Genomic DNA, 123,761 nt, shown 5'->3' on the forward strand with positions numbered 1-123,761 from the left:
TGTGTTAGTGTGTACAGTGTTAGTGTGTTAGTGTGTACAGAGTGTTAGTGTGTTAGTGTGTACAGAGTGTTAGTGTGTTAGTGTGTACAGATTGTTAGTGTGTACAGATTGTTCATGTTTTAGTGTGTACAGAGTGTTAGTGTGTTAGTGTGTACAGAGATTTTGTGTGTACAGATTGTTAGTGTGTTAGTGTTAGTGTGTACAGAGTGTTAGTGTGTTAGTGTGTTACAGAGTGTTAGTGTGTACAGATTGTTAGTGTGTACAGAGTGTGTTAGTGTGTACAGATTGTTAGTGTGTACAGATTGTTAGTGTGTTAGTGTGTACAGATTGTTAGTGTGTACAGATTGTTAGTGTGTTAGTGTGTTAGTGTGTACAGAGTGTTAGTGTGTACAGATTGTTAGTGTGTACAAAGTGTTAGTGTGTTAGTGTGTACAGAGTGTTAGTGTGTTAGTGTGTACAGATTGTTAGTGTGTTAGTGTGTACAGAGTGTTAGTGTGTTAGTGTGTACAGAGTGTTAGTGTGTACAGATTGTTAGTGTGTACAGAGTGTTAGTGTGTTAGTGTGTACAGAGTGTTAGTGTGTTAGTGTGTACAGTGTTAGTGTGTTAGTTTGTACAGATTGTTAGTGTGTTAGTGTGTACAGTGTTAGTGTGTTAGTGTGTACAGAGTGTTAGTGTGTTAGTGTGTACAGATTGTTAGTGTGTACAGAGTGTTAGTGTGTTAGTGTGTACAGATTGTTAGTGTGTACAGATTGTTAGTGTGTACAGATTGTTAGTGTGTACAGATTGTTAGTGTGTACAGATTGTTAGTGTGTTAGTGTGTACAGAGTGTTAGTGTGTACAGAGTGTTAGTGTGTACAGATTGTTAGTGTGTACAGAGTGTTAGTGTGTACAGATTGTTAGTGTGTACAGATTGTTAGTGTGTACAGATTGTTAGTGTGTTAGTGTGTACAGATTGTTAGTGTGTCCAGATTGTTAGTGTGTACAGATTGTTAGTGTGTACAGATTGTTAGTGTGTTAGTGTGTACAGAGTGTTAGTGTGTACAGATTGTTAGTGTGTACAGAGTGTTAGTGTGTACAGATTGTTAGTGTGTTAGTGTGTACAGAGTGTTAGTGTGTACAGATTGTTAGTGTGTTAGTGTGTACAGAGTGTTAGTGTGTTAATGTGTACAGATTGTTAGTGTGTACAGATTGTTAGTGTGTACAGAGTGTTAGTGTGTTAGTGTGTACAGATTGTTAGTGTGTACAGATTGTTAGTGTGTACAGAGTGTTAGTGTGTTAGTGTGTACAGATTGTTAGTGTGTACAGATTGTTAGTGTGTTAGTGTGTACAGATTGTTAGTGTGTACAGATTGTTAGTGTGTTAGTGTGTACAGAGTGTTAGTGTGTACAGTGTTAGTGTGTTAGTGTGTACAGTGTTAGTGTGTTAGTGTGTACAGAGTGTTAGTGTGTTAGTGTGTACAGAGTGTTAGTGTGTTAGTGTGTACAAATTGTTAGTGTGTACAGATTGTTCATGTTTTAGTGTGTACAGAGTGTTAGTGTGTTAGTGTGTACAGAGATTTTGTGTGTACAGATTGTTAGTGTGAACAGAGTGTTAGTGTGTACAGAGTGTTAGTGTGTTAGTGTGTTAGTGTGTACAGTGTGTTAGTGTGTACAGATTGTTAGTGTGTTAGTGTGTACAGAGTGTTACAGATTGTTAGTGTGTACAGATTGTTAGTGTGTTAGTGTGTACAGATTGTTAGTGTGTACAGATTGTTAGTGTGTACAGAGTGTTAGTGTGTTAGTGTGTACAGAGTGTTAGTGTGTTAGTGTGCACAGAGTGTTCGTGTGTTAGTGTGTACAGAGTGTTAGTGTGTTAGTGTGTACAGATTGTTAGTGTGTACAGAGTGTTAGTGTGTTAGTGTGTACAGAGTGTTAGTGTGTACAGAGTGTTAGTGTGTTAGTGTGTACAGAGTGTTAGTGTGTTAGTGTGAACAGAGTGTTAGTGTGTTAGTGTGTACAGAGTGTTAGTGTGTTAGTGTGTACAGATTGTTAGTGTGTACAGATTGTTAGTGTGCACAGTGTGTTAGTGTGTACAGTGTTAGTGTGTGTGTTAGTGTGTACAGAGTGTTAGTGTGTTAGTGTGTACAGAGTGTTAGTGTGTTAGTGTGTACAGTGTTAGTGTGTACAGATTGTTAGTGTGTACAGATTGTTAGTGTGTACAGAGTGTTAGTGTGTACAGATTGTTAGTGTGTACAGAGTGTTAGTGTGTACAGATTGTTAGTGTGTACAGAGTGTTAGTGTGTACAGATTGTTAGTGTGTACAGAGTGTTAGTGTGTTAGTGTGTACAGTGTTAGTGTGTTAGTGTGTACAGATTGTTAGTGTGTACAGATTGTTAGTGTGTACAGATTGTTAGTGTGTTAGTGTGTTAGAGTGTTAGTGTGTACAGATTGTTAGTGTGTACAGAGTGTTAGTGTGTTAGTGTGTACAGAGTGTTAGTGTGTTAGTGTGTACAGAGTGCAGATTGTTAGTGTGTACAGATTGTTGGTGTGTTAGTGTGTTAGATGTTAGTGTGTACAGAGTGTTAGTGTGTTAGTGTGTACAGAGTGTTAGTGTGTTAGTGTGTACAGAGTGTTAGTGTGTTAGTGTGTACAGATTGTTAGTGTGTTAGTGTGTACAGATTGTTAGTGTGTTAGTGTGTACAGAGTGTTAGTGTGTACAGATTGTTGTGTGTACAGAGTGTTAGTGTGTACAGATTGTTAGTGTGTACAGAGTGTTAGTGTGTACAGATTGTTAGTGTGTACAGAGTGTTAGTGTGTTAGTGTGTACAGTGTTAGTGTGTTAGTGTACAGATTGTTAGTGTGTACAGATTGTTAGTGTACAGATTGTTGGTGTGTTAGTGTGTACAGAGTGTTAGTGTGTACAGATTGTTAGTGTGTACAGAGTGTTAGTGTGTTAGTGTGTACAGAGTGTTAGTGTGTTAGTGTGTACAGAGTTTGTTAGTGTGTACAGATTGTTGTGTGTTAGTGTGTACAGATTGTTAGTGTGTACAGAGTGTTAGTGTGTTAGTGTGTACAGAGTGTTAGTGTGTTAGTGTGTACAGATTGTTGTTAGTGTGTACAGATTGTTAGTGTGTTAGTGTGTACAGATTGTTAGTGTGTTAGTGTGTACAGATTGTTAGTGTGTTAGTGTGTACAGATTGTTAGTGTGTACAGATTGTTAGTGTGTACAGATTGTTAGTGTGTTAGTGTGTACAGATTGTTAGTGTGTACAGATTGTTAGTGTGTTAGTGTGTACAGATTGTTAGTGTGTACAGATTGTTAGTGTGTACAGATTGTTAGTGTGTACAGTGTGTTAGTGTTAGTGTGTACAGAGTGTTAGTGTGTTAGTGTGTACAGAGTGTTAGTGTGTTAGTGTGTACAGAGTTAGTGTGTTAGTGTTTACAGATTGTTAGTGTGTACAGTGTTAGTGTGTACAGATTGTTAGTGTGTACAGATGTTAGTGTGTTAGTGTGTACAGAGTGTTAGTGTGTTAGTGTGTACAGATTGTTAGTGTGTTAGTGTGTACAGATTGTTAGTGTGTTAGTGTGTACAGATTGTTAGTGTGTACAGAGTGTTAGTGTGTACAGAGTGTTAGTGTGTACAGATTGTTAGTGTGTTAGTGTGTACAGAGTGTTAGTGTGTACAGATTGTTAGTGTGTACAGATTGTTAGTGTGTTAGTGTGTACAGATTGTTAGTGTGTACAGATTGTTAGTGTGTACAGATTGTTAGTGTGTTAGTGTGTACAGATTGTTAGTGTGTTAGTGTGTACAGATTGTTAGTGTGTTAGTGTGTACAGCTTGTTAGTGTGTACAGATTGTTAGTGTGTACAGATTGTTGGTGTGTACAGAGTGTTAGTGTGTTAGTGTGTACAGATTGTTAGTGTGTTAGTGTGTACAGAATGTTAGTGTGTTAGTGTGTACAGATTGTTAGTGTGTACAGTGTTAGTGTGTTAGTGTGTACAGATTGTTAGTGTGTTAGTGTGTACAGATTGTTAGTGTGTTAGTGTGTACAGATTGTTAGTGTGTTAGTGTGTACAGATTGTTAGTGTGTACAGATTGTTAGTGTGTTAGTGTGTACAGAGTGTTAGTGTGTACAGATTGTTAGTGTGCTAGTGTGTACAGATTGTTAGTGTGTTAGTGTGTACAGATTGTTAGTGTGTACAGATTGTTAGTGTGTACAGAGTGTTAGTGTGTTAGTGTGCACAGAGTGTTAGTGTGTTAGTGTGTACAGAGTGTTAGTGTGTTAGTGTGTACAGATTGTTAGTGTGTACAGAGTGTTAGTGTGTTAGTGTGTACAGAGTGTTAGTGTGTTAGTGTTTACAGATTGTTAGTGTGTACAGATTGTTAGTGTGTACAGAGTGTTAGTGTGTTAGTGTGTACAGAGTGTTAGTGTGTTAGTGTGTACAGATTGTTAGTGTGTACAGAGTGTTAGTGTGTTAGTGTGTACAGAGTGTTAGTGTGTTAGTGTTTACAGATTGTTAGTGTGTACAGATTGTTAGTGTGTACAGATTGTTAGTGTGTACAGTGTTAGTGTGTACAGATTGTTAGTGTGTACAGAGTGTTAGTGTGTTAGTGTGTACAGATTGTTAGTGTGTTAGTGTGTACAGAGTGTTAGTGTGTTAGTGTGTACAGAGTGTTAGTGTGTTAGTGTGTACAGAGTGTTAGTGTGTTAGTGTGTACAGAGTGTTAGTGTGTACAGAGTGTTAGTGTGTACAGATTGTTAGTGTGTACAGATTGTTAGTTGTACAGATTGTTAGTGTGTACAGAGTGTTAGTGTGTTAGTGTGTACAGATTGTTAGTGTGTTAGTGTGTACAGAGTGTTAGTGTGTTAGTGTGTACAGATTGTTAGTGTGTACAGAGTGTTAGTGTGTACAGAGTGTTAGTGTGTTAGTGTGTACAGATTGTTAGTGTGTTAGTGTGTACAGATTGTTAGTGTGTACAGAGTGTTAGTGTGTTAGTGTGTACAGAGTGTTAGTGTGTCCAGATTGTTGGTGTGTACAGGTTGTTAGTGTGTACAGATTGTTAGTGTGTACAGAGTGTTAGTTTGTTAGTGTGTACAGATTGTTAGTGTGTTAGTGTGTACAGAGTGTTAGTGTGTTAGTGTGTACAGAGTGTTAGTGTGTTAGTGTGTACAGATTGTTAGTGTGTTAGTGTGTACAGAGTGTGTGTTAGTGTGTACAGAGTGTTAGTGTGTTAGTGTGTACAGAGGGTTAGTGTGTACAGTGTTAGTGTGTACATATTGTTAGTGTGTTAGTGTGTACAAATTGTTAGTGTGTACAGTGTTAGTGTGTTAGTGTGTACAGATTGTTAGTGTGTTAGTGTGTACAGAGTGTTAGTGTGTTAGTGTGTACAGATTGTTAGTGTGTACAGATTGTTAGTGTGTACAGATTGTTAGTGTGTTAGTGTGTACAGAGTGTTAGTGTGTACAGATTGTTAGTGTGTACAGATTGTTAGTGTGTACAGATTGTTAGTGTGTACAGATTGTTAGTGTGTTAGTGTGTACAGAGTGTTAGTGTGTACAGATTGTTAGTGTGTTAGTGTGTACAGAGTGTTAGTGTGTTAGTGTGTACAGATTGTTAGTGTGTTAGTGTGTACAGATTGTTAGTGTGTTAGTGTGTACAGATTGTTAGTGTGTACAGTGTGTTAGTGTGTACAGAGTGTTAGTGTGTACAGATTGTTAGTGTGTTAGTGTGTGTGTACAGAGTGTTAGTGTGTTAGTGTGTACAGATTGTTAGTGTGTTAGTGTGTACAGAGTGTTAGTGTGTTGGTGTGTACAGATTGTTAGTGTGTTAGTGTGTACAGATTGTTAGTGTGTACAGATTGTTCGTGTGTTAGTGTGTACAGAGTGTTAGTGTGTACAGATTGTTAGTGTGTTAGTGTGTACAGAGTGTTAGTGTGTACAGATTGTTAGTGTGCTAGTGTGTACAGATTGTTAGTGTGTTAGTGTGTACAGATTGTTAGTGTGTTAGTGTGTACAGAGTGTTAGTGTGTTAGTGTGCACAGAGTGTTAGTGTGTTAGTGTGTTACAGATTGTTAGTGTGTACAGAGTGTTAGTGTGTTAGTGTGTACAGATTGTTAGTGTGTACAGATGTTAGTGTGTACAGATTGTTAGTGTGTACAGAGTGTTAGTGTGTTAGTGTGTACAGAGTGTTAGTGTGTTAGTGTGTACAGATTGTTAGTGTGTTAGTGTGTACAGAGTGTTAGTGTGTTAGTGTGTACAGAGTGTTAGTGTGTTAGTGTGTACAGATTGTTAGTGTGTACAGATTGTTAGTGTGTTACAGTGTTAGTGTGTTAGTGTGTTAGTGTGTACAGAGTGTTAGTGTGTTAGTGTGTACAGATTGTTAGTGTGTTAGTGTGTACAGAGTGTTAGTGTGTTAGTGTGTACAGAGTGTTAGTGTGTTAGTGTGTACAGAGTGTTAGTGTGTTAGTGTGTACAGAGTGTTAGTGTGTACAGAGTGTTAGTGTGTACAGATTGTTAGTGTGTACAGATTGTCAGTGTGTACAGATTGTTAGTGTGTACAGAGTGTTAGTTTGTTAGTGTGTACAGATTGTTAGTGTGTTAGTGTGTACAGAGTGTTAGTGTGTTAGTGTGTACAGATTGTTAGTGTGTTAGTGTGTACAGATTGTTAGTGTGTTAGTGTGTACAGAGTGTTAGTGTGTTAGTGTGTACAGAGTGTTAGTGTGTTAGTGTGTACAGAGTGTTAGTGTGTTAGTGTGTACAGAGTGTGTAGTTGTGTGTTAGTGTGTACAGAGTTAGTTAGTGTACAGAGTGTTGTACAGATTGTTAGTGTGTTAGTGTGTACAGATGTTAGTGTGTACAGAGTGTTAGTGTGTACAGATAGTGTGTACAGAGTGTTAGTGTGTACAGAGTGTTAGTGTGTTAGTGTGTACAGATTGTTAGTGTGTACAGATTGTTAGTGTGTACAGAGTGTTAGTGTGTTAGTGTGTACAGATTGTTAGTGTGTACAGATTGTTAGTGTGTACAGATTGTTAGTGTGTTAGTACAGAGTGTTAGTGTGTACAGATTGTTAGTGTGTACAGATTGTTAGTGTGTACAGATTGTTAGTGTGTACAGATTGTTAGTGTGTTAGTGTGTACAGATTGTTAGTGTGTTTAGTGTGTACAGATTGTTAGTGTGTACAGATGTTAGTGTGTTAGTGTGTACAGATTGTTAGTACAGAGTGTTAGTGTGTACAGATTGTTAGTGTGTTAGTGTGTACAGAGTGTTAGTGTGTTAGTGTGTACAGAGTGTTAGTGTGTACAGAGTGTTAGTGTGTACAGATTGTTAGTGTGTACAGATTGTTAGTTTGTTAGTGTGTACAGATTGTTAGTGTGTTAGTGTGTACAGAGTGTTAGTGTGTTAGTGTGTACAGATTGTTAGTGTGTTAGTGTGTACAGAGTGTTAGTGTTTTAGTGTGTACAGATTGTTAGTGTGTACAGAGTGTTAGTGTGTACAGAGTGTTAGTGTGTACAGTGTTAGTGTGTTAGTGTGTACAGATTGTTAGTGTGTACAGTGTTAGTGTGTTAGTGTGTACAGATTGTAGGTGTGTACAGAGTGTTAGTGTGTTAGTGTGTACAGATTGTTAGTGTGTACAGAGTGTTAGTGTGTTAGTGTGTACAGATTGTTAGTGTGTACAGAGTGTTCATGTTTTAGTGTGTACAGATTGTTAGTGTGTACAGATTGTTAGTGTGTACAGAGTGTTAGTGTGTTAGTGTGTACAGATTGTTAGTGTGTACAGAGTGTTCATGTTTTAGTGTGTACAGATTGTTAGTGTGTACAGATTGTTAGTGTGTACAGATTGTTCATGTTTTAGTGTGTACAGATTGTTAGTGTGTACAGATTGTTAGTGTGTACAGAGTGTTAGTGTGTTAGTGTGTACAGATTGTTAGTGTGTACAGATTGTTCATGTTTTAGTGTGTACAGATTGTTAGTGTATACAGAGTGTTAGTGTGTACAGAGTGTTAGTGTGTTAGTGTGTACAGAGTGTTAGTGTGTTAGTGTGTACAGAGTGTTAGTGTGTTAGTGTGTACAGAGTGTTAGTGTGTTAGTGTGTACAGATTGTTAGTGTGTTAGTGTGTACAGATTGTTAGTGTGTACAGATTGTTAGTGTGTACAGATTGTTAGTGTGTACAGATTGTTAGTGTGTTAGTGTGTACAGATTGTTAGTGTGTACAGATTGTTAGTGTGTACAGATTGTTAGTGTGTACAGATTGTTAGTGTGTTAGTGTGTACAGAGTGTTAGTGTGTTAGTGTGTACAGAGTGTTAGTGTGTTAGTGTGTACAGATTGTTAGTGTGTACAGATTGTTAGTGTGTACAGATTGTTAGTGTGTACAGATTGTTAGTGTGTTAGTGTGTACAGAGTGTTAGTGTGTACAGATTGTTAGTGTGTACAGATTGTTAGTGTGTACAGATTGTTAGTGTGTACAGATTGTTAGTGTGTTAGTGTGTACAGAGTGTTAGTGTGTACAGATTGTTAGTGTGTTAGTGTGTACAGATTGTTAGTGTGTACAGATTGTTAGTGTGTACAGATTGTTAGTGTGTACAGATTGTTAGTGTGTTAGTGTGTACAGATTGTTAGTGTGTTAGTGTGTACAGATTGTTAGTGTGTACAGATTGTTAGTGTGTTAGTGTGTACAGATTGTTAGTGTGTTAGTGTGTACAGATTGTTAGTGTGTACAGATTGTTAGTGTGTTAGTGTGTACAGATTGTTAGTGTGTACAGATTGTTAGTGTGTTAGTGTGTACAGATTGTTAGTGTGTACAGATTGTTAGTGTGTACAGATTGTTAGTGTGTTAGTGTGTACAGATTGTTAGTGTGTACAGATTGTTAGTGTGTTAGTGTGTACAGATTGTTAGTGTGTACAGATTGTTAGTGTGTACAGATTGTTAGTGTGTTAGTGTGTACAGAGTGTTAGTGTGTACAGATTGTTAGTGTGTACAGATTGTTAGTGTGTACAGATTGTTAGTGTGTACAGAGTGTTAGTGTGTACAGATTGTTAGTGTGTTAGTGTGTACAGTGTGTTAGTGTGTACAGAGTGTTAGTGTGTACAGATTGTTAGTGTGTACAGATTGTTAGTGTGTTAGTGTGTACAGTGTGTTAGTGTGTACAGTATTAGTGTGTTAGTGTGTACAGAGTGTTAGTGTGTTAGTGTGTACAGATTGTTAGTGTGTTAGTGTGTACAGAGTGTTAGTGTGTTAGTGTGTACAGATTGTTAGTGTGTACAGATTGTTAGTGTGTTAGTGTGTACAGTGTGTTAGTGTGTTAGTGTATACAGAGTGTTAGTGTGTACAGATTGTTAGTGTGTTAGTGTGTACAGTGTGTTAGTGTGTTAGTGTGTACAGTATTAGTGTGTTAGTGTGTACAGAGTGTTAGTGTGTTAGTGTGTACAGAGTGTTAGTGTGTTAGTGTGTACAGAGTGTTAGTGTGTACAGTGTTAGTGTGTTAGTTTGTACAGATTGTTAGTGTGTTAGTGTGTACAGATTGTTAGTGTGTACAGATTGTTAGTGTGTACAGAGTGTTAGTGTGTACAGATTGTTAGTGTGTACAGATTGTTAGTGTGTACAGAGTGTTAGTGTGTACAGAGTGTTAGTTTGTTAGTGTGTACAGAGTGTTAGTGTGTACAGATTGTTAGTGTGTACAGAGTGTTAGTGTGTACAGAGTGTTAGTGTGTACAGTTTGTTAGTGTGTACAGAGTGTTAGTGTGTACAGAGTGTTAGTGTGTACAGAGTGTTAGTGTGTACAGATTGTTAGTGTGTACAGAGTGTTAGTGTGTACAGAGTGTTAGTGTGTACAGTTTGTTAGTGTGTACAGAGTGTTAGTGTGTACAGAGTGTTAGTGTGTACAGTTTGTTAGTGTGTACAGTTTGTTAGTGTGTACAGAGTGTTAGTGTGTACAGAGTGTTAGTGTGTACAGATTGTTAGTGTGTACAGATTGTTAGTGTGTACAGAGTGTTAGTGTGTACAGATTGTTAGTGTGTACAGATTGTTAGTGTGTACAGAGTGTTAGTGTGTACAGAGTGTTAGTTTGTTAGTGTGTACAGAGTTTGACAGACCCAGCATCCTACGGTGTGATGCTTAGACAGGTGTGGCAGCTGCAGAACTATTACAACACTACTCTGACCCAACTAAAGACACACCTAGAGACAGACTGCACTGGCTGACATTAAGAGAGTCTTATCTATGCCTGCATATCTGTGTGTTTTACAATCAGATCATTAACCACCCATGTGTTGCCTGGCGAAGGTAAACCCAGCACAGGACACAAAACTCCATTGGGGTTGTTTTTTCTGTCAAAGCTTGAGTTTAAAATAGGATCATATACTGTAGGAGGGAAGTCACCATAAAGTAAAGTTCAGTCTAAATCAATCAATTGAAATACACATTAGTGAAGTGCACATACACATTATGTCAGTGTAACGGTTTTCTTTAGATGAAGGAGAGGCGGACCAAAACCAGCGTGGTGGTTATTCATGTTTTTTAATAAAGACACTAGACATGAATAAACTAACAATAACAATAACAATAAACGTGGAAAACCAAAAACAGCCCTATCTGGTGCAAAACACAGAGACAGGAACAATCACCCACCAACACACAGTGAAACCCAGGCTACCTAAATATGGTTCCCAATCAGAGACAATGACTAATACTTGCCTCTGATTGAGAACCATATCAGGCCAGACATAGAAATAGACAAACAAGACATCCAATATAGAATGCCCACTCAGATCACACCCTGACCAACCAAAACATAGAAACATACAAAGCAAACTATGGTCAGGGTGTGACAGTCAGAGTCGTGTGTATAGGTGGCAGGGAAGTCAGGCGCAGTAGAGTCAAACGGAGTGTAAATGGAGTCTTTTAATATAAGTCCACTTAACATGCTCCAAACACTAATACGTACATACATAAACTAACATGGGTACGAGGACCCGTCGCGCACCTGTACAACATAAAACAACACTTGACATAGAACAATCTCTGACAAGGACATGAGGGGAAACAGAGGGTTAAATACACAACAGGTAACGAATGGGATTGAAAACAGGTGTGTGGGAAGACAAGACAAAACCAATGGAAAATAAAAAATGGATCAATGATGGCTAGAAGGCCGGTGACGTCGACCGCCGAGCGCCGCCCGAACAAGGAGAGGCAACGACTTCGGCAGAAGTCGTGACACATTAGTGAAGTGCATAAAAACACTCCTCTTCATGAGTAGAGTCTTTGTCTCTATCCTTCCTTCTCTAACTTTGTTCTTGTCCCAGATTCTGCTCTTATCAGCTCTATCACCTGCTCAACAAGCCCCGTGGGATCAAACACATTGTTCATGGTATATTACTCTAATAAATGTTTTACCAGGCTTGGGGTTTCAACTAATCAATGTTAAAATATATTACATGGAAATGGTTTGGAATTGTAACATGTATGAACATAACCCTTTGACCCACAGTGTAGAAGTACATGATACAGGTGGCTGGCTGAAGACAAAAGTAGATGCCATGAACCCAGCAGTGTTGGGGAGTAGTGAACTTCATGTAGTTCAACTAGTAATTAAACTACATTTTGCAGTAGCTTGGTGGTAGTTGTACTAAATGCAAATGCTGTTAGTGTTTTCAGTAGTTAATCATTTTTTGCCATTTAGCAGTGTAGCTAACTACTGAAACTACGCACTACTTTTTTGCTAAATTAAATATGGGTGGTAGGCAAGTAGGCAAGAATTGTATTTGTGTTTTCAGCATCAGACCTGCCTAATTCTCACTTCAAACATAGTTTTTGTGTTTCGTAGGCTAAATTACACATTATGTTAACATCACAAAGTAGTTTGGATGTAGTGAACTACTTTTCTAAAGTAACTTTAGTTAATCTGTCCCCCCCACGGGATGGTTGAGCTAACGTGTGCTAATGTGATTAGCATATGATGTTGTAAGTAACAAACAAAATTCCCAGGGCATAGACATGGCTTATATGGGCAGAAAGCTTATATTATTGTTCATCTAACTGCACTGTCCGGTAGTTATTACAGTGAAAAAAGACCATGCTATTGTTTGAGGAGAGTGCACGACAACAAAACACTTTTACCACAACAACTGGTTTGATACATTCACCTCTGAAGGTAAATAATTCAGTAATCTTGCTCTGATTTGTCATCCTGAGGGTCCCAGAGATAAAATGTAGCATAGTTTGGTTTGATAAAATTCATTTTTGTATTCAAACGTAGGACCTGGGTTCTACAGTTTAAACCCTTGCTGTGTGTGCCGACCCACCCACATTGGAATTGTACACCTACTGTCATGTACTGAATGTACACTGTGTTGCCATGGTTTCAACTTTCCAACAATAAATTGCAGTGATGAGAAATATCAGACTGATTGCTCCATTATTGTCTCTGTTTCACTTACAAACACTCATAATGGCACAACCATCAATCAAATTCAGTCAAATACATTTATAAATCCCTTCTTACATCAGCTGATGTCACAACGTCCAGAGTGATTCATTATTATTTGTACAATGTCAGCGTCAACGGTGTAAAAATGTGTGTTTATTTCAGACAGATGTCAATGATAAGCTTTTTATATTGTTCTGGGAATATGATTCAATTATGAAATACCAAGTGTTAACCACATATTTATACCTAAGACACCCGAAACCAGGCACAATATCCTAAAATTGAACCCATATTCAGGCCTTATATTTCTGTCTCCTATTTAGGGCTCATATTTAGTAATGAGGTGGGATCTCTCAGTTATCTGATCAGGGATCAGATATGGTAATAAGTTATTGGAAAACCACAGGACTGTGATAGAGGAATATTAACCATCTTTACTGCCCTTTTCCCCCGTCTTAGATGAAGCTGATATCAAGTTGTGTTGGAGCTTTTGATCCGGGGGTTATAAAATGGATGACTGCACAGCAGGAGGAAGGAATATTTATAAATGATCAGATTTATCAACAGTTTAGTTCCAACAGTTAACCACCCAGTTACCTACAGTACCAGTCTAAAGTTTGGACACAGCTACACATTCAAGGGTTTCTCTTTCTTTTCACTATTTTCTACACTATAGAATAATAAGTGAAGACGTCAAATCTATGAAATAACAGAAATGGAATCATGTCGTAAACAAATCAAAACATATTTTATATTTGAGATTCTTCTAAGTAGTCACCCTTCGCCCACTCTTGGCATTCTCTTGGCATAGTTTTGATATCTTCACTATTGTTCTACATTGTACAACATAGTAAAATAAAGAAAAACCCTTGAATGAGTAGGTGCGTCCTAACCTTTGACTGGTACTGTATGTGAGCATGGGATGTCTGTGTTTTCTTCATACGTGTAATTAATGTACACTCTTCTAAAACGGATGAGTTTAGTCAGCAGGACAATCCACCAGAATAGCAGCACTTTGCACAGTGATCATATTACCTGGGAGTGTAACTCCTCTACTTCCTCCTCTCTCTCTAATATGGTTATTATGAGAGGTAGTGACTGAGGTGATTAGTGAAGATAATAACAGTTCCTCAGGTCCATCAACTCCTCTCTCTGTCCTGTGTTCTCGGGGAGAGGTAAGGGGATTATAGCACAGCGAGCTTGGTGTCCATAACTTTAGCTTTCCCCCAGAAATCTTTGTTCAAGCGCAGCCTGTGCCAGCTTTCAGAAGATCCTAATCTCAGAACAATGTGCCCCTCAGAACCATTTTGATGTGAATTGGATGTGACGACACTGATCACGACAGTGAGCTAGGATAAGATGTCAATAGATAGATTACCTGCCCAACGTGTTATTCACACAAACCATGACACCTTCACTGTCAGATTCACTATTTATTTACACGAATGAACCCTGGGAATGAGTGAGTAGGACAGGAAAGGGGGAAGGACAATCCCCTAAACTAGGCCCCCCCCTTGATCAGGCATTATCAGTGTCCTACTGAAACCCAAGAACACTGGGACTGAGACAAAACCAGGAGGAACCCACTCACAGATCATAATCAACAACCTCACTGATGCTATCAGTCCACCTGCCACCAGTGACCTAATAATAATAATACACACAGACAGCTACAGTAACTGTACACATTACACACTGCCTGATAAACTAAGTGGACCCTGCAGGTTCCTGCCTTCACACCTAGTGTGGGTGTCCTGTCCAGGGACCTGGGATTGGAAGTGTGTGTGGAAAGGGATTTAGGGGATTGTGCTGGCAGTGGGGTGTGTCAGAAAGGAAAATAACTTGCATTACTGTTTTTGCTGTGTTGTGCATGTTAAATGGATGCTGTGTTTGTAGATTTTCTACTCTATATTATAAGCAAGATAACATTGTATTTTAAGGCTATAAAATGATATTTCTCCCCACATTTTCCAGTGCTGTCTGTGTCCTTTGGGTCTCAGATGAGTGTCCACTCTGTTCCTCTTGGGGGCGCTGAGTCTCAACGTGAGAGTCCAGATCTTCCTGAAGGAAGCAGCAGGTAAAGCATTCATCATCATCATGCCTATGAAAGTTTATGAACTCTGGTACTTTATACTCTGTAAAACAGTACTAAAATCCCTGTACATGTTTACAAAACATTACAAATCAACACGTGTTAAAGTAGCTACTTTGCATCATCCAACATCAGTTACAGTAGGATACATTAATGTCTCAACCCTCCTCTCTCCCTCCGTCTCTTCTCTCTCTCTCTGCTGTGGTCAGTGGCATGGGAGGGTTCTTGGTCACCTCCCTGATCAAGTCCCTTCTCCCCTGATTGCTCAGTTTGGCCAGGGCGGCCAGCTCTAGGAAGAGCCTTGGTGGTTCCAAACTTATTCCATTTAAGAACGATGGAGGCCACAGTGTTCTTGGGGACCTTCAATGCTGCAGATATTTGTTGGTACCCTTCCCCAGATTTGTGCCTCGACACAATCCTGTCTTGGAGCTCTACGGACAATTCCTTTGACCTCATGGCTTGGTTTTTGCTCTGACATGTACTGTTAACTGTGGGACTTTATGTAGACAGCCTTTCCAAATCATGTCCAATAAATTGAATTTACCACAGGTGGACTCCAATTAAGTTGTAGAAACATCTCAAGGAAGATCAACGCAAACAGGATGCACCTGAGCTCAATTTCAAGTCTCATAGCAAAGGGTCTGAATACTTATGTAAATAAGGTGTTTCTGTTTTCGCTTTGTCATTATTTGTCATTAACATACTGCTTGACTAGTTGGGCCCAAGCTTGCTGTACAACATTAAAACCTATTCAGTCTGTCTACAAACAGGCTCTCAAAGTGCTTGATAGGAAGCCCAACAGCCATCATCATTGTCACATCCTTAGAAAGCATGAGCTCTTGAGTTGGGAAAATCTTGTGCAATACACCGACGCATGTCTTGTATTCAAGATCCTTAATGGCCTGGCTCCCCCCCTCCACTCAATATTTTTGTTAAACAGAAAACCCAGACATATGGCAGCAGATCCACAAGGTCTGCCATGAGAGGTGACTGTATAGTTCCCCTAAGGAAAAGCACCTTTAGTAAATCTGCATTCTCTGTGAGAGCTTCCCATGTCTGGAATACACTGCCATCAGACACACATAACTGCACCACATATCACACTTTCACAAAATGCTTGAAGACATGGCTAAAGGTCAATCAGATTTGTGAACATAGTCCCTAGCTGTGTGTTGCTGCTTTCCATGTTGTCTGTTGTCTGTAGCTTGTGAGGTGTGGAAACACTTTGTTGCTTTTATGAATTTTGTCTTGCTGCTTTTTGTTCTATGTTGCTCTGTCTGTATGCTATGTCTTGCTTATCCTATGTTGCTATGTCTTGCTTGTTCTATGTTACTATTGTCTATATTGTAATTGTTTTTAATAACCTGCCCAGGGACTGCGGTTGAAAATTAGCCGGCTGGCTAAAACCGGCACTTTTACTGAAACGTTGATTAATGTGCACTGTCCCTGTAAAAATAAAAAATAAACTCAAACTCAAACCATTGGACTCTGGAGCCGTTGAAATGCATTCTCTGAAGTGATGAATCATGCTTCACCATCTGGCAGTCCAACAGACAAATCTGGGTTTGGTGGATGCCAGGAAAAGCTACCTGCCCCAATATATAGTGCCAACGGTAAAGTTTGGTGGAAGAAGAATAATGGTCTGGGGCTGTTTTTCATGGTTCAGACTAGGCCCCTTAGTTCCAGTGGAAAATCTTAACACTACAGCATACAGTGACATTCTAGACAATTCTGTGCTTCCAACTTTGTGGCAACAGTTTGGGGAAGGCCCTTTCCTGTTTCAGCATGACAAATCCCTCGTGCACAAAGCGAGGTCCATACAGATGTGGTTTGTCGGGATCGGTGTGGAAGAACTTGACTGGCCTGCACAGAGCCCTGACCTCAACTCCATCGAACACCTTTGGAATGAATTGGAACGCAGACTGCGAGCCAGGCCTAATCACCCAACATCAGTGCCTGACCTCATTAATGCTCTTGTGTCTGAATGGAAGCAATTCCCCTCAGCATTATAACAACATCTAGTGGAAAGCCTTCCCAGAAGAGTGGAGGCTGTTAAAGTAGAAAGGGGGGCAACTCCATATTAGTGCCCATGATTTTGGAATGATGTTCAACGAGCAGGGGTCCACATACTTTTGGTCATGTAGTGTACACTCCCACATACAACAGCTCTTCACAGTCAATACCAACACGTAAATTGCAGTTGACTGATCATACTCCTTACAAAAACGCTTTCTATGTATAATTTAGAAAAAGAAAATACAAATTCTTCCTTGATGCAGAACCCAGCTGTTAATTTTGTTTAATTTCACATCACCAAAGCAACTGCTACAAGGTTGCTGTGATTTAGCATGATGTACAGTGTAAAACGGAAATCATTAAACGTAATCATTAACTTTAGCTCCAGTGCTGCTGGTTGCTAAACGTATCGACGGTCATGAATAAATGCTAAAACAGCAGAAGAACTCTTCTACCACCAGCTCAAGCTCTCATACACACGTGGTATTTCTCATCGGTGTGCGCTGGGACCATTCACAGGTTGGCTGGCCATGTTCACACACACTGTTTGCTTATCTTTCCTCTACCTTTGCATTTTCCCCCTTCCCCTCAACCTGTCTGTCCGTCATTTTCCCCCTTCCCCTCAATCTGTCTGTCCGTCATTTTCCCCCTTCCCCGTCAAATCTGTCTGTCCGTCATCCTCTGCCTTATATAGGATCATTTCAATCAATCAATCAAATGTATTTATAAAGCCCTTTTTACACCAGCAGATGTCACAAAGTGCTATACAGAAACCCAGCCTAAAACCCCAAACAGAAAGCAATGCAGATGTAGAAGCAGGGTGGCTAGGAAAAAATCTCTCGGAAGGCAGGATGCTAGGAAGAAACCTAAAGAGGAACCATGCTCTGAGGGGTGGCCGTTCCTAATCTGGCTGTGCCGGTGGAGATTATAACATTATACATGGCCATTTAAGAACAGATTGTTCTTCAAGATGTTCAAACATTCATAGATGACCAGCAGGGTCAAATAATGATCACAGTGGTTGTAGAGGGTGTAACAGGTCAGTACCTCAGGAGTATTGCTTCCAGAACAATGCATACAAATGCCCATCAGTAACCTTTGTTACAATAAGCTACATTCACAAATACACTGTAAATAGATCAAGACTATGCCCTGAGCCAACCCAGGAAAGCTGGAATATCTAATCAGAATAATTAGGGTCTTCAGTGGACCAATTCAGTTTAGGATGGGGTAAGGACTTCCATTAAACAATTTTGTAGTTTTACTAGCTCAGTAGCCCAAGGCCTGGTGGCTAAAGTTATCTTTTTCAGTCTGGTGCCCTTGAATGGAGAACAATAGGCAATATAGACAAATCACATATGGCACCTCTACACAGAGTAGCCTCTGATACAACATTACCCAATAACTTTCCTTGGAATGACCTTTGAGGTCAGACAGTTACTTCATACTAAAGCTGACACTTCCCAGTGATGCACTCTGTGATGTCAATGTTTAACTTCAATGGCTTCTCAAGCTATAGAATGCCCCACCAAGGCTGTTGAGGGTGTGATTGTGTGATTGTGTGTGTCAAATAAAATTTTATTGGTCACATACACATGGTTAGCAGATGTTAATGCGAGTGTAGGGAAATTCTTGTGCTTCTAGTTCCGACAGTGCAGTAATATCTAATAAGTAATCTAACAAATTCGCAACAACTACCTTATACCCACAAATGTAAAGGGAATAATAAGAATATATACATATAAATATATGGATGAGCGATGGCCGAACGGCATAGGCAGGATGCAGTAGATGGTATAGAATACAGTATACATATATGAGATGAGTAATGTAGGGTATGTTAACATTATATAAATTGGCATTGTTTAAAGTGACTATTGATACATTTATTACATCCAATTATTCATTATGAAAGTGGCTAGAGATTTGAGTCAGTATGTTGGCAGCAGCCACTCATTGTTAGTGACGGCTGTTTAACAGTCTATAGGCCTTGAGATAGAGGCTGTTTTTCAGTCTTTGATGCTTTCAGTAATTAGAGTGTGTCTGTAATGCTGTCATATACCACTGGCATATGGGTGTGTTTATATGTGATTGGGGTTTATGTTCTTTAGAACCAGGGAAATGTTCAAAAAAGGAGTTTAACTAAACACCCAACAAAGCAAATCAAATCAGCAGTATTTGCACTTTGACTGACATTATGGTTTCTCTCATTTGCTCAAGCCCTCACTTAGATACTTATCGTACTGTACTTCTCTCATGGAACATAAGTACATTCCATGGCTACCAGACATTTTCTTTTACCTTTTATGAAAGACTTCATAAACCACAAATAACAAAATATTAATATAGAGGCAATAAAGTCAACTTCCCCCTAGAAGTGCCTCCTTCCTTACGCTCTCTAATTACTGAAAGCATCTCCCTCCCCCTGGTCTCCCTAAACCACCGTACTCTCTACTTTATTCCTCATTCAGCCCTCCTTCCCTCTCTCCCTCCCTCCGTCTGTTCTCTAGACAAAGTGGTAGATGGAGATATTTGGAGAATTCCTCAAGCTGACCAAACCAACCCCTTTGGCAGCGGCCCTCTCACTCCCCGTCCTTCTCCCAAATAAGGAGGTACACTTACAGGGGTGAAAAGAGAGAGAAAATAAAAAGATGTGTCATAGAATGAAATAAGAGGACTAGAAGCTCATAGAAAAATCTAGAGAAAAAAAAGTCCATATCCTTTTAAGGCTGTGGTTTCCTCCTCCCCTTCTGTCCCCTCCTCCCCTCTTTCTCTCTCACTCGCTTTTTCTCTTGAATGTGGTGAAGTCATTTAAGACAAACGTGTTTGTTCTTTTTAAGCCGGCACTCCCTGAGAGCAGACTCTGTACTCTGTTGTAAAGGAGACGAGAGGAACTATTTTACACCAGCTCACAGAAACACAAAGCCACTTGCACGCATCTGAACAACTAAAGCTGCTCCCAACTAAACACTGTAAGTACATACCTGGCTCCTTCTTAACACATGTGTCTCTTATTCATACTGTTACATTTCCTGGTGTATCAGACATTGTCAAAATGGTGTCTAGTACTTTCTCTAGCATGCTTGATAAGTTGCTACTGACAGTGTTCTATAGTTTTGGACAGTCTATTTAGGATTACATGGATGAGAGAGAGGGCAAAAAGGCTGTAGACATACTCACATGGGGTACATCTTCATCTTTTTATATTCAGCCTCTAAACACACACACACACACCAGTGGCGGTCGGTGCCGTACTCAAAATAATAATGAGCATGGCCTTATTTCTATTACAGCATATTGGATGACTGTCATTCATATTCCATTCACCCAGCTCAATGTACCATTGATTATTTTAGGGTACTACATGATACTAAACTTTTCCCTAATTCCATCACGAGGTTGCTACAACCTAGCTTATGAATGAAAGTGTACAACATACAACAGGTCGAGAGAAAAATTTGAGGTGACAGACATTGACACATTCAATAATGCCTTGTACACTCTGGCCTGCATCTAGCCATTAGTCCAACAGTTGCATACAAGAGTTTCTATTGGACAATTTCAGGTATGTTTATCCTCGTTTTTTTCCATTTGCTTCCATTTAGAAACATTTTTCAACAGAATCAGCGGAATGAATACACCCCTGATCACATGTAAGCACAGATCACTTTCATGGCAGCCACATTGTATTCCTTCTCACATCTATGCGCGCTCCTCCTCTCACCTTTTCCCCTTCACCTGTGGACTTCAATGAATGTGACCAGGTGAAAAAACCTTTCCAAGACAAACCATCTCATAACCGCTACACACAGCCTTCATCGTTGTCACCATATTAGCTAAAGTAAAATCATAGTCAACATAGCTAATAGAACTAATGAGTTAGTAAACCTACTACAATCATGCAGTACAGTCGGTAAGCAGTTACACCAGCGGGCCTGGTGGCCATAAACTAGTAAAACCAAAAGTTTCCCTTGACTTGGAAGAGTCCCAATGTTGTGTTGGATAGTCATAGCCATTTAGCTAACATAGCATCCCTCTGTTTGAGCCGGGTGTTTGAGTAGGATAAACTAGCTAGCTGCATATGTCAGCTAAGTAAGTGAAAGTCTCCTTCATTTTTTTCTGCATCTCCTTCATTTTTGAATACATTAAGTTGTTCAAAACTGTTCAACCATTGTCTTTCTCTCTCTTTGAGTCGACTACTCACCACATGTTATGCACTGCAGTGCTAGCTAGCTGTAGCTTATGCTTTCAGTACTAGATTAATTTGCTGATCCTTTGATCGGGTGAACAACATGTCAGTTCATGCTGCAAGAGCTCTGATAGGTTGGAGGACGTCCCCTTGAGGACGTCCCCTTGATCATTTCTGTGTAAGTCTATGGAAGGGGTGAGAACCATGAGCCTCCTAGGTTTTGTATTGAAGTCAATGTACCCAGAGGAGGACGGAAGCTAGCTGTCCTCCGGATACACCATGGTGCTACCCTACAGGGTGCTGTTTTAATCCATTATTTGGTGATGTGAATATATTTAGTATAGTTTTATCTAAAAATTATAACTTTTTAAATGTTTCAATAGTATTATTTTTATGAAATTCACTGAGGAAGATGGTCTTCCCTGACTCACACAAATACTGTCCTCTCTCATGCCGTCTCTGCATGGCATGTATCTAATTAATTAATTAATTAATTCCACAATAACAGAATGATGCTGTGACTCAGATTTTTCACTTTTTTTCCCACTTTTTATTTCACTTTTAGTACTTATGCAGATGCAAAGTTTGGTAAAATAATGAAGGTTTGTGCTGTTTGTGCCGTCATTCTGTTACCAAACTTTGCATCTGTTCTACAAGTAAATGTGTTTTTGTAAAATTTTCAGTGGAAATTCTTAAAAGAGGCCTTTGTGCATACAGTTGTATGTTTTGTTTAACTTTGCAAGCATTGGTTTTTGTTTGAGATACATTTTACAGTGAAAAATGTGAGTGTAAGCATCAATTTGTTACCATGGAATTGTCCTCAGTTCATGCGTACAAAAGTCTCTCTTCATTCTGCCCAGAGAGGCTCTATCAGATGGATCCTGTTCACTATCAGATCCTGCATCATCAGATCCTGCTTCTTATCAAGTCCTGCTCTCAGCACTCTCACACACATTCAACTAGCTCGAAGTGTTTAAGGTTCCGAAGTGTTTTCGAAGTGTTTAAGGTTAAGTTTAGGCATTAACTCAGAAATCTTAAGGTTAGGCATTAACTCCGAATGGTTAAGGTAAGCGTTAAGGTTTGGGATAGGCTTAGAACAAAAATCTCAAAACGCCAGATTCAAACTTCCAACCTTTGGAATCAGAAGCAGATGCTGACACCCATCCACCATCCCCTTCCACAACACCCTAGCTAAACCAAAATCTACTTGAAGGTAACAACGCTCACTGTTGCCCCGAGTGGCCGGTTTCCACATCATCTCCCAACGTCGAATACTGACTTGTATCACGGGAGACACACTAGCTACACCCCTTTTTAAAACGGGCAGCTCCATGCAAGACAAATGGAATGATATAGGGACTTTCTTTCTCATGATGTATGTACTGTATCTTTGAGATGAAGAAATGGCTATCTATCTATCTATCTATCTATCTCAACATGCGGTCAGAGAGTGTTGTGTAATACATGGTTCCTCTTCATTCCCTGTCTATCTGCCGGTACCAGACTAGATTAGTGTAGCTGTGGTGTGGGAGTCAAACCTTATACGTGAGGGATGTTTAAGTGTATTCCCTGAAAACACTGTGACATGACATTTACAAGTTGCTTTGGAAACATTGAATGATGGATCTTTTGTGCAGTGACCCGAGTAGCTTTCACACTCTGTTTCACATCCCTGTAATAAAGTCACCTGTAACAGCAATGGTTGAGCCATGTTTGAATGAGGACACAGAGCACATATTGGGTAATAGGAGGTACAAATGGCTTTACAGGCTGAGTAAGGGCAGACTGTTGTTTTGAGAAGCCTGGTCTGAGCCTGTAGCAGAGGGCCTTGTCAGGAGCCAACAGCTCTATCCTGCCCCCCTCCTCCCACTCCATGCATATACAATAGCAGACTATGCTAGCAGCCCTCCTCTCCTTCCTCTTTTCCCTTCCTGGGGAAAAGTGCAGTAAACAGATTTATGAACTCTCAATCACACATGGATGTATTCCGGTTCTTTGACGCAGCACACAGGTTTAACCCAAGGCTTTTCACACAGTTTATAGAACCTGTTAGAAACTTTCTATAAGGTTTGAGTGAGGTTTGGGAAGGTTAGGGGTATCTGTAGTAATCTAACTGCCCCTGCCATTAACCCATAACAGTCCTCATCAGCCAATCAAGAGCCTCCATGTTGAGAAGGCCTGATCCAGCCAGTGATGTGTGTCTGTACTAGTGATGCGTCAATCGCAAACAAACGGTTCTTTTTGAACGTCGGGAACCGAATTACATGAAAAGTCGTTCATTTGGCTCCCTGATTTGCATTCTGTTACTACAGCTTTTTGAGGTCCAGATAACGATTATCTGCAGATAACACATTTTTGTCCAAACACATTTTTGGAGTGTGTAAAAAGAATGGTAGGCCATCTAATAATTTGGTCAGGTAAAAATGTATATGAACTCACGTCACAACCTGAAATAATGGCAGGCATCTATGTAGGCTTTACATTTGCAGTTTTTTTCATGGTTTCAGGTACACGTTTAAGTGCTACTGAACGAAACCAGGTTAGGAGGCAAATTAACGTCTCTTTTTGAACGGAGACAAATGAGCCGGCTCACTGAAAATAGTCGGAATGTCCATCACTACTCTGTACTGAGCTGAAGGCGGATCCTCTCTGGGCATGCTACAACAGTGCTCTGAGGCAGATCATCAGATTGAGAAACAGCCCTTCAGATTGGTTAGAGCAGAATCGGGTATTTATGATGATATTTACAAGAGTTGTTGTCAGGCAATTCCATGGTAAGAGAATGACGTGGAGACTCTGACTTTTCCCTTTAAATGTATGCCAAACAAAAACCATTGATTACAAAGTTAAACAAACCATACAACTCTATGCAAAAGGACTACTTTCAACAATTTCCACAGAAAATCTTACAGAAACACATCTACTCAAAGAACAGTGCGGATGTACAGTTTGGTAACAGAGTGACGGTAAAATCTCCCTCAGTTTTTTTTATGTGATCACATTTTCCCAAAACTCTGTTAAATATCTACTCTGAATTAAGATTCAAAGATGTCTGCAGACAGAATTGGGTGCCAGCTATGTTACGACACCTTGAATTTGAGAAAAAATCTATTCTGGTTATTGAACTACTGTAGGTGAAGTGGATGAACACCCGTTAACAGAATGACATCATGGGTCCCTGATCTGTACTATACAGAGATGCATAATTATGAATGTCATTGTCTTCATGGTGATGCATCAAATCAAATGTTATTTATCACATGCGCCGAACACAACGGGTGCAGACTGTACCGTGAAATGCTTGATGACGAGCCCTTCCCATGATGCATAGTAAAAAATAAATAAATAAGAGGAATAGAATACACAAGATTGAAGCTATATACAGGGAGTACCAGTACCAGATCGATGTGCAGGGGTACGAGGTATTTGAGCTAGATATGTACATAAAGTCAAGGTAAAGTGACTAGGCATCAGGATAGATAAGAATAAGGTATTTGAGGTAGATATGTACATAAAGTCAGGGTAAAGTGACTAGGCATCAGGATAGATAAGAATAAGGTATTTGAGGTAGATATGTACATAAAGGCAGGGAAAAGTGACTAGGCATCAGGATAGATAAGAATAAGGTATTTGAGGTAGATATGTACATAAAGGCAGGGTAAAGTGACTAGGCATCAGGATAGATAATAATAAGGTATTTGAGATAGATATGTACATGAAGGCAGGGTAAAGTGACTAGGCATCAGGATAGATAATAATAAGGTATTTGGGGTAGATATGTACATGAAGGCAGGGTAAAGTGACTAGGCATCAGGATAGATAATAATAAGGTATTTGAGGTAGATATGTACATGAAGGCAGGGTAAAGTGACTAGGCATCAGGATAGATAATAATAAGGTATTTGAGGTAGATATGTACATGAAGGCAGGGTAAAGTGACTAGGCATCAGGATAGATAATAATAAGGTATTTGAGGTAGATATGTACATGAAGGCAGGGTAAAGTGACTAGGCATCAGGATAGATAATAATAAGAGTAAGAATAAAGAACAGATCAGCAGCAGCATATGATGAGTGTGAAAGTGTGTATGTGTGTGTGTTTGCATGTGTCGGTATTCGTGCCTGTCCGTATGTAGTGTACAGTATGCGAATATGTGTGGTTTTTGTGTGTGAGTGTGTATACTGTATAAGGTGTATATATAGTCTTGTGAGTGTGCAGTCTTGTGAGTGGGTCACCATTTAATTAACTACATTGCCTTCCTAAAGTATTCACACCCCTTGACTTTTTCCACATTTTGTTGCGTTACAGCATGAATTTAAAATAGATTACATTGAGATGTTTTTGTCGCTGGCCCACATGCAATAATGTTAAGGTATTGTGTTTTTATGTTTTTAATTATGTTTTTAGAAAATGGTTTTAAATTCATTAAAAAGGAAAAGATGAAAGGTCTCGAGTCAATAAATATTCAACCCCTTTGTTATGGTAAGCCTAACTAAGCTCAGGAGTATACATTTGCTTAACAAGTCACAGAATAAGTTGCATGGACTCTATGTGCAATAATGGTGTTTAACATGATTGTTGAATGACTACCTCATCTCTGTACCCCACACATACAATTATCTGTAAGGTCCCTCAGTCAAGCAGTGAATTTCAAACACAGATACAACCAAAAAGACCAGAGAGGTTTTCCAATGCCTGGCAAAGAAGGTCCCCTATTGGTAGATGGATAAAAAAACAGACATTGAATATCCTTTTAAGCATGGTGAAGTTATTAATGACACTTTGGATGGTGTATCAATACACCCAGTCCCTACAAAGATACAGATGTAGAAAGCTCTTAGAGACTTACCCAGAAAGACTCACAGCTGCCAAAAGTGCCTCTTCAAAGTATTGACTCAGGTGTGTGAATATTTATGTAAATGAGATATTTCTGAATTTTATGTTCAATACATTTGGTTTACATCAGGTTTCCACTTTGTCATTATGGGGTATTGTGTGTAGATGAGTGAGAAAAAAAATATTGAATCTATTTTGACCTCAGGCTGTAACACAAGAATGTGGAATAAGTCAAGGGGTATGAATACTTTCTGAAGGCACTGCATTTAGCAGTTGTATGTCTATTTAGCATTCTTATGGCTTGGGTTAGAAGCTATCTCTGTTGATCTGAAAGCCATTGCTCCGGTACTGTTTGCTAGGCGGTAGCAGAGTGAACAGTATGGCTTAGGTGGCTGAATAAGTACACAAAGGTAGAAACATGTCAAATAATCCGTTGCATGTTTGGGTATTATTCTACACACTGCCTATTATACTAATGAGCTCCGCCCCCAAGCAAGACCCAACCTGTACCAATCATAGACATCTATGTTTCACAAGTTTGGACATCACAGTACAGCACAGCAAAGCATAGTACAGTACACTACAACACAGTCAATTATACTGCACTCTACTCTAGTGTGCTCTACTGTACTGTACTGTCCAAACTTGTGAAACAGATTGGTTCAGATTTGGACTGACCAAATTTTAACTAGCACTACTTTCCAACTTTCAAGGACACCTGGTGTCGGTCGGTGCTGAGAGGGTGATTACAGTGAGGGCTGGTTACAGTAAATGGAAAGAGAGGGGGCTCATGGGTAGGTGTCAGTAAGAGCCAGGAGAGGTGATGTTAACTGCAGAAAAGGAAAGAGGGAGCGGTTGTCCAGACTGTTTTCACACTCTTGCTTTGACCACCAGACGACAGAAAGAGACAGAAAACAGTTATGAGCTGAACGTAACAGTATGCCAGTGGAAGGGAGGACAGTAATGAACTTCCCTTGTAGCCATTTAAGTTGCAGTCATTCTGTTACTGATGTTTGATTTGGTAACAGAATGATGTGTTTTAATCACTTAATAAATCCCAAACCAAATGTTATCAGTCAAAACACTAATGATTTAGTAGGTCTACCTATACGTGTTAATTCTGTTTAATTTCATTACCCTCCCCCATCACGAGGGAGAGAAATTAGAAAACATTTGAAATATATCTGGGTTTTTGGTAACAGAATGACAAGACATTAGGCAATAATTCTTAAACTTACAGAAGGGCAAAAAATTCAGCAAAACTAAATATAATTGTTGGTATTAGTTTGCAGGAGTCTTTACATCAACATTATTGTGCTTAGATGTATTTCTAATACCTTAAAAAAATTATACTAAATGTTTTCTAAGATCACTTTTCCATCTGTTTGACCAGAATTCAAAGCCTTTGCTTATTCCAAATGTTTAGGATGGAAAATGTTTAGAAAAATGTACATATATACAATATATATGCTGTAATTTGTTAAAAAAAATATATAGACCCTGACCATCCACCCTACTCTTGTTTTTGCCTTCAAGATGTACCATCTAAACAGCTGTGAAATATCTTTTCCTTTACCGAAAATATTGTATTTTCAGCTGTTTGAAGCTCGTGTACAAAACCACAAGTAAAAGATGCAAAAATAAACTAGAAATCGGGAAGTATAGAAATAGAGCACATAGAACCAATCTACCACTTCTTAGACTTGTTTTCAATGAGAATGACAGATCTATAACTCATATCGCCCCAAAAGTGACATATTACAGCTTTAAGTAACCTTTCGTCTTACGTAACCAGACCAAATGTAACATATCATACTAATTTGAGTGTCACATCCTGTTACAAACTCTGGTTGTGACATAACTAGTCGGACAGATAAGAGAACAACAGGACCTTCCTCTACATCCCATATAACATATGTAGTAATAACCCTACACTGCTCTGCTTTTCTCTGGGTGCGGAGAGACACTGACATGGAACTATTAGCTCTTATAGCTCTGATCTGGGAGTCATTAGCTACTGGATGACAGCTAGTGAATTAGGATTAGGAAGTAATGCTTTCTCTGTGTTAGAGCTGACCAACATCAATAAATGCTAACAACTGTCACAAACAGTACGGTAGTGCATGCAACCACTCATATTGAGAAACACTTACAAACCTCTTGTGAAAGAATCAAGATAGTTGTGGCCCGGCCAAAACAGAATTATTAACACAATGGATTGCACAAATAAAATGCAAGCATGGCCAATCTGAAATTCTGTCTTGGATTCTATTTTAGACACAATCAATCTTTGTGTGTGTGTGTGTGTGTGTGTGTGTGTGTGTGTGTGTGTGTGTGTGTGTGTGTGTGTGTGTGTGTGTGTGTGTGTGTGTGTGTAAGGCCAGAGAGATCATAGAGGATCTCTCACAGATGTTTCTCTCACTCTGCACAAAAACAGGAAGCAGAGCATTGAGGTGCTTAAGGAAGAGAATGTGCTCTCCAGTTTCACTGTAGTCTGGTTTGCCAGTGCCGTTTCAAACATCACTTACAAGCTCTGTGAAAAAAACAGACGTGTACCTGCATGCTACAGTGTCATATTGGGCCTGTCTTCAAATACAACTATGCTCCTACACACACACACTGACATTGACATATGCACTCAAGCAGTGCCTCCACCTCCTTTCCAAACACAGTATTAAGCCATTATTAAATTGCTTGTCCTTTTCTTTTGCCCGTTGATACCCCTATACAGCACAGGAGGTTGGTGGCACCTTAATTGGGGAGGACGTGCTTGTGGTAATGGCTGGAGCGGAATGAGTGGAATGGTATCAAACACGTGGTTTATATTGTATGTGTTCGCCTTTCCATTTGATCCATTCTAGCCATTCTTATGAACCGTCCCCCTCTTAGCAGCCTCCACTGCTATACAGCCACAAGACCTGATTGAATACTATTGTGATAGCATGAATCAATGTGGTTTGATAACTGATACCTGAATGTTTACTTTACAGGCAGGTAAACAGGAGAGGGGAGGATGTTACTGTTAATTCTAGCTGCTCGTGATAATATTTCTTACTAATATCTCATATGTTTTACTCACCATGCAGCAACATGAGTCATCCTTTGAACAATGTCCTGTTCAGAGGGGATATTCAGTATGCCTCACTTTGAGACATACAGTAAGATCATAAGGTAATTGCGGATGTAGACATTTAGCCTAACAATCTCATCTAGCTAGCATTGTACTCTGTGCATTTACAGACGTTGCATAGTATTGACTGGGGCATAGGGTTTGCCGTTTGCCACAGTGTCCTTTGTTGGGCACTAATACGCAGAAGAATCAAAACACATATCAGAGTGAGTATGTCTATGAAGGTTAACTGTAAAAACTACCCCAGTGAGAAAGGAAGGAAGTGACAGAGGAGAGCCAGCTGGGAGGACTAAGCCAAACAGGATGTAGACAGCAGGGTGTGGCCGGGGAGGACAGGAAGCAGCTAGGAGCCTATGAGAGCAGCAGGCTCACAGAGAGATGACATTAACCTTTGACCCTCAGCTCTGAGATGTTCAGTGATAGTAATGATTCAAGATACCATCACAGGAGCTGAGAATTTTCAATTCTACAGTCCAAGAATTAGGTCTAGATTTGAAGTCTCCATCTTGTGGTCTGTACTATGGCCATGTTTATTTTTAATTTTTTAAAATTTAACCAGGTAAAATCAGTTAAGAACAAATCCTTATTCACAATGACGGCCTACCCCAGCCAAACCCTCCCCTAACTCAGACGACGCTGGGCCAATTGTGTGCCGCTCTATAGGACTCCCGATCATGGCCGGTTGAGATACAGCCCAGGATCGAACCAGAGTCTGTGGTGACGCCTCTAGCACTGAGATGCAGTGCCTTTAGACCGCTGCGCCACTCGGGAGACCCCACTACTATGTGCCCCCCTAGCATAGTAGTCTTCAAGTTGGTAGGCATTTAGGGTCTCTGTTATAAGTTCTGAACTCCAGATCAGATCAGAGAGCCTGACAAATATATCTGCACACATACACACACACAGACAGAGAAAGAGATCATCAGACTGTGATTACAGACCTATTTGTGTTGGCTCAGGGCCAGTTTTGAGGGTGTCGGCAGGCCAGGGACATGAATGTGAGTCCTGTTCCATCTATTAAGTGTCCCTGTTGAGCCAAGACAAAACCAAAAATAGTTACACTGCCACTGTTACACATATAGACAACCTATCACAGTATTCATGGAATTCTCTATGTGAGGAAGTTGCTCCTCACCTACAGACATTTCTGGTTTATCATATTTACGCAAAGTATATATATTTCGTCAAGTTATTTATTTAAGATCAAGTTGTGTTTTGTGTATGTATTTATTCAGTCAGTCACTTCCACAGTTCTACGTTTACTTGTCCACCATATCAAACCTCTACAGCAAATTGTGGTCATGTGTTTAATCATTTCTTTATTTATAATGGCTAAGCAGTAATGATGTGGCTAACTGACACAGCTGATTTCATCCCTGGTAATTAGGTCACCTGCTATTTAAATAGGTGTGCCCAAATTGTTTTCACTAGGTTGTATTGTAACCCAGGTGAGCCATGGTTTTAAGCTGCCGATGCATTAGGGTTCTACCTCGCTCTGGAAAGCATGTTTAATGGTTTAAAACATATATTTGACCTTTATTTAACTAGGCAAGTCAGTTAAGAACATTCTTATTGTGTTGAAATATGATACCTTTGAACAGTTATTCAATCTTTAAAGCTGTTTAAGGAGTAATATCTTGTATGATGTGTATATATGTGTATATTATGTAGGCTGTTGTGATTGTTTGGACCCCAGTAAGTAAGCAGCAGCTAATGGGGATCCTAATAAATCTTACCACTGTGGGTTAGAGTAAGGCCAATTATTTTACACTGTTAGATACTTTGTCTTTACCTTTTATGTTAGCTTCTATGGAATTCAAGTGTATGGAATTGTCAATACCACCTACAACAAAGAGAACGCACCAATGTTTGCCTGCCCTATCTGAAACAATCTCTCTCCTTGCAGGAACAGTCATGGCAAACAAAGGTCCCTCCTACGGTCTGAGCCGTGAGGTGCAGAGTAAGATCGATAAGAAGTATGACCAGGATCTAGAGGAGAGGCTGACCGAGTGGATCATCGCCCAGTGTGGAGCCGGAGTGGGCCAACCCGAGGCAGGCAAGACTGGTTGGCAGAACTGGCTCAAGGACGGATGTGTGAGTGCTTCTTTCTCATACCTTGTGGATGTGGGAGGGGGGGTGGAGGTTGCTGTCTGCTTGAATTTGTCTGCCAGTCTTGCACAGGTAGTGAATACCCTCTCCCTGTCTCCCCCTCTCCAGGTGCTGTGTGAGCTGATAAACAGCCTGTCCAGTGGGAACAAGCCCATCAGGAAGATCCAGAGCTCAGGCATGGCCTTCAAACAGATGGAACAGATCTCCCAGTTCCTCAACGCGGCTGAGAAGTACGGCATCACCAAGACCGACATGTTCCAGACAGTCGACCTCTGGGAGGGTATGTACATCCAGCCAGCTGCTGTCAGCTGTACCCTCCCACATTACACCAAATACACATCACGTCAATCCTCAGTTCAACTAGCTGCTCTACAGAGCATTTAAAATACTATTGCTGCTTATTCACCATGTCTAAAGGTGCTACATTCATTGTTTCATAGAATATGCTGCACAGTAGTTGCATTCCCTCTTACTAAAGTGTATTAATGTCTACTGTGAATTCATGCCTGCAGGGAAAGACCTGGCTGCTGTCCAGAGGACCCTGATGGCCCTGGGAAACCTGGCTGTCACCAGGGACGATGGGACTTACCGTGGCGACCCCAACTGGTTCCATAAGTGAGTCAGAACCTCCTTGTCCTGTCATTAAACTGATCTCAAAGGGAAACGTTTGCTTACATGAACAGTGACTATAAATGTAGTGTGGTGTACATGACGGTTTCTGTCTGCAGGAAATCGATGGAGAACAGACGTGATTTCTCAGAGGACCAGCTGAATGAAGGCAAGAGCGTCATCGGCCTGCAGATGGGCACCAATAAGGGGGCGTCTCAGGCTGGCATGACAGGGTATGGGCGACCCAGGCAGATCCTAAACAACAACCCCTAAAACCATGACAATGCCCTGTCACCCCACACCTCAGTACATTCCTCCCTCTCTGGGCCAGTCACTGAAGACAGAAGCTCTCTAACTCAAATGGGAGAGACTAAAAAAAAAAAAAACGTGTAAGACCAAACCGGGACTATAAAACATACTCCTACACTCAAACCTAGTGACCAAAGTCTGTAAAATCATGTTTTATTGACTGTCGACTAGACATGGCTACATAACAAACAGACATTTCATTTAGATTCTGCTTTTAAAACGGCACTCTGATGGTAGTAAGTCTAAATGTTGGGTTTGTACTGGGAAAGAGGCTGTCAATAATAAAGATGTTAGGCCACCTTTCAAGAGCTCTGTAATTCTTGTATGTTGATTCTGAAATAAAGTTCAGTTTAATTTGAAAAATGCTTCTCATTCTTTACAACGCATTGATACCAAAGATCCACACTGCAAGATGACTCATGGAAAATATAAACTCAACATTGTAAAGTTTTGGTACAATGTTTCATGAGCTGAAATAAAGGCTTCCAGAAATGTTACATTTTCAAAGCTTATTTCTCATTTTGTGCACATGTTTACAGCATTGTTAGCATTCCTACATTGCCAAGATAATCCATCCACCTGACAGGTGTGGTATATAAAGAAGCTGATTAAACAATGATCATTACACAGGTGCACCTTGTGCTGGAGACATGGCCACTTTAAAATGTGCAGTTTTGTCACAACACATGTCAAGTTTGAGGGAGTGTGCAACTGCCATGCTGACTGCAGGAATGTCCAGCAGCGCTGTTGCCAGAATTGAATAATTTCTATACCATAAGCTGCCTCCAATGCTATTTATAAAGAATTTGGCAGTAAGACCATAGACCACGTGTAACCATGCCAGCCCAGGACCTCATCTGGTTTTACCTGTGGGATTGTCTGCAACAAGCCACCTGGACAGGAGTATTTCTGTCTGTAATAATGCCTTTTTGTGGGGAAAAACTCATTCTGATTGGCTGGGCCTCTGCCATAGATTAGGTTAGGGCCTAACAAATGTATTTCAATTGATAGATTTCCTTATGAACTCTAACTCGGTAAAATCTTTGAAATTGTTACATGTCGCGTTTTATATTTTTGTTCAGTATAGTTAGACCGGGATTTTGTGGTTTATTTATATACCGGTATATACATTGAGGTTAGGACAGTTGCTGTAGGCTATTCAAAATGATTTGTACAGTCGGATGAGAAAGTACAGAACTAATATGCAGCATAGTAACATACTTTTATCCATATTTTTTGAAACTGCACTGTTTAGGGGCTCGTAAGTAAGCATTTCACTGTAAGGTCTACCTGTTGTATTTGGCGCATGTGACTAAAACATTTTGATTGGATAAGGCCTAGTTTAAATGAAATCCAACTCTCTTTGCCATCTAACCCTGCTGCAGCCGGTTGGTCATTACAGGAGAACTCTAGGATCTTTGGCGGGGCCCTTTCTCCACACTCCTGGAGATATAGGTATGTGATAGGGAAAGACTATTACAAAAAAATGAAAATCAGACGAGTATGGTGGGAGGGAGAGGTATCGGCTGGCTGGATTCTTTAACTGCTGATACTAAGTCTTTCTGACAGGGCACACTAACCCTGACTGCCAGCACACAGATTATTTTCTAACTGACAGTGAGGCAGGGAGAGAGGAAGAGGGACAACAGGAGTGAGGGGAGGGATTCAGTGGAGGAGTATTACCCTTCCCTCTCCTGCCAAGGATTTGTTTATACTGTGTTCAGCTTGAGTGCCGACTAAGCTGTTCAGCATGATGTTAGGAAGAAAGGCCAGGGACAGAGAAAAGGAGGTTGGGAACAGGAAAGGTTAGGTGGGATAAGACCGGGAGAGAAAGAAAGGGAGATGGAAGAGATGGTGAAGAGAGGGAACATGAGGATACTTAGGGCATACATGGTGTCAGATAGGGAGAGTGAATGGAGATGAATAAGAGTGATAGCTCTCTACATGGTGTCAGATAGGGAGAGTGAATGGAGATGTATAAGAGTGATAGCTCTCTCTACATGGTGTCAGATAGGGAGAGTGAATAGAGATGTATAAGAGTGATAGCTCTCACATGGTGTCAGATAGGGAGAGTGAATGGAGATGTATAAGAGTGATAGCTCTATATGGTGTCAGATAGGGAGTGAATGGAGATGAATAAGAGTGATAGCTCTCTACATGGTGTCAGATAGAGAGTGAATGGAGATGTATAAGAGTGATAGCTCTCTACATGGTGTCAGATATGGAGAGTGAATGGAGATGTATAAGAGTGATAGCTCTCTCTACATGGTGTCAGATAGGGAGAGTGAATGGAGATGTATAAGAGTGATAGCTCTCTACATGGTGTCAGATAGGAGAGAATGGAGATGTATAAGAGTGATAGCTCTCTCTACATGGTGTCAGATAGGGAGAGTGAATGGAGATGTATAAGAGTGATAGCTCTCTCTACATGGTGTCAGATAGGGAGAGTGAATGGAGATGTATAAGAGTGATAGCTCTCTCTACATGGTGTCAGATAGGGAGAGTGAATAGAGATGTATAAGAGTGATAGCTCTCTACATGGTGTCAGATAGGGAGAGTGAATGGAGATGTATAAGAGTGATAGCTCTCTCTACATGGTGTCAGATAGGGAGAGTGAATAGAGATGTATAAGAGTGATAGCTCTCTACATGGTGTCAGATTGGGAGAGTGAATGGAGATGTATAAGAGTGATAGCTCTCTCTACATGGTGTCAGATAGGGAGAGTGAATAGAGATGTATAAGAGTGATAGCTCTCTACATGGTGTCAGATAGGGAGAGTGAATAGAGATGTATAAGAGTGATAGCTCTCTACATGGTGTCAGATAGGGAGAGTGAATAGAGATGTATAAGAGTGATAGCTCTCTCTACATGGTGTCAGATAGGGAGAGTGAATGGAGATGTATAAGAGTGATAGCTCTCTACATGGTGTCAGATAGGGAGAGTGAATAGAGATGTATAAGAGTGATAGCTCTCTACATGGTGTCAGAGATGGAGAGTGAATAGAGATGTATAAGAGTGATAGCTCTCTACATGGTGTCAGATAGGGAGAGTGAATAGAGATGTATAAGAGTGATAGCTCTCTCTACATGGTGTCAGATAGGGAGAGTGAATATAGATGTATAAGAGATGCTATGGTGTCAGATAGTGAGAGTGAATAGAGATGTATAAGAGTGATAGCTCTCTCTACATGGTGTCAGATAGGGAGAGTGAATGGAGATGTATAAGAGTGATAGCTCTCTCTACATGGTGTCAGATAGGGAGAGTGAATGGAGATGTATAAGAGTGATAGCTCTCTCTACATTGGGGTACAGTGTCTGGAATCAGAGAACATTTCCTAAAAAGGACTGATCACAGCAGGGGGAGGTCAGAGAGAGGGACCACCTCTCATTCTTTCTTTCCATTTCTTAGAGATGGCATGTATACACACAGTAACACAGTGTGGGGAATACAGTCTTACCACCTCTGACCAGCTAAACAATATCAGCTAACCTCATATCAACTCTGATCTGGCTGGAGACACACACACAACTGGATCAGCTCTCAGTTCAAAAAGAAAGGACATTTTCATACTGCCCCTATTCTCCAGCCAATCTAAATGAAAGGTTCACAGTGTTCTCAGAGGTTCTAGAAATGAGGAGGGAATATAGAAGGTGAGATGAGGTACAATGTAGAAAGGGAGGCACAAGAGGTTGCTGGCACCTTAATTGTGGAGGATGGGCTCGTGGTAATGGCTGGAGTGGAATAAGTAGAGTGGTATCACATGGTTTGATACCATTCCATTTGCTCCGTTCCAGATATTATTATGAGCCGTCCTCCCCTCAGCAGCCTCCCCTGAAAGGAGGTGTATGTGTCCCAGAGCTGTGTGCCAAACAGTGGCGTCAACCACATCTGCTAATAATCCATGAATACAATAGCAGTAAAGGACACAGTGTGATCCACTGTAAAACCATTAAACCTCTGAATAGCATACGATGCTATGCCCTAGTAGTAGACGAAGAGATCTATGTTTCCGCCAAAGTACACACACTTTCTCGAACATAAATATGTTTTGACGTGTTTACCATAGAAACAAAGTGAGGCATATATAGCGGTGTGACCTATTCCCTCTAGCTGCGGTAGAAAGTAACAGTAGGTGTGAACTAACTGGTGAAGTGAGGTGAGGTGACAGAAAGGATATATGAGATGTTTCAGTTTTCTGTCTGATTGAGAAACACACCAATCATGTCAAATCAAATCAAATCAATTTTATTTGTCACATGCACCGAATACAACAGGTGTAGGTAGACCTTACCATGAAATGCTGACTTACAAACCCTTAACCAACAATGCAGTTTTAAGAAAAATACGTGTTAAGTAAAAAATAAGAAATAAAAGCACAAATAATTAAACAGCAGCAGTAAAATAACAATAGTCGGGCTGTATACAGCTATATACATGTCCTGACTCTTTCTCTGACTGCGGAATGGTGGCAACGTTTTGAAGATTGGGTCGGTTTTCCTGGTTCTCTCTGTGATGTCATCATTATACTGACCTCAACGCTCCCGCCTCACAGTGGGAGGGCAGTGCAGTGGGGAGCCTGGGAAGACATTAGTAGAGGTGGGATGGAGGCGGGGGTCCTGTACAGCTGTAATGAGGTATTATTAGGATTATAAAAAGGTGTGAAAACTGAAAGTGTATGTGGATAAGACTGTAATTGAAGAGGGAGGCGTCTGGGTGGAGTGTACAAAGTTTATATTATGACCCAGCCAAAGACAGTGTCCACGATATCAGTGTCACTCTCACACACCCTCGCAGCCCATTACATCATCAGACATGGTTTGATCACCAGGGAAACAGCAAACAACAGTAAGCAAAGCAGTCATCTCTTCCTTCCTTCCTTCCTCCTCTCCTTCCTTCCTTTCTCTGGTGATGACTATCAGCATTTGTTTTTAGCCTATCACAGCAGAACGCGTATGTTACCCGTGGGGTGGGTGGCTTTAGGGTCATTAAATATTGTGTGGATGAAGGGCGGGTAGGTGGCGGGAGAGTTGAATACAGAGAAAACAATACCTTAAAAATCCATAAATGTATCATTCTTGTGCAATTTATATCTGTAAGCCACATTGAGGTTTTTCTTTCATTATTTTAGGCTGTCTGGCATTAGTGCTTGTGCTTAAACTTAAGCTTTAGGGCCTAACCAAAAATATTTATAACTAACTCAATATAGACCAGAGCCTGTCGTTTTCAATGGGAGCAAATTAATCATAGTGGTCAGAACAAGCAAGGAGGTGGGCAGAGCCAAGTACGAGCTAGTGAGATCCTATTTGTGCATTCTAGCATTTATTTTCATATTTTCATTAGGGAACGCATACTCTGTGAAGTGTGCATGTAGTTATTGCACATGCACACTTCACAGAGTATGCATTCCCTAATGAAAATATGCAATTTGCCCTTGCACTCCTTCAACACAACACAATTTATTTTTAAATTTGGCAAATGTACAGTACCAGTCAAAAGTTTGAACACACCTACTCATTCAAGGGTTTTTCTTTATTTGTACTATTTTCTACATTGTAGAATAATAGTGAAGACATCAAAACTATAAAATAGCATATGGAATCATGTAACCAAAAAAGTGTCAAACAAATCTAAATATATTTAGATTCTTCAAAGTAGCCACCCTTTGCACACTCTTGGCATTCTCTCAACCAGCTTCATTAGGTAGTCACCTGGAATGCATTTCAATTATCAGGTGTTAAAAGTTAATTTGTGGAATTTCTTTCCTTCTTAATGCATTTGAGCCAATCAGTTATGTTGTGACAAGGTAGAGGTGGTATAGAGAAGATTTGAAAAATAGAATAATAATGGCGCCGGAGGAGATGGATGACCTTCTATGTCCCCTAACCAATTGTGTTATTGTGTGTTTTTCACGTTATTTGTGACTTATTTTGTACATAATGTTTCTGCCACCATCTCGTATGACCAAAAAGAGCTTCTAGATATCAGGACAGCGATTACTCACCTCGTACTGGACGAAGATTTTTTCATTAACGAGTTGGATACGAAGGATTTACTTCAGATGCCCGACAAGGCCCTCCTTCCCGTCATTCGCAGGAGAAAGAGACGGGGATAATGGGGATGTAGGTCTGGGTGCCTTGTAAGGATCCGACGGCGAGTGGGTAATTTGCCTTTACCATCAGTCCTATTAGCCAACGTACAATCATTGGATAATAAAATAGACAAACTACGAGCACGTATATCCTACCAACGGGACATTAAAAACTGTAATATATGTTTCACCGAGTCGTGGCTGAATGACGTAGCTGTCTATTTACCACCACAAATCGATGCTGGCACTAAGACCGCTCTCAATGAGCTGTATAAGCAAACAGGAAAACTCTCATCCAGAGAAGGCAACCCTGGTGGCTGGGGACTTTAATGCAGGGAAACTTAAATCCATTTTACCTCATTTCTACCAGCATGTTAAATGAGCAACCAGAGGGGGAAAAAAACTCTAAACTACCTTTACTCCACACACAGAGATGCGTACAAAGCTCTGCCTCACCCTCCATTTAGTAAATCTGACCATAATTATATCCTCCTAAATCCTGTTTAGCAGCAAAAACTAAACCTGGAAGCACCAGTGACTCGCTCAATTCAAAAGTAGTCAGATGAGGCAGATGCTAAGCTACAGGACAGTTTTGCTAGCACAGACTGGAATGTGTTCCGGGATTCTTCCGATGGCATTGAGGGGTACATCACATCAGTCACTGGCTTCATCAATTAGTCCATCGATGAAGTCGTCTCCACAGTGACTGTACGTACATACCACAACCAGAAGCCAAGGATTGCAGGCAATATCCGCACTGTGAGCTAAAGGGTGAGCTTCTGCTTTCAAGAAGCGGGAACCTGAGCCATATACAGCGTTCCTTACTGAGTTCTCTGAATTCCTATCAGACCTTATGTTCATGGCAGATAATATTATAATTTTGGATGACTAATTTTCACATGGAAAAGTCCACAGACCCACTCCAAAAGGCTTCCGGAGCCATCATCGACTCAGTGGATTTTGTCCAACATGTCTCCGGACCTACTCACTGTCACAATCATATTCTAGACCTAGTTTTGTCCCGTGGAATAAATATTGTGGATCTTAATGTTTTTCCCCATAATCCTGGACTATCGGACCACCATTTTATTACATTTGCAATCACAACAAATAATCTGCTCAGACCCCATCCAAGGATCATCAAAAGCCGTGCTATAATTTCTCAGACACCCCAAAGATTCTTAGATGCCCTTCCAGACTCCCTCCACCTACCCAAGGACGTCAGAGTACAAAAAAACAGTTAACCACCTAACTGAGGAACTAAATTTAACCTTACGTAATACTCTAGATGCAGTCATACCCCTAAAAACAAAAAACATTTATCATAAGAAACTAGCTCCCTGGTATACAGAAAATACCAGAGCCCTGAAGCAAGCTTCCAGAAAGTTGGAACGGAAATGGAGCTACACCAAACCAGAAGTCTTCCGATTAGCTTGGAAAGACAGTACCGTGCAGTATCAAAGAGCCCTCACTGCTACTCAATCATACCATTTTTCCAACTTAATCGAAGAGAATAAGAATGTATTTTTGATACTGTCGCAAAGCTAACTAAAAAGCAGCATTCCCCAAGAGAGGATGGCTTTCACTTCAGCAGTGATAAATTCATGAAATTCATTAGAAAGCAAATTAATTACAGACAACACATCCGCTATGCTGATCCTCAACACGGTGGCCCTGCAGGTGTGCGTGCTCAGTCCCCTTCGGGACTCCCTGTTCACTCATGACTACATGGCCAAGCACGACTCCAACACCATCATTAAGTTGACAGATTACACAACAGTGGTAGGCCTGATCACCGACAACAACAAGACAGCCTATAGGGAGGATGTCAGAGACCTGGCTATGTAGTGCCAGGACAACTGAGCATGCCCCCATTCTCATCGACGGGGCTGTAGTGGAGCAGGTTGAGAGTTTCAAGTTCCTTGGTGTCCACATCACCAACAAACCATCATGGTCCAAACACACCAGGACAGTCGTGAAGAGGGCACGACAAAGCCTATTCTCCCTCAAGAGACTGAAAAGATGTGGCAGGGGTCAAAGTTACGCAGCTGCACCATCGAGAGCATCTTGACTGGTTGCATCACTGCCTGGTATCCGACCGCAAGGCACTACAGAGGGTAGTGCGTACGGCCCAGTACATTAAGCTTCCTGCCATCCAGGACCTCTATACGAAGCGATGTCAGCAGAAGGCCCTAACAATTGTCAAAGACTCCAGCCACCCTAGTCATAGACTGTTGTCTCTGCTGCCGCACGGCAAGCGATACCGGAGCGTCAAGTCTAGGCCTAAGAGGCTTCTAAACAGCTTCTACCCCCAAGCCATAAGACTCCTGAACATCTAGTCAAATGGCTACCCAGACTATTTTTATTGCCCCCCTTTTACACCACTGCTACTCTCTGTTGTCATCTATGCATGGTCACTTTAATAACTCTACCTACATGTACATACTATCTCAACTAACCGGCGCCCTCGCACATTGACTCTGTATCGGTACCCCCCTGTATATAGTCTCCACATTGACTCTGTACTGGTACCCCTGTATATAGTCTCCATATTGACTCTGTACTGGTACCCCCTGTATATAGTCTCCACATTGACTCTGTACTGGTACCCCCCACATTGACTCTGCATCGGTATGTATATAGTCTCCACATTGACTCTGTATCGGTACCCCCTGTATATAGTCTCCACATTGACTCTGTACTGGTACCCCTGTATATAGTCTCCACATTGACTCTGTACTAGTACCCCTCTGTATATAGTCTCCACATTGACTTTGTACTGGTACCCCCTGTATATAGTCTCCACATTGACTCTGTACTGGTACCCCCTGTATATAGTCTCCACATTGACTCTGTACTGGTACCCCCCTGTATATAGTCTCCACATTGACTCTGTACTGGTACCCCCTTGTATATAGTCTCCACATTGACTCTGTACTGGTACCCCCTGTATATAGTCTCCACATTGACTTTGTACTGGTACCCCCCTGTATATAGTCTCCACATTGACTCTATACTGGTACCCCCTGTATATAGTCTCGCTACTGCTTTTTTACTGCTGCTCTTTAATTACTTGTTACTTTTATCTCTTATTCTTATCTGTATTTTTTTAACTGCATTGTTGGTTAGGGGCTTGTTTGTAAACATTTCATTTTAGTGTTCTTGGGCACAGGCACTATGGTGGTCTGCTTAAAACATGTTGATATTACAGACTGGCAGGTAAAGGTTGAAAATGTCAGTGAAGACTGGTGCTGGTGCTCTCGTGCATGTTTCAGTGTTAGTAGCAGCAGTGTAAAAAGAGGGGTTGGGAGGGAACACAATGCAAATAGTTTGGGTAGTCATTTGATTACCTGTTCAGGAGTCTTATTGCTCGGGGGTAAAAACTGTTGAGAAGCCTTTTTGTCCTAGACTTGGCACTCCGGTAACGCTTGCCATGTGGTAGTAGAGAGAACAGTCTATGACTGGGGTGGCTGGGGTCTTTGACAATTTTTAGGGCCTTCCTCTGACACCGCCTGGTGTAGAGGTCCTGGATGGCAGGCAGCTTAGCCCCAGTTATGTACTGGGCCGTATGAACTACCCTCTGTAGTGCCTTGTGGTCAGAGGCCGAGCAATTGCCGTACCAGGCAGTGATGCAACCAGTGCTCTCGATGTTGTAGCTGTAGAACCTTTTGAGGATCTCAGGACCCATGCCAAATCTTTTTAGTTTCCTGAGGGGAAATAGGCTTTGTCTTGCCCTCTTCACGACTGTCTTGGTGTGTTTGGACCATTCTAGTTTGTTGTTGATGTCGACACCAAGGTTTGCAAGCCCTTCCACATCTGATGACCATCAGAGCCGGTGTAGTACAATTCAATCTTAGTCCTGTATTGAAGCTTGGCCTGGTGCGCCGGAGGGCATAGCGGGATTTCTTATAAGCTTCCGAGTTAGAGTCCCGCTCTTTGAAAGCGGCAGCTCTAGCCTTTAGCTCAGTGCGGATGCTGCCTGTAATCCATGGCTTCTGGTTGGGGTATGTACGTACGGACACTGTGGGGACGATGCCATCGATGCACTTATGGATGAAGCCAATGACTGATGTGGTGTCCTCCTCAATGCCATCTGAGGAATCCCGGAACATATTCCAGTCTGTACTAGCAAAACAGTCCTGTAGCTTAGCATCTGCTTCATCTGACCACTTTTTTATTGATCTAGTCATGGGTGCTTCCTGCTTTAATTTTTAGTTGTAAGCAGGAATCAGGAGGATAGAATTATAGTCAGATTTGCCAAAAAGAGGGCAAGGGAGAGCTTTGTATGCGTTTCTGTGTGTGGAGTATAGGTGGTCCAGAGTTATTTTTCTTCTGGTTGCACATTTATTAACAGGCTGATAGAAATTTTGTAAAACGGATTTATATTTCCCTGCATTAAAGTCCCCGGCTACTAGGAGCACCGCCTCTGGATGAGCATTTTCTTGTTTGCTTATGGCGGAATACAGCTCATTCAATGCCGTCTTAGTGCCAGCCTCTGATTGTGGTGGCATGTAAACCGCTACAAAGAATACAGATGAAAACTCTCTCAGTAGGTAGTGTGGTCTACAGCTTTTAATGAGATACACTACCTCAGGCGAGCAATATCTAGAGACTTCCTTAGATATCGTGCACCAGCTGTTATTTACAAAAATACATAGTCCACCTCCCCTTGTCTTACCAGACGCCGCTGTTCTATCCTGCCGGTACATCGTATAACCAGCCAGCTGTATGTTGATATTGTCGTCGTTCAGCCACGACTCTGTGAAGTATAAGATGTTACAGTTTTTTAATGTCCCGTTGGTAGTTTAATCTTCCTCGTAACTCGTCGATTTTATTCTCCAAGGATTGCACGTTTGCTAGCAGAATGGAGGGAAGTGGGAGTTTATTCAAATGCCTACAAATTCTCAGAAGGCCCCTCTTTCTCCACCTCTTCTTCACGCAGATCACGGGGATCGGGGCCTGTTCCCGAGGAAGCAGTATATCATTCGCTTTTTTCTCGTCAGAGTCGTGAAAGGAAAAAAAGGATTCTGCTAGTCCGTGGTGAGTAATCGTAGTCATGATGTCTAGAAGTTATTTTCGGTCATAAGAGACGGTAGCGGCAACATTATGTACAAAATAAGTTAAAAAATAAGTGCACGAACCAGGTTAGCCTACATGCCAATGGCTTTTGGGAACAGGCAGAAAAAGTTAACGTCAATCCACGGAAGCAAAAAGGACAATGTCTGAGTTTAATTCAATACGCGAAAAGCTGTGAAATGGAGAGTTAAAAATAAAGAGAAGAAATGTCCAGAAAAGTAGACTAATATGTTTTGGAAATATTTGGTGAAGTGGTAAAAGAGGATGATTGTGAGGTGCTATACACATTCAAGAGTCGCAAGACGGGACTTCAAATAGGGAAGTTCAAGGGAATTGTAGCAGCCTACTTTCAGATGGGTTAAATGGAAACTGAAATATTGACAATGACTGTAGGTCTATAACGTCTCACATAGCCTTAAGCATTTCTAGCCATAAAAGTATACACCAAATGTAGGACAAATGTACTCTGAAATAGGAGTGGAGAAATATGATTTATTTATTTCAGCATCTTGAGACAATGTGAATGCTTAGTTATGCTGAACAAAAATATAAAACGCAACATGCAACAATTAAAAAGATTTGACTGAGTTACAGTTCATATAAGGAAATCAGTCGATTTAAATAAATTCATTAGGCCCTAATCTATGGATTTCACATGGCTGGGCAGGGGTGGAGCTATAGGTGGGCCTGGGAGGACATAGGCCCACCCACTTTTTCCCCCACAAAAGGGCTTTATTACAGGAATACTCCTCAGCACCCCCTAGATGGATTATCTTGGCAAAGGAGAAATTCTCACTCTCAGGTGATGGAAACAAATTTGTTCACAACATTTGAGAGAAATAAGCTCAAGAAACATTGGACCAACACTTTATATGTTGTGTTTCTATTTTTGTTCAATGTAGATACCGTCTATAGAGGTGCTATCTTTATCATGACCATCAGATATGACTTGGTCACCAGGGAAACAGCAAACAGTAAGCAAAGCAGTCATTGCAGCTCCTCCTCTACATCTCCTCACCTCTTCCTTCCCCTCTCTGGAGATCACTATCAGCATTTATTTTAGCCTATCACAGCAGAACCTCCCCCCAATTGTTTTTATTTCTTCTGAAAACCATTGTATACACCCATTATGGAGTCTACCTACAATATGTCAATAATTTACATCTGATTTGTGGTCAAAAGATCTATATTCCATGTCAATCATTGTACGCCTATATCCTAAGCATATACTGTAGGCCTATCTACCCACAGACAGTAGGCTATAACAGTGTTTTTCCCAATAATTAGTTAAGACACATTTTCCCAGAAGTATTAGAACCGGGGAATGTGAAGTAACATGAAACTAGCCAGAGAGGACGCAAGAAGTTTTACTCTGCCCATGAACATATTTGTATGTAGGTCAATGACAGTGTTGAATTTGGTCAACAAAAAATATATTTGTAGAGATTATGATTTCCATAGTCTAGGTCAGGACAAGACATTAGCACTGGAGTCAGGTGGTGTAAAGAGTGCCTGGCTGTCTATCAATCACTTGTTCAGGGACAGCAGTGTGTGTTTACTATGGTTCATTCATTTTAAGCAGAAGTCAGAGAAAAAAATGATTGACAATAGGTTATGCCCTCTAGTGGCTGTGAGGTTTGCTAGTTTCTTTTACGCCTGCTACGTTAGGTCAGAAAGGGAGAGGCGAAGCGAGACGTTTTACTCAGCCCAAAATCTGTCCACGAAAATAAGCCCATGAAGTGAGTATTTTTTGTATTTTTTGTATGGACTTCAATGAGTGTCGAATGTGGTCAACAATAAAAAAAATACTTGCTAATTTCCTACGTGGGGCCTATTTGATTAAAGATAAGTTTCGTAATGGTTTGGTTGTTATGAATGCACTGATATAAGTGGACGCACGTGGCATTTTGGCAACTGTATTGTTGTCATAGAGAAGATAGAGGGCTCATACTGGATATAAACCGCTTTAGTATGGACATTGGCACCCCCCCTTGGGTTGTGCCGTGGCGGAGATCTTTGTGGGCTATACTCGGCCTTGTCTCAGGATGGTAAGTTGGTGGTTGAAGATATCCCTCTAGTGGTGTGGGGGCTTTGCTTTGGCAAAGTGGGTGGGGTTATATCCTTCCTGTTTGGCCCTGTCTGGGGGTGTCCTCGGATGGGGCCACAGTGTCTCCTGACCCCTCCTGTCTCAGCCTCCAGTATTTATGCTGCAGTAGTTTATGTGTCGGGGGGGCTAGGGTCAGTTTGTTATATCTGGAGTACTTCTGTCCTATTCGGTGTCCTGTGTGAATTTAAGTATGCTCTCTCTAATTCTCTCTTTCTTTCTCTCTCTCTCTCGGAGGACCTGAGCACTAGGACCATGCCTCAGGACTATCTGACATGATGACTCCTTGCTGTCCCCAGTCCACCTGGCCGTGCTGCTGCTCCAGTTTCAACTGTTCTGCCTGTGATTATTATTATTTGACCATGCTGATCATTTATGAACATTTGAACATCTTGGCCATGTTCTGTTATAATCTCCACCCGGCACAGCCAGAAGAGGACTGGCGACTCCACATAGCCTGGTTCCTCTCTAGGTTTCTTCCTAGGTTTTGGCCTTTCTAGGGAGTTTTTCCTAGCCACCGTGCTTCTACACCTGCATTGCTTGCTGTTTGGGGTTTTAGGCTGGGTTTCTGTACAGCACTTTGAGATATCAGCTGATGTACGAAGGGCTATATAAATAAATTTGATTTTGATTTGACATTGCCATTGAGAGCTTCCACAATTATTAAGTAGTCTACTTGGTGGGTATTCTTATGAGTTGGGAGCAATCAGCCAATGAAAAAGAAAATGTATTACTTGAAAATTGAGAGGGCCTCAATGGCGCTGCCTGTGCTGTCACAGACGCTATAGTATAATGGCACAGATACAAAGTTGTATGTATCTCTATGGCTTGTTGTTCACACGTGTAACTGCCCTCGTTGGCTAGAATGGTCCCACCTGATCTATCCTCCTCCTGCCTGCCTTCCATCTTTGAGGACATGCATTTCCATTGTTAATGTGGTCACTTGACTATCTTGTCAATAGACAATATTTGGTTAGGTTAGCTGTAGATATGCCCTGTTCACATGCAGGTTGAACCTATGAGACGCTGAAATTTCCAACTTGCTGAATCGTTGAACGTGACACATGTATAATGACAAATAGTTAGCAAGTCGAACATTTGAGTTTCCTTGTTCTGACTAGCACTTGAACGCGGAATTAGATACTAGACTTAGTGTTGTAGTCATCCAGGGCCGTTTCAGAAAGTGGGTTTAGTGAAAACTCAGAGTGAGTTGACTCAGAGTTGAAGGAAACTCTGGGTTTTCTGTTTCACAAAGCCAGTTCAGCTCAACTCTGAGTCAGTTACTATGGCAACATACTCTGTGAAGCTAACCTGCTCCCTGGAAGGTTTTCAACTAACCCCGAGTTTCTCCTCCTCTTTAGCTAAAGCCTGCAGGAGGTGTCAGACATGGCGTGTCCTTTTCTTGAAGAGCTAGTTGATATTGAAGCACAAACACTCTGCAGAAATCTCCATCGGGAAGAGGGTAATCAGACCATGTTTGGATGTTTTATCATTCCCTGATGATTATCTGTTTGAGTGTTTCTGTACAATCGATCAACGGGAGTTTTCTTTATGATGTCGGTGACGCTGAGCATATTTCATTCATATACAATCGATCAATCATCTGAACAATATTCTCAGCCCTCGTGTAGTTAATTTGACACATCGTGGACATGCTCTCAGTTCTGAACAAATTCTTTGTGTTGCACTTTTTTTTTTGACGACGGGAGTTTTCTGTGATGTCGGTGACGCTGAGCATATTTCCAAGGCAACCATCTGTCAGGCTGTCACATGTGACTTGCACTGAAACATTTACTGTACACTTGTGGTGTTCACAAGTCACAGACCCACAAGAATCAACAAAGAAGAATTCCACAGAATTGCAGGTATCAGTCTAAGCAATAATTAATTTACTTAGTATGAAGCTTTGAGACATGAAGTACTAATTAATTTGATATATGTGAGGGTTTCCAGGTGTGATTTGCTGCTTAGATGGCACTCATATTCCTATCACAGCTGTGAACAGGAAGTCTTTCCACAGCATTACTGTGCAAGTAGGCCTAAATAGTAGCCTTTAGCATTCCAAATGAAAGATACTTCACAATACAGCTAATTACTGTTCTGCACTGTGAAGATCATATGTGATGCAGCCCACATCATCAGCATCATGGAAGCAAAGTGGCCTGGGTCTGTGCATGACTCGCAAATTGTTCATGAGTGTACACAGAGTTAGATTTGCCCGTGGTGAGTTATATATAGCTATATCCTATTATATCAATATTTTGTTTCTTTCGATTGCAACCAAAAATGAACTGTATCCTCGTATTATCATAGGAGAGTCGTATGGTTACCTGCTCGGTGACAGAGGGTACCCCTGCCAGCCCTATTTGCTGAGCCCTTACCCTGATCCTTAGCCTGGCCCACAGCAATGTTATAACTTGGCTCACTGCAAGACACGAGCCAGGGTAGAGATGACCATTGGGATGCTCAAGGCCCAGTTCCAGTGTCTTCGAAGGCTCAGGGTCACCCCAGAAAAGGCATGTGACCTCATGTGTGATTCTCCACAATATTACCACAATTAGAGGAGAACAATGTCCTACTCAACCAGTGAACGATCCTGATAACGATCCTGGCCACCCCGCTGACACGCGAGAGACAGTCAGAGACACAATATGCTACCATAATTTCTGATTGACCCATCACCTCCCCAGTGTCAAATTAAGACAATATGCCTTTCTTTTTATGAAGTCTTCTTTATTTCCTGCAAGTACAAATGCAGTACAGTAGTTAGTATTGTTTTATGTTGTTCAAACAAGTAAAATCATCCACCATCCACCTCTAACTGATGTTCCAGCAGTTCTATTTTTATCTTTTGCATCTGCAGCCTTGTGGACAATTTCTAAATTACATTTGTCAATTTGTTTCTCTAAGTACACCCTGTACAGCTGTTTCACAGGGAGCTATAGGAACACAAAATGACATTGAATTTCACAGTGCCAGGTCTACTTAGTTTCATTCTAAGTAATGGGCCAATGCTGAACAACATCTTACGGAGGAGGTAAGTTGTGCTGTGGAAGTGGATGGACCCCCCCCTCTTCCTCATTGTAAATTCCAGCATTGCTGTGAGAGGAAAAATAAGGTACCAAGTTTTATTATTATTACAACACTATCATCAACTGTTCGATGTTATTGTTAAGGTGTAAACCTCAATAGACCTCTCTGTATCGTCCCTCTCTGTGGCAGCTGACAAGGTGTCTCCATCATTCTCCTGTAATGAAAATGAACCATTTTGGTTCTACTCTAACCCATTATGACAAATCTGTGGAGTATTAAGAGTACTTCCAGCTAAATGGAGTTCTTATGCCTTAAGGCTCCACCAGACAGATTACACCTTCAGTACCTGGTAGAAGATGAAGATTAATCAGTTCAATTATAACTTTACCCAGAAAAGTGCCACACCTCATTTTAATATTTTTTTTACAACAGTGCCACATCATATTTCCCAATACCAATGTATAACTCGGGGGGTTCAGAGATGCCTTCAGCAATAGGTCACCCACTGTTTTGACTGAGGGCCATCTACTCAGCCTCAGGTGAACCCTCACCTGTATTTCATCCCTCAGACTTTTTCTATTGGCTATAAGGGAGGTCAAATTTGAACATGTCCAGTAAGCACAAATTTGGAGACATGTAAAAAGGCATTTAGGTGTTACTTTCAAATAGACAATATGAAATACTGGCAATGTTGGGATGGCTGACAAATGTACTTTTTTTGCTTAGGCAATTTCACTAACTACTTAAATATATCACATGTTGAATGTAGCCACTGAATGCTGTTTAATTGGGTATGGTAGGCTAAACAACATCACAAGTCCTTGTAATGAAATTATACCTTACCAGTTGGAAGTATATTTTTACATTTCATCTTCAGTTGCTGCCAAGTACGTTTTGTGCCTGTTGGGTTGCACCTGCATAAATATTAAAACACACATATATATACACACACACACAAAATATATAAAATGTTGAATAAGTGGAACACCCGAGATAATTATTATTATTTTTTTTTCAATTAATACTCATTGACTCGGTCAGCAATTTTCTGCCACGCCAGCTCACGCTCTTTTGCTGCTGCTACTGTATTTCTTTTTAAAATAAATATAAACTCATATTCTGCATACGCATTCCTTAATATTTCTAACTCCACTGGGGAGAAGTAGGAGGTTCAAGACCTTTTTTCTCCTGTTGCTATGATGAATCATGTTATCTGTGTTCCATTGATGAGGGCTTTTTATCTCCTCATGCACGTGCTTCACTCAGGGTTAACTTAACAATTAGTTCAATCAACTCTGAGTTATCACCTGTTCTGAAAATGAAAACTCTTGAGTTTGACAGCTCAGAGTTAGTCAACCCAGAGTTCAGGTTTAAAACTCAGAGTTTGTTAAACCTGCTTTCTGAAACAGGGCCCAGGATATGGATTCCATCAGTGGTCTACCAACTACCAATAAATACAGTAAATGCATCCTATGACATTTTCACATGTAGGCCTAACACTTTTTACTATGACACTTCTGTAGTAGTCATGTAGGAATTACAATTGACATAATTTGAAGCTACATTAATTGTCTACCAAATCATACCATGTTTGCATACCTTCACAACAAACTCACCTCTCTCTGGACAACATGAATCACAAGAATGTCAAACATTATGAATAAACTAATTTGGACGGCGCTTGCGCAAGCGTAGCAATGATCTGCGTGTGTTTACCCGGAAGTGCACGTCATCAAACGTGCAATGTTTATAATTTTCCAACGTGGGATGAGGAAACAAACAATTCAAAATATGAATTGGCCGTTTTTGATGACTACTAAGATGTACGTTGTCATTTAAATTTCAGTTTCCTTACAAGCTTACCGCTGTTTCATTTTCATTTGTCGTCGAAGAAACTAACTAACTAACTAGCTAGCTAGCTAGCAAACGATGGACGAAATCGACTGGGGATTGGCGCTGGAGGAGGACATGGCGCGGTAAGTGCGGTGACTGTTATCGTAGGGGTAGTTGCTTATGAGGAGTGGGTGATGACATGCTGGTATATCAAGAGCAGAGTACCTCACCAAATATTTACCCTAGCTCTGTCTCCCAGCGAAACCTCCGCCACGGGAAACCCTGAGCAGCAATACAACCCCTGGTCCAACCAGTCCAACCCCTGGTCCGAGCCTGGCTACACCTCGGAATCTGTAGGGGAGCTGGACAAGCTGGCCTCGGGAGATGGACAGCATGTCACTCACATGAAGAAGCAGCAAGGCGTTCAGGTAGTATACGTTGGTATAGGACAGCAGTAATTTACGAAAGTGAATCGTGAGCATATGTGACAGCAAGTAATCCTAAATGTTTGGTATCTTGCAGACAGACGCCTGGACAGCAGACAAAGATGTTAACACCGATCTGGATTGGGAGTCACTGATGGTAATGTATTCACTCTGGGTGCATACCTGGGGCAATTATTGTGGTAACACACACAACTTCTATCTGTGTGTCACAGACGTTGACAACCTTTTTCATTTTTACTCTCTCTCCTTACATTTCTCCTCTCTCTTTCTCCTCTTTCCACCCTCCCTCACTCTCTTTTTCCTATCTTTCCTCCCTTCCTATTTTTCTCAACCCTCTCTCTCCTTCACGCTCTTTCTCCTCTCTTTCCTCTCTCTCTCTCTCTCTCTCTCTCTCTCTCTGCAGCGGTCAGTGGATGAGTACAGCACCCACCTAGCCATGCAGTATGAGGAGCTGATGAAGCACCAGGAGGAGGATGAGGCTGATCATGGCAGCCAAGTAGACAGTCTGGTGCAGAAGAAGGATGAGGGGGTCCACCAGCAGCAGGTCTGTTCACACGTCTCTGTACTGTAGGCTACATACGGTGCATTCGGAAAGTATTCCGACCCCTTGACTTTTTCCACATTTTGTGTTACAGCCTTATTCTAAAATGTATTAAATAAATATAAAATGATCGATTTACACACAGTACCCCATAATGACAAAGCGATAACAGGTTTTCAGAAATGTTTGCAAATGTATTAACATTTTTAAAAACAGATACCTTATTTACATAAATATTCAGACCATTTGCTATGACACTCAAAATGTAGCACAGGTGCATTCTGTTTCCATTGATCATCATTGAGATGTTTCTACAACTTGATTGGAGTCCACCTGTGGTAAATTAAACTGATTGGACATGATTTGGAAAGGCATACACCTGTCAGTGCATGTCAGAGCAAAAACCAAGCCATGAGGTCAAAGGAATTATCTGTTGAGCTCCGAGACAGGATTGTGTCAAAGAACAGATCTGGGGAATGGTACCAAAACAGGTCTGCAGCATTGAAGGTCCCCAAGAACACAGTGGCCTCTATCATTCTTAAATGGAAGAAGTTTGGAACCACCAAGACTATTCCTAGAGCTGGCCGTCCAGCAAAAATGAGAAATCGTGACCCGATGGTCACTCTACAGAGCTCCAGAGTTTCTCTGTGGAGATGGGAGAACCTTCCAGAAGGACAACCATCTCTCCACCAATTGGGCTTTATGGTAGAGTGGCTAGACGAAAGCCACTCCTCAGTAAAAGGTACATGACAGCCCGCTTGGAGTTTGCCAAAAGGCACCTAAAGAATCTCAAATCATAAGAGACAAGATGCTCTGGTCTGATGAAACCAAGATTGAACTTTTTGCCCAGAATGCCAAGTGTCACGTCTGGAGGAAACCTGGCACCATCCCTAAGGTGAAGCATGGTGGTGGCAGCGTCATGCTGTGGGGATGTTTTTCAGGGACTGGGAGACTAGTTAGGATTGAGGAAAAGATGAACGGAGCAAAGTACATGGAGATCCTTGATGTAAAGCGCTCAGGACCTCAGACTGGGGTGAAGGTTCACCTTCCAACAAGACAACACAGGAGTGGCTTCGGGACAAGTCTCAATGTCCTTGAGTGTCCCAGCCAGAGCCCTGCTGAACCCGATTGAACAGCTCTGGAGAGACCTGAAAATAGCTGTGCAACGATGCTCCCCATCCAACCTGACAGAGCTTGAGAGGATCTGCAGAGAAGAATGGGAGAAACTCCCCAAATACAGGTGTGCCAAGCTTGTAGCGTCATACCCAAGAAGACTAGAGGCTGTAATCACTGCCAATGGTGATTCAACAAAGTACTGAGTAAAGGGTCTGAATACTTATGTAAATGTGATATTTCAGTTGTTTTTTTAATATAAATGTACAAACATTTAAACTGTTTTTGCTTTGTCATTATGGGGTATTGTGTGTAGATTGATTAGGGGATAAAACAATTGAATCCATTTTAGAATAAGGCTGTAACGTAAAAAATGTGGAAAAAGTAAAGCAGTCTGAACACTTTCCGGAAGCACTGTATAAGCCTAATTGTGTCATTATGTCTTTGGGCTTATAATCTGTGAGTGACGACATTAATATTTTTAGGCGCTGCTGGACAAAATTGAGTCCCTGCATGTGAAGCTTCAGCTGAACTGCTGCAAGACCACCCGCAAGAACTTTGCGGTCAAGAAGCAGGAGCTCAGCATGGAGAAAAGCAAAATGGAGGAGGAGAGGAACAGGTAAAGGAGAGAAAGTGAGAAGGTGGAAAAAGACAGAACTGTGACATTATGTCCTGTCAGCCATGTTCCTCTGTTTGTCCCTTTACCAGACTGTCTCAGGAGCTGGAGGAGACCACCAGGAAGCTGGCTTTGCTGATAGAGGAGCAGAACCAGGAGAAGTAAGACACTAAGCCACAGTCCTACCCCTACACTTATAACATAACTATAGACACCACATACTAGTCCACATTATTTCGCTATACAATACACCTACTGTGATCATCTCCAGGCTGATGTGGGAGCGGGAGCTAGCAGACCTGAACACTGAGATGGAGCGTCTACAGGAGGAGTCAGAGGAGACCACACAGAGAGCTCTACAGGAGGAGGTCAGTCTGTACATATTTATTAACTCAATAAGTCAACCATCACAACCCTATGACCCTGAACGTTCACTCTCATTCACCTATCCACACTTGTCTCCATGGAGTTGGATTTAAAGACGATCAGGGATTAACGCTGATTTGTATTCTGATTTATGTTCAACAGATTGCAGCTCTGGAAATGCAGAGAGATGTGACCATGTCTGAGGTGGACGACTGGCTGAAAGAGGCTGACCAATACATAAACACACTTGGGTACTGTACTGAGCATGACCTTGTGACCAAAGCTGGATATCGTCTGTATATTGTAACTTCTCCCATAAAGGCTGTGCTTCAGTGATTGGTTGTGTTCCCTCTGTCTGCAGGTTAGACTCCTCCCAACAGCAGCACATGCACCACAGGCTGGAGTGGGAGAATAATGTGGCTGTGGTTCACAGCAGTTTGGCGGGACTACAGGTGAGGGACAAGAGAGCGGCTAGACTGCGTTAAGAACTCCACTAGGGGGTTGAACTGCCCCTAGACAACTAGGGGACTTTATTGACTCTCCCCTCCCATCCTCTCTTTCTCTCTCCCAGAATCAGTTCAAGGATTACCTTCACTTGCTGCAACAGGGCCAACCAATGGAAAGCCTCCCTGGAATCACATTACCACCCTTACCCCAGGTTCCCATGGTGTGTGTGCAATTGATTCTGACGAAGACAGTCAATGCCAGGTGGACTTGTTGATGAGTCTGATGATATGCACCCCGCCCCCCTTTTCAACATTTCCAGATGGGCCCTCCTAAAGCCATGGGGATGACCTTCACATCCCAGCAGCACCACCGTGCTGCTTTCACAGCCCCAGCCAGAGTAACCCCGCCACCTGCCCCCTCCTCCACTCCCCCTGCCTCTGCTCTAGCCCAACACCCAGCCGCCCCACCTGTCTCCCAGTCCACCACTACCATGACCTCCGCCCAGTCCCTGCCCTCCAATAACCCCCCCACTGCTGGCAAACTGGACAATCTGCTGAAGAGACTGGGAGACAGATTTCCACAGTGCAACAGGTGAGATCAGTCTGTCACTTACTCTGAATGTACTGGTCAGTAAAAGATCTTGCAGACTATAATCAATACGGAGTGGCTGCGGTTCCAGTTTTTCCGGAACCTGACTTGCCGTGGCTATAACCTGACTTGCCGTGGCTATAACCTGATTTGCCGTGGCTATAACCTGACTTGCCGTGGCTATAACCTGACTTGCCGTGGCTACCTGGCTATAACCTGACTTGCCGTGGCTATAACCTGACTTGCCGTGGCTATAACCTGACTTGCCGTGGCTATAACCTGACTTGCCGTGGCTATAACCTGACTTGCCGTGGCTATAACCTGACTTGCCGTGGCTATAACCTGACTTGCCGTGGCTATAACCTGACTTGCCGTGGCTATAACCTGACTTGCCGTGGCTATAACCTGACTTGCCGTGGCTATAACCTGACTTGCCGTGGCTATTGATACAGAGATTACGTAGCTGATGCACACTCTGCTTCTGCTCGATTTCAGGTTATTTTTTCAGGAGGTGTGTTAGGCTACATGCAGCTATCATGTTGTACGCAGAATACATGAGCGACATGTTTGTACAAACTTTTTTGTCTGTTGTATATTTAGGCAAGCATATCAAACAAAAGCAAGACATACAGGCAGTAACAAATAGTGATTATTTTCTCATTATCATTGCAAATACTGGCTAGTTCTTTTTTCAACAACTCTCGCTACGATAAGGCAGCATAACGGTAGTTAAGAATAATAGTGTTTTGGGCGACGCTAAGCGACCCCATTGTCAGACTGGTTTCCGGTCCGGATACACATGCTCGGGTTGCCTAGAACATCCGGCGGCCCAGAGGTGGAACCGATGGGTACGTGCTTCTACACCTGCATTGCTTGCTGTTTGGGGTTTTAGGCTGGGTTTCTGTACAGCACTTTGAGATATCAGCTGATGTACGAAGGGCTTTGTAAATACATTTGATTTGATGCATGATCATTGAGAAGTAGTAGCAGTTAGTAGGGACTGTGGTTAAAACGCAGAGCATCAACTCAAATGGGGAGTCACATTGTTTTTTCATGAACTCTGGCTGGTGGCTACGAAATGGCCGCAACTATAAAAATGTTCCTACATTATCACACAACGCTGATTGTTTTTGCTCCATTGCAATGTGTAGGGACTAGGGCTGACCTGAATTATTTGACTGATCGATAGGCTGTTCGTCGACCAAGATTTTTTTTTTTAGTTGACAAGTAGCATATATATATATATATATATATATATATATTATGGCACACGAGACACCTGTCTTATTCGCGCCCATCTTTGTGAACTAATCCATTGCAGAGGCAGAGACCGTGGGGATGGCACAGTCAAAGAAGGGGAGTGTGGCTGCACAATGGACTTCTCTCTCCAGAATGCACTCTCTTCCACCAATTTGTGCACATTCATTGTTTCATAACTTTATTGTATAAATTGTTTGCATTTGATTGTTAGTGTATATCAATTCCCCATTACATATATCACCAGTAGGACATTTACCACTCATTCCTATAACACGTGCGCAGAACGTGATCCGGATCCTTACCTTTGACAAAGTTTTCCGGGAGTAGGCGAAAACTCTGTATTGGAAGCCACGGTCTCATTCTTTCAGTTTACCTCCCTCTCTCTCCCTCTCTCCCTCCAGAACCCAGCTTATGTCAGTTCTGCAGCAGATTAAGAATTCTCGGGGCACCATGGCTGGCATGTCTATTGATGACGTCATAAAGCAGGTGGCACAGAGACTGGCACAAAATGAGAAACCGGTAGGACAGTCATTAACACTGAGACGCACACACGTTCGTGCACACACCAACCCAGTCTAAACCAGGGTTCCCCAACAGGCCTCCACACAACTGTTTTTTTGGTGGGGGGGGGGGTGCATTTTGCTTATGTGATCATATACAAATGTAAGCAAGGTTTGAAATTAATGTTTTAATTCAAATATTATATATGTTTGGGCTTCTTGCAGTCAATCTGCAGTCACAAATGATTTACAATTATGGTCCGGCGCCCCAACCCACCCGCACAAGAAAAAAATTGGCCCGCGGCTGAATCCAGTTAATGATCCCCGGTCTAAACCTAACCCTTATCCTCCAAAGGCACCAGGGCCTATCAGGCCTCCCTCTGCAGACAGGGGCGTTCCTGGCTACCCAGACCCAATCCAGCGCCCTCCAGGACCCATCCAGAGACCCACACATCCCCCTCAGAAACCTGCAGTGACCCAGGTCTTCCAGACCAGGCCCCCACAGGTACAAACCACTACCAACCTGCAGAGGGCACTAACAACCATAGTTAGAGAATTTTAGACTTGGGTGACGAGATGTACATAACTCTTGTGTGTTTGCCTATTGATGTACTGCTTGTCTCTCGCCAGCCTGTGGCTGTCAGTAATCGTAAGCTGTGCTTGATGTGCCAGAAACACTTGGAAGCAGACAGCCAGCACCCCATGAGCTGCGCACACACTGTACATAAGGATGTAAGTCCTACACTAAAAAAAAACACTTATTACTGCAAACTACAGTGTTGATGAGGAGGTGAGGCCTACCCTAAGACTTCCTCATATTGTACACAATACTAGGCACAATAAGATGATGCTTCCTTTTTACATTGCTATAACCCTGACTCTACATTCTTAAACTACTGAGGCACTTTTAGCTGATGGAAAGCTGATGATTTGCCTCTGTCTGTGTTTCAGTGCATCAGTGTATGGCTGCAGTCGAGCAAGTACAATGCCTGTCCCTTCTGTCCAGCAAAGTGAGAGGAGTAGCCGATAAGACCGAACGGAGAACACAACAGAAGACATGAAGGGAAAGAGGAACACTGATAACGATCTGGTCAGCTTCACAGAACTGAAGTGGGAGATGGTGGAATATGATTCTCACCTACACAGAGCAGTCATGGTGACTTATTACTATTCACCTATGTGACACAATAAACACAAGTCATTCATATTATTCATCCCTATATCTAGACTTGACTTTATGTAAATCATTTAGTACATCTTGTTAAAACAACTGCAGTGATAATCTGGCACTGACCAGAACTTTATTTTCTCCCTTTTTTTTAAACATTCCTGATTTAACCCATAGGGATATCATGTTTGTTATGTATGCCCTTTTGAACAAGCAGTGTGTTTCTTGTCAAATATACCTCTGATACCCTCTGACATAATTATATCAACTGTTACATGCATGTTATTTCTAACTACCAAGCATTTTCTATATTTTATAATGTTTCTAACTTCCACGATTCTGTGTAAAATGTTTTTTTTCTATGTCTAAAAATACACTAAAGTGTTATGTTAATAAGTGCCTTACTAAAAGTCACATGAATTATGACTCATTGAACTTAACTTGTTTGAATGAGCAGGAAATACTTCAGTGGAAGGGAAATGGCAATAACTATTTTGACTTTAATTAACATATGTGATGAAAGAGAACGATAAAATAAAACCATTACACCAGTATTTTGGAGACCTTTTGTATTTAATTGACAAGATGTCTGGAGGAGAGATCCAAAGACCATATCAGGTACACCAAGTTTCTTTCACCAAGCATGTTCATGTGGATGGAATCACACTGTGAAGGTGGCCACTACGTGGAGACAATCTACAGATAGTGTGTGCGAGTCTCGGCACTTCTTGTGAGGAGTGTGTGTCTGACCAGGATCTGAGGTTTTTATGCCTTCATAGCTGTGGCGACGGTATCATGAACCTGCTCTTCAGGTCCTCGAAGTAGGGCTCAGTAGGGCTGACACCCACGAAGCATCGTTACCCATCGCTCCACAAAAGCCGCGGCCCTTGCAGAGCAAGGGAACTACTACTTCAAGGTCTCAGAGCAAGTGACGTCACCGATTGAAACGCTATTTAGCGCGCACCGCTAACTAAACTAGCCGTTTCACATCCATTACATCAGCTTGGTGCGGACTATCTCAACCATGGGGAACAGCTTTGACTTGGTCACCTCAACCTTGGCGCGCATTTCACACACCTGATTGGAAGTGGAAGCAGTCTGAGTATACTCGTGCAGCTTGTCGAAGCTCTCGGACAGCTTCATCCTGGGGGGAGAGGGGGTGGACAGAGAGGTGGAGGGTAAAATGAGGGAGAGACCAGTGCAATACATTGCTATGATGGAAAGAAGGATGAGGGGTTGTTGGAAAGGGAATATTAAGGCAGAATAATCTGGTGAAAGTTAACAAGTGGAGCTATGTGTTTCTTTTACTTGTACTCAGTGTATTCAGTCCATCCAGGTGGTCCAGGGTCTTCCGGACAGTCTCCTTCACCTGAGTGAGGTACTCTATGATGGCTGCCTTGATGTGCTCCATCTGGGAGGGGGCATCATTCTGCAAGGCCTGGGAGCCTGGTGGGCGAACAACCACATGACAGACCCAGGCTTTAGCTATAGTGCTCAGGCCTCCACACAAGACTGTACTATGTTATATAACATTAGAGCTCATATTGACCTACTGCCAACAAGAGCAACGAACTTCATGGTGAAGGGCTGAGAACGAGAGAGAAGGGGAGGGGCAGATAAAACATGTGAGAAGCAACAACTTAACATTCAATGTTTCACACAACCAAAAACAATTTAACTCTACCAAACATTCAAACTCAAACTTCAGAGCACAAAAAGTTGCTTTTTATGCATTTGATCCATATTTCAAATTCTAACACATTTCTTTCCAAGAACCGAAATTCAAAAATAATATCTGATGTCTTTCAGCAACTTTCATCTGTCTAATATTGGTCCTTGTGTGCGTGTGTGCGTGCGTGAGTGCATGTTCAGTCATTGATGATGCCTCAGACAATGCGTGTGTGTGTGCAGTCATAGACTAGGAGTGTGTGATAATACAGTTCTACTGTAGCAGATATGATATTGCTGCGCTGGCACAGGACATACAGCTAGCTACACGTCCCCATAACCTCGCTGGGATATGTGGGATGCTAGCGTCTCGCCAACAGCAATCTCGAGACTGGAGGCATGCTGTAACTCAGCCAGAACAGTGCATTTCTTATCACACATAGCAACATGTTGCAAACCTTGTCCCTCCTGTCCCATAAACAGTCATCTTTCCTTTTGGGTCAATGGGTTTTCTTTCTGGTGGGTTGATGAGTACCGGCATACATTCAGTTGGCACATTCATTCTTTGCCATTTCAGTTCATGGTAGTCTCTCTTGACAGCCTAATCGAATAGCTGGCCAGTGTGCACACAATATTTATTTCCAGGGGCCACTGTTAATAAGATCATACAGTGGGGTCTGGAATTATTGGATCTCTTGATAAAGATAAACAACAACAAAAAACGTATGAAATTAATATTACAAATACTGAGCTATATTGTATTCTATAAAATACATGGAAATGATTATTTTATTTTAGTACAATTGCCCAGATAAAGAGATTTTGTTTAGCATTTTAGAAAAAGGCTCAGTGTCATAATCCTCGCAAGGTGAGGGTGCTGGAGTATTGAAAACAGGGGATCCAATCCTTTTGACTGATAGATTGTTTAGATTTTTTTTAAATTACTTAAACAAAATCTCATTCTCTGAGCAATTGTATTAGTATTAAGAATATCATTGTTCTATTTTTTTAGCATACGAATCATTAGGAACACCTTCCTAATATTGAGTTGCACCCCCCCACCCCTTTTGTCCTCAGAACAGCCTCAATACGTGGGGCATGGACTCTACAAGGTGTTGAACGCGTTCCACTGGGATGCTGGCCCATATTGACTCAAATGCTTCCCAAAATGAAGTTGGCTGGTGGACCATTCTTGATACACACAGGAAACTGTGTGTATCACCCTACCTGACACCCTAGACCCACTCCAATTTGCTTACCGCCCAAATAGGTCCACAGACGATGCAATCTCAACCACACTGCACACTGCCCTAACCCATCTGGACAAGAGGAATACCTATGTGAGAATGCTGTTCATCGACTACAGCTCGGCATTTAACACCATAGTGCCCTCCAAGCTCGTCATCAAGCTCGATACCCTGGGTCTCGACCCCGCCCTGTGCAACTGGGTACTGGACTTCCTGACGGGCCGCCCCCAGGTGGTGAGGGTAGGCAACAACATCTCCACCCCGCTGATCCTCAACACTGGGGCCACACAAGGGTGCATTCTGAGCCCTCTCCTGTACTCCCTGTTCACCCACGACTGCGTGGCCACGCACGCCTCCAACTCAATCATCAAGTTTGCGGACGACACAACAGTGGTAGGCTTGATTACCAACAACGACGAGACGGCCTACAGGGAGGAGGTGAGGGCCCTCTGAGTGTGGTGTCAGGAAAATAACCTCACACTCAACGTCAACAAAACTAAGGAGATGATTGTGGACTTCAGGAAACAGCAGAGGGAACACCCCCCTATCCACATCGATGGAACAGTAGTGGAGAGGGTAGTAAGTTTTAAGTTCCTCGGCGTACACATCACAGACAAACTGAATTGGTCCACCCTCACAGACAGCATCGTGAAGAAGGCGCAGCAGCGCCTCTTCAACCTCAGGAGGCTGAAGAAATTCGGCTTGTCACCAAAAGCACTCACAAACTTCTACAGATGCACAATCGAGAGCATCCTGTCGGGCTGTATCACCGCCTGGTACGGCAACTGCTCCACCCACAACCGTAAGGCTCTCCAGAGGGTAGTGAGGTCTGCACAACGCATCACCGGGGGCAAACTACCTGCCCTCCAGGACACCTACACCACCCGATGTCACAGGAAGGCCATAAAGATCATCAAGGACAACAACCACCCGAGCCACTGCCTGTTCACCCCGCTATCATCCAGAAGGCGAGGTCAGTACAGGTGCATCAAAGTTGGGACCGAGAGACTGAAAAACAGCTTCTATCTCAAGGCCATCAGACTGTTAAACAGCCACCACTAACATTGAGTGGCTGCTGCCAACACACTGACTCTACTCCAGCCACTTTAATAATGGGAATTGATGGGAAATGATGTAAAATATATCACTAGCCACTTTAAACAATGCTACCTAATATAATGTTTACATACCCTACATTATTAATCTCATATGTATATGTATATACTGTACTCTATATCATCTACTGCATCCTTATGTAATACATGTATCACTAGCCACTTTAACTATGCCACTTTGTTTACATACTCATCTCATATGTATATACTGCACTCAATACCATCTACTGTATCTTGCCTATGCCGCTCTGTACCATCACTCATTCATATATCTTTATGTACATATTCTTTATCCCCTTACCCTTGTGTCTATAAGGTAGTAGTTTTGGAATTGTTAGCTAGATTACTTGTTGGTTATTACTGCATTGTCGGAACTAGAAGCACAAGCATTTCGCTACACTCGCACTAACATCTGCTAACCATGTGTATGTGACAAATACAATTTGATTTGAAACTGTTGTGTGAAAAACCCTGCAGCGTTGTAGTTCTTGACACAAATTGGTGTGCCTGGCACCTCCTACCATACCCTGTTCAAAGGCACATAAATATTTTGTCTTGCCCATTCACACTCTGAATGGCACATACACAATCCATGTCTCAATTGTCTCAAGGCTTAAAACTCCTTCTTTAACCTGTCTCCTCCCCTTCATCTACACTGATTGAGGTGAATTTCACAGGTGACATTAGTAAGGGATCATATCTTTCACCTGGATTCACCTGGTCAGTCTGTCATGGAAAGAGCAGATGATCATAATGTTTTATACACTCAGTATTTGTATTTTACTGTCTTTTCTGCTCATCTCTATCAAGGGATCCAATCATTCTGGACCCCACTGGGTATGCTGGATCCTTTTCTATTTAATCTGTCCTGTGTGATTGGCCTATCCCACCTGTGTGTACTGTACCATGCAACATAGATATAAACTTTGCTTAAAACCCCGAGTTGGCACCACTGTGCTTTGTCACGGTCATAGTCTGTCTGACACACAGCATTGATTGGCTGAATAGGGACCATTAAATGAAGATGGTATTCCTCAGGGACCACTGACTAGATCTGAAACACTACTCTCATCCTTGGTGAATGGATGCTTCCTCTGTCTTCTTCTCATCTTGACCTTCTGCCTCTCGTTTCCCCTCACCACCTCTCAATACCCCCTGTAACCTCGGAGTTGTGTTGAACTGTACATGGGTCTAAACCTGGTGATGAGGTGGAAACATGGATATGTTTTCGTGGTATCACTGCTGTGTCATAGGCCTTGAATAAAAGGTTAAAGGCCTTATGCCTTTTAAGGGGTAAATACATCATGTAAGCTGTAAGGTCTCCCCTTCAGGAGACCTCTGTGTGTGTGTTAAAACCTGTTTTGAGTGTTGTGGCCTTCAGACACTATCAGAAGACGTCTAACATTCAGACTCCTCCTGTCTGGATCCCACCGTGGTTATCTGGTTTCCCGAGGACACAAAGCTGCCACAGACCTGATGAAACCAGCCACCCGTCAGAAGATGCTGACACTTGTTCACATCGTTATGACTCTATACTTGTGATGAAAGGTCAAGTTTCGGTCAAACCCACTTCTGAGTTTTTACTTGCTGATAAGATGGTTCCTGCTGTTAGGGGGAGGTTAGATTTATTAAAATGTTGTTGCTAGGGAAGGTTACATAAGGGGGATTGGGGAGGCTACGTAAGGGGGATTGGGGAGGCTGTATGAGTTACAGCCTATACGCCCGGTCTTACCTCAGACTACTGTATAATGCTACATGAATGATCATTAACCTTCCTCCCCTCTTCTTTCAGTGGTGAGGGGACAGAGGAGTGAGAAGGCCGACTTCCACGTACCAGGTTAGCCATAGCAATTTATCAGTTACAGTAAAACAGAAATGGTGTCTTCCTATTGGTGCAGTAATCTCAATGGTACTATTAACTTCTAGTCAAAGTGAATCCTCGTTCTATTGCTGATGTGCATTAATGGACACCAATATAATAGTTTTGGCAACAAGCTATTTCATTTATTTCTTCAATTTGACTACCTTTATCCTCTCATTTTTACAATTTCTGTTGTGAGCCTTAGTAAAGGTTCCATCATAAATTGTGCAAACCACCACCACACCATAGCAGCAGAGATATCCAACCGGTAACTCGCAATTGTCAACCAGGGATAAGGGAGGGGGTTTATTCAAGAGTTCTTAAAACAGCAAGACAACCCTCTTCTCTCCCTCACAATATCACTGATAATTACCAGATTTATCTGCGTAACAGTTTTACCATAAACTGTGCAAGTGTTTGCTTGCCGTTTCCTATCCAATAGCCTTGGAAAGGAAGTCATTTCTTGAGACAAGCCATCAGTGTCTGTCCCATTGACAGTAAGAAGTCTGTCCCACTTGGAGTGCACATAAAAGGGCTCCCTCTAGAGGTTAAATGGGACTCCTGCAAGTTAATTATGCAGTGACAATCACAGATTGTCTTTCCCCCCACATTTACATCTTAAATACAACTGAAATGAAGCAACACCACAAATGATATACATCCATGGTCCTTTATTGGAATGCGCCGTCTTCTCAGCATGTGACAATAAGCCAGATATAGTGCACAGTTTGCACCAAATACAGATGCTCACTAATGGTCATTCTCTTACAAACACTACCACATTCGCAACACAAGGCCATCTATCCAAGCTTCACACACACATATATATGTATTATATACAAATGGGCCATTTCTAAACAGTCATACAACCAATGCACAGACTCAAACATAAGTGACATACACACTTCTCACCTCCAGCTATGTTCAAGGTTTACTCACACACGCGTATACAGAATGTAGATCAACATAGCGCAAGAAGAATACGTGTAGACGGTTATAACATGAGAGCAGTCGATGCTCAGCAAGAGGACCTCTAACCACTTCAGTTCAACTGCACCAGGAAACAAAACAGGGTTGAAAGGTCAAACACATGACATTCTCTATGTGACCTGTGGTTGGTTTTTAGTGTAGTAGACTAGTAAATTCAATCAATGTTGCGTGTCAATAGCTTTATCATGATGCTACCGTTTAAGTCGTCCTGCGACAATGTCATGTGTTAGGAGGCAGGTGGTAGTGTGGCCAGGGCTGGGTGGGGGTTCTGTATACTACACAACAAGACAAAATAAGGACAAAAATGAAGAGTGGCGAGAGTGAGCAGGAGAGAGAAAGTGCAGGGATTTTAGTTACAGTTTTTCTATGTGTAAGAGAGGCAGTGTCTGACAGTGTGTGTATGGCAGAAGGCCATTACGGGAAGGTAGCTTTGACTTCACTGCTGTGTGTGTGTGTGTGTGTGTGTGTGTCAAAGCAGAGAGAAGGGGAGGAGAGTATATTTCGCAGTTGGTCCTCAGATGGTAATTTAGAGCTTTTAAAAAGTCTGTTGGGGCATATGGAGCCAACTCAAACTGATTTCTGAGAGAGAACGCATCGGAGTGCTTATTACTGTGCAGCTAAGCTGTGACCGAATAGGAAGCTACTTTACATTTCATATGGCAAAACTCAACATTTTACAGTCTACTACAGTGTGCGGTTTTTTTTTGGGGGGGGGGGGTCTATGCATGTGTGCCATTGGCCTCTCTATAATGCTTGTCCAGGTGTACTTCAGAAATGTCCCATCTCTCTCTCTATCCTCCCACTATCAGATCTCTCTGACCGCAAGTGCTACTGTTGCTGCTACAGCATGTATGTATATCTCTCTGGAAGTTGTTGACTCTCCACACAGTCACCCCGCACACATGATCCCATGCACTCTCCCTCCTGCAGTTTCAGTTCCACTCACATGAGAGTGCCCATTCTCTCTGCTTGGCCCAGCCCCCTCATGTGAGTGACATATCTTGATCTGACCCCTTCCCCAGACAGGAGCATGCCTCACCCCTGACTATCCCCCCTCCCCTGTTCCCAGTAGAGACTCCAGGTAGAAGTCACCCCTAACCACAGATCTAGGACCAGACCCTGGAATAGTGGTTTGGGGAAACTTCCAGCTTACTCCCCAACAGAAGGAGGGAGTCAGTGAAGCATGTCCCTGGCTGTGTGGCCCCTGGGGTGTGGCCCTCAGACCAGCGAGGCCCTCTTCTCCTCAGGCGTCTCATCCAGTATCTGCAGCAGTAGGTCACTGAGGGGCTTGGCGATGGCCCGGTAGCCCGCCGCCGTCAGGTGCAGGAAATCAAACATGTCCCGTGTGGAGATGGTCCCGTCAGAGTGCACAAAGCCCGCCCCCACGTCCAGGAACTGGGCCTGGCCCAGCCGCGGCAGCCAGGAGCGCAGGAAGCCATTCACTGCCGCATTCTTCTCCCGCAGCGGGTTGGGCCCGTCACCCCGTGCCAACAGACCCTGAGATTTACAGACAGAAGAGGTTAGTTACTAAAAGGACAAACATCTGTAAATGCATACATCCTAAATCAGGGTTGGGCACAATTCAGAATCAGTTTGCACTATTCTGTGAAGGGAATAGTACACAGCGTTGTATGAGATTTTCAGTTTCTTGGCAATTTCTCGCATGGAATAGCCTTCATTTCTCAGAAGAAGAATAGACTGACGTGTAGCAGAAGAAAGTTCTTTGTTTTTGGCCATTTTTGGCCTGTAATCAAACCCAAATGCTGATGCTCCAGATACTCAACTAGTCTAAAGAAGGCCAATTTTATTACTTCTTTAAAATCAGGACAGTTTTCAGCTGTGCTAACATACTTGCATAAGGGTTTTCTAATGATCAATTAGCCTTTTAAAATTATAAACATGGATTAGATAACACAACTTGACATTGGAACACAGGAGTGATGGTTGCTGATAATGGGCCTCTGTACATCTATGTAGATATTAAAAATCTTTACAACATTAACAATGTCTATACTGTATTTTCAATGTCCAATTTTTTTGTGCTTTTCCTGCAAAAACAAGGACATTTCTAAGTGTCACCAAACTTTTGAACGGTAGTGTACATATTTTGTTTTCCTTGATCATTCATTTTAAGAGTTTGTCCTGAAAATGTTTCAACAATATTTTACGTGCATTTATATAACATGTTTGATGTTATTTCCTTAAATTCAAACTTAAATTGCATATCTGTATCCTGTTTCCTGCTTCGATTCAACTCTAATAAACATTTAAAATATATGAAGCATCCTCAATTAAATTTCTGAATTGAGCCCAAGCCTGATTCTAATATACAGTGGGGCGAACAAGTATTTGATAACCTGCAAAATCGGCAGTGTTTCCTACTTACAAAGCATGTAGAGGTCTGTAATTTTTATCATAGGTACAACTTCAACTGTGAGAGACAGAATCTAAAACAAAAATCCAGAAAAATCACATTGTATGATTTTTAAGTAATTCATTTGCATTTTATTGCATGACATTAGTATATGATCACCTACCAACCAGTAAGAATTCCAGCTCTCTCAGACCTGTTAGTTTTACTTTAAGAAGCCCTCCTGTTCTCCACTCATTACCTGTATAAACTGCACCTGTTTGAACTCGTTACCTGTATAAAAGACACCTGTCCACACACTCAAACAGAATCCAATCTCTCCACAATGGCCAAGACCAGAGCACCGTGTAAGGACATCAGGGATAAAATTGTAGACCTGCACAAGGCTGGGATGGGCTACAGGACAATAGGCAAGCAGCTTGGTGAGAAGGCAACAACTGTTGGCGCAATTATTAGAAAATGGAAGAAGTTCAAGATGATGGTCAATCACCCTCGGTCTGCTCCATGCAAGATCTCACCTCGTGGGGCATCAATGATTATGAGGAAGGTGAGGGATCAGCACAGAACTACACGGCAGGACCTGGTCAATGACTTCAAGAGAGCTGGGACCACAGTCTCAAAGAAAACCATTAGTAACACACTACGCCATCATGGATTAAAATCCTGCAGCGCACGCAAGGTCCCCCTGCTCAAGCCAGCGCATGTCCAGGCCCGTCTGAAGTTTGCCAATGACCATCTGGTTGATCCAGAGGAGGAATGAGAGAAGGTCATGTGGTCTGATGAGACAAAAATAGAGATTTTTGGTCTAAACTCCACTCGCCGTGTTTGGAGGAAGAAGAAGGATGAGTACAACCCCAAGAATACCATCCCAACCGTGAAGCATGGAGGTGGAAACATCAATCTTTGGGGATGTTTTTCTGCAAAGGGGACAGGACGACTGCACCGTATTGAGGGGAGGATGGATGGGGCCATGTATCGCGAGATCTAGGCCAACAACCTCCTTCCCTCAGTAAGAGCATTGAAGATGGGTCGTGGCTGGGTCTTCCAGCATGACAACGACCCGAAACACACAGCCAGGGAAACTAAGGAGTGGCTCCGTAAGAAGCATCTCAAGGTCCTGGATTGGCCTAGCCAGTCTCCAGACCTGAACCCAATAGAACATCTTTGGAGGGAGCTGAAAGTCCGTATTGCCCAGTGACAGCCCCGAAACCTTAAGGATCTGGAGAAGGTCTGTATGGAGGTGTGGGCCAAAATCCCTGCTGCAGTGTGTGCAAACCTGGTCATGAACTACAGGAAACGTATGATCTCTGTAATTGCAAACAAAGGTATCTGTACCAAATATTAAGTTCTGCTTTTCTGATGTATCAAATACTAATGTCATACAATAAAATGCAAATGAATTACTTAAAAATCATACAATGTGATTTTTCTGGATTTTTGTTTTAGATTCCGTCTCTCACAGTTGAAGTGTACCTATGATAAAAATTACAGACCTCTACATGCTTTATAAGTAGGAAAACCTGCAAGATCGGCAGTGTATCAAATACTTGTTCTCCCCATTGCACATGCTTATATAGTATTGACACTGAGGTGATAATGCAAACTTTCTGAATGCAAACACTGCATGAGATTGATATGTTATACTCCAGATACACTGTAGACAAAAAAAAAATGAAAACCTTCACTTACCAGAACAACAACCTTAGTCTTTGGAAGACGGGAGGTGAGCAGCTGTGCAATTGCAAGGATTCCCCCTGCAACTTGCTCAGCTGAGTGCTCGTGATTGTTGGTTCCTACCCACACCACCGTCACCTGGAGGAGACCAATGAGGTATTGATTAGGTGTTCTGATCTGGATGAAAAGCATTACAGGACCAAAACTGTCCCCCTGTGCTGTGGCCTTCTCCCTCTCAGGGCCTATGCTGGCCCAGTTGAATCTCACCTTGGGCCTGATGTTGTCCAGTTCTCCATTCTGCAGCCTCCACAGCACATTACAGGTGGTGTCTCCCCCGATTCCAAAGTTGAGCGCGTGCAGTGGAGAGAAAAGCTCCCGCCAGATCTGTGGACACACACAGGGTTTTTTTCTGGAACAAAAAGGGGCTTAGGTGGTGGGTGTGGTTATAGGTTTGGTCAGCCAGTCTGAATTTTAGAGAACATTTTAGAAGCCCCCATCCTGGCAGTGTAGGAGAAATGTTTGCAGTTTTAAAAGTGAATTTCTCACAATTCTACACATTTTGCCATATAGCTCACATTTGACCTTATTCCCCCCAATTTCATGGCATCCAAATTGGTAGTTAGTCTTGTCTCATCGCAGCAACTCCTGAACGGACTCAGGAAAGGTGAAAGTCGAGAGCCGTGCGTCCTCTGAAACACGACTCAACCAAGCCGCACTGCTTCTTGACACAATGCCCGCTTAACCCAGAAGCCAGTCGCACCAATGGGTCAGAGGAAACACTGTACACCTGGCAACCGTGTCAGCGTGCATGCGCCCCGCCCGCCACAGGAGTCGCTAGAGCGCGATGGGACAAGAACATCCCTGCCGGCCAAACCCTCCCCTAACCCGGACGACCCTGGGCCAATTGTGAGCCGCCCCATGGGTCTCCCGGTCGTGGCCGGCTACGACAGAGCCTGGCCTTGAACCAGGATTTCTAGAGGCACAGCTAGCACGACTCGACCACTGCACCACTCTGGAGGCCCCAAAATGTTGCAGTTTTGCTATGGTGTTCTTTTTGCTAAAACATAAAGTCAATACTGCTAAATTCAATATTTTGGGAATGTTCAATTATCCCCATCTAGCTTTTATTATGGTGATTGTTAGTTCAAGACTATTAAAAAAAAAAAATAGGTCCATTATTTCTACATGCCTGATCTGTTTTTAGTTGAGTTGATTGTACATTACTATTTCATATAATCTTCTTAGTATGAATAGATTGTTTTCATATATCCTTAAAGACTGAAAGTAGTGTTAGGTTTAAGCCCTTTGTGTATGAGAGGTGTAATTATTTAAAACGAACTTCAGAAATGTGTATTCCCAATAGCTCAAGGCCTCTCCGGACTGATGTGGTCCTGTGATATGCACAGAGGAGCATGGAGAACTCCTGGGTCATGGAAAAGTACATCTTGGTGGCAGGGGGGGGTTCTTTATTTTTACTATTTTCTACATTGTAGAATAATAGTGAAGACATAAACTATGAACTAACGCATGTAATTATGTTGTAATAAAAAAAAAACTTAAGTGTTGAACAAATCCAAATATATTTTAGATTCTTCAAAGTAGCCACCCTTTGCCTTTATGACAGCTTTGCACACTCCTGGCATTCTCTCAACCAGCTTCACATGGAATGCTTTTCCAACAGTCGGAGTATACTCAGCACTTGTTGGCTGCTTTCCTTCACTCTTCGGTTCAACTTATTCCAAACCATCTCAATTGGGTTATGGTCAGGTAATCCGATGCTACCCTCCATTACTTTCCTTCTTGGTCAAATAGCCTGTACACAGCCTAGAGGTGTGTTGGGTCATTCTCCTGTGGGTAAACCAATTATAGTCCCAGTAAGTGAAAACCAGATGGGATGGCGTATCGCTGCAGAATGCTGTTGTAGCCATGCTGGTTAAGTGTGTCTTGAATTCTAAATAAATCACTAGTGTCACCAGTAGAGCACCATCACACCTCCTCCTCCATGCTTCACGTTGGGAACCACACATGTGGAGATCATCCGTTCACCTACTCTGCATCTCACAAAGACACGGCAGTTGGAACTAAAAACCTCAAATTTGGACTCAACAGACCAAAGGACTGTTTTCCACAGGCCTAATGTCCATTGCTCGTGTTTCTTGACCCAAGCAAGTATCTTCTTCTTATTGGTGTCCTTTAGTCGTGATTTCTTTGCAGCAATTTGACCATCAAGGCCTGATTCATGCAGTCTCCTTTGAATAGTTGATGTTGAGATGTGTCTGTTACTTAAACTCTGAAGCATTTATTTGGGCTGCAATCCGAGGTGCAGTTAACTCTAATGAATTTATCCTCTGCAGCAGAGGTAACTTTGGGTGTTCCTTTCCTGTGGCGGTCCTCATGAGAGACAGTTTCATTATATCGCTTGATGGCTTTTGTGACTGCACTTGAAGAATCTCGAAATTTTCCAGATTATCGCCATAATATGGACTTGGTCTTTTACCAAATAGGGCTAACTTGTCACAACACAACTGATTAGCTCAAATGCATTAACTTCTTGGATATACGGGGCGCTCTTTAAATTTATGGATTTAAAAAACGTGCCCGTTTTAAGCGCAATATTTTGTCACGAAAAGATGCTCGACTATGCATATAATTGGCAGCTTTGGAAAGAAAACACTCTAACGTTTCCAAAACTGCAAAGATATTATCTGTGAGTGCCACAGAACTCATGCTACAGGCGAAACCAAGATGAAACTTCAACCAGGAAATGGGCCAAATTTTTGAGGCTCTGTTTTCCATTGTCTCCTTAGATGGCTGTGAATGCGCCGGGAATGAGCCTGCCCTTTCTATCGTTTCTCCAAGGTGTCTGCAGCATTGTGACGTATTTGTAGGCATATCATTGGAAGATTGGCCATAAGAGACTACATTTACCAGGGGTCCGCCCGGTGTCCTTTGTCTAAATTGGTGCGTAATCTACAAGCTGCACGCAGTCATCCAGTGATTGAGAGGAGAGAGGAGGCTTTCAACGAATGATATATATCATGAAGAGATATGTGAAAAACACCTTGAGGATTGATTCTAAAAAACGTTTACCATGTTTCAGTCGATATTATGGAGTTAATTTGGAAAAAAGTTCAGCGTTTTGATGACTGACTTTTCGTTTTTTTTTTGGTAGCCAAACGTGACGCACCAAACGGAGCGATTTCTCCTAAACAAATAATCTTTCAGGAAAAACTGAGCGTCTCCTCATTGAAAACATCTGAAGTTCTTCAAAGGTAAATGATTTTATTTGAATGATTTTTCTGTTTTTTGTGAAAATGTTGCCTGCTGATGCTAACGCTAAATGCTACGCTAGCTGCGCTAGCTGTTACACAAATGCTTGTTTTGCTATGGTTGAGAAGCATATTTTGAAAATCTGAGATGACAGTGTTAACAAAAGGCTAAGCTTGAGAGCTAGCATATTAATTTAATTTCATTTGCGATTTTCATGAATAGTTAACGTTGTGTTATGCTAATGAGCTGCAGGGATAATTACACTCCTGGATACAGGTTTTTTTCCCGTAGCTAAACGTGACGCACCAAACGGAGCGATTTCTCCTAAACAAATAATCTTTCAGGAAAAACTGAGCATTTTCTATCTAACTGAGAGTCTCCTCATTGAAAACATCTGAAGTTCTTCAAAGGTAAATGATTTTATTTGAATGATTTTCTGGTTTTTGTGAAAATGTTGCCTGCTGATGCTAACGCTAAATGCTACGCTAGCTGCACTAGCTGTTACACAAATGCTTGTTTTGCTATGGTTGGGAAGCATATTTTGAAAATCTGAGATGACAGTGTTGTTAACAAAAGGCTAAGCTTGAGAGCTAGCATATTAATTTTCATTTCATTTGCGATTTTCATGAATAGTTAACGTTGCGTTATGGTAATGAGCTTGAGGCTGTATTCACGATCCCGGATCCGCGATGGCTCGACGCAAGAAGTTAAGGAAAGAAATTCCACAAATTAACTTTTGACAAGGCACACCAGTTAATTTAAATGCATTCCAGGTGACTACCTAATGAAGCTGGTTGAGAGAATACCAAGAGTGTGCAAAGCTCTCATCAAGGCAAAGGTTGGCTACTTTGAAAAATCTAAAATATATTTTGATTTGTTTAACACTTTTTTGGTTACTACATGATTCCATGTGTTAGTTCATAGATTTTATGTCTTCACTATTATTCTAAAATGTAGAAAATAGTAAAAATAAAGGAAAACCCTTGAATGAGTAAGTGTCCAAACTTTGACTGGTACTGTTTTTGTTTATTTTATTTTAACAATGTTTGGACTTAGTTGTTGTTATGAAAAACACCAGGGTCATAGCACACACATGCACTGAGGTCAACACACACAGGATTCTAAGTGACATAACACAGTATGTATACACAGGCAGCTGTCCTCCCTCACCTCGTACTGCTGCATTAGCTGCACCATGGAGTCTCCTATAAACAGCACCTCCGGCTCCGCGTCCTTACACTCCTGAACAAACCGTGTGTGCTGCACAAACACATGTCATCATCACCAGGCAGACACTGCTACACAACAAGATAATGTTACACAATGGTGGAGATAGAGATGAACATAGGAGGGTCATGACTCTTGTTTCAGCCATGTTAGGTATCCTCTATGCTAGGGATCATCAAGTAGATTCAGCCATGTTAGGTATCCTCTATGCTAGGGATCATCAAGTAGATTCAGCCATGTTAGGTATCCTCTATGCTAGGGATCATCAAGTAGATTCAGCCATGTTAGGTATCCTCTATGCTAGGGATCATCAAGTAGATTCAGCCATGTTAGGTATCCTCTATGCTAGGGATCATCAAGTAGATTCAGCTGTGGGGAAAAACATTATTTTGAGGGGATGGTCAGGGGGCCGGACCGACTGCAAGAGGCCCAAACAGATATAATATCTGAATTAAAACATTCATTCCATTTTTGTATATGATCACATACAGTATCTCTATTATGCGTGGGAATACTTTGGAACAGATTTACAAAATGTTTCTCTCTTGGAGTTAATTTGCTGGTATTTTTACAGTCTTATGCCCAACAACAATAATACAAATTAGGGAAGCACTATATAAATTGGTGAACATATCGGAATGGGCTGATATTAGCTAAAAATGCCAACATTGAGCAGTCATTTGAAAGAGTAAGACAATTTCAGTGAGGCAACTCAAAGGCATAATCCATTAAAGCCAAGATAATGGAATTCATTCTCATTGACAATCAACCGTTCTCTGATAGCCAAAAACTCCATCTAAACGTGAAACAATTCTCAATTGCGGTAATTCTGGAAACATACTTTCATATCAAATCAAAATAATTTCACAAATGCTAAATTCACACTTACTGTACAATGTTCTAACAGTTGCAGCCGACAGTATTTTTCAGTGACAACGCGTTTGTGTAGGGCTGGGCGATATATCAAATGAATGTGTTTTAGCACAATGTTCCAAATGCCTGTATCGCAAGAATCATGATACTTAAAAAAAAAGTATTTTTGGTCTCGCCTTCGCCCCTTCTGCACAGTGTACCTTCCATCTCACACAGACCCCAAGCCCCTCCAGGAACAGGACAGGAAGGTGTATACATAACAGTTCAACTGTTTTGCCTCGTTAGCAAGCAAATAGATCCAAGTTGGCTAGACTTTAAATACACTGAACTAAAATATAAAACAACATGCAGTGTTGGTCCCATGTTTCATGAGCTGAAATACCTTCAACCAGCCTCACAACTGCAGACCACATGTATGGTGCCGTGTGGGTAAATGGTGTGCTGATGTCGACGTTATGAACAGAGTGCCACATGGTGGCGGTGGGGTTATGGTATGGGCAGGCATAAGCTATGAACACAATAGCATTTTATCAATGGCAATTTGAATGCACAGAGATACCGTGATGATATCCTGATGAACATTGTCATGCCATTCAATTCTGGAAGCTGAAAATGGAGCAATTCTTTAATGGCCTGCATACTCACCAGACATGCCACACATTGAACATGTTTGGGATTCTCGGGATGGACGTATACGACAGCGTGTCCCGCCAATATTCAGCAACTTCGAACAGCCATTGAAGAGGAGTGGGACAACATTCCACAGGCCGCAATCAACAGCCTGATCAACTCTATGTGAGATGGGTCTCACTGCATGAGGCTAATGGTGGTCACACCAGATACTGACTGGTTCTGATCCACACCTCTACCTTTTAAGGTATTCTATCTGTGTCCAACAGATGCATATCTGTATTCCCAGTTATGTGAAATCTGTAGATTAGGGCCTAATTAATTTATTTCAATTGACTGATTTCCTTATATGAACTGTAACTCAGTAAAATCTTTGAAATTGTTGCATTTATATTTGTGTTAAGTATATAAGATTAGCTTGCTACTCACGCGGGCTTGTGCTAAGAGACTTATGAGACCTGTGTTAATGTTCTAGAAAGCCTGCTACCAGAAGTTGGCCATTGTTAGTGGATGTGCATAGCTCTGGTTAAATGTGTAAAAAAATTAAATACATTTTTTATAGACTTGAAAGCCTGGTTAAACAAATTATTACATCATTAGCGAGTCTTATTGTTGTGGAAGGCTTATATTTGGCCTATATATAATTTTACAAGCACAGAATTCATTAGATTATTCCTGACTGTTTGAAATGAACTGTGCAACAAAGCTTATTAGAAAAAAACGAGATACTGCATCTCATGAATCGGCCATGTGTGTGTGTGTATATATATATTTAAATTTAAATATTCCCCAGCATTATGGCCATATTCCCCAGCATTATGTTTGCGGCGTCCGTCTTCTGGTTTACACAGGTGTTCGAGATGCAGATAGAAAATTAGCACAATAGTCCACCCAGTCTTCCGTAATCTAGCACAGCAACATGGAAATATGGCCATGTGGGAACAATAACCCTATAAAAAGGTGTGTATCAATTTAACCTTCTGTTTTTTGAAAATTATTTCTTGGGGATATGAAAGATAAGGTCCTTATTTTTCCAAAACCATACCGCAAGCGATGTGTTAATGTTCAGACCAAGCGTAGGGCTCTTTAAAAAAACTCCCCCATACAGAAGAGGCCTTCGTCCAATAACTCTTATGTGTAATAGAACTAAGAGTCAAAATCCAAGGCTAGCAGTAAGGTAGACTAACCTGGGACATCCAGCGGTCGTCTCCCTGTACGTCCTCTACTGCCTGGGCCACTGCTGCAGGGTTAATCTCATCACCACTCATCCTATCAGAGACACAGAGGAGGAGTTAAATCACACACACAATTACTATAATAGCCATGTCCTTTAATATGCCCTGAAGAATAATGTCATCTGGTAGGTTATTGTCAGACAGTTGATGAGGCTAGCGACTGGCTTTCAGTCCCCCTGCTGTGCACAGAGCGAGTGCTGATGGAGGTGGAGATAACAGCGCCTGCTCACTAGGGAGGCCCCACACAGACAGGCAGGCCAGGATGCGAGTATCTAATGACAACACCTTATATGAAGCCAAAGGGCTGGAATTGAGCACAACAATATGAATCGACTACTGATAATAACTTTACAATCATGAGTTGTTGTTAAGTGCTAGCAATTCAGAAAGCTTAAATTGAGTTTGAATTATGAAATCGTGGCATATGCGCTTCATTTTCACGGCCCAAGCCAGACGACCAAGTAAGCACCAGTAATCAATGCGGACTGTCGTTGTTCTCTCTCCCAAGCAACACACAAGGCACGCCCATCGGACAAGGGTCAGTCAATCCGTGAAACCGCCAGTACCCTACCCACTTACCTGGAGGTCTCTGATGATGGTTAATTGTTGCCAATATAACCAGAATATTCCCTCGCGCACGGAGGCTGCACGGCTCCGATGTGCGTGTGCGACCAATGATGGCTTGCTAACGTAGTGCTTCGGTGCGGATGCTGCGGTCGGGGCGGGCGCTAGTTAGCTACTAGCTGGCTAGCAACTCACCCGGACACAATCAACTCCTTGTTTTCAGTCAATAAACTACGATATAGCTTATATGTTGTTCTAACTCTAACAACCATCTGCAAAATAAATGTGAAATGTATGGGTCGAGTCAACCCAACCTCCCGCTCTTCAGCATGCAACGTTTCCTCTCCCCTCCCTCCTTTTCTCTCTCCAGTCTCAATGGTCCACTTCCGCTTTGGAAAATTGCCCATCGACAGAAGTCTTCTTCTTTGGTATAATGGCGTTTGCAACAATTATATGTGCATTCCACCACCTACTGTACAGGTGGATAATAAGGATACCATAAAAAAAAAAAAAAATTATATATATATATATATGTTAATTATACTAAATCAGCCTGCTTTTCTGTTTTAAATCAGGTCCCTACAAGGATCCTGTGATGGCGGGACATTTCCTGGCGACAATAGTCAGTGTTAAATGCTCTACAGCAAAGCTTTCTTAGTGTCCAACAAGCTTTCTCTACCCTTAACCTTGTTCTGAACACCTCCAAAACAAAGGTCACGTGGTTTGGTAAGAAGAATGCCCCTCTCCCCACAAGTTTGATTACTACCTCTGAGGGTTTGAGATGAGTCGTGTATCTCCCATTGAAGCATTTTCCGCCTCTTGGCTTTCATTTAATACTAGGTAGGTATCACATTTAAAAGCATTATCTATTGACATGATTTCCGATCATTAATATATCAGTATCTTTATTTAGTGGGTTGGAATGTAAATTATAGCTTGAAGATGATTTTCAGGTTTTAGTGTAATACACAGAAATGTCCACCGGGTGGCAGCCGTCGCTGTGGCTGCATAGTGCACCCAATAAAGTGACAAAACCTTTGCTTTAGTTGTTTTGAAAATAAACAATATGTTGTCCCAGAGACCTCATAGGAACATTATACCTAAATGTTGTCCCAGCGTGAGAGATCGTACCTTAATATTGGTTCTGGCGCTTGGGACATAATACCTTTATATTCTCCCAGGGACATCAAATGCCTAACTAGTATGTGCATTGCTACTGCCTGCACATGCATGCACAATTGGATGGAAATTACCGGAAGAAAAACAGATTTTGCCTGCGGGTAAAAGTAGGCCTGTAGCAGCAGTAGGAATACTTTACACATAGTTTTGGTCAAACAGGTTTGACAAGACTGTACATCACCCGCCCTCCAGACTGGCAAAGGCAAAAAAGTGTGTGATGCTGCCTATTTATGACGCCGCCTACAGTCCTAGTGCGCACATCGCCTGTGCTTTCAGACTCCCGAGTCCATAGCGCTAAATTACTTTATCAAAAACCTGTTGAGGTAATCCTTGCGTGACCCTTAGAACTTTCAATTTTGGAGGTTTCTAGTAACTGTTTGACATTTTGTCAGTCTTTAAGGCCTGAGCAAACTGCCAATCCGATGTATCGGACATGGCTACAGTTCCTCGCGCTTCTGGGTGGATTTGCAGTGCCAGGTGAGTTCGAAGTTACTTCCTTAATTTCTGATTTCAGTCCAATTAGTCACCATGTGGAGTTATACATGAACACTTGGGCCTAGTATTATTCTGTGAAAACATTGATTCCAGCAACTGTAGGGCTCAAATGTCTACAGTTCAGGTGAACAGAGCCCCTATCTAATCAAATCAAATTTTATTTGTCACATACACATGGTTAGCAGATGTTAATGCGAGTGTAGCGAAATGCTTGTGAAATCTAATTTCCATCATAATGATAATGAGTAACCTACTCTTGATTCTGTATACTTTATCATTATAGAATAGCTTCGACATTGACATGTTTTTCAGGTAGACCAGGCCAAAGATCTCGGATAATTATTAGAGTATTTTAAATAATCCCACAGCACCCCCTCTCGCACCCATCTACACTGAACAAAAATATAAATGCAAAGTGCAACAATTTCAAAGATTTTCCTGAGTTACAGTTCATATAAGGAAATCAGTCAATTTAAATACATTCATTAGGCCCTAATTTATGGATTTCACATGACTGGTAATTTGATTTATTCATTTTACCTTTATTTAACCAGGCAAGTCAGTTAAGAACAAATTCTTATTTTCAGTGACGGCCTAGAAACAGTGAGTTAACTGCCTGTTCAGGGGCAGAACGACAGATTTGTACCTTGTCAGCTCGGGGGTTTGAACTCGCAACCTTCCGGTTACTAGTCACACACTCTAACCACTAGGCTACCCTGCCGCCCCCAGATATGCATCTGTTGCTCACAGATACCATAAAAAAGTTTTTAGGGGCGTTGATCAGAAAAACAGTCAATCTATGACCACCATTTGCCTCATGCAGTGTGACACATCTCCTTCACATAGAGTTGATTGTGGCCTGTGGAATGTTGTCGCACTCCTCTTCAATGGCTGTGTGAAGTTGGCGGATATTGGCAAGAACTGGATCACGCTGTCATACACGTCAATCCAGAGCATCCCAAACATGCTCAATAGGTGACATGTCTGGTGAGTATTCAGGCCATCGAAGAACTGGGACATTTTCAGCTTCTAGGAATTTTGTACAGATCCTTGCGACATGGGGCCGTGCATTATCATGCTGAAACATGAGGTAATGGCGACGGATGGATAGCACGACAATTGGCCTTAGGGTCTATCACGGTGCGTTCAAATTCTCATTGATAAAATGCAATTGTGTTCATTGTCTGTAGCTTATGCCTGCCCATACCATAACCCCACCGCCAACATGGGGTACTCTGTTGACAACGGCAAAACGCTCACCCACACAACGCCCAGTACAGTTAAAACCGGGACTCATCCATGAAGAGTACACTCCTCCAGCGTGCCAGTGGCCATCGAAGGTGAGCATTTGCCCACTGAAGTTGGCTACGACGCCGAACTGCAGTCAGGTCAAGATCCTGGTAAGGACGACGAGCATGCAGATGAGCTTCCCTGAGACTGTTTCTGACAGTTTATGCAGAAATTCTTCGGCACTGCAAACCCACAGTTTCATCAGCTGTGGTGGACATTCCTGCAGTCAGCAAGCCAACTGCTCGCTCCCTCAACTTGAGACATCTGTGGCATTGTATTGCGTGACAAAACTGCACATTTTAGAGTGGCCTTTTATTGTCCCCTTCACAAGGTGCACCTTTGTAATTATCATTCTGTTTAATCAGCTTCTTGATATGCCACACCTGTCAGGTGGATGGATTATCTTGGCAAAGGAGAAATGCTCACTAACAGGGATGTAAACACATTTGTGCACAAAATTTGAGAGAAACAAGCTTTTGTGCATAAAATAAATATTATGGAAAACGTCTGGGATTTTTTATTTCAGCTCATGAAACATGGGACCAACACTTTACATATGGTGATTAGATTTTTGTTCAGTGTATAAGAACTAAGAATTCAGGTAGGTCCATCCCAGTTTCGTTCCTTGTAGCCCTTTTCTGCAGTCAAATTACCTGGTGGCCTCATGGGTGGAATGTTATTAATATTTTATTAATAACATTTTTTTTTTAAATAGCAGGAAATCGAGTGTTTCTATGTCAAACAGTTCTGTTAGTTTTCTGTGATGCATATAATGTGTAATATTGGGATGCAAACTCAAAATTGAATACATTTCAACTCTATATCTGACATTGTACAGGTGTCTTCTTTTTTTTAAGCCCATAACCATGTGTGTGAGGTTTTTAGTTTTGTTTCAAAGTGGATTTATTTAAGACTACCAAGAAATTCTGTGTGACCTTGATTTAGCCCACTGCAGTCAAGTATTAAGAAACGTTTTGCAACAGAATTGGCGTTATGAATACACCCCTAATCACCCGCACACACAGTTCACTTTCATAGCAGCCATACAAACAGCAGCATCACATCTATGCTCTCTCCTCCTCGCACATTTTCCCTTTGCTTGTGGAGTTCAGTGCACAACACAACAGCTGTCTGTGATCAGGCAAAAAAACCTCTCCAAGCCAAACCTTCATACCATAACTACAACACACAGCCTACATCGGTGTCGCCATATTAGCTAACATCATATACATTACCAAAAGTATTTGGACACCTGCTCATCGAATATCTCATTCCAAAATCATGGGCATTAATATGGAGTTGGTCCCACCTTTGCATGTTATAACACTTTTCTGGGAAGGCTTTCCACTAGATGGAACATTGTTGCGGGGACTTCCATTCAGCCACAAGAGCATTAGTGAAGTTCGGGCACTGATGTTGGGCGATTTAGGCCTGGCTCACAGTCTGTGTTCCAATTCATCCCAAAGGTGTTTGAGGTTGATGTCAGGGCTCTGTGCAGGCCAGTCAAGTTCTTCCACACCGATCTTGACAAACCATTTCTGTATGAACCTCGTTTTGTGCACGGGGCATTGTCAAGCTGAAACAGGAAAGGGCCTTCCCAAACTGTTGCCACAAAGTTGAAAGCACAGAATCGTCTAGAATATCATTGTATGCTGTAGCGTCAAGATTTCCCTTCACTGGGACTAGGGACCCAGCCCGACGCATAAAAAACAGCCCCAGACCATTATTCCTCCTCCACCAAACTTTACAGTTGGCACTATGCATTGGGGCAGGTAGCGTTCTCCTGGCATCTGCCAAACCCAGATTCATCCGTCCCCCTGCCAGATGGTGAAGCGTGATTCATCACTCCAGAGAACAAGTTTCAACTGCTCCAGAGTCCAATGGTGGCGAGCTTTACACCACTCCAGCCGAACCTTGGCATTGCGCATGGTGACCTTAGGCTTCGGCACTTGGCGTTCCCATTCTTGTGTGGCCTACCACTTCGCAGCTGAGCCGTTGTTGCTCCTAGACTTTTCCACTTCACAATAACAGCACTTACAGTTGACCAGGCCATTTCTAGCAGGGCAGAAATTTGACAAACTGACTTGTTGGAAAGGTGCCATCCAATGAAGGTGCCAATTTCAAAAGTCACTGAAAGTCAGTAAGGCCATTCCACTGCCAATGTTTATCTATGGGGATTGCATGGCTGTGTGCTCAATTTTATACACCTGTCAGCAGAGTGCAACTTTCACATGCCCCCCCCACCCCACATTCTGAAATAGCTTTCTTGTCCCCCCCAGTTTTATAATTGGAATGTCATACAAAACGAGGCAACGGTGTGCTTTAGGACCATGCGGACACCTCCGAGCAGTCGGGTAGGAGTGTTTATCTGACAGTTTGGAGTGTTTATCTGACAGTATTAAAAAATAATATATATATATATATATATTATGTCCCCCCCACTTCTAAAACAAAAGTTGCGCCCCCTGCCTGTCAGTGTGGCTGAAATAGCCAAATCCACTAATTTGAAGGGGTGAACACATACTTTCGTATACATAGTGTAGCTACTAGAACTAAAGCGTTAGCAAACCCACAATCCAATCGATGTGTAGAATCACGCAGTAGTGTACAGCTAGCAGTTAAACAGCCTGGACCCGGTGACGATAAATTGTTAAAATCAAAAGCTTGCCTTGAATTGAAAGAGTTGGCGTATTGGATAGCCTTAGCCAGCTAGCTAACAAAAATATCATTCCTGTCCGTTAGAGTCAGGTCCTTGAGTAGGCTGCATTAGCTAGTATAAGTAAAACTGAAACTGGAGGGAAAACAAATACAATTTCTCTCTCTGCTGCTTCTCCTTAATTTTTGAAGAAATTAATTCGTGCAACACTGTTCAACTATTGTCTTTATCTCTCTTTGAGTCAACTACTCACCACCATAGCCACGGGGTCTTTATTAGTCCTGTATAAGTGGACAAAAATAGTCATCAGCATCACGGAGAAAAAATACTGCTGTTGACACACTTGTTGAATTATGCAACAGAACGTAACAACAACAGTAATTTATGAGGCAGTCTAGACAGCGCAGGTGAGTACAGGTAGGCCTAGAGTGACAGCAAGGGTTTGTGTGGCTCAGTAGACAAGGGTTTGTGTGGCTCAGTAGACTATGGTTTTGGTGGTTGCAGCCATCTTCCTATTTATGTTAATGTTTCATGTATGCAAATACACCTGTTGTATTTATGCAAATGAGGCATATAATTGTCTTTATTTTAACACAAAATATATTTTTTAAAAACTGTACCTGATACAATTAGAATATGCATAGGCTATATCAGTGTATTCTAAGAAACAAATAGTTAAATTTGATAATAAATTGAATAGGCTACCTGAATTCCCACCAAAATCCCTGAATAGCATTAATTATTTGTCCGTGCCAATGGATACAGATGTAAGATTGAATGTTTGCCAGAACAGCGTTATCAGAATCCTTTAATAGTCCCTGGCTGGTTCAGTCTCCCATAGGTGGACCTCTGGACTGAACACCTACAATCATTAACCACACACACACACACACACACACACACACACAGTGGGGGCACAGCAGTGGAATGCACATTAACACACACACATATAACACAGTGAGGGCCTGGCACAGCAGTGGAATGCTGAGTGAATCATTACAGGGCCATTCCACCTTCTTTCTAATTTTATTATTATTATTTTATTTATTTAACCTTTATTTAACTAGGCAAGTCATTTAAGAATATATTCTTATTTACAATGATGGCCTACCCCAGCCAAACTTGGACAACACTGGGCCAATTGTGCGCCGCCCTATGGGACTCCCAATCACAGCGGATGTGATACATCCTGGATATATAGTTTATTTGCTCTTTCAGTTTTCTTTGTGTTTGACTTAAGTGTGAATTAGAACTCTAGCTCAGTTTATTGTCGTGATTAGTCCACACTGGACTACATAAAGTACTGTAGGAGAGGAGACACGCTTGAAGAGTTTGACTGTGTACAAAATGCATCATTTAAGGGAGGGAGGGTACACTTTGTGAGCTACATTACAGCTCCAGTGATTTGAGGAGTGTAGTCAGTGTACCAATTGGTTCTTGGAAGTCAAGGCCATGTTTACTGAAGATACACGGTATAGTACTGTGTATACTGAAGCAAGTGAGCTAAGTTTAAATTGAAGATACACGGTATAGTACTGTGTATACTGAAGCAAGTGAGCTAAGTTTAAATTGAAGATACACGGTATAGTACTGTGTATACTGAAGCAAGTGAGCTAAGTTTAAACTGAAGATACACGGTATAGTACTGTGTATACTGAAGCAAGTGAGCTAAGTTTAAACTGAAGATACACAGTATAGTACTGTGTATACTGAAGCAAGTGAGCTAAGTTTAAACTGAAGATACACAGTATAGTACTGTGTATACTGAAGCAAGTGAGCTAAGTTTAAACTGAAGATACATGGTATAGTATTGTGTATACTGAAGCAAGTGAGCTAAGTTTAAACTGAAGATATGTAAACAGACATTTTGTTTTAAAAACCACTATCAACCTTCTCATGGTCATATGCATCCTTGAAGCTGTGAAATAAAGATTTCTGTGTTTAGTAGTGTACTCTGAACATTCTATGAGGACTTTGATAAGGTGCTTGCTAATGCTGTTCTCAGGGTTATTTAAATGCATTTATTCTATATAGTGTATACTGCACTGTATATCTGTGCCTGCATGTCTCATTGGGTCCATTCTTTGTTTCAGGTGTGCTGCGAGTCGGTGGGATGGAGGTTTTTATGTCCAATGAGGTGGAAGCAGTGAACGGGACAGAAGTGAGACTGAAGTGCACCTTTAAGTCCAAACACCCCGTGTCCCTCTCCTCTGTGACTGTCTCCTGGAACTTCCGTCCCTTGGCCCCGGGAGACGAGGAGTCGGTGGGTGACCTTTCCACACTGGAAGCCGGACTAACAGTAGACATGCAGCGAATGTGTCTGAATTAGGGGGAAGACGGGGTTAGACATGCAGTGAATGTGTCTGAATTAGGGGGAAGACGGGGTTAGACATGCAGCGAATGTGTCTGAATTAGGGGAAAACGGCTTTAGACATGCAGTGAATCTGTCTGAATTAGGGGAAGACGGGGTTAGACATGCAGTGAATGTGTCTGAATTAGGGGAAGACAGGGTTAGACATGCAGTGAATGTGTCTGAATTAGGGGAAGACGGGGTTAGACATGCAGCGAATGTGTCTGAATTAGGGGAAGACGGGGTTAGACATGCAGCGAATGTGTCTGAAGTAGGGGAAGACGGGGTTAGACATGCAGTGAATGTGTCTGAATTAGGGGAAGACGGGGTTAGACATGCAGCGAATGTGTCTGAATTAGGGGGAAGACGGGGTTAGACATGCAGCGAATGTGTCTGAATTAGGGGGAAGACGGGGTTAGACATGCAGCGAATGTGTCTGAATTAGGGGAAGACGGGGTTAGACATGCAGTGAATGTGTCTGAATTAGGGGAAGACGGGGTTAGACATGCAGCGAATGTGTCTGAATTAGGGGAAGACATGGGGTTAGACATGCAGCAAATGTGTCTGAATTAGGGGAACATGCACTGGGGTTAGACATGCAGGGTCTGAATTAGGGGGAAAACAGGGTTAGACATGCAGTGAATGTGTCTGAATTAGGGGAAAACAGGGTTAGACATGCAGCGAATGTGTCTGAATTAGGGGAAAAACAGGGTTAGAAAACATGACATGCAAATGTGTCTGAATTAGGGGGAAGACGGGGTTAGACATGCAGCGAATGTGTCTGAATTAGGGGGAAGACGGGGTTAGACATGCAGCGAATGTGTCTGAATTAGGGGGAAAACAGGGTTAGACATGGGAACACACCTTTGTAGTACATGTTCTTAAATGAGTGAAATCAAAATCTAGTGAGTATTGAGTCATCACTTTATGTTTCTTGAACCACTGTGAATGTGTGTCATGTTTATTAATGTATGTATTCTTTAAAACGTGTGTGTGTGTCAGGTGTTTTACTACCAGGATACGGCATACCCCCCTACAGAGGGGCGGTTTAAGGGCCATGTGGTGTGGTCGGGGGACATCCTGAGACAGGACGCCTCCATCAGCCTCCAGGACGTTCCCTTCACCTTCAACGGTACCTACACCTGCCAGGTTCGCAACCTGCCTGACGTCCACGGCATCAATGGAGAGGTCACCCTCAGGGTCGTCCACAAAGGTCAGTCAGCCAGTCAGTCAGCCTGACAATTAATGTAAGTTCACAAATAACTACTCTATGTTAAAATGTACTATATACAGTGGGGCAAAAAAGTATTTAGTCAGCCACCAATTGTGCAAGTTCTCCCACTTAAAAAGATGAGAGAGGCCTGTAATTTTCATCATAGGTACACTTCAACTATGACAGACAAAATGAGAAAATAAATCCAGAAAATCACATTGTAGGATTTTTTTATGAATTTATTTGCAAATTATTGTGGAAAATAAGTATTTGGTCACCTACAAACAAGCAAGATTTCTGGCTCTCACAGACCTACTGTGAAGCATGGGGGTGGAAACATCATGCTTTGGGGCTGTTTTTCTGCAAAGGGACCAGGACGACTGATCCGTGTCAAGGAAAGAATGAATGGGGCCATGTATCGTGAGATTTTGAGTGAAAACCTCCTTCCATCAGCAAGGGCATTGAAGATGAAACGTGGCTGGGTCTTTCAGCATGACAATGATCCCAAACACACCACCCGGGCAACGAAGGAGTGGCTTCGTAAGAAGCATTTCAAGGTCATGGAGTGGCCTAGCCAGTCTCCAGATCTCAACCCCATAGAAAATCTTTGGAGGGAGTTGAAAGTCCGTGTTGCCCAGCAACAACCCCAAAACATCACTGCTCTAGAGGAGATCTGCATGGAGGAATGGGCCAAAATACCAGCAACAGTGTGTGAAAACCTTGTGAAGACTTACAGAAAACGTTTGACCTCTGTCATTGCCAACAAAGGGTATATAACAAAGTATTGAGATAAACTTTTGTTATTGCCCAAATACTTATTTTCCACCATAATTTGCAAATAAATTCATTAAAAATCCTACAATGTGATTTTCTGGATTTTTTTTCTTCTCATTTTGTCTGTCATAGTTGAAGTGTACCTATGATGAAAATTACAGGCCTCTCATATTTTTAAGTGGGAGAACTTGCACAATTGGTGGCTGACTAAATACTTTTTTGCCCCACTGTAAGTCTACCAGTAAAGGGTTATTGAGGAATGCCAGTCAGTGCTAATGTATTGCTGTGTGTGTGTTTGTGTTGTGTTGTGCTGCTCCCTCCAGTCTCCGTCTCTGAGATAGGCATGCTGGCTGTAGCCATCGGGGCAGCCATCGCCATAGTCCTGGTGGTGCTGGGCATCTTTGTGGTGTTCAAGTACCGCAAACTCAACCGCCACGCCAACACAGACCTGGAGCTGCAGGAGAGGGAACTGCAGGAGAGAGAGTTAAATGCCAGGGTCCTAGAGGAGAGAGAGTTAAATGGCAGGGTCCTAGAGGATAGAGAGCTAAATGCCAGGGTCCTAGAGGAGAGCGAGTTAAATGCCAGGGTCCAAGAGGAGAGAGAGCTAAATGCCAGTGTCCAAGAGGAGAGAGAGCTAAATGCCAGTGTCCTAGAGGAGAGAGAGCTAAATGCCAGTGTCCTAGAGGAGAGAGAGCTAAATGCCAGTGTCCTAGAGGAGAGAGAGCTAAATGCCAGTGTCCTAGAGGAGAGAGAGCTAAATGCCAGGGAGAAGAAGGAGTGGAAGGACCCTACAGTGTGTTGAGGGGTCTAGGGGGGTCCAGGGGTCAGGGGCAAATCCCCTCCCTACCTCTGCTGGTGTGGGTGAGGTGTCCTGTTTGGATGGACTGGTCTCTGACTAGAGGGGCTGGCCATTCCAGGTCCACTCTGTTTGGGAGGACTGATGAGGGGGGTTCCTGCTTTCTTCTACCGTCTGCTCACATGAGTCGCCATTCAGACTCAACTTGCTACTGTAGTTGAACTTAACCCAGTATTAGTGATCCCTTTACATTCCACCACTTTTTCAGGCACCATTTCATGTTTTTTAACAAACAGCTATGTTATTGTATATTAACTATGTAGTATTATGACTACTAGTAGTCTATTTGAGTCAATTATTTTACTGAGTAATAGTCCAAGAGACCAGTATGTTGGAGGATTTTTTTTAACCAAAATTGCTGTTCTTTGGAACTTTTTCACTAACATCAACTCACACTGGGACTGCTGGCCCAGCTGCCTGGCCTGGCCTGTTATGTCTGTCTGTCTGTGCTTCTCTACATTAACTCTTGTTAGATATGGCTGAATTGGCACCAGCTGCAGTCTCTTGATGTGGTGGCATCCAACTCAACTAGCAGACTGGTTCAGCAACTCTTTGCTCCAGTGTGCATCTTCTTCTTCATCACATTTGGGATGGTAGCCATTTGTACCAAATTCGTTTACAGAATTATTTTACCACTTGAATAATCAACATTCCTCTACAGTTGAGCTAATGGCTCATATGGACATCATTCCAAAAATAATGTTTTTGACAGCAAATTTGCGAGTGTGTTTTGTGGTTATGGTCAAGGTCCCATGGTGAGTTAAGTCAGTGAAACACTTTTGTTAAACCTGTGGTATCTGGGGGTTGCTAAGGTAAGGGCAGGGGCTGGTGGAAGCCCTGTATCTGGCAGTGGCTAATGTTAAGGCTAAGGGCATTGGGCAGTAAGGCTTTTGGAAGCTTTCCTGGGCCAGGAGTTTTCAGTGACTATCTGCCATTTAGTTTTTCTGGCCAACGCTCTCCTGCTTCCTGCAAAATGACAACTTAAATGACTGCCTATTACTTCTGGATATAAAAGGAACTGTGATACATCTTTGAATGTAGATGAAGAACCCCACCATTCCATAAAGAAGCCTGTTTACCATGAAGAAGCCTGTTTACCATGAAGAAGCCTGTTTACCATGAAGGAGCCTGTTTTCCATAAAGGAGCCTGTTTTCCATAAAGGAGCCTGTTTTCCATAAAGGAGCCTGTTTTCCATAAAGGAGCCTGTTTTCCATAAAGGAGCCTGTTTTCCATAAAGGAGCCTGTTTTCCATGGGTCTGTCATTTTTGTGAACTGATGTTGCCACCATGTGTCCATTATAGGAAGCAGCTCCATCTTTCTCCCTCTGTGTCCACACTGAGGATCATGGGTGTTGTGGTCTCAAAGGTTTCTCCCTCTCTCATATTCTGCCTCTCCTGTTGTATTACAAAGCTGCCCATGAGCCACATGAACAGAGGAGTCTATCCAAGACACTGCCAACACCCCAGTCTGCCGCTCACTCCTATAGTGTACATGAGTATGACTTTCCGTTTAGGAGAAACATGACGATGTCACTGACCCAATCATGAGGACATCGTCAGTCCATTCTAGCAGGAGACTCTACAAGGTGCTGGATCTGTTCACCTGCTTGTGCAGTTATCCAATCTGATGTGTTATGTCTCACCTGATCAATAGCTGCCGCCAGCCAGCCCCATTACCCTCCCATGGGACTGGAAACAGTATTCTCCTGGTAAAGAATTCCATGAATGATTCTATTGATTTATTTCATGTATGTGTTTGTAAAGATCAAAACTGTATATTTTATCACACGTTTTATAAGGTTGAGAGATTTATTTTAGTGTGTGTTTTTCAATAAAGGAATGCTTGTTTTGATGGTTTTAACTCAAAAGATGGTGGTTTTATAGCAAGATAGATACAGTACTTAAATGGAGGCATGAAAGAGAAAACCGAGAGGTGGCTGCCTGTCATTGGCTACCAATCACAGTGGCAGGGTCCTATCATTGGCTACCAAACACAGTGGCAGGGTCCTATCATTGGCTACCAATCACAGTGGCAGGGTCCTATCATTGGCTACCAATCACAGTGGCAGGGTCCTATCATTGGCTACCAATCACAGTGGCAGGGTCCTATCATTGGCTACCAATCACAGTGGCAGGGTCCTATCATTGGCTACCAATCACAGTGGCAGGGTCCTATCATTGGCTACCAATCACAGTGACAGGGTCCTATCATTGGCTACCAATCACAGTGGCAGGGTCCTATCATTGGCTACCAATCACAGTGGCAGGGTCCTATCATTGGCTGCCTATCACAGTGGCAGGGTCCTATCATTGGCTACCAATCACAGTGGCAGGGTCCTATCATTGGCTACCAATCACAGTGGCAGGGTCCTATCATTGGCTACCAATCACAGTGGCAGGGTCCTATCATTGGCTACCAATCACAGTGGCAGGGTCCTATCATTGGCTACCAATCACAGTGGCAGGGTCCTATCATTGGCTACCAAGCACAGTGGCAGGGTCCTATCATTGGCTACCAATCACAGTGGCAGGGTCCTATCATTGGCTACCAATCACAGTGGCAGGGTCCTATCATTGGCTACCAATCACAGTGGCAGGGTCCTATCATTGGCTACCAATCACAGTGGCAGGGTCCTATCATTGGCTGCCTATCACAGTGGCAGGGTCCTATCATTGGCTGCCTATCACAGTGGCAGGGTCCTATCATTGGCTACCAATCACAGTGGCAGGGTCCTATCATTGGATACCAATCACAGTGGCAGGGTCCTATCATTGGCTACCAATCACAGTGGCAGGGTCCTATCATTGGCTACCAATCACAGTGGCAGGGTCCTATCATTGGCTACCAATCACAGTGGCAGGGTCCTATCATTGGCTACCAATCACAGTGGCAGGGTCCTATCATTGGCTACCAATCACAGTGGCAGGGTCCTATCATTGGCTACCAATCACAGTGGCAGGGTCCTATCATTGGCTACCAATCACAGTGGCAGGGTCCTATCATTGGCTGCCTATCACAGTGGCAGGGTCCTATCATTGGCTGCCTATCACAGTGGCAGGGTCCTATCATTGGCTGCCTATCACAGTGGCAGGGTCCTATCATTGGCTGCCTATCACAATGGCAGGGTCCTATCATTGGACCAGTTTTGTGAAAGAGGGTGCCACCTTGTTCCATGTTGCGTCCCATTTTAAAACACTTCACCAGAAGTATAATCTTTACTGTGCACATTAATATACGCTTTCAAGTGTGTAGCCTTCCTGCTGTAGAGACAGCCACACCAACACGGCCGGGGTCAGGCCAGGCTGGGTAGTGCCTGTGTGAGCAGGCAGGTGTTGTGTGGTTTAAAGCAGAGTTTCCCAAACTCGGTCCTAGAGCTCCTCCTGGGTGCACGTTTTGGTTTTTGCCCCAGCACAACACAGCTGATTCAAATAGTCAAAGCTTGATGATTAGTTGGTTATTTGAACCAGCTGTGTAATGCTAGGGCGAAAACCAAAACGTACACCCTCTGAGGCGAGCCCAGGACTGAGTTTGGAAAACCCTGGTTTAGAGAGTCTTGGACCAGCCCAGTGACATGTGAGGACCTGCCATTGGATGTGTATTTTGCAGGGCTTTGTTGGGCTGAAATAAAAGCTGCCTCCTTGATAATCTAACTAACTCTGACTAAGGATGATAGATTGTTCAGACAGATACACTGGGGGTGGAACAGAAGACTCTTTATTCACACAACTCAAAACCTTGATTCACCTTTACATACAGTACACACCCAGAAAGAGTATACACATTAAACACATATTACATAATTATACACATATTACATAAGTATACACAATTATATACACATCATACAGAAAGACATGGAGATATTTTAATTAGTCTCGAAAGATACAGTATCATTTGTTGGATTTACTGTGAAATAGGTTTTCCCTGATATTGTGAGTTACAGTTTGTGGTTAGGTCATTGTGTTTGTTTGAGAACTAGATCATTTATAGAGTAAAAGTACATGAGACAAAATTATTAGTCAGTGACCTTGACCTTGAACAAAGGGAAAGAGAGGAAGAGAGAGCGGGAAAGGAGGGAATCAGGAATCACTTTGCGAGAGTTTTGTTTAGCCTTGTCCCAGTCTGTTAATGGTTGTTCCTTGCTTTAATGTTAACGCTGCAGGTACTCTTAGTGGTACTTATGCTTGAGTCTATGTGTGTTCACATGTATGCAGCAGTGTACCTGTGTGTCCTCAAGATGGAATGCCTGGATTGCTGTCCTAAGCACAACGTGATAAACTTAGTATGTGTACGTAGGTATCTAGAATGTGCTTATAATAGTGTGTGTGATAGTGTGTTTGTATACATGAGGGTGTGTGTGTGTATACGTGTGTGTGCGTGCTCATGTGCTGCAGTAAATCAGGTTGTGCCCATCTCCTCCCCCTGGAGCAGACACTGATGCAGTGACTGCAGAGGACACCTACTCATTCAAGGGTGTGTGTATGTTTTAGAATGAGGGTGTCTCTTGTGGATGTATGGTTGTGAATATTAGTGCGTTGAATGTATATTGTATGAGTGATGAAGGTGGTGCTTCTGAGTGTGTGTACATCTGATGAGTGTAATTCTGGGACCACTGCACAGGTCTGCAGCACCCTTCTCTTTCTGGTTTTCTTCTCTCAGTTCTGGAAGCGTTCCCAACTCTGATGCAATTATTCTCTGGTGGAAGAGCAGTGTACCTAGTCACAGCACCTCCCATATGGGCCTTCCCCACACACAGACTGACAGAAAGACAGACAGACAGACAGACAGACAGAAAGACACACACACACAGACAGAGACACACAGACAGACACACACACAGGCAGACAGAGACACACAGACAGACACACACACAGACAGACACACACACACATAACCGCAAACTATTTTTTTCAGAATTCTAGATAATCTTGCACTTATTTTGTAGTTCTATCCTATTCTATAATTTACCAGTGGTGTGTGTTTGCTGTCCTCTTGCCTGGTGCCAGCTCTGTTGCCGTAATGTCCTGCAGCCATGTGTTGACTAGACACAATCTCATATTTACTTATTGACGCTACGGATGGACGCAGACACTTTAATACACTCCACTTCCTATTGCATTGATTGATCATGATTTTAACTGGGGTGAAGTTAAAGTGTCTGGCACCATCTCTCAGTAGCCCTCTCTCATCTCTGTCCACGTCACGTTAGCTTAGACCAGGGTTTCCCAAACTCGGTCCTGGGTCCCCCCTGGGTGCACCTTTTGGTTTTTGCCCTAGCATTACACAGCTGATTCAAATAACCAACTCATCATCAAGCCTTGTTTATTTGAATTAGTTGTGTAATGCTAGGGTAAAAAAAATGAAATCCCCAGGACCGAGTTAGAGAAACCCTGGCATAAACAACCTCTACCTGCCCCCCTCTCCCTGTCTGTGTCCCAACACACTGCATCTACACACCATTTACAGAAAAACTATACTTCTAGTACTTCTTAGAAATGTCCCTGTTTTAACAGATTTTCAGAAAGTACTTAACTGACAGATGAAAGGCAAAAAACATACTTCATGTATCTGATTTAAATCCGTTTGAAAGAGAAATGTGTAGACGGCTCGTGAAATGTTCTCCACGACCCCTTATAAAGACTAGAAATAAATAGTTCCAAACACAGGAAATAACCTTTCTTATGAATAACAGATCACAATGCAATTCACTTGCGACGGAAGCAGAACCATGCTTTACTGGCAGTTACCTCCAGCTGGCCACTTTTGAAAGTCCAGTCACAGTTTTCAAAGTACAAGTCCTCTGCAGGTTAGTCAGATACCCATCCGGTTAGTTAATGATGACACTGATAAAGGTCAAATTGTGCTGAGCAGCTGTAGTAGAATCCTGTAGGTCCACTCCTGACAGGAACTGGGAGGTCCAGACTTGTACTGATTCTCTCCACAATTGCAATCCAAAAAGTATGGGAACATGAGAGGGGGGAGAGGCAAAGGAGTGAGATAGAAAAGAATGAGTAAGGGTGTGTAAAAGAGAGAGGGGATGATATCCCCATCTCATATCTTAATGCACTGCCAGCCACATTACCTTAGTGTCAGTGCAGAGTTATGAGAACGTTATGCTATGTTCGCCGGTTTGACCTTCTGAGTGTTTACAGGGACAGGGACCGTTGCACAGGCATGCACTCACACGCACTTGCACACACACACACACACACACAAACACACATCCCGTCCCTCACACACATTCCCTGGCTCCTTGTTTACCAGAGGGTATACTGGTGGCTGTAGATGCTAATTATTCTGATGTAGGGGAATATAACACTGTCGTTAGATCTGGTCTGGCCGTGCAGGGCTGGGGACAGCAACTAATCCAGACCCCCACCTCCACCATATCAATATCATCATGTGAAAACCTGGGGAGGGGGCGAGGGAAATGCAGAGCCACAGGAAACTAAACTCTGTCAATCTATCATAGGGGGAGGATGAGTACAGAGAGAGGGAGTGAGGAGCGCACAGGAGGTTGGTGGCACCTTAATTTGGGAGGATGGGCTTGTGGTAATGGCTGGAGCGGAGTCAGTGGGATGGGATCAGCGTTTCCTCATCCCTTTTATTATGGCAAGTCTAAGTACGTTCAGGAGTAGAAATATAACTACTCACGTAATACGTTGCATTGACTCACTGGTTGAAATATTGTTTAAACATGATTTCTGAATGACTACATCATCTCTGAACCCCACACATACAATTATCTGTGTGGTTGATGCCATGCCATCTGCACCATTCCAGCCATTATTATGAGCCATCCTCCCCTCAGCAGCCTCCACTGGAGGAGAGAGGGAGAGCTCCCAAAGTGACATTCACATTAAAGGTAAACACACCCTCATTCATTCAGGTACAGACCAGATATAACAGGAGTAAGATATGTTCACATGTTACAGTGTAACTCAAGGGAGTGATTGATGAATGAATCATTTTTTGAATTTTTATAATTGGGACATTGTCACACAGGTAACTGCCAAAATAAAGGAAACACCAGCATACACTGTAAAGTGTCTTAATAGGGTGCACGAGAACAGCTTCAATGTGCCTTGGCATAGATTCTACAAGTCTCTGGAACTATATTGGAGGAATGCAACACCATTCTTCCACGAGAAAGTCCATTTGGTGTTTTCTTGATGGTGGTGGAAAACGCAGCTCCAGACTCTCCCATAAGTGTTGAATTGGGTTGAGATCTGGTGACTGACACACACATACACACATCATGTAAACCCCCTATGCTCCTTTGAGACCCCTCTTTCAAAGTCACTGAGATTTCTTCTAACCATGGTAGCCAAAATAATCACTGGTCACACTAAGCATGATGGGATGTTAATTGCTTCATTAACTCAGAAACCACACCTGTGTGGAAGCACCTGCTTTCAATATACTTTGTAGCCCTCATTTACTCAAGTGTTTCCTTTATTTTGGCAGTTACCTATATATCAATGTTGGATCCTGTTATGTCTATTTCTACATCCAGGGTGTTTCTAAATACAGGGTAGTGCGTCCCTGGTCTGTATCACAGCACCCCCTCCAACCTGCAGAACTCTCTGATCTCCATAAGCACTCTGACAAAATTGCCTGCGTCTGCATTCACACCCTGAGTCAAGAGAGGGGAGGGGGAGACAGGGAGGGAGGGAGGGAGTGGGGTTAAGAGGAGGAGAAGGAAGGGGGGAGAGAAGGGCAGGAAGGCACTGAGCCAAGAGAGAGAGAGCAGGGAAAAGTTGAGAGAGAGCCAGAGGGGCAGGCTAGCAGGCAAAGGGAAGAAGAAACTGGGGCTCTGCTATCCAGGAAGAAGAGACAGGACCGTCCGATCCAGCAGCCATAAGTCACCGGGGCTACTGCATCAGCACTCCTCCTGTCTCTCTTTCTCTCTCTCTCTCTCTCTCTCTCTAACTGGGGCTGCAGCCTGCCTTTCTCTGCAGAGGAAGCGCTGGCTGGTGGAATCTACTTGAATGCACCCTGAGAAAAGAGGGAGAGAGACTGACTGGCTGTGCGCAGTGATTCTCCCCTGCTCTGCCGTGTGTTTGTCCTCACTGACTCAGCTGTGCTCTGTAGTCAGCCTGCTGGTCCAGCCTCTCGGGAACACAGCCACAGGAAGAGGTATGGTGCAGTACTGTCTCACACTGCACACACACTGTTTTACATCCACTTTACTCTCTCCCCCATCTCTCTCTCTTCTCTCTCTCTCTTCCTTCTCTCTCTCTGTTCATTGTCTCTCTCTCTTTTCTCTCGTCTCTCTCTCTTCCTTCTCTCTCTCTCTTTCTCTCGTCTCTCTCTCTCTCTCTCTCTCTCTCTCTCTCTCTCCTTCTCTCTCTCTGTTCATTGTCTCTCTCTCTTTTCTCTCGTCTCTCTCTCTTTCCTTCTCTCTCTCTCTTTCTCTCATCTCTCTCTCTCTTCTCTCTCTCTCTCTCTCTCTCTCTCTCTCTCCTTCTCTCTCTCTTTTCACTCGTCTCTCTCTCTCTTCCTTCTCTCTCTCTCTTTTCACTCGTCTCTCTCTCTCTCTCTCTTCCTTCTCTCTCTCTTTTTTCTCTCATCTCTCTCCCTCTTCCTTCTCTCTCTTCCCTCTCTCTCTCTTCTCTCGTCTCTCTCTCTCGTCTCTCTCTCTCTTAAATTCTCACTATTTCTGCTCCTCTCTCTCTCTGTATCTCTCTCAGTTTAGGAGTGCTCTCTGAAGGATCATAGCTGATTGACTTAGTTTGTCTTGAGTTTGTTTTTAAGTCTGCATCCCCTTCCCTGACACCCCACCCTCCCCCTCCCTCCCCATTCTCACTCTTCCTCTCTTTCTGCATGCCCTCTGTCTAACCGACAGTCCTTCTGACAGGAGTGTTGTGGGGCTGGCAGGCAGACGCACCACAACCAGGACTGGCTAAAAACACAGTGGGACGTGGCACCTCGGTTGGGATCAGATCAGACACCCAGGCACAACACACAACCAGACCAGTGGGACTCTGGGTTACATCCACCTGACCACCAGAGGAGTTTTTGACGGGATAACTCCAGCCCAACGGACCCCGGGCTGGATCCCACAGCAGGGGGTGTTTTGGACGGGTTCAGACTGCCATGGAAGTCCAGGGGAGTGGGGCTGAGCAGCCCAGGTCCAGGTGTCTGTTCTCCAGCCTGATCATCACTCTGCTGCTCAGTAAGACCTCTTTGTCTCAGTCATATATCTCCCTAGTGCTTATTTTTCATCCATTCCCTCTCTCTCTCTCTTAAGTAAAGTATGGAGCAATTTTCCCAATTCTGCAAACACAACTGCTCTATTGTGTACTATGAAACATGTACTGTCTTTGCTGTGTGATGTGATTTTGTTGTCCCATAGAGTGAACTCAACACGGGTAAAACCTTGCTCTCAGTGCAGAGTGATTTGCAGTACTGGCAGCTGGCTTTTCACTGTGTGGATTGATTGGTGAAACTTGGTATCAGATTTGTATTTGGCTCGAAAACGCTGTCAGTTTGCTTGCTGAAGTATGTTTGATGGATAACTGGGAATACGTAACCACAGAGGAGCATATTGAATAGTGATTTTATAATCTCATTGTACATAACAACATGAAAGCTGCAGCAGTGGCCTAGTGTCTCTTCAGAGGTGTGTCAGTAGATATGTCATCCACAGTGTTATGATGCAGGGCCACAAGCAGTCTATCATAGCAGTGGTATTCATCAGAATTAAACGGGCTAAAATCAATACAGGACTTTATTGATGTCAGACATTTAACACATCATTTTACTTTGCCTTTACTGTAAACACAACACTAAGAGCTTTGTACAACATGGAGTTACTGCATTGATTTTTCTTTAGCTTTTACCTCGGAGTCAAGTTGTTTCCAGGTAGCAATATCAGTGTGATGAAAGGAGTCAAGTCATTTTTAATGTTTTTTTTATTTTTATTTAACCTTTCTTTAACTAGGCAAGTCAGTTGAGAACAAATTCTTATTTACAATGACGGCCTACCAAAAGGCAAAAGGCCTCCTGCGGGGACGGGGGATGAAAAATAAATTAAATGAAAATATATGAAAAAAGAAAAGAAAAACAACACCACACAAAGAGAGACCTAACAGCATGACAACACAACATGGTAGCAACACCACATAAAGAGAGACCTAACAGCATGACAACACAACATAAAGAGAGACCTAACAGCATGACAACACAACATGGTAGTAACACAACATGGTAGCAACACTACATAAAGAGAGACCTAACAGCATGACAACACAACATGGTAGCAACACCACATAAAGAGAGACCTAACAGCATGACAACACAACATGGTAGCAACACCACATAAAGAGAGACCTAACAGCATGACAACACAACATGGTAGCAACACTACATAAAGAGAGACCTAACAGCATGACAACACAACATGGTAGCAACACCACATAAAGAGAGACCTAACAGCATGACAACACAACATGGTAGCAACACCACATAAAGAGAGACCTAACAGCATGACAACACAACATGGTAGTAACACTACATAAAGAGAGACCTAACAGCACAACACAACATAAAGAGAGACCTAACAGCATGACAACACAACATGGTAGCAACACTACATAAAGAGAGACCTAACAGCATGAGAGACAACACAACAACACAACATGGTAGCAACACTACATAAAGAGAGACCTAACAGCATGACAACACAACATGGTAGTAACACCACATAAAGAGAGACCTAACAGCATGACAACACAACATGGTAGCAACACTACATAAAGAGAGACCTAACAGTATGACAACACAACATAAAGAGAGACCTAACAGCATGACAACACAACATGGTAGTAACACAACATGGTAGCAACACTACATAAAGAGAGACCTAACAGCATGACAACACAACATGGTAGCAACACCACATAAAGAGAGACCTAACAGCATGACAACACAACATGGTAGCAACACCACATAAAGAGAGACCTAACAGCATGACAACACAACATGGTAGCAACACTACATAAAGAGAGACCTAACAGCATGACAACACAACATGGTAGCAACACTACATAAAGAGAGACCTAACAGCATGACAACACAACATGGTAGCAACACCACATAAAGAGAGACCTAACAGCATGACAACACAACATGGTAGCAACACCACATAAAGAGAGACCTAACAGCATGACAACACAACATGGTAGCAACACCACATGACAACAACATGGTAGTAACACAACATGGTAGCAACACTACATAAAGAGAGACCTAACAGCATGACAACACAACATGGTAGTAACACAACATGGTAGCAATTCCTTGAATTAAAAGATTGAGATAAAACTGTCAGTTTGAGAGTTTGTTGCAGCTCGTTCCAGTCGCTAGCTGCAGCGAACTGAAAAGAGGAGCAACCCAGGGATGTTTGTGCTTTGGGGACCTTTAACAGAATGTGACTGGCAGAATGGGTGTTGTATGTGGAGGATGAGGGCTGCAGTAGATATCTCAGATAGGGGGGAGTGAGGCCTAAGGGGGTTTTATAAATAAGCATCAACCAGTGGGTCTTGCGACGGGTATACGAAGTACAGTGATGTGTCCTATGAGGAGCATTGGTCTGATCTGATGGCCGAATGGTAAAGAACATCGAATGAAAGTAGTCAAGGTATTTCCGGGTAACAACGTCAGTGTGATGAGAGGAGTCAGGTTGTTTCCGGGTAACAACGTCAGTGTGATGAGAGGAGTCAGGTTGTTTCCGGGTAACAACGTCAGTGTGATGAGAGGAGTCAGGTTGTTTCCGGGTAACAACGCAGTATGATGAGAGGAGTCAAGGTGTTTCCGGGTAACAACGTCAGTGTGATGAGAGGAGTCAGGTTGTTTCCGGGTAACAACGTCAGTGTGATGAGAGGAGTCAAGGTGTTTCCGGGTAACAACGTCAGTGTGATGAGAGGAGTCAAGGTGTTTCCGTGTAACAACGTCAGTGTGATGAGAGGAGTCAGGTTGTTTCCGGGTAACAACGCCAGTATGATGAGAGGAGTCAAGGTGTTTCCGGGTAACAACGTCAGTGTGATGAGAGGAGTCAGGTTGTTTCCGGGTAATAACGTCAGTGTGATGAGAGGAGTCAAGGTGTTTCCGGGTAACAACGTCAGTGTGATGAGAGGAGTCAGGTTGTTTCCAGGTAACAACGTCAGTATGATGAGAGGAGTCAGGTTGTTTCCGGGTAACAACGTCAGTGTGATGAGAGGAGTCAAGGTGTTTCTGTGTAACAACGTCAGTGTGATGAGAGGAGTCAGGTTGTTTCCGGGTAACAACGTCAGTGTGATGAAAGTAGTCAGGTTGTTTCCGTGTAACAACGTCAGTGTGATGAGAGGAGTCAGGTTGTTTCCGGGTAACAACGTCAGTGTGATGAGAGGAGTCAGGTTGTTTCCAGGTAACAACGTCAGTGTGATGAGAGGAGTCAGGTTGTTTCCGGGTAACAACGTCAGTGTGATGAGAGGAGTCAGGTTGTTTACGGGTAACAACGTCAGTGTTACCCAGACCCAGGCGAATAGAGTAATAATGCAGTGGGGAAATGGGAACTGCTCTGAGATGAAGGGAGGGCGTCATGGTAGCAGCATCTGTTATGTGAATTATCAGGGTAATAATATCAGGGTGATATTACCCTGTTCCTAACAGACAGCTGAACAGATCAGGAGCTGTCTGCCAGGCTCAGTCAGGCTCTGATGTTCTCACGCTCTGAGCCAACAGGACCACAGGATCAGTCCAGCATTACACCCTTCCCCTCCCTCCGCCCCCCTGAAGCCCAATTCACTATCTTAGCCAAATGATGTGCCTCGCTGGCTGCAATTCAACTATTTCATATGCACACGATTGCTGGATCATGTAGGACATGAAGGCTGATAGTTTTGAGGATTTGCTGAATAAGTAAAAGGTTGGTCTAAAATGTTCTGGTTCTATGGATTGTATAGACCTGTACAGGTAGGTCTATGAAGTGTCATGCTTGATGTGTTCTTGAAAGAGACACATGTAGGTTAGGAAGTAGAGGGTATGAGAGAACCTCACAAATGACTGTTTGGAAACAAAGCCATTAGATCAGAAACTCAATGGAGACTGCTGCTGACACAATCCATAGGGGAGTCTAGGAGGGTCTTTTTCTGGGACTCACCACGTAAGATGTCCAGCTTTAGCTCTGAATGGAGAATGGGATGGGGTTGAGTCCTCCTTCCTGCATCTGGGTCTTACTTTCTTTTTCCTCTCTCAATGTTAACCTGCCCCTTTTGAGCCATATCCTGTGGAACTTCAGTTACCACTATACAGTATGTTAATGGCCACCAAACAGCAGAGAAATATATACAGACAGAGAGAGGCAGAGGCAAGAGTAGAATCGCAATGCAGAGTATCAGAGAAAGAATATGATCGAGAAAAAGGAGAGAGAACCAAATGACAGTGAAAGAAATGGAGAGTGAAGGACAAAAGAGAGAGTGAGAAAGAGAGGTGCATCTGCCCTGAGTGAGTTTCTGCAGAATCACTGTGCTGCATTGGGGCAGAGAGAGAGAGTATGTGTGAGTCATTTCGAAGGAATTATGCATTCATACACATGTTCTCCCTCACTGTGCAGCCCACACTACATCCTTATATTGTCCCAAACTGCAGGGGGAGGGGCTTGTCCTAACCTGACCTTGAGTCGGTTATTGATGATGTCACACAGCTGAGGGGTGATGTAAAAACAGAGGGGGAGGAATTTTGAGGAATGGGGGCTGCAGAGGGACAAATAGAGCAAGAGAAAATGGGACAGAAGGGACAGGGCAGGTAATACTATTGTTCAGGGAATTGGAGGAGAGGACAGACTGAGCAGAGGGAGAACGTGTGGGAGCAGCATTACTGTAGAGTCCCAGGGAGTGTATGTAACCAGACTAACCATCCATCATCTTTAGGTCCACTTGAGAAGTGTTGGTGTCGTCATTATCTGGATTGTGTTAAAGAGGTGGTGGGACCTGCGTTATTTTGATTCCTTTAAAGAGGGAGATGAGCCTGAACTCATTTGATAATTACTGAGTTTAATGAGCCTGCATTAAGTTAAATGGCCTCACAACATCCCAAACACTGTAATAAAATACCACACACACACACACACACTTGTAACTGTACATAACATGCCTGATATAAATATAAACTCCTACATAATTGTACAATCAATCACAAACAGTGTGAGCATGCACATACAAACAGTAAACAGTAAAACTTTATTTTATACTTTTTACCAACTTAGACAGACAGACAGGCAGACAGGCAGACAGACAGGCAGGCAGACAGGCAGGCAGACAGACAGACAGGTAGGCAGGCAGGCAGACAGACAGACAGTCTATCTATCTCACTCTTCCTATTTTATTTCCCCTCTTTCCCTTGTTCTCCTTCACCCTATATCTCACTGTATCAGGTCTGTGGGTTTGTGCCATAACATTACTGCAGACCTAAGTGTGTGTGGTCTGTGAATTGGGTAGACAGTGTGTGTACGTGTGTGTGCGTGTGTGTGTGTTTGTGGCGGGGGTGTATGCAAATGCATGTATGGAAGTGTATATATTTGTCATATCTTACTGCAATATGCACAATATGCACTGTACAATAGTTAAACTTAAGTGTATGTTTCAGTGGTAAAATGGGTTTCGCTGTTCCTTTCTTTCTGTCAGTAACGATCTGGGGTCAAAGGGAGGTCAAAGGGAAACGTCAGAAGCAGAAATGATATTGACCCTCTGGTGAGTTCAGACATAATCTTCCAGCGCCTGATAGTTTGCAGGGTCAGTTAAGGAGGGATAGGTTAGAGGGGTAGGGGATTATCACTCAATTGTTTTTGACAAGCTCTATGTCAATGGATGAGCTATAGTAACCTGGGAATGGACCAGGGATACATCTCTCTCTCTCCTCCCTCCCCTCTTTCACAGAGTGCAGCAACATTTTACATGATTGTAAAATAGAGGAGCTGGCTTGTTGTGCACTTGTTAAGTAAAAGGGACAATATTTTGGGAACAATTTAATTCTGGAAACTGTATCCATTGAAATGTGGAAACCATATGAGTAGACAGTGTGCTTTCCTTTCTAACTCAGGTGTGTGTTGTCTTTTCCATCTCTGGATTTCTGAAGGAGTATTGTGTACTACCTTATAGATTCTGCCCCCCTCCCTCCCTCCCTCCCAGGTGTGTGGTCTGCTCAGGGCCTGGAGATGTCCACAGGGAAGGTCCCATTCATGGAGGCGCTGAACGGCAGTACTGTGCTGCTACCCTGCACCTACGCCAGCTGTATCGGCATCAAAAACCTTTACTTCAACTGGCAGTACAATGACAACGGCACTATGCAGAAGGTGGGTCAAAACTGGCCTGGCCCATTAAAACACAGCAGCCACACAATTGCAGTTATTCATGTCAGCTCAGATGTCACACAGATAGGGCCAGGGCTGTGGGGGCAGGAGGAAGAGGAGAGGAGGAGTTATATGAGCACACCTATAAAACCAGAGATAGTCATCATCACCTCCCCCTTTCTCCCTTGTTTCATCCCTAAGGGGATGTTTTATTCCCGTCTCTCTTTCACTGGATCCCTCTTTCATTCATGATATCTTTTTCCCTCTGTGTGTCTGGGAACATAAACATCACTGATAATCTGCATCTTGCTGGTATTGCTGGTGTGAATGACTCCATGCAGTCAGGCTAAACATATTGCCAAACAACACTGGTTTCGACTGTACCTTTGTCTGACAATTGTACAGGTGTTTTCAATCCCACATACTGTGGCAATTATACCTTTATCAACTCCGAAAGGCCTGGACAGAGAGACACACAGCAGGTCTACAATGAATCCACCCAGGACCGAGGCAGCATCCAGGCCTCTTGGCCTGTGGAATGGCCTCTTGATTGTGAGAATGTGTAAGGAACAAAGAGCATCCATTATACATCAGTGCTATCACTTATTCATCCTGCTCCCCTGTCTGTCTGTAAACATACAGCCACTCTGTGTGTGTGTGTGTGTGTGTGCGTGCGTGCGCGCCTGTGCGTGCGTGTCAGTGTGTGTGTGTGTGTGCGTGTGTGTGTGTGCGTGCGTGTCAGTGTGTGTGTGTGTGTGCGTGTGTGTCAGTGTGTGTGTGTGTGTGTGTGTGTGTGTGTGTGTGTGTGCGCGTGCGTGTCAGTGTGTGTGTGTGTGTGTGTGTGTGTGTGTGTGTGTGTGTGTGTGTGCGTGCGTGCGTGTGTGTGTGTGTGTGTGTGTGTGTGTGTGTGTGTGTGTGTGTGTGTCAGCTTAAAATATTTATCAAATAACATTGTTAACACTTTCAACACTTTTTTGTTTCAAATGATTTGCTCTTGTGAAATCATATCACAATAATCTGAGATTTACCGCTATTCGAATAACTAATTTCATTGTTAGGATTTGTTGAATCAATAAATATGTATGATCTTAATTTGATTTGCCCCAACAAAGAGTGTATCAACCCCTACAAAAAAAAAGTATGTGAATTATAATACACATAATAATTCACATTTCCAGTTGCTGCAGGATTATGTTCCTGTTGTAGCAAACTGTCTTAAATTACATCTGTACGTTATTGGATGTGTTGTAGTTCTGTAGAGACTTCTGCTATAGGAGCAGCTTGTCATCAGTTACTGTCTGATCCAACAGGCTTCACAGTTCTATCAATGCTCTTCTCTCTTCTTAATGGTCTCTGAACTGCTGATATGAACAAAAGGCATTAATGCACCTGGCTGTGAGATGGTCTGTTGATGTATGGATCATATAGAGTCTGCAAAAGGGATAGACACACTGGGTCATTTTCTACTGTTGTTGTTTTTCATTGTTGAAGTACTGTCTGTCAAATATCAATATGGTGCATTATATCCCTGCACTTCATTTGAGGGAGAATACACAGGAGAATAGGGTAAAGGAGCATTCTTAGAGAGCACTAGATTACTAACCCTGCGTTATGGATTCAAAGATGTTACAGACATCACACTTCCTACCGACCTCAGACAACACTGACCTCAAATACCAAATTCATCCAAGGTGCTACACTAAGGTCATTGCTTCTTGCTGTGTATGGACAACCAAGCATAACAACTGCCCCAAAACAATCTGCTACACAGTGACACTCATGAGTTAACCCCTGCAAAGCCCTTCCCTGACTAGTCCAGACCAGCAGGAGAAGATTATGGGCTGAACACTAAAGCTGTCAGACAGCCAATCAATATCCTCCTCCATAGTATGACTAACGCTCCCATTATTGCCATGACAACATATAAGTGTTGGGTGTCCCCAATCAATGCCATTACACTACATAACTTTTTTGGGTTATCTACATACAGTATCCTTAATTATTTGATTAATAATTCAACCATTTGATTGGCTGGTAACGATCAATAAATCAATTAACGAGTTGTGTTTGTTTTTCTCCTCTCTGGGGTCTGGGAGGACAGCTTGACTGACAGATAGAAGCTAGTAACTGTAGTGTATTGTATTATAGTCAGTCACCTCAGGCCACAGGCTATACTGAGCCTCTACTGACCAACAGCACCTGTCAATCAACAAGCACTGTATAGTCTATCTATTATATAGTCTCTCTGTGTGAGCTCTGAGTGAGTCTCAGTGGGTGAGGGATGTAAGGTTAACACACAACATATGTGCATAGCACACACAAGTACGTAGACACCACAAAGGCACAAGGGTGTAGAGTACATACACACATATGGCGGCAGGTAGCCTAGCGGTTAGAGTGTTGGACTAGTAACCGAAGGGTTGCAAGATTGAATCCCTGAGCTGACAAGGTAAAAACCTGTCGTTCTGCCCCTGAACAAGGCAGTTAACCCACTGTTCCTAGGCCATTACTGAAAATAAGAATTTGTTCTTAACTGACTTGCCTAGTTAAATAAAGGTAAAAATAAATAAAAAATATGCAGTACATTGCTTGTTCTGAACGACAGAGGGAAGGGGCAGGTTTGGTAAGGGACTATAGAAAGGCAGAGAGAGCTGTGGAGAGAGTGAGTGAGGCAGGGGAAGACAGCAGAGTGAGTGAGGCAGGGGAAGACAGCAGGGTGAGTGAGGCAGGGGAAGACAGCAGGGTGAGTGAGGCAGGGGAAGACAGCAGAGTGAGTGAGGCAGGGGAAGACAGCAGGGTGAGTGATGCAGGGGAAGACAGCAGGGTGAGTGATGCAGGGGAAGACAGCAGGGTGAGTGAGGCAGGGGAAGACAGCAGAGTGAGTGAGGCAGGGGAAGACAGCAGTGTGAGTGAGGCAGGGGAAGACAGCAGAGTGAGTGAGGCAGGGGAAGACAGCAGGGTGAGTGAGGCAGGGGAAGACAGCAGGGTGAGTGATGCAGGGGAAGACAGCAGGGTGAGTGATGCAGGGGAAGACAGCAGGGTGAGTGAGGCAGGGGAAGACAGCAGAGTGAGTGAGGCAGGGGAAGACAGCAGGGTGAGTGAGGCAGGGGAAGACAGCAGGGTGAGTGAGGCAGGGGAAGACAGCAGGGTGAGTGAGGCAGGGGAAGACAGCAGGGTGAGTGAGGCAGGGGAAGACAGCAGGGTGAGTGAGGCAGGGGAAGACAGCAGGGTGAGTGAGGCAGGGGAAGACAGCAGGGTGAGTGAGGCAGGGGAAGACAGCAGGGTGAGTGAGGCAGGGGAAGACAGCAGGGTGAGTGAGGCAGGGGAAGACAGCAGGGTGAGTGAGGCAGGGGAAGACAGCAGGGTGAGTGAGGCAGGGGAAGACAGCAGGGTGAGTGAGGCAGGGGAAGACAGCAGGGTGAGTGAGGCAGGGGAAGACAGCAGGGTGAGTGAGGCAGGGGAAGACAGCAGAGTGAGTGAGGCAGGGGAAGACAGCAGGGTGAGTGAGGCAGGGGAAGACAGCAGGGTGAGTGAGGCAGGGGAAGACAGCAGAGTGAGTGAGGCAGGGGAAGACAGCAGGGTGAGTGAGGCAGGGGAAGACAGCAGGGTGAGTGAGGCAGGGGAAGACAGCAGAGTGAGTGAGGCAGGGGAAGACAGCAGAGTGAGTGAGGCAGGGGAAGACAGCAGAGTGAGTGAGGCAGGGGAAGACAGCAGAGTGAGTGAGGCAGGGGAAGACAGCAGAGTGAGTGAGGCAGGGGAAGACAGCAGGGTGAGTGAGGCAGGGGAAGACAGCAGAGTGAGTGAGGCAGGGGAAGACAGCAGAGTGAGTGAGGCAGGGGAAGACAGCAGAGTGAGTGAGGCAGGGGAAGACAGCAGAGTGAGTGAGGCAGGGGAAGACAGCAGAGTGAGTGAGGCAGGGGAAGACAGCAGAGTGAGTGAGGCAGGGGAAGACAGCAGAGTGAGTGAGGTTGCTCCCTCATTGCGCTCTGCTAAGTGGAATAAGCTTTTTTTCTTTCATCCTCTGTTTTCTTTTTCTACCTTGCTCTTCATGAAATATTCACCACTCCATTCCCCGCTAATTGTTCCCAACAAGACGGAGTGCCCTGCCTGCTGGAATTAAATTAACCCATTAGCGGCTGTCTCCGTCAGAGCAGCCAACCCAGGAAGTGTTTGTGTGTGTGCGCGCGTGTGTGCATGCGTGTGTGTGTGTGAGTAAGTAGCTTTCTTTCCCCTGAGTTACACACACACACGCATGCACATGCAAACGCACACACACACACTCTCTACCAACTGTCTCACATACCCAAGAGAGCCCAGGTACAGTCAATAAAAATGAGTGCTGCCAGGTGCTATACTGTAAAAAAAACACACAAAAAAAACTATGAAGCACAAATACTGAACATTTACACAGGTACACACACCCACCCACAATAACAATCCTGACATACCCCAACCAAAAACCCTGGACGAACGGAGATATCCGTACCATGCTGAGGGCCTGTAATGCAGCATTCAATCAGCAGAATGAACCCCGATGACTCGGTGGCGGGTGACGCATACAAGGCAAGCAGGTACGAGCTCCGCAAATCTATTATGAAAGAAAAAAGACAATACAGGCTTCAACTTGAATTGATATTTCACAACTCAGACTCATGACGCATGTGGCAAGGACAACAATCCATCAAGACTACAAAGGCAAATCCGTCTCTGTGGTGACCACCAAAGCCTCCCTCCTAGCTGAACTTAACACATTCTATGTTCGCTTCGAGGCAAACAATACCGAGTCATCCAGGGAGACTCATGCTACTCTGGACGACCAGGTGCTTTCGCTCTCCCAGGCCATAGTCCCCACCTGCTTCAAGGAGACCACCATTGTCCCAGAGCCCAAGAAAAACAAGGTGACATGATGCCGCGTCGCACTCACCTCGGTCATCATGAAATGCTTCCAGAGGCAGGTCATGGCCCACATCAAGGCCAGCATACCAGGCACACTGGACCCACTCCAATTTCCTTACCGCTCCAGTAGATACATGGAAGATACCATTTCCATCGCTATTCACACGGCCGTAACACATCTGGAAAAGAGGAAAACCTATGTGAGAATGCTGTTCATTGGCTAGAGTTTAGCATTCAACACTATTGTTCCATCCAAGCTCGACACCAAGCTCAGAGCCCTGGGTCTGGACACCACCCTCTGCAACTGGGTCCTGGACTTCCTGATGGGCAGACCACAGGCTGTGAAGACTGGCAACCACACCTCCTCCACACTAACTCTTAACACAGGGGCTTCCCAGGGGGTGTGTCCTCAGCCCTCTGCTGTACTTCCTCTTCACCCATGAACGTGTGGCTTTGCAACTCCATCATCAACTTTGTTAATGACACCACAATTGGAGGCCTGATAAACAACGAGGAGTCAGTCTATAGAGGGGAAGCAAGTGAACTGGCATTGTGGTGACAGGACAAAAACCTCTCCCTCAACGTCAGCAAAACAAAGGAGTTGATTGTTGACTTCAGGAAGCAACCGCAAGGCCCTCCAGCGGGTGATGAAGACGGCCTGGAACTGTGCTCCCACCCATCCAGGACATCTACTTGAAACGGTGCCTGAGGAAGCCCTGCAGTATTAACAAGGACCCCACACACTCCAGCCATGAGCTGTTCACTCCCTTACTGTCGGGCCGCCGGTGTCGGAGCATGAGGTCTGATACCAGCAGGCTCAGAGACAGTTTCTATCTACAAGAAAATCAGTCTGCTGAACACTTGAACTGGACTCGCCGCACCTTAGCACACATACCCTCACTCAATTTCTCACTCACTTTCACACACACACACACACATATACCCTCACTCAATTTCTCACTCAATTTCACACACACACACACACACACACACACACACACACACACACACACACACACACACACACACACACACACACACACACACACACACACACACACACACACACACACACACACATACCCTCACTCAATTTCTCACTCACTTTCACACACACACACACATACCCTCACTCACTTTCTCACTCACTTTCACACACACACACACACACACACATACCCTCACTCACTTTCTCACTCACTTTCACACAAACACACACACACACACACACACACACACACACACACACACACACACACACACACACACACACACACACACACACACACACACACATACCCTCACTCAATTTCTCACTCACTTTCACACACACACACACACACCCTCACTCAATTTCTCACTCACTTTCACACACACACGCACACACACACATACACGAACGCACGCACGCACAGACACACACACACACACGTGTGATTGATGGCTGCCTGGTCCTCTCAGGTTTGTGAGTCAGTGATTCCGTCAGACGGGATGGATCCTCATCCAGTGAGTATCTACCGGGAGCGGGTGGAGTTTATCGGCACCAGTGATCACAACAACATCTCCATCCTGCTTTGGAACATCACCTTTGAGGACGAGGGCCAGTACACCTGCTTCGGACGCAACCCCAAAGAGAAGGGCAAGAACCACAGCGCTATCTTTACCCTTGTCGTGGTGGACGAGTGTGAGTATTAACTAGCGTTCTCTTTGCTTTACTCCAGGCAGGCAGTACAGGTGTTCTGGTGCTAAACTTGGAAATGCTGGGCGGGTAGTCGGGTACCATAAACAACAACGTCTAGATGTGCTGTGTAGACGATGCACTGTAGTTAGCTAATGTCTGTCTGATCAGCGTCTACCTTCTCCCCTCCCTGGTTCCTTCTCTGCAGTACGAGTGGTGGACAACACTCTCACCATCATAATTGCTTCTGCAGTGGGCGGAGCCATCGCCCTGCTGATGACTTTCATGCTGGTGAAGAACTTCATCCTTTTCGTTCTCTTCAAAATCGAGGAGAGGAAGTGAGTAAGACAGACAGGGCCATGGAGACCAACTGGCCATCCACACAGAGAAACACCTTTAGCTCATCTCAGTGCCCCCAAACTGTAGTAAAGCATCAATACAGGCTACAATGATACAATTACGTGGGAAAAACAGGCGTCTCTTCTAACCCTCCTCTCTCCTCTGCTCCTCCCGTCCACAGAAAGATCGAGTGCCTTGTACAATCTTCCTCAGCTGATGAAACAAACAATGTCTCAGGATCCAAAACTTCAAAACCACTGACACCAAAGAAGAAATGAGAGTACTTGCATGTATGTACATCCATATATAAATATACAGTTATATCTATGCATATACTGTATTTTTATGCATAAACATGTGTATTGACAAGTGACTCCATGGGCAGGCTTCTTGGGCAGGTTTTTTGGACTGAGAAGCACGTCTGATGGAGAGACTTCATTGAAAGTGTTTGTTAGTCCAATAAGCTTAGGCTGTGTCCCGGAAACCGCTCCCATACGTTCTAGTTGATATATAATTTTTTTTTTTAAATTAAGACCTGAACCTAGGACTGTTTTTCATATTATATTAAAAAGAAAATATATGCTTAAGACGGGGAAGAATGCTATGTAATAATGCTGTTTAATCTGTGCTGGATCCTACTCCTCTCTCCACCAACCAACCCCACTGCCCTGGGTTCGACTGAAACTGTCTACAAAATCAAACGGTGTGTTTGAAGAAAAGGTCTGGGATATTATTCACAGTTTAATTCAATCTCCAGTGGCATTATGCCACTTCAGATCCAGCTTCAGTCCTATTGCACAATACCACTGATTCGCATCAAGTTTAGTTTAGTGCTGTTTAGAATACAATATTAACTCTGCTATTCCAAAAGTAATTCATTAACCCTGTTGTATCATATTTAGAAACTAGGGTCTCTAAAGGGTTTTGCTGCGGTGAGGAGTGAGAAAGGATCCAGTTCAGAACATTATACATTTTCTTTGCTTGATATAAAACACTGGTGCCTGTTAGCGCTTCTATCTTCCTCTGCTGATAGGAAGACTAAATACTACAAAACCATTTACCAAACGCAGCAAAACGCAAAGGAATAATACTACAAGCTGATGAATGAAATGATAGACAATCCCTTAACCAACCCTCTAGAAAAAGGAATAAACCTCTAATAATGCTGCTTTTAAGACAAATAACCTTAATGCGTTTATAAGCATGTGAAACCCCAAGGCAGATGTAGAGGCACAATGCCTGACAATAGAAATGTACCCTCTCGTGTTCTTTCCTGGAATCCCAGATTTAACCACGTGTGATGTGTTTAGTTCTGCTTTGAAGCTGGTTCCAAATCTGCTCATATCATGCCGACCCTCACCACATCCAGTGGTTGGCAAGGCAATGCACTGGAAACTATTAGGTAGTGGGTTCACTGGCTTGAACATGAACTTGTATCAGACAGAAACACACCCCACATCTTCCTATTGTATGTCCACTTACCAATAACTGTCTCTTTGTTGCTCTGAACACATTTACCCAGACCGATGTGTCGACACACTGCAATAAGTACTGACATGCTGCAGCGCAGCGGAGTTTATGATGGTTCATTCATGGCTCCTGATTCAACACAAATTCAGCCTGTGCGGAAAACCAGATGTCCCTCATCTATAGTCATTACGGACACCTCCACTAACCACACCATAAAGAGATGCATGGAGCAGCAGTTCGGTTGCAGGTAGAGCGATAGACGGGGACAGATCTTTACTGGACAGTGTAGAATAGACACACAACTAATATCCCATATTCAGCCCATTTATTGTGCCAAACTGGGATAACCCTGAGAAACCCACATCTGATCAGGAATGGACTCCTTTCATGGGTTTCCTAAGTTACTATTGAAATCAATTGCTCTTGAACTGCTATGGTATATATGGCTATGGCACATATCCAATGGTGGCACGTTTAAGATGCTGAATGTCTTGTTTGTGTGTGTGAAAACATGTGTGTTCAGGGGAGAACTTCATGTCTATGTCCATTGTCTAGGATCTTGTTGCATCTGTCATTGTATAAACATAACAAATATACCTCCCTCAATCACTGAAGCAGTTTCTGATATGGACAAGCCCCAGTATTGCTGTTCCCATAGCATATCCCTTCAAATACATGCACTGGCTTGTTGCAATAGCAGGAGGGTCTTTTGGGAACTTTTACCTTAAAGATGTGCTAGACATGTAAACCACAGAGATGTCTCGTACCAGTGGAGCGGTGAGTGAATGAACCTAAATAGCTGTATATTTAACATGAGGGTAAAGTTGAATGACCTCAGGTGTCTTAGATGAGAACAGATAGATGGCACGGTTAAATCATAGACAGTAGTAAATGTACTCTCTCTGGTAGGACACGGATTTGAGCTTGTGGCACTGAATCCCTGACTGACTCACACTCCTAAAGAGAACAGTGATACTATGCAAACACCACTACTGAGCGGAAGACATGCATGTACTGTAGGACAGACTGCTCCAGTTCTCCCAATGGGATCTGCTTTCACAGCACTGCCCAGGCATTACAGCAACATGACTATAGCTACTGCAGGATTCCAATACACCATAGAGTTTTTACTGTGATGATAATGTGAGCAATAAAAATGACAGGAGCAACAGTAATCAAAGTAGGTTATGGGAAATGGAGTTCTGATGAGCTGATCTATGGAAGATGATGAACGGGTTTATAGTGCACAGATTTCCATGGCTCATCTTCTATTCAGCAGAAGGGTCTGTGGGATGGACTGCAGTGTGAGAAATCCTTGAAAAGAAGAACCTGTGGAGATATGCAATATAGAGTATGTAATTTAAAGGAGCAACATGATTTTAGCCATAAATTACATTGTGGTTCTATAAGGAGACTGCTTACAACCGCTTAAAAATGGCTTAGTACAGCTTATCACAATCCGAAAAAGATTGTTGCAAGGACGTGAATGCGTTTTGTATTGCTAATGTTTTTGCTATTGTCAACCTCACAGACGAGAACCAATCGTGATACAGGAAGTTGTACAAAACTAATTTGCAGCTTCACGTAGAATTCTAATAAGTAGGTTTTATTGTGAATTTCTATTCCGTTGGTACTACTGGCATGTAATTCACATTGGGCACTAGTTGCAAGTGGAAATTTTACATGTATAACCTCTAACGTACTTAAAGCATAACTGTGAGAGTGACTCGCATGTCCTTACACAGTACCAACAGTCTTCCCTGTACGCTGACAACTGTACTGAAAAGAACTGGATGGATGAAGCAATATGAATGTTCAATCTTTGTAGTTTGGAAATTGAGAACATTGTTGTACCACCTTGTTGTAGCAGAGTTGCTGACAGTGACCTCTGTCATCCATTATTGCACTTTTGACAACAGAATGTTTGTGAATCTATAATGTCGCCAGACAGTACTGACACCTTGGTCCCACATTGCTATCCCAACTAACGCAAATGTACAGTCATCTCTTTACTCCCTCTCAAATGATGCCCCCTCCCATGTAATCTCTCCACCATGCAGATCAGCTGTATTCTTTATTATAAAACCCACCAGAATCCAATAAACGTTTAAATAAAACCATGTTGTCATTTCTTGGCTGTCAAAAAAAAAGACAATATTATCAAATCACAACCCTTTAAAAAAAATCTAATTTATTAAAACATTAATACATACAAAAATCTCACAGTACTTACATCTCTCAAAGGGAGTATAAAGGAATAAAAACGTGAACAGTCACAGCTCAGTATTCAGTCACAGGTCAGTGGAATGTGTTTGTCCTTTGAGTGAAGGTTTGCCAGACTCACTCAGCACTCATTGAGAGAGAGAACGCCAGTCGAATTGAGTTCTCGGAGAGAAACTGAATTTTTAGGAGTACATCTGAAAAATAGGACAACCAAATCATATCAGGTAAGGAATTTTAAAGGCACCTATAACAAGTGGGAATGCATCAAAATGAGGTATTAGTTTTCCATCACATTATCTGGACCTGCCCTCCCCCTTTTGAGCCCTAGAGAGGTCTGTGATAGTGGCCAGACTCCCACCTCCATGATGGAGTAGATCCAGTTGAGTTGCTGCTCTACGCTGCAGTAGACCCCAGGATTCCCCGGGCGGGCACAGCCCACCCCCCAGCTCACCACCCCCACCAGCTGCCAACACTTGGATAGGAACACCAGTGGACCCCCACTGTCACCCTGGGAGAGAAAGAGGGAGTGAGAGCAAAATAAATGACAATTGAAGACAAATGCAAAGTATGACTGCATTGGCAGTGTGATAGTCTAACAAACTAAAAGCAGCCATTTTGTAGGCGTGTGTGTTGGTGGAGGAGCTCTACCTGGCACGCGTCCACTTCGCCCTCCATGTTCCCTGCACACAGCATTCTGGGAGTGAGTGAGGGGCCGTAGATGGAGGGGCGGGAGCACACCTTCCTGTCAATCAGAGACACAGTGGCACTCTGCAGAATTGAGGAGATTTTACCTGGGCAAGAGGAAAACCTAGTCAGTTTTACAACAATGCATTCAACCAAAATGTCTCTTCCACATTTCACCCAACCCCTCTGAATCAGAGGTCCGGGGAGCAATTAACTGCCTTGCTCAAGGGCAAAATTGCAGATTTTTTCCACCTTGCCGGCTCAGGGATTCAAACAAGAAACCTTTCGGTTACTGTCCCAACCGCTAGGCTAACTGCCGCTCAGGAGATACAGGTAGCCTCTTACACTAAGAACACAAGAAAGCTGAACAGAGACAATGGCCGGACATGGAAGTGTGCACTTGTAAATGCTCTGCCATTGTCGGGGCTTTGGTCTACGGTGGTAGGTAGCCTAGTGGTTAAGAGAGTTGGGCCAGTAACCGAAATGTTGCTGGATAAAATCTCCAAGCTGTCGATGTGCCCGATCAATACTAGTTCTTCCTGTGAGTCGATCTGGATAAGAGTCTGTTAAATGACTAAAATTTACAAATATATCTTGGCTTTACATAGATTGGATTAAGCTTGGTAATAGACCTGCCTTCTGCTTTGTACAGATAGCCCTGTCCAGTCTCACCTTCCTCCTGCTGGAAGCCCCAGCCAGTCACCACCAAGGGGTCCCCTGCCTTCAGAGGCAGGCTGTGGGGAGGCAGGCACACTGGGCGGAGGGTGTCTGGAGAGTCAAGACACATTTTTTAAATGATAAAACTAGGTGGTTTGAGCCCTGAATGCTGATTGTCTGAAAGCTGTGGTATATCACAGGTATGACAAAACCTTTGTCACAAATATATTCTTCAATGACAGAAATACAGTCCTGGCAATTCAACTTCATAACACTAGAGGACAGTATGGGAAGTTGACCCCCTGTGTGTGTGTGTGTACATGTTCCCATCCATCATGCTGAGCAATGAAGGTTATAGGCTACTGTAAAGGACTTTGGAACGGTTGAGTAACTGCTGGAGAAGTGTCCAGTACCTCCGGTAGTGACAGGCCTGGTGAGCTTCAGCATGGCGATGTCATAGTCGTGGGTGAAACCATTGTAATCTTTATTGATTATGATGGCTGCTACAGAAATCCCCCCAGTAGACATCAGGTGGGTGCTACCCAGCACCACTTGCCAGAGGTTCAGATCATTCCCATCACTGTGTGTGTGTGAGAAAGAAGGGGAAAAAAAGTCAGCATTTGTTTTGCATATGCAAAATTAAACAAAATGTTATGACAGCAAAGAGCGTAATAAAGCTAAACACAACTGAGTGTGTGTGTGCTGACCGGCTGAAGCAGTGTGCAGCGGTGATAAGCCAGGTGAGGGAGACCAGGGAGCCTCCACAGATGTGCTGCTTGTCTTTCTGCAGGCTGGCCTGCCACGGCCACTCCTCTATGGTGGTGTCAGAACCTCCCACCACCCGGTCTTGCCCCACCGCATCCCCACAGTCTGGAGGGACACGCATGGGATGACAAGCAATATGGTAAGCACTTCCAACTTAATACAGAAGTCCAACCATTTATTTTGGGTGGCACCATGAAGTATATATAGGGTAGTGGCAAAAGTGTGTAGATGGGTGGTGATCATTTTAAATATTTACCTGAGCAGGATAGAGCTATCACAGAGCCTGAGATGCAGGTTTGTCTGAGAAACAGAGAGGATTGTCAGTTCCTCACACCTAAACAGTCAGATGGCTGGACAGCATCCAGTAGAACATCTACCTGCTGATGAGTGCAGTGTGAAGGGGACCCTTAGCTCTTGCTCTTACTGCACTGAAGGACTCTCCCAGTGAGTGGTGTAGGCTGGTGATATCCAGTCTCTCGCTTTTAGGGTTCCTGGTGTAGATGACAAACGGTAGCCAGATATATACAGGAGATGCATCAGACTATGTATCTAACTGAATAGAAGAGTGGAGCTGTCATCTTACAGTGTGTATCCCAGATGCTGACAGGCACTGCGGGTGTCGCTCAATCCCCAGTCATCTGCACACACAGTGCTCCACCCAGCCTCCACCCTGAACACCTGTAGCACCATGCTCTCACCCACCAACCGCACTACAGAGAGACAAGGGTGGAGGAGTTAAATGGGCAATCGGCAGTAAAATAAAGTGTTTTCCCCGCCCCTCTAGTGTTTTTGCAGACTTGTAGTATTTACAAGTTTACTGTTTAATTTGTTTTACCACCTTTGATGTGAAGGCTTTCTCAATGAGGAAACCTATTGGAGAATACTTTAAGAGCACATTTTCCATAACCTGTAGGTACAACTGGGGACTGAATGGATAGTTCAGAGCTTCTGCTTTTTCCTATAATCTGTATGGAACACAATATGGTCTGTACTTAACATGCAGGGTTCTCACTTATGGCACAAATTGAGACATGGGAGAAGTATTTTTGCAGACATTACTGTAGTATTTACTACAGTGTTTGTGGATAATAATGTAGTATTTACTATAATATTCTGCATAAAATGGCTCAACTTACCCCACAACAGTTAAACTAAGCACAAGGCATTGATCATTTATATTCTTCAACAATCAATGGGTACAAATCATTAATTTTTACATCCAAGAAAATGTATGTAGCAACTGCAGATTTCCCCTTTAAGAGAAAGAAGAATCAGAGAGTGGTATGGTAAGATGAGACGATGATGATAGAGGGAAGGGAAAACAGATGGAGGAGATGGAGGGTGGTCTTGCCTGGGAAGGTGGCATTGGCCGGCTTGCTGGACACACATGTGAGCTCGTCCTTTCCACCAGCACAGTCTGCTTTCCCATCACACACCATCGCCACAGGGATGAACTTCAATGACTGGGAGCAGAAGAAGAACTTGCTGTCGACAAGACACCAGACTGGGGAAGACGAGAGTGGAGGATATAGGATGGAGGGGTACAGAGGATGAAGGAGGAAAAGACAATCCGAAGGTTGACAGTGGTGCAACTCTATGATACAGGCTACATACATTACAACAGGAATATGATTTAGAGAAACTCCAGGCTTTAAATGGTAGTTGAAGTTGAGACATGAGATGGAGGGACATACTGAAGTAAGCACCCACTGCCAATATCCCAAGTGTGACCAGTACACAAGACACAGTGATCAGGGTCATCTTTTTCGTAGCCCCCTGGTCCCTCCGGGCCACCGTAACCTGCCTCTTCTGGCGTTGAGGCATGATCAGAGCTGTTGGTGTGAGGACAGGTAAGGTAGTCAGATGTGATTGGTGTTAAAAAACATGTTCCTCTCCCATTTTGGCAGTAATAATAAAAGGTATGATGTGGTTCTCCAGGTGATATACAGCACTCTGTTTTAACTCACATTGAGACAGGTCTAGATGTGTGGGCTTGTGCTTGGTGCTCCAAACAGCAGTGTGTTTGAATCTAAAAGGGAGGAGGGATTAAAAATATATATATATTTAAATAAATCAACTAAAGGAACAGCATCTGAACCTCAAACATTTGTGCAAATCTAAATGTATCATGATATACACTTGTAGAGCGAAAGGTATAGTTAGTATGTCAATGTCTCATATCTTACCAGTGTGCCCACCAGGCTGTCCTGTCTATCAGCTGCTCTCCAGAAAAGTCAGGTAAGGCTTCTGCCAAGCTCTAGAAACAGACAGATGCCAGACAGATTCTCAGATTCTCACAAGCACTTCCTGTGCCCTAATGACCAATCAGCAGGCGGGGCAGGATCTTTGCTAATTAAGCTAATTGGTTTGGTGTGAGGAGGTGATGGAATTAGTGGAATCAGGCAGTTTTTGGGCCTGGCTGGGATAATACCAGAGACGGAAGAAGAAGCTAGAGACGTCTCACTCGCTCCTTTTTTCTGGTTCACATACAGTCAATGAACTACTAAGAAGACCAGACCCAGCTGCTAAATCATTGGTGCCTATGGGAGAGCCACCCCTTAATTAAGCAGACTGGAACTGTGACCGTTTTTGTCTACGGTCAACAGCCTTCATTTATGCTCAGTGCTTTCTGTGATCCTTGGGAAGTCCCTACTCTAAACTTAACCCCTGCTCTAACCTTAACCCTTACATGAACCATGTTCAATGTCAACTTTAATAGGGTGACATCAGAGGTGGGACATCCCAAGCATTAGACTGTTCCCTTGTCCACCATCTTTGATGATACTACAGGCCCAGCACTGTCTGTCTATCTACGGTTGTCAAAACACATTATTGATCTCTACTGTCATGATTCTAGATTTCCCATATGAGTAAGCTACTGTACATTTTATTGACTGATCTATGTGAGTGCATCACCAGCTTGAAATTATCTGGATTCTGACAAACAGACAGTACAGTCGTGGCCAAAAGTTTTGAGAATGACACAAATATTAATTTCCAAAGTTTTCTGCTTCAGTATATAATTTTGTCAGATGTTACTATGGAATACTGAAGTATAATTACAAGCATTTCATAACTGTAAAAGGCTTTTATTGACAATTACATGAAGTTGATGTGAAGAGTCAATATTTGCAGTGTTGACCCTTCTTTTTCAAGACCTCTGCAATCCGCCTTGGCATGCTGTCAATTAACTTCTGGGCCACATCCTGACTGATGGCAGCCCATTCTTGCATAATCAATGCTTGGAGTTTGTCAGAATTTGTTGTTTTTTGTTTGTCCACCTGCCTCTTGAGGATTGACCACAAGTTCTTAATGGGATTAAGGTCTGGGGGGTTTCCTGGCCATGGACCCAAAATATCAATATTTTGTTCCCCAAGCCACTTAGTTATCACTTTTGCCTTATGGCAAGGTGCTCCGTTATGCTGGAAAAGGCATTGTTCGTCACCAAACTGTTCCTGGATGGTTGGGAGAAGTTCCTGGATGTGTTGGTACCATTCTTTATTCATGGCTGTGTTGTGAGTGAGCCCACTCCCTTGGCTGAGAAGCAACCCCACACATGAATGGTCTCAGGATGCTTTACTGTTGGCATGACACAGGACTGATGGTAGCGCTCACCCTGTCTTCTCCAGACAAGCTTTTTTCCAGATGCCCCAAACAATTAGAAAGGGGATTCATCAGAGAAAATGACTTTACCCCAGTCCTCAGCAGTCCAATCCCTGTACCTTTTGCAGAATATCAGTCTGTCCCTGATGTTTTTCCTGGAGAGAAGTGGCTTCTATGCTGCCTTTCTTGACACCAGGCCATCCTCCAAAAGTCTTTGCCTCACTGTGCGTGCAGATGCACTCACACCTGCCTGCTGCCATTCCTGAGCAAGCTCTGTACTGGTGGTGCCCCGGTCCCGCAGCTGAGTCAACTTTAGGAGACGGTCCTGGCGCTTGCTGGACTTTCTTGGGCGCCCTGAAGCCTTCTTCACAACAATTGAACCACTCTCCTTGAAGTTCTTGATGATCCGATAAACAGTTGATTTAGGTGCAATCTTACTGGCAGCAATATCCTTGCCTGTGAAGCCCTTTTTGTGCAAAGCAATGATGACGGCACGTGTTTCCTTGCAGGTAACCATGGTTGACAGAGGAAGAACAATGATTCCAAGCACCACTCTCCTTTTGTAGATTCCAGTCTGTTATTTGAACTCAATCAGCATAACAGAGTGATCTCCAGCCTTGTCCTCGTCAACCCTCACACCTGTGTTAACGAGAGAATCACTGACAGGATGTCAACTGGTCCTTTTGTGGCAGGGCTGAAATGCAGTGGAAACGTTTTTTGGTGATTCAGTTCATTTGCATGGCAAAGAGGGACTTTGCAATTCATCTGATCACCATTCATAACATTCTGGAGTATATGCAAATTGCCATCATACAAACTGAGGTAGCAGACTTAGCAGACTGAAGGTAGCAGACTGAAAATGTATATTTGTATCATTCTCAAAACCTTTGGCCACGACTGTACATAATGAGGGGATGTGGTGGAACAGGGGTATGTCAGAGGAGGCTCGTGGGAGGAGCTATAGGAGGATGGGCTCATTGTAATGGCGGGAATGGAAGTAATGGAACGGAGTCGAACATGTGGTCTCTATATGCAAAAGTCATTCCACTACTGGCTCAAATAGCCGACCAATCAGCCTGTTACCAACCCTTAGTAAACTTTTGGGAAAAATTGTGTTTGATACAATGCTATTTTACAGTAAACAAACTGACAACAAACTTTCAGCATGCTTATAGGGAATGACATTGAACAAGCACAGCACTTACTGTACACATCAGCTACTACAGCGACTGAAATTCCTACGACACTTAACAAAGAGCTGCAGTTAGTTTCAGAGTGGGTGTCAAGGAATAAGTTAGTCCTAAATATTCCTGAAACTGAAAGCATTGTATTTGGGATAAATCATTCACTAAACCCTAAACCTTAACTAAATATTGTAATGAATAATGTGGACATTGAGCAAGTTGAGGTCATGGTCAAAACATATTAATACAACAGTAGCTAAGATGGGTAGAAGTCTGTCCATAATAAAGTGTTGTTCTGCCTTCTTAACAGCACTATCAACAAGACAGGTCCTACAGGCCCTAGTTTTGTCACACCTGGACTACCGTTCAGTCGTGTGGTCAAGTGCCACAAAGAGACTTAAGAAAATTGCAATTGGCTCAGAACAGGGCAGCACGGCTGGCGCTTGGATGTACACAGAGAGCTAACATTAATAATGTTGGAGAGATTGACACAACAAAGTGTCGGAGAGATTGACTTCATCACCACTTGTATTTATGAGAGGTGTTGGATGCACCGAGCTGTCTGTCTGAGCTACTGGCGCACAGCTCGGACACCCATGCATACCCCACAAGACATGCCACAAGAGGTCTCTTCACAGTCCCCAAGTCCAGAACAGACTACGGGAGGCACACAGTACTACATAGAGCCATGACTACATGGAACTCTATTCCACATCAAGTAACTGATGCAAGCAGTAAAATTAGATTTAAAAAGCAGATTAAAAAAACACCTTATGGAACAGAGGGGACTGTGAAGCAACACAAACATAGGCACAGACACATACACCCACACACACGATAATATACGCACTACACACACACACGATAATATATGCACTATACACACACGTGGATTTTGTACTGTAGATATGTGGTAGTGGTGGAGTCGGGGCCTGAGGGCACAACGTGTGTTGTGAAATCTGTGAATGTATTGTAATGTTTTTAAAATGATATAAACTACCTTCATTTTTCCATTGATTCCACTCCAGCCATTATAATGAGCCCATCCCCCTATAGCTCCTCCCACCAGCCTTCTCTGGTTCATGTGCTTACTGTAAATGTGTTTACTATATATATATATATATATATATATATATATATATGTTTACTATATATATTACTCAGTATATAACATCATTGTCTTAATTATTTTTTTATTTTAGAGTATTTCTCTTTATATTTACTACTTGATTTATGCTCTGACAGGGTTGTCTAAAGGCTGTAATTCACCTGTCAACATAGATATATCAGACAGCAGCCCAATGACAAAAAAGAGAACCTTGTATGTGCTCATAAACGTACTGTACAATAGCTTACTCATCAACATCCTTCCTACGCTCCACTGTAGCCCCAACCGCTCTGAAGGCCTGTGTAGGTAGCAGCTCCTGTAGCACCCTTAGCGGTGTTGGCAAAAAGTGGATGTTTCTGGTTTTCAGGGATGCAGTATTTTCAACCTAACTTCCGTTTACCCTGAAAACAGAAGTAGGGACTTCGCTCAAGCGTCTTTCTACGCTACGTTACATAACTCCTGTAGAGACACAGGAGAACCTGTATCTGGTTCTACTCCTTCTCCCCTCAAGGGTCGAGTGAGAACTGTAGACCCACCTCGTGTATTTACAATGACGGGAAAGTATTCAGACGCCTGGACTTTTTCCACATTTTGTTACATTACTGTCTTATTTCCCCCCCTCATCAATCTACACACGATACAGCACAATGACAACGCAAAAACTCAGTACTGTAACGACTCTCATTGGTAGAAGGAGTGGACCAAAGTGCAGCGTGAAAAGTGTTCATGATTTTTATTTTCAAAAAACACCGCAAAATAACCAAAGTGAAAATGAAAGCGCACAGTTCTGTCAAGTACTGACACTAAACAGAAAACAAGATCTCACAAAACCCAAAAGGAAAATGACAACCTATATATGATCCCCAATCAGAGACAACGATAGACAGCTGTCTCTGATTGGGAACCTGCCAAAAACAAAGAAATAGAAAACGTAGACTTTCCCACCTGAGTCACACCAAACCTAGAGAAGCAACCTGAGTAACCAAACATAGAGAATAATGAGTGTCTCTAAGGTCAGGGCGTGACAAGTACTTTGTTGAAGCACCTTTGGCAGTGATTACAGCCTTGAGTCTTCTTGGGTATGATCCTATAAGCGTGGCACACCTGTATTTGGGGAGTTTCTCCCATTCTTCTCTGCAGATCCTCTCAAGCACTGTCAGGTTGGATGGGGAGCGTTGCTGCACAGGTATTTTCAGGTCTCTCCAGAGATGTTCAATCGGGTTCAAGGAGACTTGTCCCGAAGCCACTCCTGCGTTGTCTTGGCTGTGTGCTTAGGGTCATTTTCCTGTTGGAAGGTGAACCTTCTGGAGCAGGTTTTCACTCCATCACTCGACTTGGTCAAATATCCCTTACACAGCCTGGAGGTGTGTTTTGGGTCATTGTCTTGTTGAAAAACAAATGATAGTCCCACTAAGCGCAAACCAGTTGGGATGGCGTATCGCTGCAGAATTCTGTGGTAGCCATGCTGGTTAAGTGTGTCTGGAATTCTAAATAAATCACTAGCAAAGCACCATCACACGTCCTCCTCCATTCTTCACGGTGGGAACCACACATGCGGAGATCATCCGTTCGCCTACTCTGCATCTCAAAAAGACAAAGCGGTTAGAACCAAACACCCACAGCGGAACTCACAGCGGTTGGACCAACGGACAGATTTCCCCCAGTCTAATGCCCATTGCTTGTGTTTCTTGGCCCAAGCAAGTCTCTTCCTCTTATCTGTGTTCTTTAGTAGTGATTTCTTTGCAGCAATTCAACCATGAAGGCCTGATTCACGCAGTCTCTTCAACACTAACAGTTGATGTTGAGATGTGTCTGTTACTTGAAATCTGTGAAGCAACTCTGTGTAATTCTAATGATCTTATCCTCTGCAGCAGAGGTAACTCTGGGTCTTCCTTTTCTGTGTCGGTCCTCATGAGAGCCCTCATGAGAGCCAGTTTCATCATAGCGCTGGATGTTTTTTGCGACTGCACTTTAAGAAACTTTCAAAGTTCTGACCTTCATGTCTTGACTGACCTTCATGTCTTAAAGTAATGATGGACTGTCATTTCTCTTTGTTTAATTGAGCTGTTCTTGCCATAATATGGACTTGGCCTTTTTCCAAATAGGGCTGTCTTCTGCATACCACCCCTAACTCATCACAACACAACTGATTGGCTCAAACTCATCAAAGAAATTCCACAAATGAACTTTTAACAAGGCACACGTGTTCCACCTCATGAAACTGGTTGAGAGAATGCCATGAGTGTGCGACGCTGTCATCAAGGCAAAGGGTGGCTATTTTGAAGAATATAAAATATATTTTGATTTGTTTAACACTTTTTTAGTTACTACACGATGTCTTCACTTATTTCTACAATGTAGAAAATAGTAAAAATAAAGAAAAATGCTTGAATGAGTAGGTGTGTACAAACTTTTGTCTGTACATACGTAAAAACAATATACTTGTCAGAGCTATCCAAACACAGTGGACAATCTGGTACACACACACACACACACACCCCACTCATAGTCATACAGTCATACCCTCCTTCTTTCTTTCTGTCCATAGAAATAGTCTCTGGCAAGGTACCAGCTAAACCTGCTCCTGCCTTGTAATTCCATTGAGCAAGAATGCCACTCCTTTGTTGTCATAAGGATAAGGAAAACAGCAGTGGAGTTATTTGTTTGATTAAAAAATATATATATCCACTGAAAGCCAAACATAGTTTGTTTGTTATTCTCACCAGGAGAGGTGTATTTGCATTAATGTTTTCGATTAAGAAGTGATAGTAAAGTAGTTAAGTGATAGTAATCGTTCTACTCTCAAAAACATCCACAGTTGGGACATTTCTGGTTGTATTTATGTAACCAAAAGGAATGTAGTTCAGTCATTGTGTGTACAAGTCACCCTCCTATAGCACCTTTCCCACTGGGCACATACTGGTTCAATCAACGTTGTTTCCACTTCATTTCAATGAAATGACATTGAACCAACGTGGAATGGACGGTGAATTGTCTGTGCTGGGGTATTGTTGACAGGTGCTGAAAAGGCACCCATTTTAGCTATTTCAGATTCATGATAGCAAACATTTCTTGTTTCATTTGGGGAGGATACTCAAAACAGCTTTTTAGTTGTGGCGTCATTGGTAAAGGTAAAAATGGTTTGTGAGCCCTGTATGGAGGTTGGAACATTTCCAAACCTATACGTATTGTTCTATTCAGTCAGCCTGATCTCTGTAGTGATAATGATGTAATTACAACATTATACTCCAGTCTGAGAATCCCTTCAAGCTTTCTTCTGGTAGCAGTATTTCAGTTTTATGACTTTGTACTATTTAGTTTGGCAGACATTGTGTATTTCTGAACACATTAACATTATGTACCACAATAGGTACTGTATGTCTATAGTAGCCTAGAAACACTATTGTG

The 123,761-nt window shown here is 42.9% G+C and overlaps 6 protein-coding genes across 10 annotated transcripts; 4 read left to right on the forward strand and 2 right to left on the reverse strand.

The window, feature by feature from the left end:
* The first annotated feature begins 19,309 nt into the window (after positions 1-19,309).
* On the forward strand, positions 19,310-32,060 carry LOC112236565 (transgelin-2). Its single transcript, XM_024405156.2, has 5 exons — positions 19,310-19,487; positions 30,577-30,764; positions 30,888-31,059; positions 31,292-31,394; positions 31,508-32,060. The coding sequence occupies exons 2-5, from the start codon at positions 30,585-30,587 to the stop codon at positions 31,659-31,661; spliced, it is 609 nt and encodes a 202-aa protein (XP_024260924.1). The 5' UTR covers positions 19,310-19,487; positions 30,577-30,584; the 3' UTR covers positions 31,662-32,060.
* A 17,564-nt stretch (positions 32,061-49,624) lies between these two features.
* Positions 49,625-57,430, forward strand: LOC112236569 (RING finger protein 214). 3 transcript variants are annotated; one of them, XM_024405164.2, is made up of 15 exons: positions 49,625-49,974; positions 50,091-50,259; positions 50,354-50,413; positions 50,681-50,821; positions 52,417-52,550; positions 52,640-52,708; positions 52,819-52,915; positions 53,076-53,164; positions 53,275-53,365; positions 53,485-53,580; positions 53,680-53,951; positions 55,610-55,727; positions 56,064-56,213; positions 56,381-56,440; positions 56,660-57,430. In XM_024405164.2, the coding sequence occupies exons 1-15, from the start codon at positions 49,928-49,930 to the stop codon at positions 56,720-56,722; spliced, it is 1,656 nt and encodes a 551-aa protein (XP_024260932.1). In that variant the 5' UTR covers positions 49,625-49,927; the 3' UTR covers positions 56,723-57,430. The 3 variants fall into 3 exon arrangements, with proteins under 3 accessions (XP_024260932.1, XP_024260933.1, XP_024260931.1); XM_024405163.2 differs by having other exon boundaries at positions 49,643-49,974; positions 56,339-56,440; XM_024405165.2 differs by lacking the exon at positions 56,381-56,440.
* Positions 57,431-63,421: 5,991 nt separating this feature from the next.
* LOC112236566 (platelet-activating factor acetylhydrolase IB subunit alpha2) lies at positions 63,422-75,987 on the reverse strand. The gene is made up of 6 exons (XM_024405158.2): positions 75,617-75,987; positions 74,990-75,071; positions 72,243-72,332; positions 68,070-68,186; positions 67,818-67,940; positions 63,422-65,254 (listed from the first exon to the last, which is right to left on the reverse strand). The coding sequence occupies exons 2-6, from the start codon at positions 75,068-75,070 to the stop codon at positions 64,976-64,978; spliced, it is 690 nt and encodes a 229-aa protein (XP_024260926.1). The 5' UTR covers position 75,071; positions 75,617-75,987; the 3' UTR covers positions 63,422-64,975.
* A 1,001-nt stretch (positions 75,988-76,988) lies between these two features.
* LOC112236570 (myelin protein zero-like protein 2) lies at positions 76,989-88,280 on the forward strand. Its single transcript, XM_024405166.2, has 4 exons — positions 76,989-77,257; positions 83,315-83,484; positions 84,574-84,784; positions 85,882-88,280. Exons 1-4 carry the CDS (start codon positions 77,203-77,205, stop codon positions 86,358-86,360), a joined length of 915 nt encoding a protein of 304 aa, XP_024260934.2. The 5' UTR covers positions 76,989-77,202; the 3' UTR covers positions 86,361-88,280.
* A 5,847-nt stretch (positions 88,281-94,127) lies between these two features.
* Positions 94,128-112,246, forward strand: LOC112236568 (sodium channel subunit beta-4). Of its 2 annotated transcripts, none has more exons than XM_024405161.2 (6): positions 94,128-94,554; positions 95,264-95,593; positions 101,586-101,749; positions 108,104-108,326; positions 108,529-108,658; positions 108,841-112,246. In XM_024405161.2, exons 2-6 carry the CDS (start codon positions 95,515-95,517, stop codon positions 108,935-108,937), a joined length of 693 nt encoding a protein of 230 aa, XP_024260929.1. In that variant the 5' UTR covers positions 94,128-94,554; positions 95,264-95,514; the 3' UTR covers positions 108,938-112,246. The 2 variants fall into 2 exon arrangements, with proteins under 2 accessions (XP_024260929.1, XP_024260930.1); XM_024405162.2 differs by having other exon boundaries at positions 95,276-95,593.
* A 52-nt stretch (positions 112,247-112,298) lies between these two features.
* On the reverse strand, positions 112,299-116,785 carry LOC112236567 (transmembrane protease serine 4-like). 2 transcript variants are annotated; one of them, XM_024405159.2, is made up of 13 exons: positions 116,645-116,785; positions 116,426-116,487; positions 116,153-116,290; positions 115,810-115,962; positions 115,042-115,168; positions 114,836-114,949; positions 114,715-114,758; positions 114,401-114,563; positions 114,107-114,273; positions 113,709-113,804; positions 113,001-113,143; positions 112,711-112,860; positions 112,299-112,546 (listed from the first exon to the last, which is right to left on the reverse strand). In XM_024405159.2, the coding sequence occupies exons 3-13, from the start codon at positions 116,280-116,282 to the stop codon at positions 112,535-112,537; spliced, it is 1,299 nt and encodes a 432-aa protein (XP_024260927.1). In that variant the 5' UTR covers positions 116,283-116,290; positions 116,426-116,487; positions 116,645-116,785; the 3' UTR covers positions 112,299-112,534. The 2 variants fall into 2 exon arrangements, with proteins under 2 accessions (XP_024260927.1, XP_024260928.1); XM_024405160.2 differs by lacking the exons at positions 116,426-116,487; positions 116,645-116,785 and having other exon boundaries at positions 115,810-115,921; positions 116,153-116,229.
* Positions 116,786-123,761: the final 6,976 nt, after the last annotated feature.

The sequence above is a fragment of the Oncorhynchus tshawytscha genome, linkage group LG30 (genome assembly GCF_018296145.1).
Source record: "Oncorhynchus tshawytscha isolate Ot180627B linkage group LG30, Otsh_v2.0, whole genome shotgun sequence".
Taxonomy (NCBI): domain Eukaryota; kingdom Metazoa; phylum Chordata; class Actinopteri; order Salmoniformes; family Salmonidae; genus Oncorhynchus; species Oncorhynchus tshawytscha.

Excerpts from the sequence above, each read along its gene's own strand:
- LOC112236565 (XM_024405156.2), top strand. The coding sequence starts at position 30,585 with ATGGCAAACAAAGGTCCCTCCTACGGTCTGAGCCGTGAGGTGCAGAGT. Across the intron at positions 31,060-31,291 it reads GACAGTCGACCTCTGGGAGG|GGAAAGACCTGGCTGCTGTC; the intron begins GTATGTACATCC and ends TCATGCCTGCAG. Across the intron at positions 31,395-31,507 it reads GACCCCAACTGGTTCCATAA|GAAATCGATGGAGAACAGAC; the intron begins GTGAGTCAGAAC and ends TTCTGTCTGCAG.
- LOC112236569 (XM_024405163.2), top strand. The coding sequence starts at position 49,928 with ATGGACGAAATCGACTGGGGATTGGCGCTGGAGGAGGACATGGCGCG. Across the intron at positions 53,581-53,679 it reads CCTTACCCCAGGTTCCCATG|ATGGGCCCTCCTAAAGCCAT; the intron begins GTGTGTGTGCAA and ends CAACATTTCCAG. Across the intron at positions 53,952-55,609 it reads AGATTTCCACAGTGCAACAG|AACCCAGCTTATGTCAGTTC; the intron begins GTGAGATCAGTC and ends CTCTCCCTCCAG.
- LOC112236566 (XM_024405158.2), bottom strand. The coding sequence starts at position 75,070 with ATGAGTGGTGATGAGATTAACCCTGCAGCAGTGGCCCAGGCAGTAGAG. Across the intron at positions 72,333-74,989 it reads ACGACCGCTGGATGTCCCAG|CACACACGGTTTGTTCAGGA; the intron begins GTTAGTCTACCT and ends GTGTTTGTGCAG. Across the intron at positions 67,941-68,069 it reads TGGACAACATCAGGCCCAAG|GTGACGGTGGTGTGGGTAGG; the intron begins GTGAGATTCAAC and ends GGTCTCCTCCAG.
- LOC112236570 (XM_024405166.2), top strand. The coding sequence starts at position 77,203 with ATGTATCGGACATGGCTACAGTTCCTCGCGCTTCTGGGTGGATTTGCA. Across the intron at positions 83,485-84,573 it reads CCCCGGGAGACGAGGAGTCG|GTGTTTTACTACCAGGATAC; the intron begins GTGGGTGACCTT and ends TGTGTGTGTCAG. Across the intron at positions 84,785-85,881 it reads CCTCAGGGTCGTCCACAAAG|TCTCCGTCTCTGAGATAGGC; the intron begins GTCAGTCAGCCA and ends TGCTCCCTCCAG.
- LOC112236568 (XM_024405161.2), top strand. The coding sequence starts at position 95,515 with ATGGAAGTCCAGGGGAGTGGGGCTGAGCAGCCCAGGTCCAGGTGTCTG. Across the intron at positions 101,750-108,103 it reads ACAACGGCACTATGCAGAAG|GTTTGTGAGTCAGTGATTCC; the intron begins GTGGGTCAAAAC and ends TGGTCCTCTCAG. Across the intron at positions 108,327-108,528 it reads CCTTGTCGTGGTGGACGAGT|TACGAGTGGTGGACAACACT; the intron begins GTGAGTATTAAC and ends CCTTCTCTGCAG.
- LOC112236567 (XM_024405159.2), bottom strand. The coding sequence starts at position 116,282 with ATGCCTCAACGCCAGAAGAGGCAGGTTACGGTGGCCCGGAGGGACCAG. Across the intron at positions 114,564-114,714 it reads GATAGCTCTATCCTGCTCAG|ACTGTGGGGATGCGGTGGGG; the intron begins GTAAATATTTAA and ends GTGTCCCTCCAG. Across the intron at positions 112,861-113,000 it reads GCGAAGTGGACGCGTGCCAG|GGTGACAGTGGGGGTCCACT; the intron begins GTAGAGCTCCTC and ends TTTCTCTCCCAG.